The following is a 144,179-nucleotide window of genomic DNA, read 5'->3' on the forward strand; positions in this document are numbered from 1 at the left end:
GAAGTTGCAGAATAACAGCATGAAGGAAGTGTGGGATGGGATGAAGATCATCACAAGCTGCAGCTCGAAGTGGGGTGCCACCATCGAGAGAGAGACGTGAAAAGAGCAAACCTGATGAACAACTTCTTTAACAGGTTTGACCACCCTAACCCACTCTAACCTCAGAGTACTGCATCCTCCACCCATCCTTCTGCTAATACCAGCATAGGAGAGAGTTTCCCTCCACCCACAATTAAAGTAGCCCAGGTAAGCAGAGAGCTGAGGAGACTTCGTGCCAGCAAAGCAGTGGGTCCAGATGAAGTATCGCCATGACTTCTGAAGGCCTGTGCGTTGGAGCTGGGGAGTCCTCTACAGTGCATCTTCAACCTGATCCTGGAACAGGGGAGAATCCCGAGGCTTTGGAAAACATCTTGCATCACCCCAGTCCCAAAGGTATCACGTCCTGGTAAGCTAAATGACTTCTGGCCTGTTTCTCTGACGTCACATGTGATGAAGACCATGGAGTGGCTGCTGCTTCACCACCTGAGGCCACAGGTCCGCCACACCCTTGACCCTCTGCAGTTCACATACATGGAGAAGGCGGAAGCGGAGAATGCCATCATCTATATGCTACACCGATCCCTCTCCCACTTGGACAAAGGCAGTGGTGCTGTAAGAATTATGTTTCTGGACTTCTCTAGTGCCTTTAACACCATCCAACCTTGGCTCCTTAGTGACAAGCTGACAGAGATGGGAGTAGATTCATACCTGGTGGCATGGATTGTGGACTATCTTACAGAGAGACCTCAGTATGTGTGTCTCAACAACTGCAGGTCTGACATTGTGGTCAGCAGCACAGGAGCATCGCAGGGGACTGTGCTTTCTCTGGTCCTGTTCAGCCTATATACATCTGACTTCCAATACAACTCTGGAGTTCTAACTCATGCAAAAGTTTGCTAATGACACTGCTATTGTGGGCTGCATTAGTAGAGGGCAGGAGGAGGAGTACAGGAAGCTAATCAAAGACTTTGTTAAATGGTGCAACTCAAACCACCTACACCTCAACCAGCAAAACCAAGGAGCTAGTGGTGGATTTTAGGAGGCCCAGGCCCCTCCCGGACCCTGTGATTATCAGAGGAGACTGTGTGCAGAGCATACAGACCTATAAATACCTGGGAGTGCAGCTGGATGATAAATTGGACTGGACTGCCAATTTCCCCTTGGGATTAATAAAGTATCTATCTATCTATCTATCTATCTATCTATCTATCTATCTATCTATCTATCTCATTGCATCACTAAAGTTTGTGGTGGTGTCATCATGTACTAATCATGTAATTATCGTTTATACTATATAACATGGTGGCACCCATTAACACATATTAGATTTTTAAGATTGAAAAACGTCCAAACTCTGTAAAAATCATTCTTTTTTGTTCTAATCCTTGCAACACGATAAAAAGTTTTGGTTTATTTCATAAGACTCACTTTTGTTTTGTAAAAGAATAAATCTAAGTGTTATTTGTTAGGAGACATTTTCAAGCATTAAAAGGTTCCCTTTCTAGTATTTGTGTCTATCGCATCCATGGTTTTCTCTAAACAGTAAATAAGAATACCACATTTTATGCATTCAAGTATATTATGAAAGAAAACCAAACCCATGTATTATGTTTCCTAACTGCATCTTCCAGTGGAAGCAAGTAAAGTGCTAAAATGTAAATGTAATCATGGAGCTTCTCACCCTGCCACGGGTTGTCAGTCCAGCCACGATGTAGAGAAACCTCATTTTTGCCACTTGTACTCACAATCTCATTCTTTCTGTCATTTCACACAGCTCATGATCATAGGAGAGGACATGGATGTAGATCGACTGGTAAACCATGAGGCTTGTGGTCTCAGAAGAAAGCAGAAGACCTGGATAGAAAACACATAGACAAAAAAGTACATGGAAACTCTACATAGTCTTTGACTAGATAATATGTTTTTTTTGTTTAAGGCGGCAACAATCTTATCAATTATATAACATCAAAAAATCCAATAGTTATTGCGTTGTGACAATATTGTCAGAACAGGATCCTAATAATCCTTTAATTGGCAGGTAGTTTTTACACTTTCATCAAAGTGGTATAATTCCGCTGGTGTTCAAACTTATTCCAGGCTTATTCTTTGTTGCTTTACTACCAATCTTTATTCCAAGGTCAATTCATGCATTGGACTAAATCCTACTTCAGATAGACAACTGATCTATGCCTCTATGCCTGCTGAATCCAAAAAAAAGAGTGGGTGATTTATTTTGCTCAAGAAAATTTAGAAGAAAGTTCATGTTTAATGCAGAAAAGTGTAATAGATTTTTTAATAAACATGTCAAGATTTTGGTTCCTGTCTTTCATAATCCATTATTGTAGCCGTCCTTAATAGACTATATGCACACTCTCTTCCGCATTCCGTGTAAGTCAGTGTCACAAAAATGAGACGTGATAAAGGTTTGGGGCAGCCACCCATATAATATGGTATCCCGGCTGCAAAAGTCGTTTTTATCAGATAAACAGCATAGAAGTACATACAACTGAGTCCAGAACAAGACTGAGGGAAAAGGGAAAAGGGGCAGGCTTTTAAAGGGGAAGACAGGAAGTGAGGTCATAAGGATCGGGCACGTGTTCTTCATTCATTGGATCGTGCCCGGACGTGATGTCAGAGGGGCCGGAGCTGGTAAGGTCTAGTTCCATTGGCTCGGTCCCGGAAGTGACGTCAAGAGAGCCAGGTAGAATCTCCCGGGAATGGTCTATAGGAAAGGGAGAAAAAGAGTCAGTGCACTCTGCCACATCCCGGCATGCCTCAGAACTGCCTTCACTCAAGCCCTTTAGCTGCCTCCCATGCGCACGTGTGTGACACCAGTTTCTTCACTTTTGACGCTGATATCAAAACAGACTAGCTATGGTGATTTTCACCCAGCTGCTTCAAGATGTGCCCAGACTTACAATAAAGTCACATATAATAAAGTCACATTATTAAAACATTGTGCCAAATGTCACAATCTAAAAAGGAGAAGAGCTTCAAATATGTTTCAAGCTACATTGACAGTTAAGAAGGTATGATCCAGATGTATTAAAAACTTGCCTCTACTGTGAGCTTACAGTATAAATGTGAGAAGCAAACAGATTAAGGGTTGGGGAACCGTCCAGGTGTACTGTTGTAACAAAAAAAGCTTCAGTATGCACTGAAAAATGGTCAGGTTCATGAATGAAACAATTGACAACTGAATTTGCACAGACAGAGAAATGTATATGCTTTAAACTGGAAATAGGCAGAAGGAGGGTTGACGTAGGAAGAAGGTGGCGGAGATGATGTCATCAGGGGGCGACGGGAGGTTACGTCGTCAGGGCTGGGTGGGAGAAACCCCGGAAGTTTCTTCATGAGATGGAGCGATGCTCTCTGGCATGGAATTCAAGGTGCGGGAGGTTTTTCTTCCTTTTTTCTTTTTTTTTTAATATGCTGCTTTAAACCCTGCTCCGGTGTGTTTTTGTGCTCAGTTGGGTCCTTTGGCTGCCCCCTAATCGCACATGTAAGACAATGATTACACATTTACAAATTTATTAAAACTAAGTACCTTGTTGTACTTACACAAAGCTGAACTTAAAATACGCAACAATGTTCAGCTGTAGAGCTATCTGTACGCTAAAACTTAAACTTCTTTTCCTCAGATCTTTTTGCCACTAAACAAAAATCACAACTGCAGTACAGAAAATGAAGTGACTGAGCTTGGCAAGATTTTACCTGAGGTATGTCAGCACTACCGTGTGCATATAGCCTAATGATAAGAGTTCATGAATACAAATGACAATGATAAAATATTTATATCTGCGCTTGATGAAGTGGCTCCTTAAATGTAGGAAAGTTGCCAAAATGAGATGTTTTGACATGTTGCATGTTGGTTGGACATGCAAGTAAGAATTTCACTTTATTCTTTACCAGTGATGATGTTACTATTACTCCTACTACTACTACTATTACTACTACTACTACTACTACTACTTGAATATATTAATTTAAATGGTTTAATTAAAAAATAAAGGTATCGATCCAGTGTTTTGGCTGACCTAAATATCCAACACAAACACACAGATAAACCATTTGGTGTTGATTAACTTCATGTTTTACATTGTCTGTGACATTATATATACAATGTATTTTTTTTCTTTTTTGATTTAGGCACTGGCATTTATGTTGCTCCAATTCCAATGGTAAGAGCATTTGTACCTAGAGGTTATGCTGCATGATGCCACCACGTGTGCTGTCTTACAGTCTTACAAGATTACAGAAACTTTCTTAAGATTTTGCATTTCTTGATTTTAAAGTACTTCATATGTTAATCTTTCTCAACCTTCATTTCAGTCTTTTGTTTTGGTTTTGACGTTCATAACTTTTGACTACCCAGTTTTTGAATTGCACTTATTTTGACACACGTCACTTGAAACAAATGTTGATTGGAAGTGGGCATTTAAGAAAACGGAATAAATGTTTGTGAACCCTACAATATTGGACTATTAGTCAATGTGACGTACAATACTAGTCAAGGAGATGCCTTAAGTCCATACATATTATAATGAACAATCCAAATGATTTCTCATTTCACAGATTTAATTATTGCCATGACTGTGTTACTAATCAATAGACTTTTTGGTCACTCTTACCTGGCCTAACATATGTGTATGTGTATGTGAGCCTTTTGAAGCTCTGGCTTTAAACCCATCTTTGGTGACTACATTGCCCCCAGTGCTTGCCCAATACCTGAACAGTATTTCTTCATATATAATGTATTTGAAAAACAGATAAAAGATAACAAAAAAATGTAGTATATGATCTTGTTTCAGAATTTTATTTAATCTATTTTTATAATGTTTTAATTTCTTAGAAAGATGTATTTTTTATTTTATTTATTTAAACTTTGTATACTGGCCATTGTCATCTTATTATTGATCACAGACTCATGAGAGACTGCTATGAGGTCAGTCATGGCTACACCCATAGATGGGACATCAAGAGAAAGTGTTGCCTACAAATTTAAATCCCATGTGGCACCCTTAATTAAATTTGCTTTTTTTTTTGTTGGGAAGACAACATTGTCTGAAGCTTTGTGAGAAATATCTTGAAACATTAACATTTGAAATCAGAACTGTTAATTGTAAATTTTATTTTGATGATTTTGCAAATTACTATTTTTGTTAAAAACGATTTTCATTAAATATTTAGGTTTAACAGGTTTTCCGAACCACTCTTTGTCTTATCCCTCACCTAGGACCAGTTTGCCTTGGGTGACCCTACCAGGTGCATAAAGCCCCCGACAACAGAGCTCCTAGGATCATTGGGACACGCAAACCTCTCCACCATGATAAGGTGGAGGCTTAAGGAGGAGAAGACTAAGTGTTTTCCAGGACACGCTGGAGGGACTATGTCTTTCGGCTGGCCTGGGAACGCCTGGGGATTCCCCCAGAAGAGCTAGTGGCAGTGGCCAGGGAGAGGGAAGTCTGGGCATCTCTGCTCAAGCTGCTGCCCCCGCGACCCAATCTCGGATAAGCGGAAGAGGATGGATGGATGGATGGAGTCGCAGCATGTACCTATGCCACAAAAGATAATATTTTCATCAAGGTTTAATGATCTATCATATTTTATTGAGAGATCCACTAGACCACAACAGATCCTAAAAATTCCATAGCATCATAAATGTATTATATGGCTTTTAGTCTGATTAGATGTTTTTGTTTTTTGTCTCCTAAATCATGATAGTTAATAAGCAAAGCTCCAAATAATGTTGCTACCTTGGCATCATTCCAGATCAACATAGAGAGGGATGGCTCACACAGGTCATGAGGCCAGTGGCAGTCTTTCTCCATTACATCTTCTCCCTCTCACCGACAGTGCCAAACTAATTCATTTTGCAGTAATTGCAGACTTTCAACTAGGAAAGAGATGCTCTGTCAATACTCTATTTGTTTTTGGAAAAATGTGCGCTCCTAATATATCAGTACGTGCTCCTAACCTCCTCCTCTGCTTAATGTATCCCTGCCGTTAGTCTGTTCCATACTGCACCTGACCCTGCCATTCCAGGAGGCAGACCTTGTGTGTATTTGTAACGATATAATGAAGATATCTATAAAAAAAGATGAGCTCTTCCTGTGTGCTTTATCTTGTTAATATGTTATACACTAACAACATCAAAAACTTTATAAATGAGAGAATATCACTGAGTCAACCCAGCTTTCTTATTTAGTTAATAGACAAGGTGTCCCAATATCTTATCTATGTATTTAAAACTTGTCAATGTTTCCAAATTAACTACATGTTCATCTCTATGTTCAACTACATGTTGATTGAAGGCTCTTGCTTTATGTTAAATGATTATTGACTGTGTTGAAGAGAAAAAAAACCCTTCACCAACAAGAAGTGTTAGGTGTCACTTATCTGCTTGGATGAAATAGTGCCTTTGGTATTTCATGACTTGTTGAAATCTAATGTTTAAATTAAGTACCAAATTAAGATAAGAAGATCATCAGGTAAGCCTATTCATGTTTCCTTTTGAATAAAGCATGACTATTTTATCTGATTATGATGTTACTGGCTCGGGCTTAAAAGCCACTTATGGACTCCTCCTAGTTTTCTGGGAGTTTTGTGAGGGGCTGGGAGAGAATGTTTGGGTGAAAAGAGGGTGGAATGCAAGAAGAACAATTAGGCTGATATCAGAACTAAGAGGTACGGGCTATGAGGAGAAACTAAAGGAGTTTAACCTTTTCAATTTAAGCAAACAAAGATTAAGAGGTAACATGATCAAAGTCTTTAAATATATGAAAAAAATTAGTTCAGTGGATATCATTTGTTACTTTAAAAGAAAATATACAACAAAAACATGGGAACACTGTTGGAAACTTGTTAAAGGCGGATTTTATACAAATGTTAGAAAATGTTTCTACACACGGATAACCATCATCAGTGATAGTCATGTTTTGAGATGAAGCAGTGCAATAGATACACATAAACAATAAGAAATATTGCAAAGTACATTTATGCCGATTTGTGTCCAAAACAAATTTCAGTGCACTTTCTTCAAATAAATAAGTAATTCAATAAAAACAGTACTCAATAAACAGAGGAAATAAATAATCATTAAACCAAGGATAAAATCAATTATAATCGGCCCTTATCTCCATAGTAGTGCTACACAATCTCCTTTTCTCTTTTCTTTGCCCACTAACCCATCCTCTAGGTATATTCAATGAGCGAAGACACCGGCAAATGTGGTCCCTCACTGACTCCACATCTTGATCACCTCCCTTCGGTATCCGCCGAGATTGGCTCAGTCCTCTTGATGCCTCTGCTGGTATCTGCAGGATCCCAATGAAGCATGTAATCCTTCAGCTCCATTGCGGAGTTTCCCCTGACCGATTCACCGCCTTCCATCTGCACTGCCTTCCATTTGATCCTCTCATCTTCCTTCATTAATCAGACTTTATCTGTTTTTTTTCTTCTTCGTCTTCTTCCATCAATCCTCCCCATGCTCTTAATGCCAACCCACAGTGCATTAATGAGGAAACTGGCTGAACTGATTGTGTTTGCATCTGAATTTACAATTAGCCAAATTACCCATCAACACACCATGGCCACTCAGCTTCACTGCTTCATGTACCCACACCCACTGAGCTTAAGTGCACTGTTTTGATTCTAAAACTCATTCACCGCCATGGACCCAAATTTGTTTCACCACATATAGGCACATGGCTTAAATTGCCAATTATTCTGGTAGAGAGTAGGACTTTAGAGACCTTTAAATCTTAACTTTATTTTGGATAATCTAGGTGAATAGGATGAATGATTGTGGGGCTGAATGGCCTCTTCTCATCACAATTGTTCTGATATTATAATTTCGCAATGTGACAGTAGGTCACTCTGATTGGTAGATAACACATGGAATGCAGTGCATGCCCAGAGTGGCTGTAGGGTTTAATTTTTTTGTTCTATTATATTTTATACCATTTGTCTCCCATAACCTGCACCCTTCTTTCACATTGAATGTTATTCTTCTTACTAGCAAACTGGTACTTAATTCACATAAACAGGCTGGGCTATTAAGTTAAATTTCAAGAGTAATATTCTCAAATGGATGAAGTCTGCCAAAGGTTACACTCTTAGAGAGCAAAGTCTTTAAATGTCATGTTATGTAATTTTCTAACCCACTTAATCCAGACTAAGTTCGTAAGGGCATAGGCTGAACCCCGACTAGCATAGTGCATAAGGCAGGATTAAACCCTGGTCAGGGCACCAGTCCATCACAGGACGAACACACACACACACACCAAACACGCACTAGGGCTAATTAAGTGTCACCATTTCGGCCTAACCTGGATGTCTTTGGGTTGTGGGAGACTACAAGAGTACCTGGAGGAAACCCACGCAGACACGGGGAGAATAGTACAGAAAAACTATTGCAAGATCTCATTTCTCTATATCTGTTGCACTTTTTTCTTTTACAGTAGGTGAAACAACATAACAGAAAGTCGGTGATGGGCTGTGTCAGCGTGCATCTGCAAAGGAAAAAAGTTAAAGGTTATTTCTGCGCTGAAGAGAAAAGAAGGTAAGATACACAACATTTTGGTGGTATATCCTTCATCAGGTGCTGCATTGAAATTTTGCATCCCTTACCATATTTTTTTATTTAGTGGGGAAGTAACCTTTAACTTGTGTTATTGCTTAGTAGTGCAGGGAATTTCTGATCTCTGTGGAAGATGGAGCTAAGGTTGAGGAGAGGTACAAGTTCAATGGGGATCATGTGGAGTTCTTTAACTTTAACCTTTTAGTTTCTTCCTGGGATTCCTGATGATGAAAGCAGATAAAGCTAGGGCATTACATACTGACAGTCAGTGCTCCTCCTGTAAATACACCATACAGGCAAGCTGCATAGCTTCCCTTTATAGTTCTCATCAGGAAACTCAGTTCAGTAAATGATTAATGACTATGGGAGTAGAAGGAACCACTAAAGAGTGAATGTTTGTTTCTTTATTCCATTATTCCAAATGTCTACTCTCTTTCCTCCTAAGTAAACCAATGATGATCGTGTAAGGACAAGTGAGAGGATGGGGGCACCCTAATACAACAAAACATGGTGTGAGTAATGAAAATAATTTTATTCTTTTTTCTACAGTTATTCTTAATTTACATCAGCTGATTTGGTAAATCATAGTAGAGTTTAGCTTGTAATGACTGTGATGGTTAATTTTACAATTCAAAAGAAATTTGTTCTCATTATTGAAAGTACTATGTAGTGAAAAAGGGAGAAAGTCAAAGTCTTCAGTGCCTGCATGTTAAAGTCTGATTATTTGACAAAGGATTTAATTAGGTTTTACTCAGAGAATAATTGTTTAAGAAACAAATTGCTTTTCTGCTGTCTCTTAGCCCCTTTCACCATTTACAATGTGGATTTGTAAGATAGCGACAGTAAGTGAGGAAAGAAACAAAAATTGGAAAGGAACCCTGTGCCATAATAAAGAGAGGCATCAATTAAAAAGAGCAGTCAAGCGACATTTTAAAAAGAGCAAAGCAAATAGGGATTTGTCTCCTTCAGCAGATCTTTTGTTGACTTGATTTAAACTGTGCCTGATGTTCTCACATCATTTTTATTCTAACTTATTATCTCATTGCAAAACAGTTTAAGAACATGGTATATGCAGTATATAAACACATAAATATAAATTAAAACTGTCACAAAGCCCCATCATCACTGCAGCCAATTTAATGCACATTTAGCACAGTTAGACTCCATTTCTTTTGAATTAACTTGGGATTAAAATTAAACCAGAAAAGGAAATTTTGACATTGCAAGAAGAAATTCCCGCTTTTCCATACAACTCAAGCATGAAACACAACACTGCAAAGCACTGAAAGCTGCTCCCAAGTGGCATGAAAATATATTTTTTATGGAGAGACAAGCTTGTGTTGTTTTCTTATCACCGTTTTTTAGACAGAAATAATAAAGCGCTAAAATCAGATCTCTCCAAACCCATTGTGGCACATTTCATATCATAGTGATCTGCCTGTAGGTGTCCTGCCACAAGGATTCAAAGACAACTAGCAAATGAAAACAACATAAACAAAATTAATTCTTAAGTTTATTTATCACATCCCCTTAGAACAACATGGCTAAGGCATTTTTCTTCCAAACTCTTTGTTTTCTCTCTATTATTTCACCTCCTTTGGCTCTTTTCTACAGAAATTCCAGTGCAGAAATATTCTAAAAGCTGAGATGTTTCTAATTATCCCCTTATTTTTCAGGGTTTAATTATATTTCACTTTTTTTTTTGCTTTTGCAGATTCACTTTACTGTAACTATTTTCTCTCTCCTTATGCTAACATTACTTAACAGTTCTGTATACAATTAAAAGGTTGTCCTATCCCCACAGATGACAATGATGCTAGCAGTCCAGGTTACAGAAATTCTTCTTTAGCTTTAATTGTTAGGGTAGAACAAGCAGTGCTGGCACTACACTTCTTTATAGCTGTGGTAATAGGTGGGGTGATCATCCTGAAAAAACAGAATTAATAACTAGGGAGGAGATGTGATGACCAGGAGATGCAGGTTGAATTCTTAGTCAATAGTCTAGGAAATAAATAAAGTCAATAAATACTAGCAACAAAACCAACAAAATTCGAGGTTAGCAGGAGAGCAAACCCAAAAAAAATAAAAATAAAACAAGAACAAGGACACAAGAAGTTTGTCTTAGATTTACTGTATATAAATAATAGAATACTACAAACTGGGTGCTGCGTATTAAATACTAGCTGAATACCAGTTCTTCGCTACGGAATAGCAGCAGGAAAAATGTGTTCTAAAATATACATAGTGTGATATTTGCCCGGACACCACCAGTCGGAGACCACATCTTTATAAACACACAAGTTTATTTTTCCCCAAATAAACACAGGATCCAGTCCCGAAAAACACACAAAGCACTTAGCAATAATCCCCAGAATAAGCCTTCTCTTTCTCTCAGTCCTTCGCTGCCTCTATTCTCCTCCTGGGAGCTTCGTCCTACTCCCACTCCCGACTCTGGCTCTCCGACTGTTAGGAGGCGGGCCCTTTTATTCCCGCCCGGATGCATTCCAGGTGGCTAGAAACAATCTTCCGGCAGCACTTCCTGGTGTGGTGGAAGTGCTGCCCTTTGCCCCGGAAGCACTCCGGGCGTTCCTGGCAGGTTCAGCCGCCATCTTGCCTGGTGTGGCGGAAGTGACAGTTCTTCTGGTCTGTTGAGACTTAAGACGCCCCCTGGCAGTGACCACGGGTCCCAACGGGTTAAAATCTTTTTGTCCCTTTCCCGTGGTCCTCTTTTTATCCAGAGCGGTTTCCCTCTCTTGACCCAGAAGCTATTATTGCCACCTTCCAGTCCTTTTAGGCGTCCCAGCCGAGTAAGAACCCCATCCGTCTGTGGCAATAGGTTGCGGGTCTGGACATTTCGGAGAGGTACTGAGGCTTGGTGCGGTAGGGGTCGCTGGCCTGCGTCATGGTGTACGGCTTGAACCTCCGCCAGTTATTAAAGACGTGGCTAGCAATGTCAACCCGCATCTGAGCGGCCAGAGAGGCGGTGCTGTGCACAAGGAAGGCCAGCGAGGAGAACAGGCACGTGACGTCACCGCTCATCTGCACCACGTGGTGAGGGACCATTACTTCGTCATTATAAATCCTTTCTTCCTCTGTCATAGTTTTATGGGTTTATTTAAAGAGGTATAAACTCAATAAAAGAATTTGTGAAGAAAGTATGAAAAAGAATAAAATTAAAAAAAGTATGAAAATCAAAATCCTCAAAAAAAAAATGCTTTAATATATCTTGGAATAACCTAACTAAATTATTTTAAAAAGATAAATAAATGGCAAATTATAAACGCTGTGTGGAAACTCAAAAATATCAAAAGAAAACTTGTACTCTTCAGAAAAATGAAAGCATTTTTAATTTACTTTAAAGAAATGTATTTTAGAAAGAAATGGAGTGAATGGCTCTAAAAAAACTATAAAAAATTTTGCGCTTGGACCACGAAATTTTTAAAATAGTTTTTTTAGTGAGCACCTATGGGCCAAGGGTAGCCTACATTCCAAATTTCAAGTCCCAAGTCCTCATGGTTCAGGAGATTTCGGGATGAGTGAGTCAGTTGTATTTGGCTTTTATATATATAGATCAGTCGTCCATTGCATCCTAATACCAACCACTTGTTGTCACACCTATAAGACTGGCAACAGGCATTGTAACTACAGTTCCTGTAAAAAAATTCACCCCTGCAAAGTAATTTTTCACATTTTATTGCTATATAAGACTAAATCACAGTAGATTTAATTTGGTTTTTTTTTGACATTGATACACAGATGTCAAAGTGGAGACAGATCTTTGCAAAGTGGTCAAATCTAATTACAAATAAAAAAAAAAAACAAAAATAACTGATTAGATACAGGTAAGTATTAACTCCCTTTCATATGACAGACCTGAATCATCTGGTGCAGTGAATTGGTTTTAGAAGTGTCACACATGCACATCAGAGGGTTACATTCTGGGCTTGTCAGAGGTATCACTACCACTCCAGTACAGAAGAGGGAGCTGTCACTGATAACATTATCTCCTTTTCTACCCACAGCTCCGAGAAGATGCCCAATAAAGGCAACTGACACCACCCATTCCGAGCCAAGGATTGTAAGGACAAGATGCTCCTGAAAGGTGATGTCACATTTCAGAAAGAGCAGGCCGCTGGACGGTGCTCCTAGCTAACCGGACTGCTCTACAGAACATCCCTACCATGTTTTTGAGGCACTGCAGCCTGCTTATGTTTTTTGTTGTTCTTCATTGCCCCATTGGGCACTTTTTATTTTGACTTGATGCCACAGATATTAAAACTGGGGACCCGGTTGGCACTCCAAAATTTCATTTTTGGATTTGTATGTTTCCTCGGTTAACAACATAAGTCATATAATTGGTTCAATAGAGATCACCTGTCTGTAGTCAAGGGGATTAAATAAACTGTAGAATAAATGCATCTGTATCTGGAAGAGTCACTCAGTGGCCTACACAATGAAGCCAAACAAACAACACAAGAAACTTATTAAAAAGGTGATAGAAAAGTCAGGGGATGAATACAAAAAATTATTAAATTTAATGAAAATCCTTTGAAGTCTACCCAAATGAAGTTTAAGAAATGGAAAGAGTATGGCATAGCTGTAGATCAGCCTAAAGTAGGCTGTCCACAAAAACTAGTGAGAGATGCCACAAAATGACGAAGTAAGAATTTCGAAGGAGTTAAGGCTATTGTTGCTGAGACTGGAGAGACTGTGCATAGAACAACTGAGTGCCATTTTTGAACACTACACTACACTACTATAATGAACTGGTGGTGACAGCATCATGTTGTGGGGATGCATATCTCCTGGAAGGCTTGTAAGTGTAGAGGGTAAACTGACAGCAGCAAAATACAGGGAAATTCTGGAGAAAAACCTGACGCAGTCCGCAAGAAACCTGCACCTGAAGAAGGGGCCTGAGTTGCATACAGTATATATTTTTAGTTAGCCAATAAAAGGTGTAATTTTGCTTGACTTCCCAGCAAGACAACAAAGTGTGGTACTCTGGAAACTTGTAGCTGATGAATATGCTTAATTCTTGCACTTTTCCCAACACCACCTACTCCTAACTTGACCAGTTTATTTTCCCTGGACTGTAAGTAAAACTGTAAGTTTGTCTGCTGACCAGCAGTTCATTTCTTAGCTAAAGTGATGTTACAAACAACAGCCTGGATCAACAGAGGCTTGTCCTCATCTATTTATTAACACTGATACAATACTGTATCTTCCCATTACTATCTCTATTGCACTTGCTTAAAATTCTCGTGCTCATTTTATATAGCACCATTAAAACTTACACAATTAAAAGTTATGAAAACAAATTAGCATTATATTTGCTGATCATATACTTGGAATCTACTGCTACAACCTAGATGATGGATGGCTTTACTTCAGCTAACCAGTATACATTGCATCATATTTTGTAGTTCTCACATTATACTCATTGCTAGTGATTCAATTATGCCTTCTGTATAAGGAATGCTACAATTGTAGTGGTCTTTTGATTAAAGAATTGGCTTTGTAATGTTTCTTTACGCACCCGTATGCATGATATAAATGCCACCCGTCTTGATTCTCTTCCCCGTACTTTGAGGCCATCCCTAGTCTTTGGCAGTCATCCACAAACTCTCCTTGTGACTGCATGGGTTTTCCCTGGGCACTCCAGCTTCCTGTCACATTCTAAAACATGCAGGTTAGATTAATTTAAAAGAATAAATTGTCCCAGTGCATGCAAAATTTGAAAACTGTTATAAATTACATACAGTACAATAACAAATTATGTACATGTTAACTCTTGGTGCTTTTTTAAACTGTGTAAGCTTTCTCCAAGAATAGCAATCTAGTATTTCAAAAATGGACTGCTTGAACTTTTTCTCAAGGTGCGTCTCCATCCATTCTATACAAGCTATATAGTGTATGGTGTTTCTGCTGTTAGAATTATTGCTCTATGCAGTTTCTTCTGTGAACACTCTGCTTCTTGCAGTTCATGCTTCACATGCAGTTCCTCCCTTCCAAGAATACAGCACTGAACCGTTAATGCTTTATTTTAAGTATTGGTCTGTGATTGGAAGCTTCATTATGATGACATCCAGCAGATAAATCAGTTTGGAAAAACTAAAGCCTTCAAATGCTGTCAGTGACAATTTGTCACTGGACTGCTAATACAAATTTTATTATATTGACAGTCATTTAAAAAGAGTTTAAAGCTGCAACATCAAATCATGCCTTTTAATGCTCTTAAAGCACTTTTCTAAATAAGCAGTGTATTATTTGTACTTATAATGTGAAGGCCCATCTGACAGCTTGCAACAATGTTTTCACTGATCAGCAGTAAATACAGTTTTTCTCTACAGAAAAAGCTTTTAGTCACTTTGGGAAGCTCAATTGTCACAAAGAGTATAGCTTAGGAAAAATATTTATAGAAAGCACAAATATTTTGGTTACAGTTCAGGGCCATGGAGGGCAAGAAACATTGGGTGCAAAGGAGACAGGGCATCAGTCCATTACGGAATACGCACATTCAGTTACACAAGTTCAATTTAAAGTTGCCAAATGACACATAATGCAAGAAAAACCTAGAGAGATGTGGGGAGCATATACACACTTCAGCTGACCGCTGCACCACCACACCTCCCAGCATACTAAATAACATAATATCCTTAACCCTTCTTCTTCTTCTTTCGGCTGCTCCTGTTAGGGGTTGCAACAGTGGATCATCTTCTTCCATATCTTTCTGTCTTTTGTATCTTGTTCTGTTACACCCATCACCTGCATGTCTTCTCTCACCACATCTATAAACCTTTGTTAAGGCCTTCCTCTTTTCCTCTTCCCTGGCAGCTCTATCCTTATCATCCTTCTCCCAATATACCCAGCATCTCTCCTCTGCACATGTCCAAATCAACACAATCTCGCCTCTCTGACTTTGTCTCCCAGCCGTCCAACTTGAGCTGACCCTCTAATGTACTCATTTCTAATCCTATCCATCCTCGTCACAACCAATGGAAATCTTAGCAACTTTAACTCTGCCACCTCCAGCTCTGTCTCCTGCTTTCTATTCAGTGCCACCGTCTTCAGCCCATATAACATAGCTGGTCTCACTACCGTCCTGTAGACCTTCCCTTTCACTCTTGCTGATACCCGTCTGTCACAAATCGCTCCTGACACTCTTCTCTGCACTGTTGATCCCAAGTATTTAAACTCATCCACCTTCGCCAACTCTACTCCCTGCATCCTTACCATTCCACTGACCTCCCTCTCATTTACACACATGTATTCTGTCTTGTTTCTACTGACCTTCATTCCTCTCCTCTCTAGAGCATATCTCCACCTCTCCACGGTCTCCTTAACCCGCTCCCTACTATTGCTACAGATCACAATGTCATCAGCAAACAACATACTATTCTTAACCCTACTTAATCCAATCAATGGTTGTTGGGGTACAAGTAAAGTCTAACTCAAAAAAGCCAGACACAAGAGAAGCTACTCGGTACATTACCAGGCCATCGTCAAGGCCTCTCATTCAAACAACCACTGGTCCATGTTAGTCAACCTAACCAGCATATTTTTGGAGATGTGGGAGAAAAACCACATTACCCAGTGGCAGGCCTGTGCTAATATGGGGAATACATTCAAATTCCACATGGGACGATGCCCAGGTGTAGGATTTGAACCATGGGCACCTTGAAGTAGCAGCAGTCTCCATTACACCACTTTTTATTTATTTGATGATTTTTTTTTCAAGGAATGAGTGCTGGAGCAAATTTAGCAGACATTTGTGTTCTGGCCCTTTAACAGACCAAGTTGAACTGGTGCTTTCTGATAAAGTAGGCAGAATCCCCAGAACTGAGACAGCATCTACTGTATGAATTTTCCTACCACCAGAGATAAATGAGTTGTGATTTACTAGCCATGGTAAAAATGGCAGAAGTGAGTGTGGTCATTAATCAACTCTATATAACAAGGATGGATTTTTATCTTTCTTGCATCCCATTAAAAGGTTTCACAGAGGCTTTGAATGAAACTTATCTCCAGAGACAAATGATCAGTTTTCTCTCACTACTTAGCATAAGCCCTAGACCTGGGAGTCCATTTCCTTGTGCTGATGTCATCTTTTAGTGCATGTAATGCTTATAATACATACAAATGAAAAACAAATACTCTCTAGAATAATTGAATTATAATATTGCTGGCTGGTAAAATATGTGCAAAATGTGAAGAACAACAGCAGTAACATTTATTTATATAACACATTTTAACAAAGAAGTGTAGCTCAAAGTGCACTACAGACAACAAACTACAATAGAAAGAAAAAAGTCAAATAGATATGGTGGCCAAAGTCAGTGTCTAACTTGGTAATATATGCTAAGGTCAAATGTCCAAGGAAGATGAGAAAACAAAAATTCCACCTGGCATTGAAGAAGATAAGCCTTTAAGGCGGGGTTTCAAACTTATGGTTCATGGGCCCAATCCTGTCTTTGGACATTTTTAACATGGCACTTGTGAGTCACATTCAAAATAGGTTACATTCAGTCAACTATGACCATTACTTTTCTGAACGATTCCTCTTTAACATACATTTGATATAGAGGTTATATCTGTATATAATTTACATTGAAACATTGAATTAAAATATATCTCTAGAATGGTCAGCTCACCGTAGCAGCTAACCTGTGGTTCGTATAGAAAATTGCTGCTCATAATATAAAAGTGTCAAGAAGGTGACATGTCACACTGCCATGAACAATTTTAGTATTTTAGCAATGATGCCAAACTTGTTTCAGCCTCATGAAGGAGATGGTAGATCAAATAAATGCCATTGCTACCACTCTGGTCACTTTTTAAAGCTGACTATCAATCTATGGCTTACCTGACCGATGCCATAGCCCTAAATGATTGTTTTGTCTTCTGACTTGATTGTTGTATGTCGATAGAAAATGCATTTGTATTTCTGACCAACTCCAAATGTGGTCTGTATGCTCTATACACTAGTCCAGTAGTTCTTAAACTTTTTTTCTCACAACCCAATTCTGCCTTTTTTGTGTCTTCGAGACCCAAAATTACGGTTGACCATCATCCCAGAGGGACAGAGGATGTCCCTCATGGAGAATCTCCGCTGGTTGTCATCCTAGGTAGGGGGTTTTCCCATTGGAGAATCACCACTGACCATCATCCTAGTCACCCTTGGAGAATTGCAGATGTAATTCATAAAGAAGCTATGCCGTTTGCTTTAACTGCCTGCAGCCCATTTCAGAACACTCCTCAAACCCTTTCCCATGAAACTATACACCAGTGCATTAGAACTCACAGCATAATACTGCCACCACCATGCTTGTGAATGGAGTGTTTTTGATAATATTTGATAATAAGATTCTAATTGGCAGGGGCCCTAGTGATGATGTGTTACTCACATTATAATGAAGCAATAGAAATAAAATAAACACCATGCATACCTTGATAGATGTGTAAACGATCCAATAACATTTGGTGCTGGAAATGGTTGCCTTCTTCTTGCAAACACAGATCGACACAGCGCTCCATATTCGCAAAGGTATCTGCAAGCATTATAGGGGTGATGGCATCAATTTCCTGCTCAATGTTTCGCCATAATTGTTCCAGTGTACAAGCCTTGTTCTTCTCCACTTTTCCTTTCAGCACTCCCCAAATGAAGAAATCCGGAGCTGACAGGTCCGGGGAACAAGGTGGTCGTAGTTCCTTTGAAATGACCTAATTACTAAAAAAACAATTCAGTTTCTGCCATTCTGTGAGCTGACGTGTGACAGGTTGTTCCATCTTGCTGGAAATAACCTTCACTGATCTCACGATCATCCAGTTCATTCACAAATAAGTAAAGAAAAGATCACTCATTCGTACATTTATCCAGGAATACTGTAATGTGTGTAACTGTGTGTAATGAATGAATCTAATATACAAGTTTCACTTTTTGAATGGAATTACTGAAATAAATCAACTTTGTCATGATATTCTAATTTTATGACCGGCACCTGTAATGCACCACGAGAGCAGCACCAAGCCACGAAATTAAAAAAACGGGTTTAATCAATGACAAGAATTGGCACCTCATTAAGGTTGGAGTGAAATTGATTGGAGTTTTAAGGCACTGACTTAGTTGGTCTTCTGTTGGCTCACTCACTTCACATTTCATTTCTGTTTGGGTGCCATTTAAAGAAAGAAATGAAGCAATTTAGAGGAATGATGAAGAAATTCAGGGGAACAAATCTTAAAAAAGCAATTCGATTAAAATAAATTCACAAGAAGTTAATTAGAAACACAAACAGGGTACTCATTAAAAAAGGGTTAGAATGAAAACCTGCAGCCATGGTGGTCCTCCAGGACCGGACTTGGCGACCCCTGTCTTGAATGATCATTCAAGATTAGTGAACAGCCTGCTCTATTCAGATACTGTATACAGTTGTGCCATACTCTTTCCATTATTAATGGATGATTTAACTGGACTCCAAGGGCTTCGACATTATCTTGTCTTCTGCGCCTTGACTTCTACTTTTCAATCACTTTTTCAAAGAGTGTTCTTTTTGTCTTCCCTGTATAGATTAGGTCCTGATACTGGCTCACCACAAGCTGGAGCTTCCAGATACAGTCAATTGAATCTCCCTTACTTTAGGCAATTGATGTTCATTTAGCGAATTATGTAACTTCTAAAACCAATTGGTTGCACCAGTGATGAGTATTTTGTGTTTTACATTTTCAATTAGTTTAGGTCACTTTGTGGGGATCTGTTTTCACTGTTAATCAATGTGAAAAGCTCCAAATTAAATCCACTTTCTGTTGATTAATTTTTAAAAACTCCAAAATAAAATCCAATGTGATTCAATGTTGTGTAACAATAAAAAATGAAAGCCTGCAAGGGGGTGAATACTTCTTATAGCAACTGTATCATGGTAAGCCAAGCTGGTTTCATTCAGTATTGCAAATGTACGTCTCAGCTAATTCAGGAAGAAGTTTGAGCTTCCTTAACACTTAAAATGCAACATTTTGCTTACTCCTGCAATATATGTAGAATAAATTAAGGTGATTTTAAACATGTGGTATAAATCACTTTCTAGTAAAGAGTTATAACTAAAAGGAGACCGGACATTGCAAAAAGGACTTTAAACATGCATTTTTTCTTGTATATCATTATTCATTGCATGCATACATCAAATGCTTAACCTTATCACACTGAATAAATGGCTACTACCCCTGACCAGATTTTAGTAAATAGCCAATTAACCTTTCCCTGGTGAATACACCAACATGCATGTAGAATAAAAATAAAATGAATGAATTCTAATCGATATATTAAGTGAGCACTTTCACTTTCCTTCCAGGAAGCCCTAATCTCAGTCTTTTTTATCTGCTCAGTTCTCCTGTGTTGCTGCCTCTTGTGAATGAGATGAAATAATAATACTTTTTGAGAAGCAATGCAGGGGGAAGCATACATGATTCTGCTACAAGTGTTTATAGTTTCCTGAGAGATTGTAATCTTGTAATATACTGAAAAGTAAATAATGAACATTTCAATATTTTAATGCTATGTATATCAGGCTCTTAATTTTTAAAATTTTCTAACTTAACCTTAGTCTATGGAATTAAGTCAAATTTTGCAGAAATGGAATTATTAACACACTTCATTTTTTAAATCTTTCCACTGTGTCTCATGACTTTTTAATACATCTTTAGCAGAAAAGTTTCAAACATTAATGTTCTTGTCCATGTTTGTAGGCAGTGGATCTTCTACAAGCCACTTCTTAGCAAATGTCAGGCTACATACTGAAAAGAAGTTGCATATGGATAACTAACGTGTTAAGTAAAGCATACTTTTGAGACCAGGAATATTAATAATTTGTATAATTATTATTAAAGCACATTTTCTGAGCTCACCTAAATTATGTCCCCTTCTACTCCATTAAATGACTGTTGTGCAATACATGTTATAAAAAAACAGACATGGATATGAGGGTCCGAGGAAAATGATATACTAAGGGAAGAGTTAATGGTGCAGCCACAGTTCATTATAGACAACTATACAACATATACCGTGTAGATAATTTCAGGAGACCACCACAACTACTAGTGGAAGGTGTAGAAGCAAAAAATTAGCATTCTATAATAATAGAGGGATGCAATTTTATTTTTTAATGCCCGCCATCAATTTCTTGTGACAAATGCTCATTCTCATTTCTTAAACAGAGATTTGAAGAAGATGGTATGTGAGTTTACTACCTAAGTTAAATATTCTATAACATAAAAGCCACATCAAAAGCTTCAATAGATATAATTTATAACAAAAAAAAACTTAACCCTACATTACTGATCAAATTTTCATGAACACTGTAAAAAAGAGCAGAGACACAGGATTAACATTTTATTTTAAAAGCTGGAACAAATAAATGATTTATTGGATGAGCACAAGCTGTGATACAAGATGTTATTCATTTTGCCATATACAGTACACTGTATATACTGTACAGTATTAGTACCAAACGCTAATCTTGTGCTGTTTCCTCTAATGTCTAACTGTGCTCCTGCTCATCCAAGGAACAAAGGGTTCACAGGGGCTTTGTCAGATACTTTCATGGACAGACGTAGCCAGATATTGTTTTTTGATGTCAGACAGACATAACCAGGAGATGGCAAAGTGCATGGCCATGTTGATTGACCTGTTGGAAAATGGAACCAGAAAGATCTATCAAAAAAGTGTTTTTTTTTTCATGGTGGATTTCAGGATCTATTTGATATATTATTACATACAGTAGGAAAAAAAACAAAAACACAAAGCCTTCCTTCCCAACAAACCTTGACCATTGGTCAATATACTAAAGAGCAGTGGTGGCCAGAAAAGGCAAATTTTAATTGGCACATAGTCTTGTAAAACTCACACTAAAACTTATTATTCAGGCAATTTGGGCAATTGGGTAATTTTAAAATTTTTTTGGGGTTGGGTGTTTACCTGTGTTCTTTTCTGCAGCTGCATAATGCATGTAATCTGTGGCACCCCAGTACCATCAACTCTATGTATGCCTCTCATTCACATCACCACAAATAAGCTAATACATTTTTAAAAAGTGGGACATGCTGCATATATTCCACCCAAACACACGCCACAATTCCCCATTGCACAAATTCCTGTGTATTTTCCACAGAAAAAAACTCACTAGATGGAATGTTGCCTCCCTTCCTCTTACCTGTGCATGTTCTTGTCTTCAAGCTCTGTAGAGCTTAATGTTTCTTTTCTGTCTCTGATGCATCTTTAGGATTGCAATTGTCAAGGTTGTCATTGTTATTTGCAAAATGGGAATCATACTACTAGAACATCAACAAATGTCTAAGCGTGATAGGAAGTGAGTCTGGTGATTTTATTTCTGTAGGAATATTTATTTAAAGATGAAATGACAGGTACACTCATACGGAATTAATGTGTGTAAATGCTTCAACAAATGAAGGCATCCAAGGCAGAAATTTCACTGGAAGCCAAACACATTTGTTTTACAAATTTTTTTTTGCAAAGTGAAACATTTTGCTGCAGATTCGGTTTTGCGCAAATCATTTCATTCATAATTACTAGACAGGATGACTGACACCAAGTAGGTCTTCCTCTCATCTCTTCTACTTTTTTTTCCCCCGAGGCATTATTCCCTGACCTTGGACTCTTTCTTTTTCAGTCAGCCAGTCTTTTCTTAAAAATCACTACTTAGTTCCGTGAATTGCCAGCATGAAGCAGCCTTAACACTAGAATTACCAGAGCCTACGAAAAAACTCGTAATTCCGTCCCACCTTAAACTGCTTCTTAAATCCCTTCACACCTCTCCGCCAGCGTCCTTTGTCTTCTAAATGTGCTGATAAAGAGAAGCTAGGAGCAGCCGGCTATTCCATCCCCCACCAATTTAGAACGTGCACGAATTTCTCTCAGCTCATGCCTTGATTGAGTATCTGGGAGTGAAGTGGAGTTTTAGAGTGGAAATAATAGATCGTTGTTTGGAACACACGCATTTCATGTCTTTTCCGTTTCTACATTAATCTCTGTAAGCACATTGTTAAAACAGAAACGTTTTTTATATTCTAGTAGTAGATGACAAAATGTAGGCATAAACTATATAATGTATGAAGCCTGAAGTCCAGATAGCAAAGAAATATTTTCACAAGAATAACACAATTGCGCTTTTATTCAAATATATAACTGCAGAAACAAAAAGCCGCCTTAACATGTGACATTGACAGCAGTTTATTGTAACTGCCTCCGTGGTTCAATAGACTCAGCCCCTGCTTGGGAATCAAGAGGTCACGAGTTCGATCCTGTGTTCCTCTGTTTTGAGAAGTAAACTGCTCTTAGTCTTACTGTTTTAGGATAAAAGCATACATTTGATTTCAGTCTGTAACAGCCGGTGCAATTTATGATCCTTGTCAAGGTTAGCTTTGTTTTTTTTGTTTTTTTTTTATTCACTTTTCATTCTCTCAGTCGCGTTCAGAATCAATCCATACAACCCCATCTGACACGGCTGTTTTCACTAAAGACGCGCTATAGCTCTGCAGTGTACCACGATACATACTTACGCCTAACCCCCCCATCCCCTGGTTCAGACACACAAATGCTGGCGAAGCTGCCTTCTTCGTATCTCACCGTCACTTGCTTTTCTTTTTATTCAGTTTTATTGAGTGTTCCTGCCAGTCCCCGCATGTTGCTGTATGCTGTTTCTTTTGTACTCCAGGACATGCAGAGGAAAGAATGGTAAAGACCAGTAACTTCGGCGCTATATGCAATCATCAGACACTCCCCATCTGCCCGTGTCGTTCAACGGACGGAATTACGAGTTTTTTCGTGGGCTCTGGTAATTCTAGTATTAAGCTCCATATGTAAAATATATATATATATATATATATATATATATATATACTCACCTAAAGGATTATTAGGAACACCTGTTCAATTTCTCATTAATGCAATTATCTAATCAACCAATCACATGGCAGTTGCTTCAATGCATTTAGGGGTGTGGTCCTGGTCAAGACAATCTCCTGAACTCCAAACTGAATGTCAGAATGGGAAAGAAAGGTGATTTAAGCAATTTTGAGCGTGGCATGGTTGTTGGTGCCAGACAGGCCAGTCTGAGTATTTCACAATCTGCTCAGTTACTGGGATTTTCACACACAACCATTTCTAGGGTTTAGAAAGAATGGTGTGAAAAGGGAAAAACATCCAGTATGCGGCAGTCCTGTGGGCGAAAATGCCTTGTTGATGCTAGAGGTCAGAGGAGAATGGGCTGACTGATTCAAGCTGATAGAAGAGCAACTTTGACTGAAATAACCACTCGTTACAACCGAGGTATGCAGCAAAGCCACAACACGCACAACCTTGAGGCGGATGGGCTACAACAGCAGAAGACCCCACCGGGTACCACTCATCTCCACTACAAATAGGAAAAAGAGGCTACAATTTGCACGAGCTCACCAAAATTGGACAGTTGAAGACTGGAAAAATGTTGCCTTGTCTGATGAGTCTCGATTTTTGTTGAGACATTCAAATGGTAGAGTCAGAATTTGGCATAAACAGAATGAGAACATGGATCCATCATGCCTTGTTACCATTGTGCAGGCTGGTGGTGGTGGTGTAATGGTGTGGGGGATGTTTTCTTGGCACACTTTAGGCCCCTTAGTGCCAATTGGGCATCGTTTAAATGCCACAGGCTACCTGAGCATTGTTTCTGACCATGTCCATCCCTTCATGTCCACCATGTACCCATCCTCTGATGGCTACTTCCAACAGGATAATGCACCATGTCACAAAGCTCAAATCATTTCAAATTGGTTTTTTGAACATGACAATGAGTTCACTGTACTAAAATGGCCCCCACAGTCACCAGATCTCAACCCAATAGAGCATCTTTGGGATGTGGTGGAACGGGAGCTTCGTGCCCTGGATGTGCAACCCACAAATCTCCATCAACTGCAAGATGCTATCCTATCAATATGGGCCAACATTTCTAAAGAATGCTTTCAGCACCTTGTTGAATCAATGCCACGTAGAATTAAGGCAGTTCTGAAGGCGAAAGGGGGTCAAACACCATATTAGTATGGTGTTCCTAATAATCCTTTAGGTGAGTGTATATATAAATATATATATATATATACTGTATATAACTATATATATATATATATATATATATATATATTATGAGTATCTAGTGACTCCTAGAACAGACAATAATGTTGTACGGGGCCAGGGTTTTGGTTTGCCTTCTCTCTATTTTATAAAGTAGGGTCCTATCTATCCCACATGAGGTACCTGAAGAGAGAGGGTATATTTTTTTTATTAAAGTTAAAAAATGAGATAAGGTTAAAATTAAGAGTCACCAGATTTATCAAGCCAAAATGAACACAAAATCAAAGGTCACAGACGAGAGCAAAAATGTTGAAAACAAGAAATTAAATGAAGAATAAAGTCTTGAAAGTTGCAAAAGAAAATAGGTATACTATCCACAAACGTCTATACAAAATGGCAGACAAGATGAGCTTTTAATCTCTCGCCGATAAACTCCTCAAGGTCATGACCACACTTTTGGGAGGCTACACCCCTGGCAAACAGTATCCACAAAAATGGTGGCACCCAAGGAAAACAAAATGGCGTTGAGGTAAAACACAAATAAATTATAAGTTCCTCATAAACACATTAAAGTTAAACCCCAGATGACATAAATAATTAACCAAAATTTATTTGGGATAAAACATAAAAAAATGATGAGAACTAGCTATCATAGTAGATACCAGTAGGCTCGACCATCTACCAATTCCATTTGCCCCTCCACAATTCTTTATACATGAGGTTACATTTATCATCTACTGAGATGACAACACTCTGTTGCATGCAGGAAGTCAGTTATGTCAATTCAGAGCTTCTTAATTAGTTTATTTTGTTTTTGCTATTTTTGCACATACTGTATTATTTGTGTATTTCTGAAGGTAAATTATGTTTATCATCATTAAAGTTCTTATCATCGTTATGGTGACATCAGCACATTAGCAATTTATGAACACTTTCTTGTGTAGGCACCACCATTTGGTGGTCCAAATTTGAGGCTCCTGCCATAAAGTTTATGGTTTCAGTGCCTGTTGTCAGTTAAGTGGAGGGGCATGTGATATGACATGGGCAGGAGTGATAAGTCACGCTATGGTGTTAGCGTTTGCCTGTGTGTTCGTATAAGTGAAAATGATAGGTGGGAGTAGCTGTTTATAAAACATGGTATAGTAGGTTAAATAGTTACATGGTGGCACTTATCTTAAGCAGGTTAGGTGAGGTTGAAGCTCTGGTAGTAGTAGGAGAAACACAAGACAATCTGGCCGCAATGTGTGGCACATAAAGATGCCAAGGTACCTAACTGCGTGTAGAAGAATGAAAAAGTGTGCTGTTTCGTATTGAGAGATAAGAGTGAAATGAGTAGTGATGACTTACCAGGAGAGTATTCAGAAGTTGCAAGCGACATGTTGTGGATAGTTGTGAATGCCAGTGCATGGCAGTTGGCTTTCTTTGTAAACTTGCTTATGGATCACAGCACATAGAACAGATTAAGGGGTGTGCGTGGTGATTTTTTTTTTTTGTTCTTTATTTCGCCTTACACAATTTCTTGTATTAGGAATTTGTTACTTTTCACAGAGCACAGGGTCAGCCATTGTACAGCGCCCCTGGAGCAATTGAAAGTTAAGTTTTGGCAGTGACGGGGATTCAAACCGGAAACCTTCGGGATACCAGAGCAGATCCTTAGCCTCAGAGCCACCACTCCACCCTAAATAAAGTGGAAATGCGGCAAGGAATCTGTCAGGATTGGAGGCAGAAATCTGGAGGATGTATAAAGGGTAAGACTGCCCTCAGGGAGGTAGGCACTAAACTAGAGAGAGAGAGTGCACAAGCTGGGATGATTGGGATGCACTTCTTTTAGTTTTTTTCCCCAGATTATTTCAGGAGTGGGGGAATAAATGGTGAGTTGGATTTTTTTATTTGCTTTCTTTTTGTGCCATCCCTGCCCTGAAGAGATCTGAAAATATGGTGAAGGGGTAAAGGAGTGGTGTGTAGAAGTGGACTTTGAATGCCTTGGGAGAACCCTTTCTGATTAGCCTGAATAAGGAGAGACGGGGGAATAGGCCCAGTGTTTCTGTTTGTTCATTTGTATTTTTATTTTTACAACTGCATAGTGTGGCATCCGGCCGGGACGCCCAGGAGGACCGGAGGAGGGCTTGTGCCTCCTCCAGACCACGAGGGGGCGTCCGCCCTGGTTATATTGGGGGCCTCGGGTAAAGGGCTTGGAAGCCCAGTCCTGTAGGGACCCGTGGCCACCGCCAGGCGGCGCCCTGGTGCCTGTAGAAGTCTGGAGCCCAGCACTTCCGCCACACCAGGAAGTGCTGGGGGGAAGAAGACAGGGGACACCCGGAGGGCTTCTTGGTGCGCAGCCAGCATTTCCGCCACACTGGGGCGTGTCTTCTGAGGAGTGCTGGGAAGCAGCTGGATCCCATCCAGGTTCCTATTTAAGGGGCCGCCTCCCTCCAGTCATTGGCGGAAGGAGAAAGAGAGGCATTTTGACTGTGAGGCCTGGACATTGGGGGAACGGTGCAAGAGGCACTGGGGAGTGCACTGTAATTAATTGAAAATAAAAGTGTGTTGGGTGAACTTACGATGTCCGCCTGTCTGTGTCCGGGCTCAAGACCACAATAGATATGGACTTTGCTCTGCTTGCACCTTATTTGTTCAACCAATGATTTTGTAAGACACCCAACTGATATTTTTATATCACTTGCTTTTAATAAAGAACTGCAAATATAATTGTTTGACATCTTGTCTGGGTCTCACTGGCTTACCCTGGTTTAGGCTTGGACATGACTACTTTATGCCCTGTGTAGGAGCCATTGGAAGATGGGGTGTGAACATGGGGCATCACAGCAGGAAATGTGATGTCATAATGTGGCCACTAATGTGGCCATCATGGACCATAAGGCGCATACTAATTCAGCGCGAGCAGGAACACTCAATAAAATTGAATAAAAAAAATCAAGTGACGGTGAGATACGAATACAGCAGATTCGCCAGCGTTTGTGTGTCAGCTTTTATCCCTCCAGAGAATGTTCAGTTCCATTGCCTCAAAACACCACTCACATCTACAGTTATTCCCAGTTTCAAATAAAAACTAACAGCGTCAGATCCCTGGGTTGCAGTAGTATGTATCGTGATTGTGACTGAGAGAATAAAAGTGAAAAAAAAGGTAACTTTTACAAGTCCTATAAATGTACACGGTCTGTTACAGATGCAAACAAAATGTATGTATTTATTGTATAATATTAACAATAAGAGCGGCTCACTACTGAAAACGTCAAATATAGGAGGCAGTCGGGATCAAACCAGGGACTCTTGATTACAAGTCAGCAAATCTTACCGCTACACCTCTGAAGCTGTTGTCTTTTCCTTGAACCTTTTATGAAAGTGTTTATTTGATCTTTGGACTTCAGGCTTCATACATTATATAGTTTATGTCTACATTTTGTCATTTACTACTAAAATATTAAAAACGTTTCTGTTTTAAAAATGTGTTTACACAGATTATTGTAGAAACGGAACACACATGAAATAGCCAGTAAAATACAGATAAATATGTTTTCAGTTTTGTAGGCTACAAAGGATGAAATTAACATTTTGATCTAATTTCTGTTTTGGCAAAGCAGATAGGAGTAAACTCAGTTCATTCCAAAGTGAGACTTTTTGGACTTGCTGAGGAAAATGTCATAAATATTATTACACATGATTATTTGATGATAGTTTTAATACTCCACCAATATGCTCGACTATGATTTACTGGAATTCTAAGTTTTGTCTCTGTTATGTAGTTACCAACAACTCCGTAATCCATCTGACCATCAGTAATTCTCCCATTAAAAACAAAAACAACAAAAAAAAAACTAAAAAACAAAGCAAAACAACTTCTCCATATCAAGCTGACTGCTGCTGGGTTTAAATCTGTAGAATCATGTACCATAAAACTGTAAGGAATGACCAAAAGTTAAAACAAAGCACAGCTATAAAATACAATTTGTTACAGGATGTTCAATGACTAGTAACCATAACCAGTTTATCATCAACTGACCTGAGATAATACAACTTCAGAAAGTATCAATATAAGCCAAAAAAAGAGACAAAAAACAGTTTGCCTAAAAAGGCAACCCAAAGCTAATAAGTCCAGCCTATTATCCAATAATCAGAACACAAAGATAAAGGAGTAAGCAAAACCCCAAAAAATTCAAAAACAATATTAATAACAAATGCATTCCCTGACAATCAACATCCAAGTGACCTACTGAAATATATAGGAGGAGGGTAGTTCCTTTCCCATCTGGTTGGCCCCATCTCTTGGGGTACCAACCCACAAAATAAAAGAAATATAAGAAAAAACATAATAGATAAATAGAAAATAAACATAATAATATTAAGAAAATATACAGTGGGTACGGAAAGCATTCAGACCCCCTTCAATTTTTCACTCTTTTTTATATTGCAGCCATTTGCTAAAATCATTTAAATTAATTTTTTTCCTCATTAATGTACACACAGCACCCCATATTGACAGACAAAAAAAGCATTTTTGAAATTGTTGCAGATTTATTAAAAAAGAAAAACTGAAATATCACATGGTCCTAAGTATTCAGACCCTTTACTCAGTATTTAGTAGAAGCACCCTTTTGAGCTAATACAGCCATGAGTCTTCTTGGGAAAGATGCAACAAGCTTTTCACACCTGGATTTGGGGATCCTCTGCCATTCCTCCTTGCAGATCCTCTCCAGTTCTGTCAGGTTGGATGGTAAACGTTGGTGGACAGCCATTTTTAGGTCTCTCCAGAGATGCTCAATTGGGTTTAAGTCAGGGCTCTGGCTGGGCCATTCAAAAACAGTCACAGAGTTGTTGTGAAGCCACTCCTTCGTTATTTTAGCTGTGTGCTTAGGGTCATTGTCTTGTTGGAAGGTAAACCTTCGGCCCAGTCTGAGGTCCTTAGCACTCTGGAGAAGGTTTTTGTTCAGGATATCCCTGTACTTGGCTGCATTCATCCATTCATTGCAACCAGTCATCCTGTCCCTGCAGCAGAAAAACACCCCCACAGCATGATGCTGCCACCGCCATGCTTCACTGTGGGGACTGTATTGGACAAGTGATGAGCAGTGCCTGGGTGTCTCCACACATACCGCTTAGAATTAAGGCCAAAAAGTTCTATCTTGGAGTTTGCTAAAAGACACCTGAAGGACTCTGAGATGGTGAGAAATAAGATAGTTTTAGCTTCAAAAATACATTGAAAGTTCCAGAATCTCAAAATGCCTCATAAAGAAAAGGAGAAACTGTCAAAAATCTTTGACTTGTGAACAGTTCACTAAATAATTTTTGTAGATAAGAATATTTATTAAAAAAGAAAAATATAACAAAAGGCTCAAAAGGAGTAAAAAGGAGTTGACTTAAAGGCAATCCTAAATGAACAAGTCCAAAATTTTAATCCAAATCAGAATTCTTAAGACACAGATTAAAACCAGTAAATCCAACAAGAAAAATGATACCCAGAGTGACTTCATAAGGCTTTAATGCACCACTGTTGAGTCTTAGGAGTGTTGATGTCAGGGTGGTCCCATCTCTTAGGCTTACATACATAAAACACAAGGAACTTGACTGAACATCACACAACATATAGAAACCCAATATTTACTGTACAAATCAATAATAATAGTAATGCATTGCATCTGTAAAATATAACAAAGCCCTTCAAACATTTTTGAGAAATTGTCTATATTTTGTGTCTCGGATTTTTGAACTCTGCCCCCCTTCCAACTTCGATTTTGTTTTGCGTTGCCTGGTGTAGGTTACTCATAGTTATTCTCCTTGTTCTGACACCCACTACGTTTTTTGACTGCGCCCTTGTCTTCCAATTGCCATCTGAAGTCTCATGCCTGGTGGGCATAAATATATTTGAGATGGTGGTATTTGTGTTCTGTTATTCAAACGTTGTACTATTTCCAAATAAAAGAAAACAAGCTAGTGTCACTTTGCAACATTTATTTTTATCTTTGATTTTAGGTGGCTTTCTGTTTTGGTTTTGGTGGATCTTTAGTGGCCTTTCTGTTTACTTTTTGGCTATGATTCTGTCTCACCCGTCTGTAATATTCCATTTCCCAGTTATATTTTATCACTTCCAAAAACACTAGCAATCTCCAAAGTGTTCATAACTCTGAATATAGTATCTTTTAGAATACTAAATAGAGAATTGAAAGAATTTGGGGAGACATTTTTCTCTGGTTTGCTTTTCAATAAGAAAAGTAGTTTGTTGTATTTATTACAATTGAGGAAGTCACAGAGCCTTGAATTTAATGATTTGATAGTTGTTAGCAAAGAAGACTGACACAGTTCATTTTCATTTAGAAAGTCTTTGGCTTCTTTGACGTCACCATTTTTATTTTCTTGTATACGAAGTATAGGGAAAGTAATGTAATTGTCCAAAGATGCAATGTCGAGATTTTGATGAGTCTCGACATTTTAGAGCTCCCTGATTTTCTTGTATAAGAATTACAGAGAAAGTATTGGAATCCTCCAAAAATTCCATTTCGAAATTTTGATGAATCTCAACATTTTAAACCTCCCTGAGTCCGAAAATACCATTTTTGAAATTATGTCTGTGTGTGTGTGTGTGTGTGTGTGTGTGTGTGTGTGTGTGTCTGTCTGTGTGTGTGTGTGTGTGTATGTATGTAAACATGATAACTTGAGTATGCTTTCACTTAGGTCAACCAAATTTTGCATAGAAACGTAGATTTCTTTCAACTGTTGGGCTATTTCCATTAACCATATTCCATTAAAGTGGTACTTTACCTTTTATTCATGCAACTTTACTTTTATAATAATTGTTCAATATATTATTAATTTAATTTGATTTGTTGTTGATGGCTGTTTAATGTACATCTCTATATTAAAAAAAAAAAATCCTGTGGGAGGGAATGATTAGGAGATGATACGTGATCTTCACGTTAAGATCACGGAAGACACTTAAAAGACCCATGAGACGAAAGAGAATGGCCACCGCAGGGAACGTAGACATGAGACTTTGTGCTGAGAGATTGACCCAGAAACGTCTCGCGGGGACGTAGAACATGAGGTTCTTGCAACTACTTACAAGCAATATCAAATAACACCACGAAGAGAAAAACCATCACTCGTGTAAATGCTTTGACCACACACAGATCCAGGGCTCTCAGCGCATATAAAGCGTATAAGGACAATACGTTAAATATGAAATGTCGACAACTAAACGAAGAAGAAAGAGCAGCGCGGAGAAAAGACACCCAAAAGCAATTATTCATTTTCAAAAAAGAAAATGAATAATCTAGGTGCAAATGCAGACAATAAGGAAAGTAATAATCAGCCCGGAACAAGTGGAATTGAAAAAAAGCATTTCCAATCGGGCTCAGAATTAAAAGACAAACAGTAAAAGACAAAGTAGAACTTCATAAAGACGTTCAAAAACGTTGGTACACATGCACAGCAGGTTAGAGATTATGAAAGGCTCAAAAAAAACGGCACGATAAAAATGCAGAGAACCACCCCCAAACCCCCCCCCCTCCCCCGCCTTTAAATTTCCGGCTAATCAGAGATACAAGCATCTTGGGAGTTTTTCCATGTTGTACTTGAAAAGGTAAAACTTTTGCAGTTTTTTGTAGGTAAGTAATGAAATATTTGTTTTACTATAACTTTAGCCAGGTTGAAGCCTTTTTTGTTTTAAGTGACTGTTAGGTCCGATTGAGGGAGGGCGGAGTACAGCATGGAAGACTGATAGAGGGGTATTGATTGATGCGGGTGGGGGTGCAAGACCCGGGGGAGGAGGGGTTGGAGAGGGTGCTAGAAAGTTGTGTTTGGGGTTACGAAGTCGGCGATTGTTCAAGTAAAACTTTTGTGACACTCTATTACGTTAGTTGCTACAGTATCAAAAAAAAAGATAGTAAAGATCACATTAGCGCAAACAAAAGGAAATTAATCATCAGGACCAGGTGTAATTGAAAAAATAGCAGGACAAAGCGAGGTCAGAAATAAAAGGCAAAGAGCAGAAAACAAAGTCTTTTTGCCTTCGCATCATTCAATGCACAAAACGTAGATTTACACAATAATGGACCATATGCTATGAGAATCTGTGGTCCCGCAACAGTTAAAGTAACGACAAGTTTAATTTCAAAGAAAACACAATTCGGTCAGGTGTATATTTATGATCATGGAGAAGTGATCACAACGCGAGCAGCAGAGACACGAAGCGGCAAAAGGGACAACGTCTGTACAGGCTTTAAAATGATCAACGCTACCCCCCCTTCACAATGCAAGCAACGTTATATGTCCTGCGAGAAAGACATTCAACCACGCCCGGGACCGGAAATAAAAGAGAAGTATTGTTTTTACAACGTCATGCAAGACAAGGCAGTGAGCCATCATTTAAAACAAGTCCATTGACATCTAACCTAGCAGTTGTTGGATTGCTTTTGGTAGACACGCATCATGTGCTCCCAGCTCTTAAAACAACGACATGCGACAAGCAGAACAGGCAGCTCGCCAGCAGCAGAAAGACAGCAGATGATCCTTATCGTGCGTTCACAACGCGAGCAGCCCGTGGCCGGAAACAAGTAGTGTTTTTACAAAAGTTTTTAAAGTAAAAGTGAAAATAATGCATATATAACAATTCCCATGAAAATAACAATCTCTTTAAATTGTATATCCGGTAAACCAAGCACAGGGTGGGCGAGCGAAGCAAGCAGGGGGCGGAGCCCCCTAGTAATGTAAAAATATATTCATTGTCATGCAGTTTACTCCTCAAATATCCATCCCCATATCTGATTATATGAGAAAGTCTAGGGGAGACCTATCCTGATTTTTATAGTATAAGTTGTTTCTTCATTTAGTAACTTGATATAAAAGAATTATGTTCTACAAATCTAGCAAGGAGACTCTTTATACTTTTCTGGTATTTTTACAACACTAAAAGATGCTTAATTTAAAATAAGTAGAAATCCTTTTCAGATGACGTTTAAGTGTTGGCATCTATAGAGAAAAAACAATGATTAAACTGATGGATATTGGTTCAAATATAATCAGCTACTGGAAAAAATTATGTGTATTATTAGGAGAAACTTAGGGAACTGCGCCTCTTTAGGCTTCAAGAGAGGAGTCTACAAGGGAAACAAATCACGGTCTTCACAATTGTCAGTAGCACTGCCAATAAAACTCTTTCAGTTAAAGAATGGGTCATATAATAAAAAAGATCACTGGAAGTTAAGAGAAAGTGCTTTCAAACCTCAGTCAATGAAATAGTTAATCATAGAACTCTTTGTGGGAAGCTGGAGCAAACTATCAAGTTGTGTAGTTGAAGTGGAAATGATGACAGATTTTGCAAACTATCTGGACAGGATATTAGTATGACTTTGCTAATGAAGTGATCTTGATGGATGGAAAAATCTGCTGTCATTTGTTAATCTTTTTATGGTCTTACGTTCTTATGGAGTTCAAGCTTAATGAGAAAGGAAAGCAGAGAGCCAAAAGAAGAGAAAAAAATGAAAGACAGCCCTAAAAATTGTTTTTAAGAGGGGCAGACTAGTGCACTGAAAGAATTGATCTGGGGGGTAAAAGAAAGGCTTTACCTCTCAAACTGATTATCTATTGAATAGACAAAACTGGAATAACTAGTTACCTCTATAAAATTAAAATAAAACAATCAAAACAAACACCAATCAGAAATGCTCAGTTGTTTCAACTTTTTCAGCTCTAAGACTATCATTTTCAACCTGAAAAATCTGGCAGATAAGAATGTCACTAGCCTCTGTGGATCTGTGACTCAATGTGTTTTGAGTAAAGTAGAGAAAACTATTCTCTTCCAAAACACAAAGACATGCATCTCTGATAATAAAGCAATATGCCGCAGTGTTACAGTTAATTTTTGTCTTTACGATTTATGTTCAATGACTCATTGGAGCATTTTGAATCCTATAGTTGCAACTGAAATCCCAGAATCAAAGAATGAATTGGCATAAATCCTAGAAAAAAAGGGCAGGAAACTCCTGGTAAGAGTCTTTAGCACTCCTCATGGATACATGATATTTTATGAAAAGAAGCAAACAAATTAGGAATTCTATTTTAAGTTGCAACTTTTTAATGATTGCTATCTCTTTTTTGGTGCAAGATTGAAACAGTATTTAATTAAAAAGTTCATGAATACAGTACAGTATATGGGGAAAAAGACAACATATTTTCCAGTTCTTTGTGCAGTAGATATTTTTCTTTCACACGTACCCCTACTTTTATACCTCTATATATACCAAGGGTCTCAGTTTTAATGAGGGCCTAAAATAACACTTTATATACCCAATGTGAGACAGAATATAAACCAGCATATTTTCTTTACAAGCAGGACACACAGCTAGCTCTCTTCTCTTCACAATCATATATTCTCCCACTTGTCTGTCTTGGAACTGTCTTCCCTATTATCTGCTTTTAATTTCTTAGACATTGCATCAAGTTAGGAAAGATACCAGAAACCATGGGTCTCAAATAAGAGTGAAAAACTGACATCAGCACAAAAAGTTGAGTGAGAGTGACAGTCTGGACAAATTAGAGAATATGCAACTAAAGCAAAGTACTTCCATTTACAATTAGTGTGCGCCATGATCAAAATATACTTGATTACATTAAAAAAAAAGTTATGTAAACATGCTGGTGATGCATCACAAACACCACATTTGGAGTTGATCAAAAACAGACAATTACATTTGATACGAGTGGAAATGCAAAAACTTTTTCTATCCACATACAACAATCAAGTCAGCAGAACAGTCAAAAGCATTGTGTAGGGTAGTGGCACCAGTCATGTAAGCCATGGAAAGGTGGCCGGCCATGGCACGTGTTTAAGTTTAAAAGATGAACCAAGGGACAGCTGCAGCATGAAGTCGAGCTATCACCTTTTCCCCAGATGACCACACTTTTGGAATTGTGCTAAAACACTAAATTTCTTTATGGAAGTGTGGCATGTCATCTTGTTTTCACTTTTTCTTGTTGGGTCATTATAAGTTTCCATTCTAACTACAGGTTAGCTGTGCTAAGCAAATAAATGCAAGCAGACAATGGAGAGGCATTTTAATGTAATACTGATATACACATACTGTAAATACTGTAGTTGCTCTTTGAATAAGGATGGTATAATTTTTCCTCTAATATAATTTTAACTGACTAGCATATTCTATAATTCTAAACTGTCTGAGAATGAGTGAATTTTTAGGTGTGTGCAATTTTTTATGGTCTTATGATTCTGCCACAGAACCCCTGCAGTCTTGAATTGAATTAATGTCTAGTTGAATGCTCCCTGACTTACCCATTGTCTTCCACAACGCTATAGACTCCAGCTTGATTTCCAAGCAGGGGTTCCTGTACCTATTGTATTCCATGTTCTTGTTATATTGGCATGAATATACCCCAGTAGCATTTTGAAAACTCAGCAGCTTGACATCAACCCAGTATGAATATGTGTAAAATAGTTAAAGTTAGAACACAATATGCTATGATTTCAGAATACCTCATCTCAAACCAGGGTTGATATCTTTAGCCATATAGTAACCCAGAGTAGACACCCCCTTAGCAGATTCCTGTTTCTCTGAGAGTCCTCCTCTTGCTTGGCTGCTTTAAAAGTTAACAAAGTCCCATTTCCTGCAGCTGGGTTCAGTGGAATGGAGGATTATGACCTTCACATTTAAAAGACTAAGATGGTCACAATTCTTCCTTACAACTGCACTCCATGGCTTCTTGTTAACTCTGCAAACACAGTCAGGCCTTCCTAGCACATACCATCTCGTATCCTTGGAAAACATTACATCTTCATCTCACAATATTAATTTCTCTGCTTGTAGGCCTTACTACTTCTTGACATTACACTTCTTTCTACACTGCCAGCTTCTTTCTCTCTCTGGCTGTCTTTCTAGGGTCTTGCTGGGTCTGAATAAAGAACCATAAAACATAGCCTTGCCACCAATAACATATTTTACTTTCAAATGAGTGTTTGAAGCAATTTAATCCTTTGTGATATTGTACACCTGTTTTACGTACCACTGCATATAACTCAAAGGAAACTTTTAGATCCATACTTTACTGACCTAGTAATTTATTTGCAACTTTGGTTACATAAGAGTTGTCCACTGCCACTACCTGTATCTGAATGTTCTGTTTCTCGATCTTACAATACTCTTAAATCTGGATTTATGTTTTCCATTTGACAGTTTCTTAAGACAATTTAATCTAAGATAATAACCCAAATTGTCATATGACAGGGTGCCCTGAGAGAAGCTGTGGTATTGTATAAGGAAGTCGGGAGTGGCAGAGAAGTACATAAGAGTTGTACAAGATATGTACGAGGGAAATGTGACAGTGGTGAGGTCTGCAGTAGGAGTGATGGATGCATTCAACGTAGAGGTAGGATTATATCAGGGATCGGCAATGAAATCCTTTCTTATTTACAATGATGATGGACAGGTTGACAGATGAGGTTAGACAGGAGTCCCCTTGGACTATGATGTTTGCTGATGACTTTGTGATCTGTAGCGAGAGTAGGGAGCAGGTTGAGGAGACCCTGGAGAGGTGGAGATATGCTCTGGAGAGGAGAGGAGAGGAATGAAGGTAAGTAGGAACAAGACAGAATACATTTGTGTAAATGAGAGGTAGGTGTAATCAGAATATAACTTTAATGTCACTGTGCTTTGTACAAAAATTATTTTATAAAGCCACTCACATGTACAGGTGTGGCAGGCCAGGACGCCCCTGCTGCATATGTTCCGGGGGAGCAACCATGGGCAGCTCAATATCTCCCCCGGGACACTAGGTGGCAGCCTCCCTGGCTGGTGGTGATGCCTCAACCTCCTGCAAGGCTCCAATGGGAGATGTAGTCCTCAACAGCCCGGTTGGGAGCTGGGGCGGCCACCAGGGGGTGCTGCATGGATTCCACAGCCCAGCTGGACAAATCTTCAGCCCCACCCGGTGGGCTATAAAAGGGGCCAGCCACCACCACTCATTAGCCAGAATCAGGAGGAAAAGGCCAAGGTTGCCTGGGAGGAGTGGTGGTGCCAGAAGAAGGGTTGTTTGTGTTGTGTTTAGTTAAATGCTTTTGGGACTGTGTATTGCCTATGGGGTTCATGGGGAAGACATGGCCCACAGGTGAAGAAAAATAAAAGTCTTGTGCGTTCTGTACCTGTGCCTCTGTGTCAATCTGTGCCAGGTCGGGTGCTATATAGTGCTACTTTCACACAGGCCAAGCCAAAGTTAGCACACAGGGGCTCTCAGCATTTAGAACTGCTAGGCAAGCATTTCAAGAGAGAAGGTACTACGAACTACGGGAACTACGAAAATGGGCATTGTACTATTTCTGCATGTTAGAGATGAAATTTAATCCTCTTCTTGCCTTGTTTGGAACCTAAGTATGGGCCTGCACATGGAGAAAACAGTATAAAAGACTTGACAGCAGCCAAACACCTTGAAGCCGACGGACAGATGGGTGATAACGTTATCTGTCCTGAAAATCCTTCTATCGCAGCAACGAAAAATGGCAGACTGAATACATTGAGATCCCACCTGGGTAATTGTCTTGCCATTTGGCTTCCTTCGTTTGTAATGCCGCATAAATCGTCATTAAAGAAAGCTAAGTTATTTTCTCTTATGTGATTTCTTACCGCCATATCACTATGGGAGGAATATTGCCTTTTTACATTATATCTATATAGTTTCAGGTTGCTTAAAACACCGCAATTATAAAAGCTTATTCCAACTAGGGACCTAGCGACCCCTAAAGGAAATAGGAGGTCAGTGGAATGGTGAGGATGCAAGGAGTAGAGATGGCGAAGGTGGATGAGTTTAAATACTTGGGATCAACGGTACAGAGTAATGGGGATTGAGGAAGAGAGGTGAAGAAGAGAGTGCTGGCAGGGTGGAATGGGTAGAGAAGAGTGTCAGGAGTAATTTGTTACAGGCGTTGGTTATCAGCAAGAGTGAAAAGGAAAGTCTACAGGACAGTAGTGAGACCAGCTATGTTATATGGGTTGGAGATGGTGGCACTGACCAGAAAGCAGAAGACAGAGCTGGAGGTTGCAGAGCTAAAGATACTAAATTTGCACTGGGTGTGATGAGGATGAATAGGATTAGAAATGAGTACATTAGAGGATCAGCTGAAGTTGGACAGTTGGGAGACAAAGTCAGAGAGACAAGATTGCGTTGGTTTGGACATGTGCAGAGGAGAGATGCTGGGTATATTGGGAGAAGGATGTTAAGGATAGAGCTGCCAGGGAAGAGGAAAAGAGGAAGGGCTAAGAGAAGGTTTATGGATGTGGTGAGAGAGGACATGCAGGTGGTGGTTGTAACAGAGCAAAATGCAGAGGACAGAAAGATATGGAAGAAGATGATCCGCTGTGGCAACCCCTAATGGGAGCAGCCAGAAGAAGAAGAAATTGTCCACACAGTTTCCTCTTAACAGCATCCTCCATAAATAAAGCTAATCTCAAATAACTTCTGTGCCTTTTTGAAGCACATGTATCCTTTTTACTTTCTCGTATACCAAGTATAGGAAAAGTAATGTAATCCTCCAAAAATTTCATTTCGAGATCTTGATCAATCTCGATGTTTTAGACCTCCCTGAGTCCGAAAATACCATTTTTGGAATTATGTCTGTTTGTGTGTATGTAAACATGATATCTTGAGTATGTTTTCACTTAGGTCAACCAAATTTTACATACAAGCTTTAGGTACAAAACATAGATTTCTATACATTTTTGGGCTATTTCCGTTAACTGGAAGTTGTACTTTACCTTTTATTCACGTAGCTGCAGAGTCTGATTTATTCAACTTTACTTTTATAATAATTGCTCAATATATTAATAATTTGATTTGTTGTTGATGGCTCATTAATGTACATAATATAAAAATATAATGATTGTCTTGCAATTTACTCCTCAAATATCGTTCCCAATATCTGAATATATGAGAAAGTCTAGGGGAAACCACTCCCGATTTTTTAAATATGCAGATTGTCTTAGCATGTGTTAATATTATAAATGTTTATCTAATAGTCATGATGATAAATATTATAATTTGCACTGAATAAGAAATAACTATTTGGACATAATTTTTCAAATAATGGTTGGGAAAAAAAGATTTATTTCAAACAATACCATATTGTTATACACTATATCACACATCGAAGTGTGTATTTTTCAGTACATTATGTTGCAGGGTTTTGTATAAATCCGCCGAAAAGACAGTAGCAGCTGTGGTAGAAAAATTCTTGTTGTACAACATCTCCCATGTTTAAGGAAGGCTCTTAATTTTCCATTTCCCTTGGGCAGAGTCTGAACGTGCCTTTGACCTATTTTTCAGATGGTGCAACATGCCACACAATATTATAAGCATTGTTTCTAACCAACAATGCCATCTGCTTTAAAATAATTGGTAACTTGAATTAAATATAGTCTAGTGCATTATTAAGGTCATGCTAGATTAGATTAGATTAGATTTATTGTTGAGCTAAAGTAAACATAAAATATATAAAACCAAATTAGCTCTTAGATGTAAAATGATGAAGAGCTGCTTGCAAAGAGCTATACTCCAGTAGAATGCACAAAGCAGAATGAGACAAGGAAACTAAGTGATATTAACATTCTGTGTTCTGTGAATTTAAGAAATGACTAGCATACCATTAAAGTGATGCATTTTATGTGTCAATATAAGAGTGAATCCTGTAACATTTTTTGTATATGTCCTCAGAAAAATTTGAGAACTGTCTGCATAGCACCCTACGCAGGTGAGGTAGGATAAACAGATCCATCTGCAAATCATTTGCTAATTCAACATTTCTGAAAATGTAAAGCTATCTTTTTTTATACACATAAAAGACTTGTTTTTTCCATCTATTAAAAAATGATACTTTGTTAAACTTCAGTGCACACTAACACCCTTACTAAGCTGCAGCAGTTTGACTGGTGTTTGTAAATAAATGTCTGGAACTAATTTTCAAAAGATTTTGAAAATCCAGATGTTTATACCAGATGGAAACTGCTGAAAACAGAATTAGTCAAGAATATTGCAAGGCCTGAAAATAGATGGTTAGGCAGTTTTTGTAACTAAGCCTGCAAAGCATACACATTATTCAGTCAAAGCACCTTATCAGGGCACGTCAGAGTGACTACCTGATTCACATAAATCCATTAGGTCTTGAGTCTACCAGCTCCTTTGTTTTTTTAAATCAACCTTAAATGTCCCAAATTCTGCCTCATGAAATTGTTCATACTGTGACAGATATAAGGTGATCCTTAAGTACTTTGTTTCATTTGTAATGTGTAAAACAGCATGCATTTACCACTTTAGTATAAAAACTACACAGTTTCAGGCAATGTTCCATTACCTAACAGGATAGCATGCTGGTGTGAAAAGCCTGATTTTAATAATTAAAACTGTTCGTGATAGGTATACAGAAAATAACCATCAGATTGGTTCTTGCCAATTCCAATCCATCACCCAAAATAAAAGACACGTTAGCATACACTGCATTATGGAATACTAAAGTGCAAATTGTTATATTGCGTAACTTAATATATAAATCTTTCAACAAGGGGACATGTGTTTTTCCACACCCTGAATAACCACATTTATTACATCATAACAGACAAAAGAGAGAAATACAGTCATTATTCCGAGTGCACACAGTTATAAAGAAATCGACTAATACAAATAAGACCCCCTGCCCTATTGAGTCTCTCTACAAGGACTTAGCCCACTTGGGTCTGATGGTAGGCCTTTCCACACAAATAATGCAATCTGTTCTCCCCAGTTCTCTCTTTTGTTGCAGTGACAGAGCCTGTGCCAAACCCTCTTCTAGCTCGAATTTCACTATCCTGCCAGCAGTTCTTTAAGTTCCATCTTTCTACTTCTAAAACAAATCCTGAAATTACTATTGGCCTTTTAGTTGTTTTATATAATGTGACTGACACCATTTCATTATTACATCAATTCATACTTGGGGGTATGTGAGGCATAAAAAGATTTGTTATGAATCAAGTGTGCAAGGCAGCTTTGGGACTTTCTACTGTATGTGTATTGAAAAGTCAAGCAAAATGACACCTTTTATTGGCTAACTAAAAAGATTACAATATGCAAGCTTTCGAGGCAACTCAGGTCCCTTCTTCAGGTTATATTTTGCCTGAAGAAGAGGCCTGAGTTGCCTCGAAAGCTTGCATATTGTAATCTTTTTAGTTAGCCAATAAAAGGTGTCATTTTGCTTGACTTTTCACTACATTCATAATGGCTAACACGGTACAACACCCTAGTACTACTGTATATGTAGAACACCTGTAGCTTATAAAATGATCTGCCACTTACTGATCTAGGGATATTACACTGGCCTCCCACTAATCCTCCATGACATTGGTATCTCTGTTACAGTGGCCTTGCTTCACCTCTAGTATTTTTGTCTATTGATTGCATGTTAAATGCAGCTGTGAAAATGGTATTGAGGTGTGTAAGTCCATGCCAAGCCAAGAATTGTAACCAAGGCATCAATAAACAAATAGCCATAGCTGAAACATTTAACTTAAACTAAAGTCAGAAAACAAAGTAGCATTTCATGGACTTGAATTTTCAATAATAACAAAGAAATGATAGCTGTAATGTTTGGATTGATTCTAATCTTGGACTAGCAACCTAGTGCAATGTTATGCTAGTAATGTCACTTGATGTGACTTCTGGGTGGGTCCAATAGAAAAAACAAAATGATGTTGCAGGAGAACTTCACCAACTTTTAACATTAAAATAAACATTAACAATTAATTCACTGGCATAAACTTGACCAATGCGCAACATGATTTAAAAAAATAATAAATTACCAGATCATGACACCTGGGACAGTCTCAAGGCTACAGTTTCCCTGGCTCCAGTGTGGTTCTAAACTTTTCAGTGTATATATATTTTATTAGTAGTAACATAAAGGATAATTTCATTAACATTATGGAATGAGTAAGTCCTTAGGGTGTATGCTTAGGTTTAGGTTTAGGTAGATATTACTATTCCAGAGGGATAATTGTTTGCAGCAGGAAAGTACAAAAACAGAAGACATTGTTACAGAGATCAAATAGATAAACAAAGACACAACATTTGGCAAACAAAGTTATTGCATACGTACTCACTCAAGATCAATACAAAGAAGAATAATTACTTTCAGTAGTGCATAAAATAATAATGCAAAATTTAACATTTAGCAGCATCCCTACAAGTAACAGAATTTAAAATGCTTATAGCTTTAGGAATAAAAGAGTTCTTTAAACTGTTTCTGTTTACCTTCTGAAACCTAAATCTGCAGCCTGATGGCAACAGCTGGAATTAAGAGAAAAGAAGATGGCTACTGTTTGACAGAATTGAGTTGGCTTTCTTTCTAACCTGTTTGCAATACATTTCTGTGATAGTTTATTTCTCACAGCCTCCATTCTTACATATGTGTGCTCTGTGAGGGATGAAAAGTCCAAGAACAGAGAATAGCTAGAACATCAACTAGGTTGTCCCGTTTAATATACAAGTCCAACTGAAATAAAAGCCATACCGGCATCGATTAACGGCCTGCTTGTGTAAAATTAAGCAACAAAATAAATCTGACTCTTTGTCGTTGTAAGCTCCATGCAGCAGTCAGCTCTGCTCATCAAAGATGCCTTCCTTCTGGGCGGCCAGCGTTCTTATGATACATGGATGGGAAAGGGCAGAGCTATGTGCCCTCACTGGGTGGTTTCTCGGTGCTGCAGGAAGAGAAGGAAAAAAAACATTAGCAACAGTGCCCCCTATCACATTCGTCGAGTGACCCCCGAGGAGATCCTCTGACATGCATGTTTGACAGCCCAATAAATGTCTCTACTTCTCTATATAGTGAAATATCACAGTATTAGAATGTATGGAGGATATTTCTTTATTTTTAAAGTATATTTTATTATTTGGTTAGGTAGATTTGCACTTTGTGCTGTGTTTGGTTTTTTTTCTTTGATTAAGTACTTGGTTAATTGGTTTCACTTGTCTGTAATAGTTGTATTTAATTAATTGGGTATATTTCATGTGTTTTGAAATGTTTTCTAAATGGATTGAAGCAGGTGAAGTTAAGAAAGAAAAAGAGGGACTCTTTGGTTCACAAAAGGACACAAAAGGAAAAAAAGAGAAGAAAAAAAAAAAAGAAACAGTTGCAGGATGGCGTAGAAGAGGTGGCAGCAGCTACAGAGGAGCCAGTAAATTAAATTTTTGTTGGGTTGTTACCAAGTGGTCAGTGAGCTGAAACTAGTATGGTTTTCCTTGTGGAAGCAAGAAGTGGCAGGGATAAATGTTAAGTATTATTAAAATCCTCTGGGCCGAGTCACATGCAGTAGCAAATCAGCACCTTGTGTGATCAAGTATTGGCAGATCTGATTACAGCTGTTTAGATGCTTCCTTCTTTTCTTTTTATGTTGCAGTTTTATTCTTGAGAGGACAACGATCTTCAAGTGGACGACAGGAACATTTGTATCCAGCAGGGGTGCACGCTCCTTAGGAAGAGGTTCGTTAGGGAATGCAGCCTTTACTAAACCAACAATATACATAAAGATATATATGAAATAAAGTATTATAGATAGATAGATAGATAGATAGATAGATAGATAGATAGATAGATAGATAGATAGATAGATAGATAGATAGATAGATACCTTATTAATCCCAAGGGGAAATTCACATAATCCAGCAGCAGTATACTGATACAAAAAAACAATATTAAATTAAAGAGTAATAAAAATGCATGTAAAAACAGACAATAACTTTGAATAATGTTAGCATTTACTCCCCTGGGTGGAATTTAAGAGTCGCATAGTGTGGGGGAGGAATGATCTCCTCAGTTTGTCAGTGGAGCAAGACAGTGACAGCAGTCTGTCGCTGATACTGTTTAGTGGATGCAGTGAATTCTCCATGATTGACAGGAGTTTGCTTAGCGCCCGTCGCTCTGCCACAGATGTCAAACTGTCCCGTTTCATTCCTACAATAGAGCCTGCCTTCCTAACAAGTTTGTCCAGGCATGGACAACATTCCCTAGTGGTATGGCAGTGACCTACATTACAGGAAGATTATGTATTATAGCTTCTGTTTAATATTAGTTTAACATTCATAAGAATATAATATTCAATTGTTAGCAATTCTTGACCAAAGCAGATGGATTTGGGGTTTCCTTTAATCGGCACTTGTTTCAGACTGTGGGAAAGTATTTTGTCATTGGCATGTGATGTCTTCCAACTGTGTATAGGTGAGCTCTGGGATTCCGTGCAATTGTCCGAGTTTTTATGCTTTCTCATTGAACATGCAACCTCCAGACATGGGTATGATACTGCAGAGGTTGCTTGCCTGAAAAGCCCTGAATTAGCTGACAATGCCCCTGGCAACTTTGTCCATTATATTGATCATGACTAAATAGGACACAGCAGCACTTCAGCATTGTGTAACACTTGAATCATCTCGTGTCCCTGTCAGATTCTCCCTACCAGTTCAATTCTTGTTAGAAATAAACTAATGTGTATGAATATTCTTCACAGATCACAGTGGCACACCTTTGCCCAAAACATCAGAGTGAGTCTTCAGGAATCTCTGGTGGATGGATGATCCAGGTAAAGACTGCAGGGGTGATTGACTGTTTTGGAGACTACACAGTTTTAAAAAACAAAAAAAGAAAAAGGGAGGTTTTACTTAATGGTCTTTAATTATTGTAATGTTTTAAAAGAATCATCTTATAAAGGGTTTGATCGGCCTGTCACAGTGTTACTGTTCATGCCTCTCTTTGGTTCCCAGATTTCAACCCAAAAAGGGAATAATAGAGTGGAAAAGAATTCTTTTGCAGTAGAGGTCCTAGTATCCATAGCCTCACTAGGTGGCATAGTTGGGATTTCCCTACATGGAGGCAATAATTAATATTAAGTCAATGTGCACACTACTGGAATCTTTATGCAATGGCATTCTATTAAAGCCTGCTACATCAGCACCCTATTAATGTATTATATAGAAGACACAACAGTCCTCCAGAAACAACTAATTTCAGAAGTGAGCTGTTCTCTTAAATTGAAATGCAAAATCCACTAGAGTTCACTTGTTGAATTCCTGTTGAAAATAATAACAAACAAGTCTATCCTGGGTGTTTGCAGAATGCATAAAAAGAGCACAAATATTAATAAAGCAATAAAAAATGAACTAATCTTCAATCTGTTGTGGAGCCGACCCGGACACAGACAGGCGGACATGTTATTCATCACCACCACACGTTTATTTACAATTATTTACACGGTCACACAGACCCAAATAATGGTCACTAAGACCCAAGTTAGTGCACAATACACCCCAATACTCTCAGTCCTGGCCAGAATATGCCTTTCTTCGGGCCGTCTCCTCTCTCCTCTCTCCTCTCTCTTGCCTTGTCCTGCCTCCACCCGACTCCAGCACTGAATGAATGGAGACGGCCCCTTTTATGCAGTCCCCGGATGAGCCCCAGGTGTTCCCGGCATTCCTCCCTTGGCCACGCCCCAGCGTGGCGGAAGTGCCGGCTGTCCTCCCAGCAGCTCTCCGGGTGCCGTCCTAAATCTTCCCCCCAGCACTTCCGCCACACCAGGTCCCCAAGGAATTGGGAGGCCTCCTGGCGGTGACCACGGGCCCCTACAGGGTAGAGCTTCCATGCCCTGTACCCGTGGCCACCAGAGCAACCAGGAAGGCGGCCCCCACGTGATCCAGGGTGGACTTTGACCCTCTTCCGGTCCCTCACGGCGTCCCGGCCGGGTTGTTGCCCCTGGCATCCCTGACACTGTTCATCTAATATTTCTGTATGAGGTGGATAGTTCTTGTTTGTTGGGATACGTTGTTAGTTGATGACTTTAATATTTTTCTTAAACCTTTGAATATTAATATAATTTTTGTTGATCCTGTTCATAGAGGATGGGTTAGGACACCTTGTTATGTAAAGACATTAATACTGATATATACATATATATATATATATATATATATATATATATATATATATATATATATATATATATATATATATATATATATATATATATATATTGACTAAAGACAAAACAAAACCTGTTTGACTTTGTAGAAGTGAGTTGAGGACTAGTGGCAATGAGTTGCTGGGCAAGTTATAGTACATAACTGGCTTCATTGGAATGTGCCACTGACTGCCTCCGACTCACTAAGATTATATAAATGAAGGCTACAACTGAAAATTCTAGATTCTCAAAAATATTGTGTATAACTTTGCAACCAGTTGCAGAACAAGAAACACTAAACTGGAAAAGTACTAATGGTAGAACATGCATACAAGTATTCTTAAAATGTTCACAAAATATTACAGCCAAAAAATAGACACACAGAAAAAAAGACCTCTGTTTCAGGTGTTTTCATGTTAAACACCCAGTCTTGAAAGGGTGGTATAGATGCCATCTGCCACTTAAAAAAAATAACCAGTGCAGCTTAAGGTTGAAAAGCTATAATAATTAATTGAAATTAAAGAATGCCTATAGGTTATTGTCATCAACAACCGGAAGAATAATTTTAGTTTTATATAGGTTACATATTATACAGTAGCTCAGATTGTAGCACATAAAATGCCCCATTGGTTTCAGAATGTAATCCCTTTCTAAAGTCTCATTGTAATTAGAGAAGCTGGTTTGCTGTTCATATTGCAACTCTTGACAGTCATGATGAATTGTTACTGATCCTCCTTCTATTCTGCTTCTTTTCTTAGAATTTTGTTGTGACTCTTGGTGCCCCAGCTACAGCACATTGCCAACCTTCCACTCCTGTCCATAGGGTGTGACATGACATATTGGTAGCATTAGAATCAATGACAAAGGATTTAATCTTCATTTTACACTGTCCAGCATGTACCTATAATATTATACAATGTACAGGAGGGGATGGGTGACCAGTTGGTCAAGGCTGTTAGAAGTTTTACTTTATTATTTTTTTGCAGGAATGCTTTTGACTGGAGTTTCAGCTATCCTCTCCTCAGTTGAAAATTGGCCACATCTCAGGTCTCATTTATAACAGATTTCATACTGTTCGGTCTTTGGAATGAACTGAAATTGCTCTGTTTTAATAAATGTAACCTAGTTTTCATATTCCTTTTTCTTAATGTTTTAAGGCAGGGGTCCCAAAGACTGAATACGGCCGCAGACTGTCTCTTTACGAGCCCATTAAACAATAACAGCAATGTGTGTGGTTCGGCCTGCTGATCATTCCATTCTCAAGCATAGGCCTACTTAAATCAAAGTAAATACAATCTGAGCACCTGTAGCCACATAGAAACATTAAAAATACTCATATAACCTCCTGTGATCGTTTCACCATAAATCATTAATATAAATCCTAAACAAGCTGCGTTAAACAATGTCAAAGAAAAGAAAAATCAATTCTGAGTTCTGGATATTCTATCAACATTGGACTGACGACTATTGTTTTGTTCTGTGCAAGGACAAAACTATTTATCTCATATGTCAAGAGCCTATAGCTGTCTTCAAAGAATACAACTTGCATTGGCACTTGATATAAAGAAAAGAGAGATTGTCAGACGGGGCACGTGAGGTCAGAAAAAAAACACAAAATTTAAAAATGAATTGATGATTCAGCAGAAGGCATTTATAAAATTAAAACAGATAAATACTTCATAAGTTCATGCAGTTTTCAAGTAGCCAAGCAAATGTATGCTTTCTGTTGCTAAGGAGATGTGTCCCGAGGTGGCAGACTTTCCATATAAACAAGTATATGTAGGGTGGAAAAAATGGGTGACAATTTGCTTATTCATTTGCAAAGGAAATATAAAGACTATTTTTCGTTGGCACTTGATGAAAGTAATGATGCTCATGATATGTCACAGCTTTTGATTTTCATTCGGGGAACTAATAAGCAAGTCAAAATCACAGAAAAGCTTGTTGCACTGCAGATCATCTACGCTGCGACAGCAGGAAAGGACATCAATGAAGAAGTCTGCCAAACTGTTAATAATTTGGGGCTTAACTGGTCAAATTTAACCAGTGTGACAACCAATGGTGCCTTGAGCATCGTAGGTCCTGTGAAAGAAGTGGCTGCACGCATCAACAGAGAGATGGATGAATGCAGTCACATGTGTTGAATGCAATACACTGCTTGATCCACCAGCAAGCACTGTGCTCCAAATCAATTAAGTGTGTCTCTGTTGTGAAAGTTGTAGTGTCCTGTGTTAACGTCATTTGAGCAAATGCTCTCAATCCTAGATAATTTCAGGATTTTTTGTCACAGATGAATTCTGCATATGGAGATGTTTTGTGCCACATTGAAGTGCATTGGCTAAACCAGGGGCAAATTTTGAAATATTTTTACGACTTGTTCTAGGAAGTCAACACATTTCTGCAGGTGAAAAATAAAGTAGTTCCAGAGTTTAGTGATCAATGATGGAAAAGGCACCTTGCTTTTTAACAGATATAACAGAGATACTAAATGGTCTCAACAAACATCTTCAAAGGAAAGTAAAACTCATCAGTGACATGCACTCACATGTAAAAGCATTCGAAGTAAAATTGAGTCTCCTTCTCAAACAATTAACAGAGGAAAACGTCTGCCATCTTCACAATACACTGACACAATCAGTTGAAAAAAACAGCAGTTGCATTTCCTTGGAAATGTTGCAAAATGAGTTCCATAAATGATTATGAGAGCTTCCTGCACATGCAAAAGAGATTTGATTGTTTCAGAACCTTTTGCCACGGACACCAAGATTGTTGATCCCATTTACCAACTGGACCTGATAGAATGGCAAAACTGTGACAGTCAGATTGACACATTCAAGTCAAGCAGCCTAATTAATTTCTGCTCTCCTCTCTTATCTGAGACTTATCCTAATCTTAAAAAAGGTGCACTGAAAATGACAACCATTTTGAGAAGTACCTACATCTGTGAGCAGACATTTTGCAGATTAAAACACATTAAATCTCCAACCAGATCCAGACTCACTGATGCACACTTGCATTGCCTATTATGACTGGCAGTGACAAACATGGAATCTGGCATAGACTTACTTGTCAGCCAAAAACAGATTCATAGTTCACATTAAGTACTAAGAAAAAGTACTGTTGAGGTTACAGGCTATATTGTAATTTCATTACATTTCAAAGGACTGGTTTAATTTTACGAAAAATAATTTGTTTAATATTATGTTCATATATTCTGTTTAAAACAATTCCAATAAAGAAATGTACCAAACAAACATTTAAAGCATTCTAATATAAAAGTGTTGTTACTGTACTGTACTTACTGTATATGATAAATGAGAGAATAATCAATGACAGAGTTCAGGTTCACCATTAAATGTTCTAACTAGAAAAAATCATAAATGAAGTGAACAAGAATCATGAATCAGATTGATGGTTCTTGCACATGTGCTTCATGGTAATTAATCGAATCCCATGATTAACTGAAAAGTCAAGTCAAGTCAAGTTGGGGAGCATGCACTGGTACAGTGCATTGCTGCACCCACTACACAATGAAACAACTCGGGATCCCGGTTTGCAACCCCCCAGTCAGACACGCGGTCCAGTCCCACCTTCCGGAAATGACCCTGTAACTGCTGCAGCCAGGTGCTATGTGGACGACCCCTTGGTCTAATCCAGCCACTCGGGTGCCCAACAATGAGGATCTTACGAGCTGGATCACCCTCGGGGAAATGCGCCACGTGCCCGTAGTGCCGTAACTGATGCTCCCTCACAATGTAGGTAATGTGCCTCATTCGGGACTCCATGAGCAACCGCTCATTCGACACAAAGTCAAACCAATGGTACCCAAGGATTTTCCGGACAGACACAGTACCAAAGGAGTCTAGTTTTTGTCTTAGGTCACTGGATAGCGTTCATGTCTCACAACCATATAGCAAGACAGGAAGCATCAGGACTCTAAAGACTTGGACCTTTGTCCTTTTGCATTGAAATCGAAAGCGCCACACACCCCTTTCCAGCGACCTCATGACCCCCCATGCTCTCCCATTCCGTCAACTGACTTCATAGGAAGAGTCATCAGAGACATGAATGTCACTGCCAAAGTAAGTAAACCTCTCAACAAGGTCGACACTCTCTCTGCAGACAGACACACTTCTGATGGCTGTGCCCAAGAGGTCATTAAAGGCCTGGATCTTGGTTTTTATCCAAGACACTCGCAAGCCCAGTCACTCAGACTCCTCACTCAGTCTCTCTAGTGCCTCGATCAGAGCCTCCATTGACTCCTTAGAAGATCACAGCATCGTCAGCAAAGTCAAGATCCGTGAATCTTGCTTCACCATCAGATACCCCACAGCCACTGGACCCCACGACCTTGCTCAACACCCAGTCCATACAAGCATTGAACAGAGTAGGAGCAAGAACACACCACTGACAAACCCCAGAATCAACTGGCAAAAACGCAGAGGATCTGCCTCCACTCTGCACAGCACTCACGGTACCAGCGTACAGGCCGGCCATGATATCTAGCAACCACCTCGAGGGGATCTCGCCAGCTCTCAGTATGTCCCACAGGGTAGCTCGATCAACTGAGCCAGTTGACTAACTGAAAAGAGACATTCAAAAAGAACAAATTGTTCATGAACTGCCCATCAGTACCTTAGAATAAAACATAAACACTAAATAAAGCTTAATGCATTACCATGATATTGTTCTCTATTGCAAGCATCCCTTTTCAACCCTGAAGAACAAGCTGTGAAAATAACTCAGTGGTAGAACTGAGGAAAATGCAAGCAACAGAACAAACTTTATAAACTTTACTCTTTTTCAAGAATCTAGTGCAATAATTGAAAGCAAATAGAATGTATCATGTACAATGTAACAATCTAGACCATAGTTACTTATAAAGGGTGGCAACCCATTCTGAGTCAGGGGTTGTCTGAATTTAGGTCGCCCAGATTCATGATTCATAACTGTATTTAACTGGGAAAGAGTTGTGTATGGTTTGTAGAGTGCCTTGCAATGGGTCACCACGAACGGTTTAAGCAATCAATGTTGCTTAAATATCGGCGGTGAATATCCAAAGAGACAGGATGACTATTGCCATTTCTCTAAAGAGCATCTAAAGGGATGACTGTCCTGATTCTGGGTCACAAAGACACTAAGAAAGCAAAACTGAGCTGTAAGAAAAAAAGTTTAAGAAACACTGATCTAGGCTATAAAAACTGGGACTTCTTGATAGGCAACACATCCAATATGTGTGCCAATGTTCCAGTAGTCTTGTCTGAAAGTTGAGTAAAGTCAGTGGCTTAATGTACTCTTGGTTTGACTGACCTCACTTTTTCTCTTTATCAGCTCATTCTCTAATGCACGGGTGTCGAACAGGTCCTGGAGGGTCACAGTGGCTGCAGGTTTTCATTCTAGCCATCTTCTTCATTAGTGACCAGTTTTTGCTGCTAATTAACTTCTTTTGCCTTAGTTTGACTTCACTTAACTCGGGCCCTAGTTGTCTCTTTTTCCTTAATTAGCAGCCAAACAATAATAAGACACAAGGTGCCACATGACCAGCTCACCTTTGCCCATCACACAGTATCTGAAATTAAAGAAAGATGAAGGTGTCAGTAAGGTTTGTTTTCTCAGGTCATCAAAACATTTTGAGAGTGTTCTTAGAAGAAAAAAAAAAAACAGAAAATCAACAGTTTTAGAAATGTCTACTGAGGCAGAATGAGAGCAGTCACGAGCCATGGAATTAAATAATGGGTTTAATTAACAGCAAGAATCTGCTTCTTGTTAAGAGACTGGTTGGAGTAAAATTGGTTGGAGTTTGAAATACCAGTTTAGCTGGTCATCTGTTGGCTCATTTCACATCTCATTTTTGTTTGGCTATCATTTAATGAAGAAAAGAATCAATTCAGAGGACTGAATCCTTAAAAAAACAGGGCTACTAAAATCAAGGGAAAATGACTTAATTAGCAGTCAAAACTGGCCACTGATTAGGAAAAGGGTTAGAATGAAAACCTGTAGTCAGTGCAGCCCTCCAGGTCCAGAGTTTAACACCCCTGGTCTAAGGTTATATACTTGGGACATGGTCCTCTCACCCAAGGTGGCTTTGCGTTTCATCTGGGGTTCATAAAACTGAATCCTGCCTGTCCCCAAGATGGTTTTGGCTATTACTTGGGGCTCCTAAAACTACATAATAGTTCCGGCGTCATAGACTGTCATAACAAGGCATTCAATTGTGAAGCCAGTCATTTTGCTTGTCAGTAAAAACATGCATAGCAAAGTAACTCTCTACATGGCATTCCTAAAACAAAAGTAACTCTAAACGTATAGTACCAGAGAATCTTGATAATTCTACTTATTGTAAACTAATTACTAAAATGTTCAGGCATTTAACAGACAAGGGACATTTTGCCTATAACATAAGAGGCTGTTTTGGCATATAGAACAAACAAAGTGTCATTTGTAATGGCCATTATTCAGTCACACTTTTAGATGTTGCAATAAAATAGTCCTGCCTCATCCCCAAACAAAGAATCATTCATTACCAATCTAGCAGCTCTTCGAGTAAAATGCTTGATATTTAGATTATAACTGATATTTAGATTAAAAGCTGGTTTGCACAAATATCAGAGGAGTATTACCTTTGTATTTCAAAATATTGTATTATTATAAAAAAGAATTAACATTCATGGAATAAATAAAAAAAATGTGTCCACAGAAATGCTGTAGTACCAGAAAATGTGACTGCACAGAGGCGGCATGGCAGATACTTCACAGCTGCCTTCCAGCTGAGGGAGTTCATGTGAAGGTCATGAGTGCATCACAATTATTGGCAAATTTAAGGCTCAGTATAGAATCCACCATTGTGAACCGAGAGCAATTGGAAGCTTAAACCTTTAAAAAGGTAAAATCTATCAAATATAATGTTCACATAATAAAGCAAGTTTGTTGGATTTTCCATATGCCATATACTGTACAGTACACTGTTCACAGTGTAATAATTCATTGTGTATAATTGCTTGGCTCATTCCCATTGATATGTTTAATTGATATAAGTCATTTGCTGTGTTTTTTCCCTTTCCTAATTAAATGGTGGTTAATAATTTTGAGGGATATTGAACTATGCTATATAAATTTAAGAGTTATATTAAGCCATGAGAAAACATATGCTTGATCTCTGGCTGTGCCCATCAGGCACAGCAGGTGTCCACTTGTTTATGTAACCAGTACTATAATCTGCCTCTAAATATATCTTTAAATGTATCTTATCAAAATATAAACTTAATCGATTCACAGAAAGTGCTATGAAAATATGTCTAATCAAGACTAGGTGCTAAGATTTGCTCAGTTTGCACATTACAAAAGGCCATGCCAATTTATTATGCTGTGCTTGCTGTCTTCCAATTCTTTGCATTTTAAGCCATTTCATCATCAGGTGCTAGGCAATGTGTAGTAATGGATTTCGTTGCAAACTCAGCTTAATACATTAATACATTACCTAAAAAATTACCTTAATACATTACCTAAAAACAGAATGTAAAGGTAAACCCGTCTACTGTACAGTATTGTACTGCTATGTCTTCCACGGTGCTAGAATGTAAAATACTGATGTTACCGCTATACGTACTGTAATTCATGCAAGCAAGTTTTCTTTGGTATGCGCGTTTGTTTTCTTTGTTATAAGTTATTTAAAATATAGTAAAATGTATGGGTACTCACCAATGATGAATGATATCGAAGATGATGAAGTAGCTGTGCAGTATGATGCAGAGGATTTAAAACTCCTCAGGTGGTGCCTCTTCTTCAGACGCTTCAGGAGGAGTCGTATCTTTGGACGGGTCTTCTTCTGGTGGGGTTTTGTGCAGGCTTTTCTTTATAGGTTTTAGGAACATTGTGATAGGAAGTTGCTACATTGTCTCCTGTAGCGAACTGCTGGTAGAATTTCCATGCTTTCTCATGGATGATGTTACCATCCAAGGGGATGTTCTTATTCCTGCAGTTGGTGATCCAAAATGCCAAGGCAGATTCCATCCTGACGATATTTTTATTCCTTACGGTCGTTACCTATTTGGCACTATCACAGAAACTTACAGATACGGTACTCCAGATCACTTCTTCGTTCTTCTTTATGTAGCGTGCAGTGCTGTTATTAATGCCATAGTGGCGCGCTACTGCAGCATCAGTTTTTAGTTCCCGGAGCAAATCCAGTAGTTTAACATTCTCCTGGAGTGTTTTAAACTTCTTCTGGCGCTTAGGCTTATTGCCAGAAGCCTTAGAAGGTGCAGGGTGATTCGGCGACATCTTTGTGTGTTTAAGAAAAACAAAATGAATACAATAACAAAATGTAAAACACGAGGAAACTCAGCTGGAATCGCGTCACAGGGCAGCAATCAATCATCAGCAAGGAGAAATGAATAACGCATTCGGATTGGCTACTTTCACCAACCCAAACCGTGTTTCCCTCCAATTCTCTCTACAGCACAGTATTACCACAAAAAAGTCATAGAAATTGCGGAGGATATTTGTGCTCTCTGCTAACAATTAATAGTTAGGTTCTAAAGAAAAATCTGCAAATGACTGAGTCTGCAAACCCTGAACTACGACTTTGCGGGGGTCTACTGTATTTCCTTTGTATCTATTACTCCTTTGTTATTTTACTTTTAAACTATGTTTGCATATATTGTGACAAGTGTCTATTGAGATAGCCCTATCTGTCTGCCTGTCCATGTGCACACATGAAACAACTCAGGTCTATGTGGACAAATTTTGTTGCAATTTGGCATATTTGCTTTTTGAAATTTCAAAATCTCCCATTGACAAGCATCCCATTGAAAATGTGCAAACTCGCCTGTCTTAAAATAGAGAAATATTTGGTGTGACTTCAGCAATGGATTAGCTTCCTGTTTCAGTTTTACTTTGAGAACTGTTACTTCAACTTGTACAAGTTTAATATTTTTTTAATTTGCTTGTTCAAAAGGCACGCCTGATGGCAACACAGGGAAACACCTGATGTCATGTGTGCTGAAGCAAGCACACGGCACTACAGGACACAGAATGGGGTGGGGTCAGATTGTAGGTGGAGCTGGATGGTCCAGTATTACCATAAAAGAAAGGTAAGGTAATTGATCTATATTTATCTGTTCTATTCATTAATACTGTGTTTCTTTCTTTATTTGATATGGTAGCAATAATACTGTTTATTTTTTTATCAATGTCCCTTAAAGTATCCAAGTGCAAGGATTGGTCTTGTTATTTGCTAACAGTCTGGCTCCTGCCTCCATCACAGCCCACACTCATCTAGCAGTATGGCATTTTACGTGAAAATTAGACATAGAAGTTCATTTTTCCTACTTCTTGAAATTGTATGTGACATGATAGTCATGTCCATAAAAGTAAACAACAGAAGCAACTTCATTTATGTAGAAATATATAAAAGATGACTAGTTGATACTATTCTGCAGTGACTAAATATGCGTTTGGTTTTACCATTAAACTAAAACAACCTCATGACGGCATTATCATAAGATTATAATGATTCAATATTTCTCTGACACTATAATTTATCTGCAAAGTGCCACAATGACCTGCTGTTTATCATGTGTGAATGCCGCCAATTATTTTAGCTTCAGAATTCAGCACCGATTTTTTTTTTTTATCGGGTACTTAGAAAAATATTTGGTTTAAGAAATTTGAACTACAATTAAAAACAGACCCTACACAACCAATAACTAGCAAAAGCATATGGCTGTTTACATCCCTTAAGTTGAAACCTACTGCCTATGAAACCAATCTGATATTGTAAAATGGTATTAAAAAACATTTCATGTACACTACTAGTGCATGTAGTTACATTCTATTATCACTGTTATTTTTTAGTATAACTCACTGTTACAAAAATATGTAATAAACAAAATTGTAATACAAACTCTAATGAAGTAACTAGAAAATTAAAAATGCTACAAGTTTCAAGCCAGCTACACAAGTCTCTGAATGCACTTGAACACTGAATATTACACCATGCGTGTATTTTCTTACTTGTTAAGGTTTTGGATGTTCATTATTTCTTTAATAAGATTTCATTCTAAGTGGGATAAAATCATAGGATTTTCTCCTCAAAAAAAGTACTATTACATGTGAAACCTAACCTATAGCGACATCGCACAGCATTCTTCAAACCAAATTCAGCATCACAACCTACCATTGGATACAGAGAAGGATGCAGCCCTGGACAGGTTACCAGATTATCACAATGCCCATTCACACACATGCACACCTACACTTTAACATGGCCAATCTGGAATCATGTCTTAAAGTAACGGAAGCCAACATAGACAATGACATTGTGTAGGAGATGAACCCAGGATGCTGAATGTGTTAGAAAGCAGCAGTAACCACTGTGCCACTCTATATGTTTTTAGGTGATAAAAGTGATGCACAGAAGTTAGTGAGCCTTGTGATAGACGACCAGGGACCTTGCCCCACCAAGAAACCTGGAGAAGCAGGGGACAGGGAGAGGGGCAATTTCTACCCCGGGACGCAAGATGGCATTGCATAGGAAGCTCAACCCTGTGGGGACCCATGGCCACTGCCAAGGGGCGCCTGGATGATTCCAGAGCCATGGACTGGACCACTTCCACCACACCAGGAAGTGCTGCAGGAAAGTCATCAGGGGGCAGAAGATAATAAATGTGTGTGTTGTGGACATTCTTAGTCCGTCTGTCTGTGTTCTGGGCATCTTTCTCAGCATTATTATCCAAAATTACAATATTTGCAAAGTATTTGTGTCCTGTAATGTGAAGATAGTAGCAGAACACAAAAAAGAAAATCTGAAGCGGTAGCAGAGCTATTTTGGAAGCTACGACAAGATGTCTCCTGTTCTTTGTCACAGAAGTACATTATGTGCTGTAACTCATCCAGAGTTTAAATGGAAAAGGAACTGAATGTGAGTTTCTGAACTCATGGGCTTATATTTTAACGTCTTTTTAGTGGCCTCATGTGGCAAAAAGTTATTTAATGATATAATTTTGGAGATTTGTTCGGGTGATGATCAGTGAACCAGAAAAAGAGAAAAAATACAGTACTTATAACTGCAAGGCTATGACATTCCATCTAACTGACTCACCGTGAGTCCTGTTATTCACTGCATGGCTGTGGTGAAGGACTTCCCAAGGATCAGCTGTCACCAGTCTGATGAATCTGAATTATGAGTCCAAAGTGACAAGATTCATTTTTGACTGATACCTTGAAGGAAGTCTTTCTCCTTCAAGAATTTAAACTTTTGGCCTTGTGCAAACAACATAGTATAGCTGTTAAGGAAATGGACTTCAAACCATAATTTCCACGCAGAGTTCTTGTTTCTGACTGTCTGAGCAATCCTGATCAAGTCATTTGTAATTTTTTACTAATTATAAAAAATGTATTCATGCAGATAGCTGTAATCTATTCCAGTCTTGCAAGTTGCTTTGGGTAAAGACATCTGCCAAATAAGCAACAAAAGAGAAAATATGATCATCACATATACTGACAAATTATATTGCTGATTTCTTTAGTTTTCATAAGTACAAAGAACACCCACAGCAATGGACACTGATTTTATAAACATAACACAAGTATCATTCTATACTTGGGAGAAATACAATGCATTTTCTGTAAGTGTAAAGGGAAGTTAAAAATAGCAAAGTGTTGAAACAAAGCTTTTTTGTTATTATTTATTTCACAAGTTCGTGATAATTTTATTCAACAATATCATGAAAATATATTCTGATGCTATGCCTTTATGGTAGGACACTTTTATGGATCAATATACTGTATTTACTGTATAATGTATCCAAGACAGACTGAAATTGGAAAACTCACTCTCCTCAACATAAGAATCACTGCATTTAATGGTATAATTAGGATCAGCTGTTTGAACAATTTGGTTAACAATCAGATCTGATATAGGCCAGCTGTCATCAAAATAGATGACATTAAATTTGTCACTCACCACTAAACAGACAATGTTCTCCTAACAGGTAATAATAATAATAATAATAATAATAATAATAATAATAATAATAATAATTTATACAGAACTTTTCTAACTACTCAAAGTGCCTTACATAGACAATAGGGAGCCACTTCAAATATCATTAATGTGTAAAGTTCACCTAGATGATTTTATTATTAAAAATGACTGCTGTCATGTGAAGGTACACTTTGTTAACAGACCATTACTTATGAACTACAGAAAGATTACCTGTGAACTAAGGAGAAACACTGCTCTCTAACAAGAGTGTGAATGCTGGGCTAAAGTTTGTCAAATTACACCTAGAAAACATATCTATGAATATATTGATTGACATGAGCCATATTATTTCTGAAGAAAACCTCAGATCAATGGTCAAACATAGTGGTGGCAGTGACATTCCTGAGTTAAGGGCCAGAGGAGCACAGCAAAATAAGTAATAAACATCGCACAGCAATTCATCATATTCTTAAAATGTTAATAACTACATATACGTTTACATATGAGTCTGGCTGCAGACCACTAGAAACTGTGGCTGGAAGTGTGAAGAGGAGAGACAATATGGATGAAGACTTAATTGAGCCTAAATAAATGAATGTATTTGCACGTTAAAAATATCATTAATTAAAGATTTTATGGCTTCAAAATTCAAAAGACATATTACTATTTCAATTTCAAGTATTATTTCTAGGAGACAAAGTCATAATTTAATACATATTGTAAGGTTTCTAAACTTTTTTGGGGCTCCCCCCAATGGGGCGACATGCCGAAGAGCATCCCAAAGTGCTATCGCCATGTCTATGAAAAATAGCCTGTTGGTTTCCGAGGCAACCATAAGCCCCCACCGCTGTGGCAGCTTGTCTGAAAAGATCATGGTCACGCTATGAGCACCTGCCATCGATGGGTGATTCTAGGAACATTATAATTGCAGGGAACAGTATTACTTGGCCATTAACCTTACCACGACCCTGCCTGATCACTGTGTCTGTGTATAGGAGAATGGTAGATCCCGCTACAATAAATAACCGTGCTGTTCCTGTTTCAAGCTGAATAAAGTTGGTTTTGCTAAAGTACTGAGACTCAGCCTCGTGTTTTGGGGTGCAAGACAGGGACTCACACGTTACAATATACTGTACTAGTATAAGTTTGATGATTGAATATTTTTGTAACGCACACTTAATTAAAAAAAGGCTGTCTGCAGACCTACAGGGGCAGACCCTTCTGTGGTTGCTCCAGCCTGGGACTAGTGTCACAGAAATAATCACAATATATTTAACATTTGTGGTCGCTGAAAGTCAGGAAAGACTGGAGACGGACACCAATGTAAAGTAAAAAGCAATTTCTTTATTCTTGGTGAGCAGGAGGCCGCAGCAGCTGTCAGCTCAGTTTGCTACAGACAGCTTCCTCATCAGCAGGGAGTTTCTCTCTTTTTATATCCAGCTTGTTTACTAAACAAAAAGAACTAATATGGCAGTTCATTTGAGGTCACGCAGAGTTTGCAAGTAGTTTAAGATGACACATTAGATCAGTATGTGCAGAAGTACACGGTAGTCTTTAGATAAGAAGAGCTGTCAGCATACCCACAGTCCCAGGCTCCCCACCCAGCTTAGGCTATGCAATTCAGGTATGGCTTATTTCAAATTATTCTTTCTCACATTAGATAATTTTTAGATATTGAATTCTAACTTGGTCTCACAGAAATATTATATTATTGTAGCAGCCACTACATTTCACGCTATGTGCTACAAGCCTGGGAAGATCCAAGAATGCATTTAAAGACTGTCATAAAAGATAATAGCAGCCCCATGCAGAACATTAGAATATTTATTTGTTGACTCTCAGGAAGAGGTGAACTACTACAGCTATGCAGATGACTCACAGCTTTACTTTTCTATAGTACCTGATGACTTTGATTCTCTGGTCTCCCTAATCCAATGTTTTAGTTCTTTTATTTCTGAAAGGATGATTAGTAACTTTCTCAAGCTAAATAAGAAAAATATTAAAATGTTAGTGGTAGGCAAAAATCAAAATAATGAGGGTATTAAAAATAAAATGGTAATGATAATAAAATCCCTTACCGTTAAACTTTAAGGTGGAAGTAAAGAATTAAGGTGTAATCAAAGACTGTGGCCTAAATGTTAAATCGCACATGAACCATTTTACTAGGAAAACATTTTTTTTTTCGCATAAGGAACATTGCAAAAGCTAGACCACTTATAACAATGCAAGAAGGTTGCAATTATTTCAGAATGCAGGATAATCTTAAACAGAAAAAGAAAATCTCAGCACATCTCAGTAATTTTAATGTTGTTACATTGGTTACCTATATCCTTTATAATTGATTTTACAATAGTACTAATGGTAAATGAATCTTTAAAAATTATTATCCCTTACTATATTTGGAATGACTGAATTTTCAGGCCAAAAATACTACTGGGTAGTGGTAATTATGGTAATCATGCAATGCTGTATCAGGACATGGACACCTTTCCATCAATGAAGAAACCTGGAGTTTTTCTCTGTATTAGTGGATTCTTGAGGAGAATATCAGGCCATCTGTTAGTGAGATGAAACTAAGACACCATTTAATTAGGTGAGACAATTCCATAAAACAGAAAAGGGTTTTGGAATATGGTAGTGAACATCCAGCCCTTAAAGCAGTCAAATGTAGAGGCATAGTCTGCATGGTGTGCCGAACTCCACCATAACGAAATCAAAAGCTGATGAATAACTTTAGAATATGTACGGTAACAGCCATAACTTGGAAAGCTGTTGTCAACAATCGCTGAATCCATGGGAATAATTACTTTGGCACACAGGACATTGGATGTAGCATTCTGAAATTCTCTTTAGAAAGGAAATTACTGAAAATAAGTAATACAGTTTTGTTTTGTTTGTTCACTCAAGATTCATTGAATTTAATGCTATGAATTGGAAGAACATCTACTAACATTTTTGTGAAACATATGGAAAAATACCAAAAAACAAAAAGGGGATGTATTTCACAGCACTATATAAGATAATAAACATTCACCAAGTTACTCTTTCTAGAATCATTAAGTCTTGCATTGCAGTCTTGCATTTTAGTATTCTAATGCAGTAGTTTGTTAACCAGTAATTTTGCTTTAAAACTTTCAGCTATTTGTTAGGCTTCAATTAATAAAAATGACAATAAAATCTAAAATCGAATACTTGATTCTTATCAGGGTTTAAGAACTATTTCATCCAAAAATTCTTCTTTGCCACATTAAAATAAAAAAAAAAATACTTCACAACATATCCAAATGATTCTCACACTCTGCAGAGAAATACTCTGTAAGTGAACAGATTAACATTTCAATGTAAAAAATAGACAGTGTCTGATAATAGAGTGAAGGAAAAAAGATAGATGGACTCTTCTTCACATTAAAATATTAGAAAACTCATATTGTAAGTTTAAGTTCTGATTGATGAAATTTACATAATCAACTGACTGCAGTCACATCAGTGACCTCTGAATCCACCGTAATTTACATGTGATTTAATGCTATGCTTAAAATGAATTGCCATATTTGTCAATGGTTATATTATACTTAATAACCTTCAAAGGCTCCATTATAATGCAATCTTAAAGAACTAGAATTGACTTCAACTTCCACTAAAATATTCACCAGAAAAAAAAAAACTCTAATAAAACAGCATGACATTTATCTTTATTCGTCATTTAGTTTCTTAATGATGAGAGGATGTATGAAAAGGTTTGCCACACTATTAAGTCTCTACTCATTGGCAGTCTTTTTCAGATACTCCTTAACACTTTAAGATGTTTCTCTTGCTGCAGTGCAAGCAAATCTTTATAACCAGTCTGGCAAATGATATTGGAATGTAAGAATTGCATGAGTAACTTTCCTGTTACTTACTCACAAACAGACTGTTTACTCAGGCCAATGCCTTGTTATAATAAACTTAACCTCAATAACTGGGAGGGATGAAGCCTCCATTTATTCCACTGCCTCCTATCTATTATTTAGCTTAGTGGTTTCATCCAGCTTTGTAGCAACCCTGTTTTAAAACATATATTTCATTTTATAGATTAAACTATTTTTTAAATATATCTATTGAAATATATAAGAAACAAGAATTGTACATTATATCTACCACTGGTATTAACCAAAATTAACCAAAATGCAATGGCAGTGCTTGTTTCTCACAATGTATAATTTAATCTTGTGCTACAAAAACTTTTATCTGTCACAAAAGTGTATTTTTCATCTGTAAAGAAAAACAGCAGCATTTACTTGTATTATTCATTTTCATGCTGAAGTGTATATCAAAATGGAAAAATCAATGTACAAAATTGAAACAGAACACTAAATCAATGTAGGGGGATGAAAATTAAGTTATACCACACCCTGTCATCATTGTGATTCAGGTTTACTTTGGGGACTTTGACAGCATAACCTTCTCTGTTATGTCCTTCATTACAGCTTTATAGTATTGTTGAAACCTGAATTTTTCTACAGTTTCCTTTTGAGGTCAATAACATCCTGTTTTGCAATACAGTGATTGTTTGGCATTTTAAGTGTCCCACCATTCAATTGAAAAGTTATGCAGTAATGGCCACCTACTAGTCTGCCAGACTCTGAAACTGTGGGCATGAATTTGATGCCCGTATGTGACATTTCTTTCTTTACACACCTATGCTCTGGAAAATCTGTGTTGAACTGTTAATGTGATGTTTCTTCTGTTTCCATTGCTGACACAGAAAAGACTGTATATGTTTGTACTTTCGGTTATCTGTACTCTTCAGAGGACCATTGACTATCCATCCAAGAGCCATCTTCACAGCTAAGGACCTTCAACTCTACTCCGTATAATTCACTATAGTTCCATGGCTTAGAGGCATTCTAACCTATTAAAAATCCTACTTATTCTTCTATTAGTATATAGGGTAGATACACGACTTTGAGATAAGACCATTTTGCAATGTCCTTAGTCTGTGGAATGTTGTCTTTTCCCACTGGGATAAAGCTCAGTGTATAGACCATTGGCAATGCAATGTATGCATTTTCTTCAATTCCTCAGACTTAGATAGATAGATAGATACTTTATTAATCCCAAGGGGAAATTCACATAATCCAGCAGCAGTATACTGATACAAAGAAACAATATTAAATTAAATAGTAATAAAAATGAAAAGAATTAAAATAAAATTAATGTTAGCATTTACTCCCCCGGGTGGAATTGAAGAGTCGCATAGTGTAGGGTAGGAACGATCTCCTCAGTCTGTCAGTGGAACAGGACAGTGACAAAAGTCTGTCACTGAAGCTACTCCTCTGCCTGGAGATGATCCTGTTAAGTGGATGCAATGGATTCTTCATGATTGACAGGAGTTTGCTTAGTGCCCGTCGCTCTGCCACAGATGTTAAACTGTCCAACTTTAATCCTACAATGGAGCCTGCCTTCTTAACAAGTTTGTCCAGGCGTGAGGCGTCTTTCATCTTTATGCTGCCACCCCAGCACACCACCGCGTAGAAGAGGGCACTCGCCACAACCGTCTGGTAGAACATCTGCAGCATCTTACTGCAGATGTTGAAGGATGCCAACCTTCTCAGAAAGTAAAGTCTGCTCTGAGCTTTCTTACATAGAGCATCAGTATTGGCAGTCCAGTCCAATTTGTCATCCAGCTGCACTCCCAGATATTTATAGGTCTGCACCCTCTGCACACAGTCACCTCTGATGATCACAGGGTCCATGAGGGGCCTGGGCCTCCTAAAATCCACCACCAGCTCCTTGGTCTTGCTGGTGTTAAGGTGTAAGTGGTTTGAGTCGCACCATTTAACAAAGTCCTTGATTAACTTTCTGTACTCCTCCTCCTGCCCACTCCTGATGCAGCCCACAATAGCAGTGTCATCAGCGAACTTTGCACGTGGCAGGACTCCGAGTCATATTGGAAGTCTGATGTATATAGATTGAACAGGACCGGAGAAAGTACAGTCCCCTGCGGTGCCCCTGTATTGCTGCACACAATGTCAGACCTGCAGTTCCCAAGACGCACATATTGAGGTCTGTCTGTAAGATAGTCCACAATCCATGCCACAAGGTGTGAATCTACTCCCATCTCAGTCAGCTTATCCCTAAGGAGCAGAGGTTGGATGGTGTTGAAGGCGCTAGAGAAGTCCAAAAACATAATTCTTACAGCACCACTGCCTCTGTCCAGGTGGGAGAGGGATCGGTGTAGCATATAGATGATGGCATCCTCCGCTCCCACCTTCTCCTGGTATGCGAACTGCAGAGGGTCGAGGGCGTGGCGGACCTGTGGCCTCAGGTGGTGAAGCAGCAGCCGCTCCATGGTCTTCATCAGATGTGACGTCAGAGCAACAGGCCGGAAGTCATTCAGCTCACTAGGACGTGATACCTTTGGGACTTGTAATCCTGAAAAAACAGAGCATTTTACTCGTTTTCATTTATTGACCATATCTCTTTTTACTTTGCTGACATGAATCTGAGTTCCTTGAAGGATCAATTGCAATGATTAAAATGGTTAAAGATATTATTATTATTACTTGGCTGGCACCTTTATTCAAGTTCAAAATTAGCTACTAGAGTCTTCATTCTTAAATCAGTGCATCAGCATAAATTGTTCCTCTAAAAATCTTTACTCCCTGAGTTTTCTTCTTTTACTTCAGTTTCTTCTGCTAGTTCATTGAAATTAAAAATTTGCATCAATCTAAAAGAAACCAATCAGTAAGCTGCTCATATTTTATACTGTCACTTGTTCTGCACGCAGCTTGGGATCTACCATATGATATCTGATTAAAATGTACTCATGTTAAGGAAAGGAAAAGGAAACTGTACCATGAAAATAATTTATCTATGATATATATATATATATATATATATATATATATATATATATATATATATATATATATATATATATATATATATATTCTAGTTTCTAGGGGTAAATATTACAAGAAAATATAAAGCACTTTTTCAACAAAATTTTGCTGTCTGCATGGAAAAAATTAAAGAAGACATGAATAGATGGTCTACCCTCCACCTTACTTTAGCAGGGAGAATCAACATTGTTAAGATGACTATGCCATCCCAACCTGTTCTTCTTATTTCAAAGCACCCCCATGTACATTATCAAATCATTTTTTTAAATATTAGACTCAATCATAACTTCATTTATTAGGAATTCAAAACACACACACACATCCAAAGGGTGACTATACAACGACCTAAAGCAGAAGGGAACATGGCACTACCTAACTTTCAATTTTATTACTTAGGCTACAAATATACAAGCTATTAAGACCTGATCATCTAAACAAACTGATGAATATCCATAAGTCTGGTATGCAATTGAAATAAAATATTGCAGTACTTCTTTATATTCCCTGCTCTGTGCCCTTAGTTAATACAAATTACTGTCATTACATTAAAAATCCAATTACCCTTTATTCTATCAGAATATGGAACCAATGTAGGAAGCACTTTAGGGCTGAAAAGCTTTTATCTGTTGCAACTCTACATAACAACCATCTTTTGCCATCTTCTCAAACATATACACTATTCAATGTCTGGAAAATGTCCAGGATTAAAACACTTAAGAGACTTATACATAGATAATGTCTTTGCACGCTACAAACAATTACACTTCAAATACAACTTCTCATCAACACAATTCCTCCACTACTTTCAAACTAGAAACTTTGTTTAACAGAACCTGCCCATTTTTCCTCACCTTCAATTTTGTTCTATTCCAGAAGAATTATTGATCAGTCTTGAATACTCAGATAGAATCTCTACAATTTAAGAAATATTTTAAAGTCTCTTCCTTGAAAAGACCCCAGAGTACATTGGGGATAGAATCTGTCACTCAATATTTCAGAAAAGGAGTGGAGGGTAGCCATGCTCAGAATACACTCACGCTCTATTTGTACAAAGCATTCAGTAATTCAACTTAAAATCTTTTATCAAGCACATTTATCTTAACACTAGAATTACCAGAGCCTACGAAAAAACTTGTAGATCTGTCCCACCTTAAATCGCTTCTTAAAACTGTTCTCACCTCTCCGCCAGCGTCTTTTGTCATCTAAATGTGCTGATAAAAATCAGGCTACAAGCAGCCGGCTATTCCATCCCCCCACCGATTTAGAACGTGCATGAATTTCTCCCAGCTCATGCCTTGATTGATTATCTGGGAGTGAAGTGGAGTTTTAGAGTGGAAATAGATCGTTATTTGGAACACACTCATTTTCATGTGTGTTCCGCTTCTACAGTAATCTGTGTAAACACATTGTTAAAACAGACACTTTTTCATATTTTAGTAATAAATGTTACAAAATGTAGGCATAAACTATAAAATGTGTGAAGCCTGAATGCCGAAGATAAAAAAACACTTTCACAAAAGGTTCAAAAACAGCTTCTGTGGTGTACTGGTAATATTTCATCACTCAAGGCACAGCAGACTTGCTGTACCTCAGAGACCTGAGTTTGATTCCCTGCTGGGGAGAGAGTTTTTTTTAAACTTCGCCGTTCTGCCTGAACTCCCTGTCTATCTATATAGTAATAACAGTAATTTTATTATTATATAGCAGCTTCCCTGTCTGCCTATCATATAGTGCCTTTCCTTCCTATCTATCTATATATCTATCCCCTTAGCTGTTTTTTATATATCTATTATACAGTGCCCTATGGGTTGCCAAACAGGCAATTACAATGATTTCCGGAATATATAAAGTCATTAATGAATATATAAAGTCAAAACTTGAATATATAAAGTAATTCCTGAATATATTTAATTACTGTTATTACTATATGAATATTATTTATTTACTTGCTTAATATAGAGTAAAATCACGAGTGCAGTACTTCCCATGTACATATACAAACTACAGCGATGGCAAAAGTGCATTCTTGATCCGATGTAGAACAGTCATCATGATTTGAGTTTGCCTCTGTTATAGCGCGTCTGAGAAAACAGCAGTGTCAAATGCGGCTGAGAGAATAACACAATAAAAAAAAAGCTAACCTTTACAAGTATCATAAATTACACGGGCTGTTACAGACTGGAATCAAATATATGTTTTTATTTTAAAATAGTAAGAATACATGCCGCTCTCTTTTCAGAACGGACTCATCTGGAATCAAACCTGTGAAGTTCAGACTACCAGTCAAGAGCTTATACCGTTGGGCCACCACAGCGTTCTTAGCAAATGCATGTCAATATCGCACTTTCTGTAGTTATATTTTTGAATAAAAGCGCACATGTTCTATTATATTTGTACTTTTTGTGAAACTGTTTCTTTGATATTTGGACTTCAGGCTTCACATATTATAAACTTCATGTCTACATTTTGTCAATTATGACTAAAACATGAAAAATGTTTCTTTTTTAACGATGTGTGTACATAGATCTATGTAGACACGGAACACACATGAAATGCAAATGTTCCAAATAACGATATAGTATTTTAAAAGGTGTCATTTTGCTTGAGTTCTCACTCTATACAGCTCCAAGCAACTGACACGCAGGGAAACAGACTTGAGCTAAGAAAACTGTGCGCCAGTGGAGGATGTGATAGTAGGCTGCTTGCTGTTTGCTGCTTAGCCACAAATTTAGAAGACAAAGGACGTGACAGAGAAGTGTGAAGCGTTTTAAGGTGAGACGGATCTACAAGTTTTTTTGTAGGCTGTGGTAATTCTAGTGTTGAAATTGTCCAAAATATTTTCAGGTCAAGATTCAAACTGTGAACATTGCAATTGCGCTCCAGCCTCACTGGGCCACATGTTCTGAGCATGCACCAAATTAACATTTTGGACAAAAATATTTGCATGCCTATCAGATAGCCTTGGTGTCACAATTACTCCTAACCCATTAACAGCTGTGTTTGTTGTACTCCCAGATGACCTTAAAGTGCAGAAGGACAAATAATCTGTAATTTCCTTTACTACACTACTAGCACGTAGACTTATCTTGCTCAACTGGAAAAATCCCACCACTCTTAAGTCAGTGGGTAACCGACGTTCTATGCTACTTTAAATTGGAAAAAATCCAATTCTCACTAAAAGGATTTGTTCAAAAGAATCAGTTTCAGAATGTGATATGAAGAGAACAGGACAGTACTTTAGAGTGAGTAAAACTAATTAGTAACTTTTGTTTTTTTTTTCTTGGTAGATATTTATTCAAAATCAATTAACAAAGAAAGTACTCATTTTAGGCTTTGATGCTAATGGAGAACTGAGATTTTCAGCAGTTTTTAGCTTTGAATGAATCATATTTATATTATCTTTGTAACATTAGCAAATGCTGGGATGTAATTGGGATGTCCATTAATACTGAGTTCTGCTTCCGTCTCTTTGACAGCAGCATCATGAAGGACTAAATGTAGTATGTTCAACAGTGAAGTACTCAAGTAAACTAATTATATATATATATATATATTGTGATGGACAGCCGGGTCCCATGCCCGGCCGGGACGCCTCTGCTGCATACGTCCCGGGGGAGCCACCATGGACAGTGCAATGCCTCCCCCGGGGCACCTGGGGGCAACCTCCCTGGCCGTGGGTCCTTCCTCAGTCTCCCCCGTGGCTCCATGGGACATGGAGTCCACCACAGCTCGGTTGGGAGATGGGGTGGCCGGTAATGGGTGCTGCGGAGAGCCAGCTGCCACATTGGACGATTTACCAGCCCCACCCAGAGGTGCAATTAAGACCAGCTGGTCAGGCACCTGGAGCACTTCCGGGTGGGCTATAAAGCGGGCCAACCTCCGTTTATTCTTGGCCAGAATCGGGAGGAAGAGGACGAGGTTGCCTGGGAGGAGTGGTGGTGCCAGAAAGGGTTGGTTATAGTTTTGTGCTTTGGAACTGTGTATTGCCTGTGGGTCACGGGGAAGACGTGCGCCCACAGGTAAAGAAAAGAATAAAGCCTGTGTGTTTTATACACGTGCCTTTGCGTGGTCTGTGCCGGGTCGGGTGCTATATAGCGCCTTTTACAATATATATATATATTGTGACAGATTAGGGGCTTTCTCGCTCCCTTGAACCCTCAGACCACTCATCAGACACCAGGTAAAAGTCCAATAATTATTATTTATTATAATAATAAAAGTGCACAAAGCACCACCACTCCACTATTCTCAATAAACAATAAAATAATCCAATAAATCACAATCCTCCACTCCCAGACGCTTAGCCACCTTGCCTCCCAACTCAGCTCGCCATCTGGAAGTTCCCACAATCCTTTTATAATCCCTGACCTGGAAGTGTTCCAATCCCCAGTCCATGTGATCTCCTATCACTTCCGGGTCAGATAAATGTCCTTTTCTTTACCCCGGAAGTACGTCATAGGGCTATAGGGCACAAACAACTCTCTAGGCCTCCCTGCAGCGTCCTCGGTTGGCCCCTGTGGTATCCAGCAGGGCTGTAGAGGAAAACACCATTGTCCATGATTCCCTGCTGGTATCCGGGGCACCTCCATGCTACAGGGAGAGCTCCATCTGGTGGCCTGGGGGTATTGGCCGGGATGAAAAGCCGGCCATGGACCACAATATATATATATTCAGTATATTACATAGTAATCACTTGTGTCTATTAATTTTTTTCAAACCTCACTGTTACCAATCCATCTACAACACTTCCCAAATCTATAATGAGTACTTATCAAATGTAGTCTCAAAGACATTGTGAAGTCCACTTTAACATAATTAACCTGCTGTCAAGTTTAGAACTAGTATAGAATATGATGAAGTCATCTGTTTTAGGCCAGCCTTGTTTTGCCCCACTGGATTCAATGTGGGAATTTAAAATCAAAACACTTCATAAAACGTATATTTGTTTAACCAATAATGTTACCCACATCCAGTTAGAAAGCAAAATATAATTGCTCATATATTTTTACATCAAGAACACCTGCAGGTTAAGTGGTTTACAGTCTAATGCCTTAGCCACTACAAAAAATGCAACTAAGCCATGAACTTTAATTGTCACTCTGTCATTTAAGCTGTTCCTTGGGTGGTTAAATTGCCCAGGCAGTACACCGGCAGAGTAGCTCAATGACCACTATAAAGGGACCTGTCTTTATAAGAGTTGGAATCTATCACTAAGAATAGGACAAACACTGTTTTTCTGCTCATATCATAATGTATTCAGTGTTCCAGGAATAGTGTACATGTATTTTGCATGCAGCAAAAACTGTAAAGTTCATCATTTAGAAGTTCTCAGGAGAACTTTCAGGGACTTGAGCAGAAATGATTCACCGAATTTGCTGTAAATCTTATCTATGTGTTACAAGGACTAAACCAAAAAAATTGAGCCAAACCAGATTTTATTTTCCTAGAAAACGTTGAGTTTGTAAGTACTGTTGTTTTCCTTAGATTTTCTACTTTTTGTGACTTAATGCACTATTTTCTGGATTTCAGGTATTGGATAGTGTATTAGGACTTGTTTGCTTTGGATTGCCTCTTCCTTTTTTGCCCTTGTTCTTGTTCTTTTTAATAAATACAGTAATTTCTTAATTTACTAGATTCAACACTGCCTTTTATTCTGAAGCTGCAGTTTTTAATGTATTCTTCTCCCTTGTAAGGTATTTTTGTTAAACTTTAGGGCTGCCTTTGTATTTTAAACTTAAAAAAATAACTTTAGGCTTGACTAGGCCATAACCTGCATGTAGCAGTTGTAGAACTGGCTGGCTTTTGAAGAGCCTCTTCTGGGCTGTCCAGTAACAGTCTTTCCCTGCTTTATGGTAATTTTAGAGGTCTCACCTGTCCAGCCTGGTATCGTCCATACTTTTTATGTTTTAGCCAGTTTTTGTTTCTCTTTATTGTTATTTCTGATGTTTTTAAATTATTATCATGCGTTTTTTTCTTTTTACATCATTTTTGCTAATATGCTTATTCATTGTCTGGTATTTATGCTATTTACATATGCTGCTTATTTTCTGTGAGTAGAAATGCAAAGGTCAAGGCCACCATGATGTTACAGCTGAGGCACCACCCTCTTCCTTTATATTTTAGGTAGTAATGTGTATTCAATTTATTTGATTATGTGGTTAATGTGGATGTTTGTTTCTGTTTATTGGGTTTTGCCTTTGCCTTGCTAATTTGAACTGTCTTGGTTTGTCTCTTTAGGCATACCTTCATTTTTTTCCTTTTTCCCCTGGTTTTACATTTTTTGATTATTTTTGTTTAGATAGATACATTCTTGTCTTATAGAGATTATTTGATGGCATTTGTCTTTTCAAGCCAGTGATTTACAGTCACCCTTACACTTGATAAACCTTTTTGTATAATTGGGACATTTAAAAGTATTTTTTTAACTATTTAGCCTGTACAGACTCTGAAGCCTCCCCCTTGAGTTTGGAGCCAGGCTGCCTGGAATGTGGCCTATTTCTAGGGAGATCAGTGAAATCCTGTTTTTGGCCTATTCTGAGGCCTATGTAAACCCTTTGACATTTTTGTGTTGCTGCCTCATAACAAATTTTGTTAATGGAACTGATATCATTACATATAATCAGATGCTAGGCAGACATCTCCTGCTTTTAAGAGGACCACTCATGCTTTTGAGTTGCTTCTCAAAATCAGATGCATTTCTACTATGTCTCCAATTCCCTGCCGTGGTTAAAGAGAAGGTGCAGTTGTAGCAGCGCTACTGAAGAGTGAAAACTTCAACTCCCAGCAGTTCCTGCAATAGTTCTGATTGGTCATCTGCTGAGGGTGTAGGGGCTGCTGGTGACAAGGAGGCTGGCACGGGATTTAAAAGGAGGCCAGTTATATACTGTGGAAGGAGAGAAGTCTTTTGTTGTTTCGTGTCTTGAGTTGTCTTCCCGTTTACTACCTGTGGATTCTCCTGGATCGTTTCCTGTTTTGCGTGTATGGACTGTCTCATGTCTTCCTGCTGCAAGAGGACTGTATGAGGATTTGTTGTCGACGTGCAAAGAAAGGACCTCTGCTGATCCCATTCACACTTCATCACCTCATCAGAAAATACCAGTAGGACTGATCTTTACATTCTCATACAGCATGTTGATCTTTGGACTATCTACCTTCATAATTTCATTACATCAGTTGCAATTTTTCATGGACATCATTGTGTGTGGTTTTTGTTAGTTGTTTGTTATTGTTGAACTCGTGTTTATTGTATACCGCTCTAAGGGGAACTGGGGTGGGATCGTTGTAGTTTGTATAGTTATATTTTGTTCATTACTGTTTAATACAGTCTTTAATTTCTGTTTAATTACCAGGTGGTGTGAATCTTTGCTGGGTTTTTTAGTCCTCTACACAGTTACTTTAGGTTCACTGGTGTCTCTATATTACCCTACTTTATTGTTCATTCATTAATATTTTAATATTTAATTGAGAACCAATATCTCTCTTGTTACACTGGAAAACCCTCTGATCCTGCTTTTTTGGGATAAATATATACAAAATAGTGGAATTTCTTGGAATGTCAGAAGTTTGATTTAATCGCTCAAAATGGATGCACAATGCTGTTTACTATGAACACAGGAAAGCCAGTCTAAAGAATTTATCAAGACATCCTAAGATAAACTGTGCAAAACAACATAATTAATCAGGTTTCTTGGGCCAAGATAACATCAGTCATTCCTCTCTATCATAGTGGGAAGAACAGATAGTAACGTACTGGTACCACAAGTTGGCAGAAAGCCAGGGTTTGCTGAGGTAAAAATTTTGCAAACGCCTGCAGGGATACAGAGTACAGACCTGACAGGAGACACTCTCACAGCATGATGGTAGCCGTCTCTTATTTTTATCTATGGCAGTCATAACTAAGTATGGCATATTTCAGTTCACAAAGCACACTGTCCCTGCTTGGAGATATTATCAGAGTTGAACCTGCTCTTTCAGGATATTAATATTTATTTATACACATGACTAAAATTGGCTTTAATGGAGTATAAGGATTAAAACCCATTAAATACTATTTATTATGCTCTTCGCAGCTCTCCGTTCTGTCAGTGCAAGGAGGTGTTCATTTGCAAATGAAATAGGTTACAAAATGCAAATTGTTTGGGATTGCTTAGCCGCATTTCAAAACTCATCTCATTACTGGCACAATCAGTGTCTTTTTGCTAATGAAGGGGAAGAAAAACACTCCCTTATTGAGATGAAATCTGTCAGATTCCATCCTGCGAGCTTCACTAAAGACAAATCATTTGCTGAAGGCTGTATTTCTTCCTTGTGTTGTATTTATATGCAAAAAAGAAAAATCACATGGCCTTTATTCAGGTATATTGGGAGGGTATTTTATGTCCTTTTATCTATTTTATTATTCCAAAAATATTTCTACAAAGTCTAAACTGCTATAATTTACATTGCCTTGTTTACTATTAATCTGGAGTGAAGGATTCTGATGTCTAGCATCTGTCACATTTCAGCCTGCTAACACATCTGCCTTATATTTTATTTGCTTTGTTTTTACGTCATTGGTGTTTTTTTCTTCTTGTAATATAACAGATTAATTTCACCAGAGTGGATATTAGGGAATGTTGTTTATGTTGCCATAATGATGACAATTCTTATCCAAGTGACCATAAACTTAAAAACCTTACACATGTACTGGTTTAAGAGGGGTAACAATCATCAAAGATCAAGGATCATAGGACAGTCAGAAAATATGCCAGAAATTAATAATATAAGTATAAACACATAGATAGGAAAGACATTATATGAAAGATAGAGAAACAAAGACACTTAAATAACACCGATTGTCATACATCTTGTAGCTTTTCAAGTGTCTGTGTGCTGGGTAGATCAAGGGACCCAATAAAAACAAACCTCACCAACCTGCATTGTTGAAACTTGGACCGTTGAGACAATTTGCTATATTCTAGTACTACCATCAGCATATATCATTAGGAAGTATATGATGATTCATGAGACCAACATTTTCCTCTCATCTGGTGCCAAGCGCTTCTGTTTCTCATCGCTATACAGCTGTGGATCCTTGTTTTTTACTTAATAATGATACTGTAGCAAGGTACAGTGAACTGTGCATTCAGAAACATTTTACCATTAGTATTGTCAGGCTCCTTTAGATGCTTTCTCAATAGTCTGTTTACAAACACAAAGCGTGTTTTGAGTGACAGAACTTTTCTGATACTTGTTTAATACTGTCTTCGATTATAACTACTGTTTGTTTGCTCTTAATGGAATGCTCATATTGGCACAGTGAGAAGGACCTTCTCCATTTTCATCATGAATATTATTCTTTTCACCCCAACATAAAGCTAAAGCTTAATCACTCAAAAAAGGAAGTCAACTTCCTTGACACCACTGTTCACCTGAAAAATAATACTCTTGTGACCTCAGTTTTTCACAAACCAACAGACAGATGGACATACCTGAGAACTGATAGCTTCTACCCCAAGCATATAAGGCATGCCATCATTTTCAGCCAAGCAATACATTACAATTGTATTTGCTCAGACCTGACAGACAGAGATAAACAACTACAGGAGCTTAGACAAGATTTCATTACACAAGGATATACTCCCAAAACAACAGACACTCAAATAAGAAGAGCTACCGCCATATCCAGAGACAACCTTCTGGAATATAAAAACAAAGACAAAAGAGCAACATCCCCCTTGTTGTCACCTATAACCCACATCTTGAAACACTTTGAAAAATTATAAAAGAACTGCAGCCAATACTAAATAATAATGACACACTGAGAGATGTATTCCAGAAGCTACCCTCCTGGCGTATAGACAACCACTAAACCTGTAGTAACTAATTATCTGAAGCTCCCTGATTGAACCAACAGATAATGGTACATCTCCGTGCCTAAAGAAAAGTTGTAAAACATGCGCTCACATTTATAACTAGCCATGAGGAGTGCACTGTCTGGCTCCCCACTTCTGATGTCACACTTCCCCCTCCCCATAGTCCTCTGCCTTTATCTCGGGTTAGCATGATTATATTGCTCCTGCAAGTGAACTATGATTCTTAGCGCGATAAGAGAAGTCGCAAAATCAACCGGAATGTTCAAGCAAATTATAGAAAAAAATCCAATCTAAATCAGTTAAGTAGTTAAGTGGAGGTTAGGTTACACCCTGAGGCTGGTGTGTGAGTGAAGAGGGCCCTGCCTCCCTCCCCTCGGCCCGCTTTGTGTCTCTCGGATTTGTGCAAATAAATTGTTACTGCAAGCGAACTATTATACATAGCGCAATGTGAGAAGTTGCAAAATCAAATGGAATGTTCAAGCAAATTATAGAAAAAGCCTGATCTAAATCCGTTAAGTAGTTCTCTCAGGAAAAGCAGACAGACAGACAGATGTTGGACTTTATATATATATATAGAGAGAGAGAGATACAGATTGTGTAGTTATACCACACTGCTGACAAGAACATCACATAGAGGGATCATTTTCCTGTAGATCATCTAATGTGGCCTACCTAATTCTTTGTATGAAATGTCCCAACACTGAACTCTGTATGGAAGAAACTGGGCAAACTCTCCACCACCGAATGAATTTGCACAGATTCCACATTAAGCATGGTGACAGTGATGTTCCTGTAGTAGTTCACTTCAGCAGCAATTGAGACTATGAGAAGAACTTTAAAGTCAAAATGTGTACGGGCAACTTCAAGACACAGCAAGAGAGAAAGGAATGGGAAGTTAAACTGATGCTAAAATTGAACACATTACAATGTGATTTAAATCAGGGGTGCCCACACCTGAAGAAGGGGCCTGAGATGCCTCAAACGTTTGCATATTGTAATCTGTTCAGTTAACCAATAAAAGGTGTATTTTTGCTTGACTTCTCATTGCAGGACAAACATGAAAAAGTAAGTACACCCCATGGAATGTTTTTTCTGTTTTAAAATATATGTGAAAATATCCTGATTTTATTTTACTTTAAACAGTATCTATAAAAAAAGATAATATAATACAATAAATACCAAGCAATATTTACATGTTGCAGTGCATTGTATAACATAAATCAACATAAATGCAAATTTTGCATGTGGCAAAAGTACAACCCTACATTTATCATGACCTCAAATATAAAATTAAAATCAGGAGTATAGAGGATTTTGGAGGGACTTCTGAAACAACGGGCAGATGAGGCAAGGATTAAGTTATATGCCACATTACCAGAAGACGTGTTTAGTGACAGCGCAGCATGGGCATTTAACCAGAAGAACATGATAAATGTGTGAAGCGCGGGGTTGGAAATGTTATGGTTTGGTGCTGCTTTATTGCAATAAGGACTGAACAACGTACCATCATAGAATCTACTATGAATTCTTATTGTACCAAAGGATTGCTGGAAGATGATGCAAGACCATCTATCAGGATATTAAAGCTCAACCAAAACTAGACATTGTCACAAGATCGAAAAACATTCCTAAAATCCAACAAGGAATGGTAAAAAAGAACAAAATGGAGGGTTCTGGAATTGCCATGTCAAAACCTAGAACCTATGGCTCCGCGCAAAAGATATCTGTCAAGCATCACAATGATGAATGCATTCTGCATGGAGGAGTGGGGACAGTTCTCCCAGTGAACATGAGAGACTGGTAGACAGTTACAGAACTTGAGGTTGTTTCTGACAAAGAAGGAAATACCAGCGATTAGAGTAAACTCTGCCTACTTTTTCCACAGATGGAAAAGACATATCTGATCATTTTTTGGTAAACATTTTTCATTTCCGTCACCTTTATCTTAAGATGATTTTTAAATGAATATCAAATCTTGATATGTAAATGTATGTTTAAAAACAATAATGGCATGTACTTACATTTCCACATGACTGCAGGCTCATGGAAAGGAAAGGTTTAGGATCTACTTATCTAAGATACAATAGAAACCTACTGATTCCTTGACTCAGTTTCATTTTAACTTAAGGAAAGCTGTGCCACTTCTCTCTTTTCTAACTCTAATTACATATATTTTACTGCTTTCACTCGTTACGCATAGTAAACACAAAACTTTCCGTGAAATGTTTAATGATTAAGTATGAGCTTTTTATAATTTTATCAGCGAAATGCTTTTTTGAAATTAAAAATTGAGACAATGTGTTATTATCTGTTTCATTAAAACTTACGGCCAGGCAGCAGATGAGAGGGTTTGCCTGCAGTGAAAAATATTGCTCTTATCAAAATATGTCAATTCTTTTTAAAGAGATCAAAGAGCAACTAAGTATTCATCAATGTTACTGAGCATGACAGTATATCAGAAAGTAACAGCCCTGCTGTACGATCATCACATATTAATGCCGACTGGTTAGCAGGAAAATGATTGAACATTCAGCCAGGGTCAATTGGAACTGCAATCTGATTCAATAGAAATAGAAGCAAGACAGAAATCAGAAATACTGTAAGTGTTAGTGCCAGTTTGCTGAAGTGTTAGTAAACATCATTTCCAGGGGATCATGTACCAGAATTTCAACTGCTATATTGTTAACACTGAATACATTGATGATTTTTCCCTTTATTATGCTCAGCAGGACTACATGACCCACTTTTTTTCTACCTGCATATGTGGATAAATGTGAAGGTCTCTGTATGCTTACACTGTGGAATTTCATTTACCTCAATCTCTTAACTCCTGTTACCAATTAAATGTCACTGTTGCAGCACATACAAGTCTCTTTATATTGAATGTACAACTTCCAAGCATCTTTGAATTCCCACTGCATTTATGTCCTGAGTGGCAGGTTCTGGGTAATCCATGCGCTCATCTTGGTATAAATCAGGATGGCAGAGGCAGTCCATGTTGTGTACTCTATTGTTCAGTAGGGTCGCATGGTCTGGTAGTGGAAAAGTACTAAAAAAAATAAAAATTTTTAAAACGGTGCAATGACAGTCAGTCCTCCCCCCTACCCTTCTATTCACATACATTATTATGCAGGTTGTAGTTGTGGAAAAATACCACTTTTGTAAAATTTCACAAAATGAAAGTGCATGCTTTGTTGTGATTGGGATGCAACGAGATACCCCACCTTATTGCTTCAGCACAATCGGGACCACATCACTTTACGTGGGAAAGGTGTGTAATATGGGGTGATGGTATAGTGCACCAAGGAGGCATGTAATTGTGCAGCTCATCAGAAAGGTTGGTTTTGGATTTATCTGATATTTACTTCTGAGGTCCAAAAGCAAAATTTTAGCACTGATCAAACACTTTTGCGCAATACATATTACGGCAAACCTTTGTGGGGTTGTACAGCATGGTGGCAATCTTTGAATCCAAATACCACGATTACAATTTAAGGAACCAATTGACCATTCTATCAGGAGTGCGTTTCATTATATTTTCTCTTTTGTGGTGTTTGCAGGTTGGTGAGCAGTGTGAGGAGTCAGGCTCTGAGGGATCCCTGCTATCACCTGAAATAAAGATTATACAACTGTCACACACAACATGTCCCTAAAATCTGCTTCCCACACTACTATTTGAGCAGTGCTATTCTGACACATTTGAGCATCATGTAGTTGTATATTAATTGAATTAAAATGCTTTCTCTTTGCAAAAGAAAATTAAGTGCCTTTATTACACCATGTGTGCAGTCAATTGCAACTGTTACATTCTGAAAATCAACAATCACTGAAAATTGTCTTTTGATCTCGGCTTGCCCAACCTCAAGTAAGTAAATTAGATGTATCTGGGTATCGTAATTATACCATCCCATACAGATTGAATGACGTGGCTGAAGGATGACTGCTGATTGGTCAGTCAGTTCACGTTGAAATGTACCTGTTGCCAAATACCCTAAAGTTGTTCAAAGTTGTAACAGAATGGAGAGTGCATGATTTCTGTGTGATGGTCTTTGAAATGTAGGTTACAATTTGCCATAGAACTCTAAGAGGATGGCTCTATCATGAACCAAAAAATCATTGCAATCCTTGAAAAGTTGCTCCTAGCCTTTCCTGCCATTGGGCGGATTAACTGATGCAGCTCCCAGTGGGTGTTTTTTCAAGGAGCCATGCACTCTTTTACAACAATCTATGTGTCCCAAGGAATACAATTTAGGATATGTTGCTTTTTCGATTTGTTCTCCATTTTCTTAGTTACCTTTGTGACAGATAGAGGGCGTTATTGTCCTCTTGAACCCTTGGACAATACGTCAAACACCAGGTAAAAGTCCAATAATTCTTTATTCAGACAATTGTACAGTGCACAAGCACCCTTCTCTCCACAATACTCATATAAATACACCACAATAATCAATAATACACTCCACCACTCCCAGACGCATTGCCACCCTTCCACCCAGCTCAGCTCGACATCTGGGATTTCCCATCGTCCTTTTATAGTTCCTGACCCGAAAGTGTTTCCAATCCTTCAGTCCATGTGACCTCCTATCACTTCCGGGTCAGATAAAAAGTTCTCTTCTTCATCCCAGAAGCACATCATTTCACCTGTCGCTTTGCCTATGACGTACTTCCAGGCACATATGATTCTCTAGTCCTCCCTGCAGCGTCCTCTGTTGGCCCCTGTGGTATCCAGCAGGGCTGTAAAGGAAAACTCCATTGTCCAGGATTCCCTGCTAGTATTTGGGGTCCCTCCATGCTGCAGGGAGAACTCCACCTGGCGGCCTGGGGGTATTGGCCGGGATGGCAAGCCGGCCATACACCACACCTTCCTAATTCTCAGGTCTCTTGAGCCAAAACTGCTTTTAGGCTGCCAGAATTTCACTAAAAACCGAGAGATTCCTAGTACCAGCCTTTTTGAAAATAGGGAATGATGTATGGGGGCTGTCCTGTCGGGGCTAGATGGCCTGTGAATATGTTGAAGAAAAGGCATGGTAATTAGAGTTAATTAAAAAAATATGAATCAGATGCTCTTTGTTATTGTCCAGCATGGTGTGATCTAATCATTGATTGGTGACCAAGAAAAGAAGCAAAAGAGCCTTTGGTTCAGCTGAAATCCATAAATGAATGAATGAGGAGACTCATTGAGTGTTTCAAACCAGTCCAAAGTTGAGGTTTAATTGAAAAAATTTATATTTAAGGTTTCCAATTGATGCTTGCTTGCACATAGCTTTGTCATTTCATTGAGCAAGGCATGTTTCAACTGCAAAACCTGATATAAGAAAGTGACACTTCAAAGAAATAAAGTTAAAAGCATTAACTTTAGCACAACAAGGCAAGGCACATTTTTTAATATCTATAACAAAAGAAAATAAGCATCTACCTTATATGCAATGATCCTGAAATGATTACAAATAAAAAGGCATGTTATATATACAAAGTTTGTATTGTCTATTTCCAACAATGAACAGAATGTCATTGCACAGTGCACACATAAAGATATCATCTCCTCTGTAAATGTGACATTGTTATGTATAAATAAAAACTGTAAATAGTTTGATGGAAAAATTCAGATAGCAACCTCTCTCTAATGTCTTACTTCAGTCCAGACTACTGAACCCTCATTTGGGTTACTGTATAGGATGACAAAATGGAAATATCTAGATCACTGTTAGTTATGGGAAAGAATGCATGACTTGTCTGCGACCTAGCAACGTGACATCTTTTTAAAGATCACATTGGCATACAACTGTCTTTTGATAGCTATAGACATTTTGGTATCAGATGACACATTTATGCACCTACTTGGTTTGGATTCAAATGTTTTGAGTTGATTACATTCTTTGTCAGGTAACAAACTATCAGCAAGGATGTGTTTCATTAGATATGTGAACACAAAGGATGAATAATGAACATAAGGAGAGACTTATGTGATAAACAGCAGCAAATAGTTAAAGCAAAAGATCATTATGTCAAGTGAAGAAATAACTGTTTAAGGAACGAGTGAATGACATTTAACTCTTGTAAAGCAAAAGATCAGAGAGGATCAGGGTGTTGGGGTGCTAGGGCAGAAACTCTGTTTAACTGAGGAAGAAAACAAAAGAAAAGTAAGGGAATAAAAAGACATAGGACCACAGTCCTCAAAATACTGCTAGATACGGAGTTCTGTTCTTTTCAGTTTTGGGTCCAAAATGCACATTGACTTCCAGAAGGGACAGAGCTGAGCACTGGGGTCTGGAAGTGACATTATACTTCATCCACATATTTGTCTGGGAAAAAGAAAGCAGATGCAGTGTTGCATCCTTATCCTTCCTTGGCTTTCACATCTGCTCAGAGACACTCCTTTGGCTTACGTGTGTGACACTCTGTATCAAACAATTCAATTCAATGTACTTGATTTCAAATACAATGCACATTTCTGAGGAATACGGCAAATTGAACATGACTTAACACATCTGTAGCCTAACAATGAGCTGTAGGAGGGCTTTGGAAACACCCCATGATTGTGGATTATTTCAAGTTCAAGTATGACACTGTGGTATATGGTCGGCTTGTCATCCCGGCCAATACCCCCAGGCCACCAGATGGAGCCCTCCCTGCAGTTTGGAGGTGCCTCGAAGACCAGCAGGGAGTCATGGACTATGTAGTTTTTATACAAGACCCAGCTGGATACAACAGGGGCCGCAAGAGGGAGCTGCAGGGAGGACCGAAGAATTATTTGTGCCCTATAACACGGAAGCGCGTCACAGGAAGAGCGACAACAGGAGTGACGTGCTTCTGGGGTGAGAAGAAGGACTTGTACCTGACCCGGAAGTGATAAAGAATCACGTGGACTGGGGATTGGAAACACTTCTGGGTCAGGGAGGATAAAAGGATTGTGGGAGCTCCCAGACGGTGAGCTGAGCTGGGTGGAAGGGTGGTAACGCGTCTGGGAGTGGTGGAGAGCATTATTGATTTATTATTGTGATTGTTTATGAGTATAGTGGAGGAGAGAGTGCTTTGTGCATATAAATAAAGTTGATTATTGGACTTTTACCTGGTGTCTGGAGTCTTGGACAGGGGTTCAAGGGAGCGAGATAGCACTAAACTATTACTTATAATAACAGTAGTACTTTCCACCAGACAACAAATTTTTGAAAAGTTTTCCTTCTTAAAATCGTTTGGTAATTATGATAGACAACTTCAAGCTTAACACAAGTATAATTTCAGATTGTGGTATCACATAGGAATTTGGAGAAACATGAAATTAACTTTAATTAAATTTACTGTGTTTAAACAGTTCATAACACTGACACATTGTGTTAGTTCTGTGAGCTAAAAATACTTTTCTGATGATTTTTGCTTGTACTCAGCATCTAATGTTTCTCATTTCAGTGCCTAATAATAGTCAACCAGCATTGATGGGTTCCATGCACCTTGATACTGTTTTATTTCGAAGAGACAGAGAGTATTTAATTGTGGACCAGGAAAAGAAGTAAACAGAAGCCATGTCAAGATTGATAACCAAGAAAACAAGCTATTTTTTTGTCTAGCCAAGGGACAAATCAAAAATTGCAGTCAGAAAATTTCAAGATGAACGTCTATGACAAGAAACATACCCAAGAGAAGGTCACCCATAATTCATGGTTTTTTTTTAATCAAATCTCGAATAGCAAGAAAGTGCTTGTGTTGAGCTTTGCTTGTTGCATAGATGACATCATGCATCATACAGCACTGGGAAATTCTTGAAAACATTTAAACAAAGCAAAATAAAAATAAAACTATCAAAAATTAATTTTCCAAGATAGAAATCCCCCAGAATGAGCTTAAGCATGGACACAAACATTGAATAAAACATTAAGAAAAGCTGCAAATACGAGGTGAGGCACACAGATAACCGGATTGGTAAATAAAAAAATATTTATTGATGAATTGCAGCATTCTAAACATTGTCACCTTCTATATACTTCCCCTTCCGATCTCTACACCGGCTCCATACATATCTTCCACTAATTGAAATAGTGCTGAATGTCTTCTTGCTTGAGGCTCTTCAACAGGCTTGCCATTGAAGAAAAATGTCTTCCCTTCAGGTCACTTTTGATTTTTGGGAACAAGTAAAAATCACAGGGAGCTAAATCAGGCAGATAGGTAGGATTAACGAGGGCAGGAATGTTTTTGTCAGTCAAAAACTGCTTTACAGAAAATGCTGTACGACCATTTCAAACAATCTGATTCACCGTTTTGATATTTTCATCCGTCTGAGACGAGCATGGGTGACCTGGGTGTTGAACGTCTTCCACATTTTCTTGAGCTTCCTTGAAACATTTGTGCCACTCAACAATTTGTCTCACACACAAGTTTTTATCAACTTATACTCTTTTTTTCATTTCATAAGTTTCTGTTGCTGTTTTCGCATGTTTTCACATTATCGCAGCAACTTGTGTAGCGATTGTTGTGCAAATACTGACTGGGCTATTCACAGGATATACCTAGCTGGTCGGCAGTTTGAGAGGGCATGTAGGAGGGGATATATAGTTCTATGATTCACGTTCGGCCAACCTCCAGATGGTTTTCCAGGAAAGTTTCAAGCCCAGTCCGGTTATTTTGTGTCTCACCTCGTAATAACAGATACTGTTTTTCAATTAATGCACTTGCCCTGTTAACCTTTCATCATGGGAAGAAGATCAAGTGTGAATGAAGAAAATGAATTTTTTGCAACATGTTGAACTTTGTGGTTTTGCATGCTTTTAGCATGTTGCCAACCAGCTGAACATAGTTTGGAGCTCTGTAGTTTCAAAGAAAATTCTGAATCACATCAATTACATCTGGCCCCATTAGTATATTTTCAAACCACTTGTCATTGATGATGTTTCTGATTTGTGGACTAACAAAAATGCCCTCATTAATCTTGATATCTGTTATTCGTGGAAACATCTCCCTTAAATATCAACATCGTTTACATTCCTTGTTAATCACTTTGACAAAATATTTTATCAGACCAGGTTGATCTGTTGGGTCGACAAGTGCTTTATGTGGAAATGTTTATAGCCCCAGAGCCAAATGCTTACAGAGTGTCCAGTTTCTTATAATGTAATGGGACTCTTCAGAATGGCTGTCCCATTCTCAAATGAAACAACAGTACTTAGTATATTCGAGCTTAGTTTGTTGGGCAACATATTAGTAGACTTAATATATGAGAGGAAATAACAAAATAATATGATATGTGATAGGAAAATTTATAGGTGATTTTTGTGATCAGCAGGCCTAAGTGCGTAATATATACTAAAAAGTGTTTAAGGAAGCAGTATATGCATTGTTCAGTTTTCCGCTTTCCTTTATTAACCTCCTTAGTGTTATGTTTACTGTAGGAAAAACAAGCCAAAAATGCAGATTTTTTTTTTTCAACAAGCAATATGCTATTCCATGTACTTGAAACACGTAAATACTAAAGCGTTAACATAAATACAGTAGTACTAGGGTGTTGTACTGTGTTAGCCATTATAAATGAAATGAGAAGTCAAGCAAAATTACACCATTTATTGTTTAACTAAAAAGCTAACTTAGTTAGCTACTAAGCTGTCATTTTGCTTGACTCTCAATAAATATAGTAGAAAATGCAAGTTTGTGTCCACTGCTGTACTGGAATGTATTTAGCATAAGTCCTTTATGCGATACATTTTGAGACAGTTACTAACACACAGCTCGATGTTGCAATCTAGACAGTAGAAACTTATTTCTTTGTACTTTTCTAATATTTTTTTCTGATGCACATTAAGGGATAGAATATCAGTCAGTGCCTGACCTGCACGATTAACACACCCCTTGTGTCAAAGCAGGCTACCATGGCATAAGGCTTAGTGATGTCCACATTTCCCCTGAAATTGGACAATGTGCCACACTGTGAACAGTGCTTAGGGGGTTAACTCGATCACAATTAGTTTGTGTTTTTGTGAAGCGGCTACTATCACACCACACTGGAACTTAACAAGATCAAATCCACCAATTATATTACAGCAGTTTGGTCATAGAGTGCCACATCATGTATCAGTTTAACTTTCTGTATCAAAGTCTGATGACCAATTCACACTGTCATCACTAATGCTTGATTTGAGCAATGATTCAGTTCCAGTTCATTCTAAAACTGCCTTTACGGCTTTTCATTTGAAATTGTGTTTTTAGTTGAGGCTTCGCTGCACTCATGAATGTTGATGCGTTACTTTAGAGTGGCAAAATGCATTGCATGGTTTATTGTAGCATGATGTTATTTCATCCACTAGATGGCACATCTTGAGTGTTACTCTGGCTTAAAAATACGTATCACCCCAAGTCTGACTTGTGATTAACTGTAATTGCATAGAATTCCAATCTCAAGTAATGCATGTAATTAACACCAAAAAAGTTAGAAATCTGATGGTAACCTATAGTATATGCACTATTTTGTAAGTTAAAATGCACATTATATTACGCAGTTTTTACAGTAGTTTTCACCAGTTATAAAAAGTGTACTAGGATAAGACAGAGTTTATCAAAATTTGCAAATGAATATATTATGACCGGGCGGCACGGTGGCGCAGTGGTAGTGCTGCTAACTCGCAGTTAGGAGACCCGGGTTCGCTTCCCAGGTCCTCCCTGCGTGGAGTTTGCATGTTCTCCCCGTGTCTGCGTGGGTTTCCTCCGGGCGCTCCGGTTTCCTCCCACAATCCAAAGACATGCAGGTTAGGTGGATTGGCAATTCTAAATTGGCCCTAGTGTGTGCTTGGTGTGTTTGTGTGTGTCCTGCAGTAGGTTGGCCCGTTGGCTGGGATTGGCTCCAGCAGACCCCCGTGACCCTGTATTCGGATTCAGCAGGTTAGAAAATGGATGGATGGATATATTATGACCATATATTTACCATACTAAGCTATCCACCATATAATGCAGCGTTTTTCAACCTTTAAGTATTTGCGACGAGTTTTCATAACAGTTTTAATCGCCCAACGTTTTTTGAAAGGAGCCCACTAATACCAGTTTGTTCTTTTTTAATTAATGATATATCATAGATGCATATTTTATTATACCTACTTAACTTTTATTGACAGTTATCTAACTCTATATTTATTTTTCTAGTATCAGAATGTAGTTTAAGTTAATTTGTTTTGGTTTCAATAGATGTATTTTTCATATTTTTGATTCTTATTTTCTTTTTTTCACATCTTTGCACCCCCTTTTTGTTACTTCACGCCCCCCCTAGGGGGGCCTGCCCCACAGTTTGAGAACCACTGATATAATGGCTTTTAGTGTCATAGTGTTGTTCCACATGCAGTATATCTGAGTACAGCTACATTATCTATTCATTATCCATTATTAAATTTATTTAATTAACTCAATGTCCTGGTGCAAGGGCTCTTCCTATCAACATCAAGTTAAAGGCTAGCACCCAACCCAGAGAGGGGGCATGCAATTGGTGGTGGTTGAAGTGGCTCCCTACTGTCTATGTTAAGCAATTTGGGTAGCTAGAAGAATGCTATACAAATCTAATTAATTATAATTATTTAAAGTCTCTCAAATGGAACCAATATGGAGTGACACCTTAAGAATACAGTATGTCATCGACCGAGATGAGTACACAAGACTAAATGAAATGTTGGGGTGCCAGCCAGGTCACCCTGTTTAGTGAAATAATAATAAATTCTAAGAAAAGAACAGCTGCACAAAGATGGAAAAAATATTTAACAAAAACTGGTGCCAGCCTTTTAAGTAAATGACAAAACTTTGAGGAGAAGTCAATCGTCAGATTGGAGCTCCGTCTGGTGGGTTGCTCATCCCCAATTAAGATGCCTCCTTCTGGGAGTGCCCTGCTCTTATAGTTCTTGGATCAGAAGGGGCAGAGCCATTTGTCCTTAATCAGTGTCTTCACGGAATTGTGGGTGGGAAAAGAGACAAGATAGTCAGAGACAGCACACCCTCGTGTCCCGAGGTGGTAGTGCTTACCTTTGACAAGCCGGGAAGTTGACTCTCTAATACGCATACGTGGTAAATAGTTAAAAGTGTGAAACCTGGAGAAAATCCCATTTAAACACAAGGATAATGTGCAAACTCCACATACAAAATGCATAGTCTGGGATTTGAGCCCTGAAATCTGGAGTTGTGAAGCAACAGTGCTAATCTCCATGCCACTACAGTTCATCTGTTCTTTGTAAATTACTAGTAAATACTGTAAACATTAAATAAAAAATCCTATACTGTATGGCTATAGCAAAGTGAAATTGTGGCTATCCACCAACACTTTTTTATACTGTTATAATTATTGTTATTAAGAGTTTTCCATTAAACAAAGAGGATTTTTTAAAGGAGATATTAAGGTAAATACCAGCATTAATAGAGAGATGAAGTAGGATATTTTCAGAGTGCTTCATTACTAGTTGCTTTCTCAAATACTGTCCTTGCACAAATTCCTACATGCTTTCTTCAAATTGACTAAATCCTATTCCAAACATTGACCGTTTTAATTTTACTTCATACGTTAAACAAGTCAAATGCTTGAGAATATATTGTAACCCTTATGGGACTGTTTTGGAGACCCCCTCCTTCTCCACAGCTGAGACGACCAAGAATAATACCTGTCAGGTCAACTAATGCACCCTAGTAGCTCTGCTGCTTCTGGTGTTCTGAGCATATAATCTCAGAAGCAGTGTGAACCAAAGAGCAAATTAGGCAAACAGTGGTGACAAGGCACAAGCTCTCGACAATTATCCTTTTTTTCTTTTTCTAATATTGCCTTTCATCACTTCATGGAGTTTTATCCACTGTCACACACATCGCATAGGAGATGGTTTAGAGGCTCAAATATAGGCGATTCTCTGTCGGGCCAGGTGTTGGCACTGTTCTCTGATGCTTTCTCCTTTTTCCCTCTGCCGAACCTTAGAAGAGCCCACCTCCTAATGATGTTACTTCCAGCTGGCAGGAAGTGTCTCCTGATGATTCCACTTCCAGTCCCGATGCCCACAAGATCCCTCCTCTTCTGCCATCTTACCTGTGTATTTCAGTTTTTGTTTTGAACTCCTGTCTGTAGACATTATTCACTTTTTTTGCTATCACAAGTATATGGGGTGGCTTTCCCCAAACCTATGTGCTCGTTTTTGACTATTATTACACCACCTTAGGCTTCTAAGTAGTTTGATGCTTATGTGTTCTTTTATGTCAATACGAAGTTTGAGTATGCAAAAAAGGATAAATGTTATATTGTACCATTTTTAATCCTAGCTAAATGGAATTTGGTATGGTGTTTATTGTCATGAATATTTTATACCCTACAAAATCAGAATCAGCATGAATAGAAATGACAGTTACCTCCAGAGGTATGAATTTGCCAATTCTCCAGTAATCGTTATGTCTGAAGTGTGTTGTTCTTCTCGCTTGTAGAGTACAAACAACAAAATAAGTATAGCACTGGTAGGAGGTTTTCATTATTTCTTGATTCTTTTATTACTTTCGCCTCATCAACATACATTACACACACTAGATAATCAGCTAACAATGCTTTCCTGTGCAGTTTAATTTATACTTTAGCACTCAGCCAGTCACAGACAGTTGGTAGGCATAATATTCAAATATCATTACATGTAGTACATCTTCAAGTATGTTTTAAGGGACCAGCTAAATGAAATCTTAATTGATAACCGCTATGTGACAAAAGTGACCTTTAAACAATAAAGACAACATTTTAGTCTGAAGTACTGCTGCTTATGCAATTGTGAGAGACAGAAGGAGAGTGTCAGGAAGACTGATTAGAGTGTATTGGAACAAAATGTGTCTTATGCAGTATGACAAGTTCACACATCTATTTTAAACGTTGTTTGTGTGATGTATCTTCTTGAGCAAGTGGAAAAAGGGGCCCCTTTCTCGCTTTTTCTTTATTTTCTCAGTAACAGCTTAAAAAAAAAATATCACAGTGGGTGGTGTATTTAAATTGCTATTCTGTGAAAATGGCATTGTTCATGTTTCAGGTAAAAAGAACATTCATTTACACAAAGATAGGGAACTTTAATGCACTGAAAACATTTGACCAAGGATTTTTTTCTTCTAATATTGCCCGTAAAGGTAGAAGTATACTTTTAATACTATAAACTTATGACTAGTAGCTTGAATACACCATTTATTTCTCAGGTCAGTAAATGTATTTCTCTGTTTTCTGCCATTATGTTCCTTGGTCAGGAAAAGGTCATATTATTCAAGCAACAAAATTACATGGCATCAATTCATTATCTCTCTATGGGTCATGCAGCCAACCCTAGAGCATCTGTGCTAGGACCTGCTGGGCTCAATGAAACTCAAATCACAGGCTTTACTCAAAAAATTGGCATTAGGCTCCAGTGACGCCTAGAAATAAAAAATCAGCCTTACCCCAAACTCAAGAAGCAGGCTTGAGTTATACGCAGAGTTTTATGTTACAGCCAGGGTTATTTCCTTGGCTAGTGATTATTTTCCTTTTTTTGTTGTGATCAATATTTTTTAAACATTTTGCATGTTTTTATGTATTTTCTGTTAATATTATTATGCTTATTTGTTATTTATGTACTGTGTGTTTAATGTTCTTACATTCCTTTTATTTTCTGGGTAGAACCCCAAAAGGTGGGGCCACCATGACATTCTTGCTTAACAGCCACTCTCGGCTTTATATCTGAGGCGATGGAATTGGCCTGTCAGTGAATCACTGAGTATTGTCACAGTTCTGTAGTGAGAATTGCATTACTTTGATTTTTCCGGTTCTCTGAATTTCTGCTCCTGTCCTTGGATTCCTATTTTAGGACATGTTCAAATTGGATTGATCTGTTTGCCTATTTTATCCCTGTTTACTTTTTTTTGTACTTCTTTGGTTATTTTTTGTAAATAAACTCTAGATTTATAAATATTCATGATTGTACTTGCCTTTCAAGGAAAAGGAACCATAACTAATAAAATAAAAAATAAAATAATAAAAATAAAATAAAAACTAATAAAAGGAATCATAACTCTGGCTAAAGAAGATATTTGTTGCATAAAGTAAAAGCCTGACTATGGTAGTTGGGGGCTGGTTGCCTGGGGTGAGGCCAAATCTGGGCAGGCTAATGAAGGTCCTGACCTACTTTATCAGTTTTTTAGCAAGCCTCACACACTTCTAAATGAGTTTCTAATGGGTAGAGGCAAATAAAAAATATTCAGATGCATCTGATGACTGTGCAGACACTGTAGCCCTCAATGCACTGATTTAGTAAGTAGGTTCTAGAACCTTCTCAGTACATTTCAGGGTTTCAAGGGCTAAAGGCTATCCCTTCAGGACTGCAGAAAGGACTAAGAACAGGCCTGGACAAGACTGTAGTCTATTACCAAGTCCACTCTCACTCACACACACATGATACACAAATGATGACTTACTTATACAACTATTTAAATGTCCTAGAGAGGCATCTTCTTGGAGATGTTTGCTGAACTGGAGCCTACATTAAAGAGAAATCATGTGATCCATGTTCCACTGCAGGTTTAGAATAAGTATTGATGGATAGATGGAAGAACATCAGAATGTGACTGATGCTTAATTGAATCTTACACAAAGCAAAATATTCATAAAGTCAAATTAAAGTATTAAAGTATAAGAGTATACTTATGGCTTTAAAGTTCCACTTAGATTTGTCTACACCCTGAATGGATTACATTTCATAGTATAATATATATTTCATCAAAGTTATTTTCATGTTTGCAATTGGAAGGCTGTGCCATAGCATCCTCAGTGGAAAAGCTTCTACTACCCTATGTGGAGTATTTTGTCATTCCTTCTTGGATGGATTATTTCAACTGTCTTTTCAACACTTATCTTACAGAACATATTAACAGGAGGTTAAAAATTGTGGCTTTAGAGATCATATTCAATCTAATTAATTTTCTGATGTTAATTATACTAGTGTTTTATCAGCTTTTGAATTATCTAAAACACTGTGTTAACCACAAAAGCTTTACTCTGTAGTACATAGGAATACAATCAGGAGCAGACTTTGCTTTGATGAGAGCAGACTTTGTGGTATGAGGAGAATGTCTTTAGCATGTGTCTGTTAAATTTTTCTTCCGTCTACAGCATTTCCTCCTAAAGTCTGGTTTGTCACTGCTGATTGGTTCTTTTGTGATCTCAACACTGAAAATCTTATACATGTGTATATACAGAAATCAGTTCTCTGGTAAAGCAGCTAATAAGTGGAATGTAAAGCATTATCTGTTCCATACTGAGCTGCATATAGAGGAACTGATTATAAAGTCAGGCAGAATTCTAAAGATGTCTGGTAGTGCAATCTGCAACAGATAAGGGGGCTATTGAACTGTACAGTATAAAATATGTGAATGAATAATCCAGTTTAGATATGTTGTCCATAAAGATGCAAATTCCTGCAAAACAACATCAATACAATTTTCATACCCACTCATAAAAGGACATGGCAGCATTTGGTGCAAGGCAGAAGCTATCCTTGGATAGGCCACCGATTTCACATGACTCATATATGCCATACCCCACTCCTTCTAATATGGAATTATGAATCATCCTAACATGGTAGGCACCCAAGGTACCTAGAGAAAACGTTTTGTCAAAATGAGAAAAATGTGCAAAGTTCACACAGAGTGATATAAACCAAAGCTGTAAACACTTCATTTCCTTCACAGAACCTAACCAAATACTAATGTATAAACAAGAAACGTCATCTTACCTTGAACAAGATTTCACAATTTTCATGGATACATAATAATGTAAAAAATGTATAATACAATGTAAATGCAAAATCAAGATTCACTTCAGCAACAGTTAGTTACAATGAATCCATCCATCTATCTATTGTGGACCACCAAGGTGGGCACCACTGCCCCATCCCAACACAGACAGACGCAGGAGGCACAAATACAAGTACATGCTTTATTTTTCTTCCCCATCTCCAACAAGCACAAAACAGTCCCAAACATAACACAATTTTTCTTCTTTCTCCTTTTCTTTTTCTTCCTCCACTCCTTCAGGCAAGGCTTTGTCTCCCTCCTCCCAACTCTGGCTCCCTGAGTAGTGTCTGCTGGCTCCTATTATATGGCACCCGGAAGTGCTCCAGGTGCTCATTGATGCATTTCCGGCAGCACTCCCGGGTGTGGTGGAAGGACTGCACTCCAAGGCTCAGCAGCTGCTGCAACACCCACTGGCGGTGCCCACGGATCCCAATAGAGTTGTATCCAACACCACTCCCATGCAGCCTTGAGTGAGTCTGAGGCACCGCTGCAACCCAGGGGGGCTGCCATCTGGCATTCCAGGGGAGGTATGCTCCCTCCCGTATGCTCCCTCCCCCTGGTCCTTCCAGTGTGGTGGTGTCCTGGCTGGGCAAGGGTCCCAGCTGTATGCCACACTATCTATTTAGAAGATATTTGGAAAAAAGATTATTTTAGATTTTCTCAATTCCAAATACTTTGTCCATAAAATGCATTAAGATAACCAGCAGTCCTTGAAGTTATCAGTGTTGGGGAACATGACATTTAAAAGTAAATTAATTACATTATTCCTTACTTACAAAAAAGTAAATAAATATGTTATAAAACGTAATGTGTTACAAGCAGTATGTTACTTTTGAAAGACTTTTTTCTCTTACATACGAAAAAAACTTCACATTTCATTGGCCGGCATTTGCTATTAAAGCCCGTGTATGAATCTTCATGAAGCTGAACATAAACCCAGCCAAATCTGATCCTGCTCTTGTGTTTCATAAACACATTTCGTCCTTCATATGCTGTTAAGTAAATAACATCTATGCCCTGTTTCCATCCCCAGAACAAACCCCAGAGGATTACCAGTATGAATGCTGGCCGTTTTGTCACTAAATCACACTAAATTTGATACTTTATTAATAGTCTTCCATTACTGAATTGCATGAAGCACACTCTTTATTGCTTTGAGATTGAGTCCTGCAAAGGACTGATGTTTGCTTCTTGCCTTAGACTCAATGGTGATGCGAAAAGTATTGGCTGCCTATTATCCTAAACTGGGTGGATTAAATATATCCCTCAGTAAATGCATGGTTAGCAGTACACCAACAACTTTTGTTCAGTTCTTTTCACTTGATTGCACACTACACACATGCTTAACTTCTTTCTCAATAGCTGTTACCAGACAGGCAGAGCACACTCATGCAAGTTGTTACTGAATAAAACACAGTTTTTTTAATGGCATTTCAGGAATACACTTCAGTAGTATCGCAGTAAGCATGTTTGTTCTCAATTACTCGAAAGTACTAGGAACTGTTGCTGTTGTGGAAAACATCCTTCATTGTTCCTGTTCCGAAGAAGGCAGGTGCCTCTTCTCCTAATTACTACTGACCAGTAGCAATTACATCTCACATTGTGAAGACCTTTGGGAGAGTGGTCCTGAACTATACTAGTCCTGTTGTGGTAGACACCTGCATCCACTGCAGTTTACCTATTGAGCAAAGATTGCAGTGGAGGATGCAATTATCTGTCTGCTCAACAAGGCATATTCTTACCTGGACAAAGCTGGTGGATTCTGTTTATTGATTTCTCCAGTGCCTTCAGTACTATCCAGTCATCCCTGTTAAGGGATAAACTCAAGAGATATGCAGGTGGATGAGCCTATGGTGTCCTGGATAATAGACCATCTGTCAGGCAGATTGCAGTTTGTGACACTCAAGGACTGTGTTTCTGATATGGATGTGAGCAACACTGGAGCACCTCAAGGAACAGTCCAGTCTCATTTCTCTTCACGGTGTACACATCCAACTATAAATATAACACCAGGTCATATCATTGGCTGAAATTCTCAGGTGATTCTGCACTTATGGGGTGTATTGATAAGGGTTGGTGAGACAGAGTATATGAGTTAGGTGGAGAACTTTATTTCTTGGTGCAAAGAGAATTGTCTGCATCTTAACATCAGCAAAGCCAAGGAACTCGGTATTGACTTCCACTTCTATGTCCAATCACTTTTCAGATAGTGAATGCAGAGGTGGTCCACTCCTACATGTACTTGGGGATTAACATCAATGACCAGTTGGACTGGTCTCAGAACACAGTGGAACTATGTAAGATAGGCAGAGCAGGCACTTTTTTCTTACGAGATTGTGTTTCTTTAATGTGGTAAGTGACATCCATCATATATTCTACAACAATGTGATAGCCTGTGCAATTTTCTCTTGTGTACTGGACTGTTAACATCACTTGAAGAGAAGCCCACCAAATCAACAAGCTAATTAAAATGGCAGACTCAGTTATGGGGCACAATCTGAACCCCTTGGAGGTAGTAGCTAAGGACAGAATTAAAACAAAACTGGGTGCTGCACACCCACTCTCTGACACACTAATAGTGAGTACTTTCAGCCAAAGAATTATTCAGAAGAAGTGTTATGGCAAACCAAATTATCATCTGCCAGAGAAGTGTGTCAGAAAATACTACAGGGGCTCCTTTATACCAACAGCAAAATGTACAAAATTCCACAATGTGACTGCAATATCAAAGGTTTTCTTTCTTTTTCATTTTTGTTTCCATTTTAGTCATTCTGGTATGTGTTCAGACGAGACTGTGTGTGTGTGTGTGTATATATATATATATATATATGTATATATATATATATATAGTCATGCATGAGCGCATGAGGAGCAGTTTAAGGACTTGGACCACATCACGACAACCCATGCCGAGGGACAGAGGCGCGACTAACCTTTCTCTTTTTATCTCATCAGCCAGAACGAGAACACGCTGCCGTAAGAGAGCCCAGGGTATACAAAAAGAAGCCATACTTCCGGGTTCCTGTCGTCCCTCCAGTCCCAAGATGATGACGTCGGTATCCCAACATGCATCTGAGTTCTCCCAGCATCCCTGATTCAATTTCCTGTCCCTCTATACGATACGATACTCTATTTAAGTTCAAGTAAAGTAGGGTGGAAACCCCAAAAGTTCACTTTGTGTAACTTTATTTCTTTACTATATATATATATATATATATATATATATATATATATATATAAAATCACTAGGGCCCACGATTTGGCGCGGCAAGAAATGTTTCTTTAAATTCCGCAGCGTACCGCGGCGCGCAAATGCAGTACCATAACTCCATAAGACTAATTCGTAACCCAAGCAAAATAAATGCAATTTTTCTTATTCTTAATCCTTAATAATAATCAATCATAATTTGTAATACTAATCAAATAGGTATATCAAAGCGTTCACATCCGCACATTTTAATCCACAGATTTGCTTTAGGCAAATGATGCTGAAAAATACGTAGGCATAATATTATTCTCAACAAACAATTGAATAATGTTTCTAAAGTTATTGTTTATTTATTGTTGACAAAAACGGCACTGTAAGCTCGTAGGTTTTCTTGTGACAGAGAATATTGCAGTGGTGACAACACCGATTCATATTTTGAGAACGAACGTTCCACATCAAAAGAAGAGATCGGCAACGCAATGTAAACTTTAGCAAGAGCTGCTAAGCGAGGCAGTCTGTCCTCTAAGGCACACCAAAAAGCAGTGATATCAGCTGGAATTACTTCACGAGATGCTATGTCCAGATAAGCTTGCCATTTATCTGCTGCAGCCATCATTGTTGGCACTGATTGTGCATGATCAACAAAATTCTTCGATAAGAGTGGTAGCTGTCGTGGATCAAATATTCTCACAGATCTAAATAGGTCTATTGTCGGCTGTTTGGTTCCCACAAAATCTTCAAGTTTAGCAGCGGCATTGTGCTTTGCATCTTCACAGCTGCTGGTTGCAATTGGAAATCTGGACGATTTCAGGCAAGACAGTAAGTCAGACACTTTGTTGTAGATATCGACAGCCATGAATGACTGTGGCTCAAAAGAAGTCAGAGTGTTCATATTTGGCTGGCAGTGAACAGATACAAATTCAAGTTCAGCTCTCAGCTCGTTAAGTTTATCAGTAATTTGCAGCAACGCCGACAGCTTCTTTAACTGGACTGTAGCTCCACTGCGTTCGATTTCAGTAGCAACGAACGAGATATTGAGATGATGCAATAGGCTAAAGAAGTAATAGGAACTAATCATACCAATATCAATATGCCTCAAATGGTGAGATTTCATTCAGATTTGGCATTTTCCGCGGCAGTTAGGTTAATTCTGTGGCGTGGCGTTTTACCACTGCAAAACCCTAAATTCTGTGGCGTGGCGTTAAATTCCATGGGCCGTGGTAAATCGTGGGCCCTAATGATCACACACATGCAATTGGGAGGCAGCTAGAGGGCCTAAATAATAGTAGTACCACGCCAGACCAGGTGGTGGTGAGCTGCACTTTCTCTCTCCGTCCTCTGCAGACTACCTCCAGTGCATTTAATGATGTCAATTCTGGTATTGGTGCTATGGATGACATCTCTTCCTGCACTGGTGCTTTGGAAGATGTTACTTCCAGTTTTGATGACATCACTTCTGGTTCTGGTCCAGATGATGTCACTTGACATGGCCTTTAAAGCCGCCATCTTATCAAACTAAAATCAGTCCTGTTTTGGACTTCAACCTGAACACAACTCACAAAACTTATGCTTTTGCAGCCAGGGCACAATATATGGGTGGCTGCCCCAAACCTTTTTGATGTACTCATGTCTAGGGAATCCATTCCTGGACGGGTTTATCCATTTCTGGGAATTCGGGAATCCCGCATGTCATTCCTGGGCTTCCCGGGATGACACAGTGCACGGGCATCTCACATGTGAATGGTTTTAGAACGACCAACAATTATTTTTAATAAAACTACTGCAGTATATTGACACCAATAAAAGGCTAACCTTATCTACAAGCAGTTCATGCTGTCATATAAGTTCATGTATCTAGTTCAGGGGTGCCCAATGCGTCGATCGCAATCGACCGGTAGATCGCAAAGGTAGTGCAGGTAGATCGCGTTGCATTCAAAAAAAATTTTTTTTTAACTGTTAGTCTATCATATATCCTCCCTATGGCATTTTCCACTTGATTGACATACAGCCCAGTCTGAGATCTCCTTTCTTATAAGACACTGGTCATCCCGCACGCACGATCAAATGCGCAAGCTACTGCAAAACTCCGGCTGTGATCGAGTTAGCCTTCCAATTTATATTGACTAAAGAAGGGATTTTAAAATAATTGTTTGAGGAGGGTATGTGCTTTATGTGTAATTAGAAGAGGATTTTTTTCTCTCACAATGCCACAATCGAAGTGCGTTTGTCTGATCTGTCAATCTATCATTGCTATTCCAAAGAAGGAAAATGTGAAAAGGCACTTTCGAACTGTTCATAAAAACTATGAAACTGACTTCCTTCCGAAAAGTGATCTGAGAAAGAGAAAAGAGAGGGAACTAAAATCGCAGTTAATCGGACAGCCGTTATTTTTCACTCAGCTGAATTCAAAAGCTCCTTGACTGCATTATTCGGCAATACTTATTTATGCGAGTCAGCTTTTCCCACATGTAGATTATTGAATCCAAATACTGTAGTGACCATAAATGTATTAAATTGTTATTGTGCCATAAAGATTATTCAGTTATGTAAGGTACGACAACATATATTTTATGTATAAAGTATACTCAGTGTGTGTGTGTGTGTATATATATATATATATATATATATATATATATACAGTGGTGTGAAAAACTATTTGCCCCTTCCTGTTTCTTATTCTTTTGCATGTTTGTCACACAAAATGTTTCTGATCATCAAACACATTTAACCATTAGTCAAATATAACACAAGTAAACACAAAATGCAGTTTTTAAATGATGTTTTTATTATTTAGGGAGAAAAAAAATCCAAACCTACATGACCCTGTGTGAAAAAGTAATTGCCCCTTGTTAAAAATAACCTAACTGTGGTGTATCACACCTGAGTTCAATTTCCGTAGCCACCCCAGGCCTGATTACTGCCACACCTGTTTCAATCAAGAAATCATTTAAATAGGAGCTGCCTGACACAGAGAAGTAGACCAAAAGCACCTCAAAAGCTAGACATCATGCCAAGATCCAAAGAAATTCAGGAACAAATGAGAACAGAAGTAATTGAGATCTATCAGTCTGGTAAAGGTTATAAAGCCATTTCTAAAGCTTTGGGACTCCAGCGAACCACAGTGAGAGCCATTATCCACAAATAGCAAAAACATGGAACAGTGGTGAACCTTCCCAGGAGTGGCCGGCCGACCAAAATTACCCCAAGAGCGCAGAGAAGATTCATCCGAGAGGTCACAAAAGACCCCAGGACAATGTCTAAAGAACTGCAGGCCTCACTTGCCTCAATTAAGGTCAGTGTTCACGACTCCATCATAAGAAAGAGACTGGGCAAAAGCGGCCTGCATGGCAGATTTCCAAGAGGCAAACCACTGTTAAGCAAAAAGAACATTAGGGCTCGTCTCAATTTTGCTAAGAAACATCTCAATGATTTCCAAGACTTTTGGGAAAATACCTTGTGCACTGATGAGACAAAAGTTGAACTTTTTGGAAGGCAAATGTCCCGTTACATCTGGTGTAAAAGGAACACAGCATTTCAGAAAAAGAACATCATACCAACAGTAAAATATGGTGGTGGTAGTGTGATGGTCTGGGGTTGTTTTGCTGCTTCAGGACCTGGAAGGCTTGCTGTGACAGATGGAACCATGAATTCTACTGTCTACCAAAAAATCCTGAAGGAGAATGTCCGGCCATCTGTTCGTCAACTCAACCTGAAGCGATCTTGGGCTGCAACAGGACAATGACCCAAAACACACCAGCAAATCCACCTCTGAATGGCTGAAGAAAAACAAAATGAAGACTTTGGAGTGGCCTAGTCAAAGTCCTGACCTGAATCCAATTGAGATGCTATGGCATGACCTTAAAAAGGCGTTTCATTCTAGAAAACCCTCAAATAAAGCTGAATTACAACAATTCTGCAAAGATGAGTGGGCCAAAATTCCTCCAGAGCGCTGTAAAAGACTCATTGCAAGTTATCGCAAACGCTTGATTGCAGTTATTGCTGCTAAGGGTGGCCCAACCAGTTATTAGGTTCAGGGGGCAATTACTTTTTCACACAGGGCCATGTAGGTTTGGATTTTTTCTCCCTAAATAATAAAACTATCATTTAAAAACTGCATTTTGTGTTTACTTGTGTTATATTTGACTAATGGTTAAATGTGTTTGATGATCAGAAACATTTTGTGTGACAAACATGCAAAAGAATAAGAAATCAGGAAGGGGGCAAATAGTTTTTCACACCACTGTATAGTGGGATGCAAAAGTTTGGGCAACCTTGTTAATAGTCATTATTTTCCTGTATAAATCGTTGGTTGTTACGATAAAAAATGTCAGTTAAATATATCATATAGGAGACACACACAGTGATATTTGAGAAGTGAAATGAAGTTTATTGGATTTACAGAAAGTGTGCAATAATTGTTCAAACAAAATCAGGCAGGTGCATAAATTTGGGCACCGTTGTCATTTTATTGATTCCAAAACTTTTAGAACTAATTATTGGAACTCAAATTGGCTTGTTAAGCTCAGTGACCCCTGACCTACATACACAGGTGAATCCTATAATGAGAAAGAGTTTTTAAGGGGTCAATTGTAAGTTTTCCTCCTCCTTTAATTTTCTCTGAAGAGTAGCAACATGGGGGTCACAAAACAACTCTCAAATGACCTGAAGACAAAGATTGTTCACCATCACGGTTTAGGGAAGGATACAGAAAGCTGTCCCAGAGATTTAAGCTGTCTGTTTCCACAGTTAGGAACATATTGAGGAAATGGAAGACCACAGGCTCAGTTCAAGTTAAGGCTCAAGTGGCAGACCAAGAAAGATTTCGGATAGACAGAAGCGGCGAATGGTGAGAACAGTCAGAGTCAACCCACAGACCAGCACCAAAGACCTACAACATCATCTTGCAGCAGATGGAGTCACTGTGCATCGTTCAACCATTCGGTGCACTTTACACAAGGAGATGCTGTATGCGAGCGTGATGCAGAGGAAGCCTTTTCTCGCCCACAGCACAAACAGAGCTGCTTGAGGTATGCTCAAGCACATTTGGACAAGCCAGCTTCATTTTGGAATAAGGTGCTGTGGACTGATGAAACTAAAATTGAGTTATTTGGGCATAACAAGGGGCGTTATGCATGGAGGAAAAAGAACACAGCATTCCAAGAAAACCACCTGCTACCTACAGTAAAATATGGTGGTGGTTCCATCACGCTGTGGGGCTGTGTGGCCAGTGCAGGGACAGGGAATCTTGTCAAAGTTGAGGAACGCATGGATTCCACTCAGTATCAGCAGATTCTAGAGACCAATGTCCAGGAATCAGTGACAAAGCTGAATTGCGCCGGGGCTGGATCTTTCAACAAGACAACGACCCGAAACACTGCTCAAAATCCACTAAGGCATTAATGCAGAGGAACAAGTACAACGTTCTGGAATGGCCATCTCAGTCCCCAGACCTGAATATAATTGAAAATCTGTGGTGTGAGTTAAAGAGAGCTGTCCATGCTCGGAAGCCATGAAACCTGAATGTACTAGAGATGTTTTGTAAAGAGGAATTGTCCAAAATACCTTCAACCACAATCCAGACTCTCATTGGAACCTACAGGAAGCTTTTAGAGGCTGAAATTTCTGCAAAAGGCGGATCTACTAAATATTGATTTCATTTCTTTTTTGTGGTGCCCAAATTTATGCACCTGCCTGATTTTGTTTGAACAATTATTGCACACTTTCTGTTAATCCAATAAACCTCATTTCACTTCTCAAATATCACTGTGTGTCTCCTATATGATATATTTAACTGACATTTTTTATCGTAACAACCAACAATTTATACAGGAAAATAATGACTATTAACAAGGTTGCCCAAACTTTTGCATCCCACTGTATATATTGTCACACACGTGTGCATAGTACGCAGCTGAAGGGCTTAGAAAGGACTGATTTTACATCTGCCCGGGCCGGGGTACACTGACGCTCTTTCTAAGTTCCCTACAGGTCTTTCCTGAGAAATCCCACCAGGAGCCACCACCTCGAAGCGGTACACATCACTTCCAGTCCCGGCCCCGAGGACGACATCACTTCCGGTCCTGGGCCCGAGGACAACATCACTTCCGATCCCGGCCCCAAGGACGACGTCACTTCCGCCCAACGTCCTACAAAGCCTCCCGCCTTTGCTCTGCGAGGCAGTTCTGTTTTGGACTCTGTCGTGTAAACTTGACTACATGAATCATTTGCTTTTGCAGCCAGGAAACCGCATTAAACGGGTGGCTGCCCCAAACCTTGCCCTGCCTCGAGTCTCTTCTTGTTACAATATATATATACGCGAATATATATACTTTTTAATGTAGGTAGATTTTTTCGACCTGGTTATTTTAAAAGTAGCTCGCAAGCCGAAAAACTGTGGGCACCCCTGATCTAGTTAGATGCGGTAATAAGAGCGTAGAAAGCATAACTTGTCCAGCATGCGGTCGTCCAGGCGTGAGCGTACTTCATGCAGAGTACTCCAGCTGCTGAGAAAGCACGCTTTGCCTCTACTGAAGTAGGCGGCACAGTCATCAGATACAGATACACTTGTTCTAAACAGCGCCTGCACTTGCCGTTGCTGTGAAACAGCGCCATTTTAGATGTTACTGATGCATCCAGTTTCTTGTCATCATTCTGTGATGGCAAGTTTCTTGGCATAGATAATACGGATGCAACAGACTGACGTATTGCAATTTCAAGTTGCTGTTCAAAGCTGTTGTATGACAGACGTCAATGAAGTCTTCAGTTTTCAACTGTAACTCTGTTATTTCTTGATCGATTTTTACACGCTATATATGCAAACTTGGCCATTCCCGGGAATGCAAGAATGAAAAATGGATTGGATTCCCTACTCATGTCTTTCTTGCTACAATATATATATATATATATATATATATATATATATATATATATATATATATATATATATATATATATATATATATATATATATATAACCATTTATATAAAAAGCCAAATTTCCCCCTGGGGTAAATTAAACTTCTACTTATCTACAGGTATTTTTACTTCAATAAAAGTTGTAAGAGCCATTTGCTAGTCATTGAAGTTATATTAAATGTTTGCCTATATGTTATAATCCCCACAAGCTGAATTGAACTGCTATATTCTAAGTATTTCTTGTCCCTCTGACCATAGGTTAGTATCAGTTAGTGACCTGCCTTGCCGTGTGTAAGGCATGGAGGGCACACAGTTTCAAACCATGCCTTAATGTGCTCAGTTGTATGTGCAGAGCCATACATTTAGAATGTAGTGAATGTGAAGTAAAGCATAGTGAAACAATTCATCCTTAAGTATAGAAACAATTAAAGTTTAACAAGAATAAACATTTTTCCTTTTTTTGCCTTTTATTCTACGTGTGTAACAACTCATCTCTATTCTTGTGTGAATTGTTTGCTTGAATTTTCACTAAACCTTTTAAAATTAACTTTTGGTCTGAGAAATTTCCTTCGGCATGTGTTTGACCTATGTTTGATCCTGCCTTACCTTCCAGCAGCTACACAAGTATTGTGCTGCATTTTTTATTACTTTAAAAAGCAATCTGATATGTAATGCAGGTTACTTTTAGTACGTTACTTCAACCGTGGAAGTCACATATAAATGAAAGTAAAGAAGTCGGAGTCCATCTATAGCTGGCTCCTGTCTTGCTTCCTGTACTGCCCATGCAGACTTTGGCTTCCTGTAACCTTGGAAATTGATTTAGATGCAGCATTTGAAGGCCAGATGAATCAAGTATTAGAGTGAATAGGAGCTAATGTAAAGTTTAATTTAGGTGTCATTGTAAATTACAATACAGTGACACAGTGGTGAATTTTGTTGCCTCACTGACCTCAGGGCCTGACTTAGTGTACAGTGCGGTCACAGTCTTCTTGGATTTCATACATTGTAATTGCTTCTGTATATTTTTTTTATTAGTTTTTTTGTCCATCATTCTAGTTTCCTCCCTTTTTCCAAGGTTAAACATCTTTTGATTCATTTTGCATAATATAATAATATAAGTAGATATATATAGTGCTTTTGTGGTCAGACATTTTACATGTGCATTTTGCTTTATGATCCTGTAGTGACGCACTCCTAATAACGGCTCTGAAGTGAAACCTTTATTTATTTTATTGTCATTGATAGCAGCTTTTTCCCTAAAACTACACTTCACTGAAGTTAACTAAAAGGATTGTACCTTGTGCTGCAAGATGGTCAGGTAGTGATCACTTCAAAACTGCTGATCAGTAGGCTCAAGGATTAATGTATTAATAAGGCCTACTTGAATACATTTTAACCTTGAGCTTTAATTGTAAACATAGCAGTTAAGTTTCCATTAGGATATTTTGAACCTTTTGGATGTGGCATGTAGCTATCTAGAACCACAAAGTTATATCTAAAAAAATTTTCATTTCTGTTTTGAGACCAATGTGCAGAGGGAGAAAAATAAAAACAGTTGATATGGGTACTGTCACAATAATATTTCGCATCTTTCATTTTCTTGATGTTATCTTTATACATTGCCTGTGGGTGTATAAATACTGGAAGAACAGGACATACAGCTTGTATGGAACTTTTTTTTACAGACATTTAAATGTATGCACCTCTTGTAATAGTACATTTTATAAAATTAACCTTGCTTATTATAAACCATACAAAGCATTTAGTAGGTTGTTACCTCAGGGGATGAACTTATGAAATGACTATTTTTTCTCCAGTTTTCAAAACTCTATTTTTTACATTCTTTACAGACTTTATTCTATTTTTAGACAAAGCATAATTCAATCATAAAATTGCAAATGCAATAATATATTCCAAAGACAATACATGAAAGACAAACAAAGCATTCAAATCTTCACCTGACTCAAGAGTTGTGTGATGAGAGAGCCCCTATGTAATGTGCTTCTTTATATTTTGTAGTAAAACAGCAAATAAAATTAAGCAGTTCATCGAAGGCCCAGCATGCTTACTTTACAATTATGTCATTGAATTCATGCCAAATTATTAAATACTTCTGAACTGATATTCGTCAGAAGAATGAGATTTTTTACAATTTTACAAAAATATAGGATATCACTTTCCTTCTGAGCCGTCGAGGGTGGATTAGGACTCTTCTAGTTGAGCAGAATTAGTCCTTGTTCAAGTTTAGTGTATGCAATGTCACAACAAATTTTTCATAGCATGATGTTATAGTTTCTGGTGTTAATCTAATTATTGTTGTTAAAAAGAGTGACACAGAGATGTTCGATAGAGATATATAAGAAAACTGAGAGTTGCATTGGGAATATCTATTTACTGTACAGTGCGAATTTCAGTTTGGTTCCAACATATCCGCATGGATTACATAAACTTCATAATATTGGAGAGAGGCCAATTTTGAATGTATACATTTAGTATGAATCAAAAATATTACCAGAAATGTTGTGGAAATAAAATATATTGGAAAACCTTAATAAAAAAAATTCACTGACAGTCAAAAAGAAAAAAAACTTTAAAAAATTTTAAAAGATACACGCAAAAGAACAGTAATTAAAAATGACAAGGACATATGAAATGAAGTAACTACATATTTTTACCAAGTTTTCACTGAGAGAGAAACCGAAAAAAATCACACTGGAAGAGACCACCACAGTTATCAGTGGAGGTGAAGGTTTTAGAAACATTTGGAAAAATATCAGACAAATATATTAGACAAAGGATAATTACTGTATGATCCTAACTAAACTCACGTAAGATGCCCAGTTTTAGATGTCTATTTCTTATTTCCAACTGCAGTGTTGTTGCTTTTTTTAAATTTTCTTCCAATATACATATTCATTTGTATTTAAAATTTAACTTGGCCCTCAGTTTTAGATAACCAATGACACGCAATAAGAATATGATTGGTTTCAGGCCAATATTTAAACGTTATTTTTTTAATATTTAGCACAAGATTTTCCCACAGTCTTTATGTAAACAAATGATTATCTTCTTGTTGGCAATTACCCAAATTAAATAAAGCTGCTAAGTTTACTTTCTTCAGTATCTACCTGTAGGTAAATTGGTGACATTGAATTTTTCTTCATGGCTTTTCTTGTCTTAATTCCCCTGTCACATAAATATCAGTGCGTGTTGTGAAACAGTCCCATATATAGTGTATTGTCCCAAAAAAAAAGTGGGACGTAGTGCTGTCAATCAAGTCAGCTGTGACAAGCAGAACCAATCAGAGTCTGCTTACTTACTTAACTGAGTTGAATCTAAACATCGATGTGAAACCCCTTAATGACTATTGTCAAGAATACTATCCTACTGTAAATGGAAATTAAATATATTTAACATATCTTTTATTAAAAAAGAAAACTTTATTTCTAATGCACTATAACTTTAATTGAATTATATCTTGTAATATATAATATGTACATCATAAACATGTTAAGTGTATTTTTCAAAGTACATAATTTTTATATAATATTGTAGTATACTCTAAAAGTACTTTATTATGTGTTTTACTGATTTAAAATATGTTTAAAAACAATAAAAAAATAGGCAAAAATATTTTTCTTGACAGTACATATATCTATCAATATATAGCTGTGCTTTTCATGATTTTATTATATGGATGTGTAATTCGACATGCATAAAGGTTCGTTCCAGAAGATATTTCCATTATTTTTTAAAACAGACACTATTGATGTCTATTTTAAATACGTATATCAAATTATAAGAAAGAAATGAAATATGTGTATCAAATTAAAGGAAAGAAAATGTGCTTACTGCTATGCATATTAAGCCTTGAAAATAATCATACAGAAAGAATTATGTAATTAAGATTTAACTAACCAAAATATTAATGACAATCCATTTAAAAGTATAATTAAAACCTGCAAACAAATCATAAATGAATAAAAATAGTTAAAGTGTCATAGAATGTATTTGTAGGTGCAGTTAAAACAGCACCCTTTTTATTACCATTGTCTTGCTACTTTAAGTGTGTACTAGCAAACAAAAAGAACAAAGCAAATCAATTATTTGATTCAAGTATTTGAAAACAAGTACTAGTTTTATTAAGGGACATAAAAGAATAGTAGCTTTTGAAAACTACAGTGATCATAATTAATAATATATTCTACTTATTGGCATAGGGATGATCAGTACACTTCAATTAGTTTGAGGTTTATTAACTTTTCCAAGTGTTTCTTTTGTTTGTAACTTTCAACGTAAATTTCATGGCTCAAAAGCCATTTATTTCTTCAGAAAAGTAATTTTGTTGAAAACGTATTCTCAAGCATATTACCAGTATAACTGAAGGAAGTTTATTAAGAAGTTCTCTGTTGAAAATATCTTTCAATATACTTTAGTGTATTTAATTTTCTTAGGGGATGACATCAGTTAAGTGAGTTAGTCACGTCCGATATACACATAGCATGTGTACATGTAGAAAAATAAACATAGAAATATATAAAGCATATCTTCTGTAAATGTTTCTAAATCAGTAAACTGAGAAGGATGTTAGGACAAGAAAACTTGGCAACTTTTTTTTTCATACTTGGAACTGGGTTACCATAAGCCGTATTGTAAGGTGTAAGGGTTTATAAAAAAATTAATATATACTATGATTGTAAAGAAATAACTTTGACTTGAGAAATACCAAACGTACCTTTTAAAACACAATGTTTAAATATTAAGCTTCCAACTACATAATCACTGCATAAATAATTGAACAGTGTACTGTATCTATAAAACTGTTGCGCTGTGGTGCTTTGACTGTCAGTGGATTACTGAGGACTTACTCATTTCTAGTGTACCCCCATTATTGTAAAAAAGAATGGAGTCAGGGATGACTGCCATTTTATTTACTCTTTTGCAGAAAGTTAGAATGTAAATGTTTTATTTCAAAAAACAAAGAAACATTTTTTACTGTTTTCTCTTTCCTTGGTTTGTGAATATATTGTGAATAATTTCCCCTTGGGATTAATAAAGCATCTATCTATCTATCTATCTATCTAATTCACCTGTATTTTATTTACTTCTCTGGTGTGTCTTTGTCTCTTTTGATGAATATTTTGGTGTCTTAGGCAGACAGTGAATAGTAAAAATCACATTTCCATCTGCCGACATGATTAGAAGCATATATTGTAGATTCAACTGTCTCACTTCAAGAAAGCCAGTGAGAGTCTCACACACTGTTTTCACTAGTGAGAGGAGTTTGAAAATCTGGTCCAACTTCTGGATTGGGGATTTGAACCCAGGGCACTAGATCCATTAGGCAGCGGAACTATCCACTGAAGCACTATGCCACCCACTCACATACAGCTTTTGAGAGGGTTCATTTTTCGGAGGCATCTAAAAGATATCGATACCCTACTTTCCATATATTACTTTTTTTATCACTTTTGTACATTCTATTTATTGCAAACTAGCTGTCCTCTGTGGCTCTACCCACACAGTAACGAAACAGGACAAACTTCAAAATCAATAAAAATATTTAAAAAATTTAATTTTGGCTAGTTCTTAGGCACACTCCAACGTCAGACATTGGCACTGTATCTGATCAGGTTTAACTCTGACTGGAGAGAGTCCCCCTCATGGGGAGAAAAGCATGTGGCTATGATATTTCTGGCAGCAGCAGCTACTCTCTAAGACACACGTATCTCTGATCTCTCTCTCAAAAACGTCAAACGTTACTCCTCAACAATCTCTAGATGATAATGTCTTTTGAACAAACAGGTATCGCTAGCTAAGCAGAGGTAAGGTATGTTCCAACACGTGATGAAAGGTAGACCGATGTGGCGAGAGGTAGACTGACTTGAACGGAATGTGGCGGACAGCTGGGGATCCTGCCCAGCCGGGGCACCTGGTAGGGTGGGAGAGGGACAATACCTCCCCTGGGTCAGGAGAGGGCAGCCGCCCTAGTCTGTATGGGGGTCACGGGACCAGAGCATAGAAGCTCAACCCTGTTGGGGCCCATGGGGCGCCCAGAGGATCAAGAAGCCTTGGAATGCAGCACTTCCTCCACAACCAGAAGTGCAGCCAGAGGAGCTTCCAGATATATCCGGAGTGCTTACGGGTGCTCATGCGGCACTTTCGCCACATCAGGAAGTACCGCCCGAAGATCGTCACAGAGCACCCAGAGCACATCTGGGACATTATAAATGGGGCCACCTCACACCATAGTATGAGCTGGAGTCGGGAGGGAAAAGATGGAGCTTGAGAGGAGAGAAGTGGAGGTGGCTGAAGTATTAGAAGAGTAAAGAAAAGAATGGACTGAGGTTGGCTGGAAGGGAATTGTGAGGTGTTGTGTATAAAGATATAAATTTGGTGTCTGTCTGTCTGTGTACGGGGGGCCCCTTCACCTTGGCCTGCACCATCTCTCTCGAATTTGTGCTGATGAATCACTTCTGCAAGCGAATTATGACACTTAACATGATGATAAAAGTCACAAAATCAACCGGAATGTTCAAGCAAATTATAGAAAAAAGACATCTAAATCCGTTAAGTAGTTCTCTCGTGAGAAGCGGACAGACATACTGACAAACAGACGGCGTTAGATTTTATATATTTGCAAATATGACTATGATTTGTGTCATCCTAACGTATGAAAGGGCAAATTTCTTACTTGAAAGATTGATTTTTTTAATATCCTTAAATAACTATTTGTAAACTGAGAGCTTCTAGTCAGGTTCAATGGATGTAATGCCTGCACTTTCATGAATGCACAACTGTGCATAATGTGGCCCAGACTATAAATCTAAATTAACCTTTTAGCACATCTTCAAGCATTGATCGAGAATTGAACCTGGGTCAAAGATTTTTAACAACACTCCTTGCTGTGATGTCCATTTAAGACAATATGAACATCTAAAATACAAAGGATTTCATTAAAACATTACCCAGGAAATATTTATTTATATCAGAATTGTTTAATTATTTCAAGCCGTTTGTTATTTTGAACAATACAGTAATAAAAGAATAGTGAAAATATAGCAGCTTTAACTATCCCCATGGTTACTTTAAGCCATCCAAGATGTACCTCTCTATACAGATTTACCTCAAGTAAACCATTAGCCAAAGTATTGTAGAAAGCAAATTAAAAAACATTCTCAAAATGCACTCCTACATGCTCACATTGCATGATGTGCTACAAGAAGCAGGTTTATTAGTCTAATGACTTAATTCAACTTCGTCATGGCATACAACATAGAGTACCAATCTAATGGTGTAAAACATTTTGCAACTTTCAGATTTGTTCATTTTGTTGCCTTATTTCTAGCAATTTACATATTGAGAATTGTGTAATAATGTGTGACATATTTCATCTAACCAAAAAAAAAAATCTACACACTCAGATCTGTCATGTTATTCAATAAAATTCCCAGCCTGGAATTTACTCCATTGCACCTTTGGCTTAAAGTTGAACACATTAAGGATTCTCATTTCTTTTCTCTATTTAATCTGCACCCATTTCAGCACAATTCATTTTCATTAAACTCCTCCTTCAGACACCGATGGATCTGTCACTTCTCTTATTATAAATGCCACTCGTTCCATGGTAGGGCGCCCTTGCTTTTCAAAATGGTAGCAATTGCTCCCACTGGATAATTCATCTTTACGCAAATGACCTGATAAAAACTGTGAGTTAAACATCATTTATGAGAAGTTGACTTGGTTTTGTCATCAGTGTCTGATTAATGACTAATCCTTAACTGTATGCTAAGATGTTCTGCTTGTAGTTATCCTTGTGCATGGGATACGTTTATAATATTTATGCCTCTTCATAATGAAAGGCATTGTGGTCAAGCACTTCAAGCTTTTTATGTTATGGTAGCAATCAGCAGCCACCAAACTAATGTGACCAGTGGATACAAATCAACAGACGAGAGTCTGTAATAGATTTTTAGCCCAGCTATACTGGAAGCTTTTACTTAACAGTTTAAAGAGCCAAAAATACAGCATGTTAACTTTAACACTACCTAGTTAACAGACATTGGCTCTAAAAGAAGATGTCTTAGGATAGCAGAATGGGATTCTTAAATGACGAAAGTGCTGAGAGCCTTCTCTCTGGCTAAATTCTCTCCTTGACAAGGTCTTACTCAAACTGCTCTTTTTTATTCATGATTCGTCATCTGTTTTACCTTTCCAAATGTACTGGACTGGACTGGGCGTTTGGTTTATCTGTATTCCTTTAGAGCTGCATGCACATATTGGTTGCAACTAGAAATGAGAACAGACAATACTCTGAGACATCTATACTTCTCAATGTCTTTGTTATTGGTGTGCTCCTATATTGGTTCTCTTGGGGAAGTGGAACAACTATGACACTAGAAAAAAATCTGTTAATTGTTTCATTTAATATGAACATGCTCTAACCTGGTGGTGCTCAAATTGAATTTATGTTTATGTTCAAATTTCTGTTAACTCTTTCCTAGGCTTTGGTATTTCTATTGAACATCTCAATGACTCATTTTCTAAACATGTGTTTTACATAATAAGCAGCAAGGTTACATGGATTCGGGATCTGCCTCAGCTGTATCAGGTGTAAGTCATGACTTATCACTTTGTAGCAACGTGGACAGAGGGACCAAGTGGGGACTCCATGCAGACAGTGATCTGTGGGGAAATGAAACCGGAATTATGCAGCTGTGATGTATCAGCACTTTCCAGTGTGTCACTGTGTTTTCATTGTAATTATTAGCTGTACTGCATTTTCTTTTTAGATGATGATTTATTTTTCCTCCTTAGAAATCTGCTTAAATGTAAGTTGTCACACTTGACAGCTTAATTTAGTATTCTTTTTCTCATGTTTGCTGCCTTGTTTAAAGCTGATTTCTATATAAAACTGATTTCTCTTTAGTTTTGCCAGTTTTTATTGGTGTATTTTATAAATAATAATAAAAATTTAAATTATAATGACGTGTTGTGATCTGCATTATTGTCTTTGGGAGTTAAAATATCCCAATGCTATAGCTGTGTAATTGTAGTTTAGAGAAGATAAATGTTAAGGCTAATCTTTGACAGCTTTACACAAAGTAACCTATAAAAATCTATATACTGAAACAATATGGGTCGCTCTCATCATTCCCCATAACTTGTACAATCCAAGACATTCAAAATATGCAAAAGTAGCATTTTTAACATTACAGACACAATAGACATATGAATAACTGAAAAATATAAATTTAGCAAATATACAGTGTGGCGTACAGCCGGGGCCCTTGCCTGGTTGGGAAGCCTCTGTGCTGGAAGGACTGCCACCTAGCACTCCAGGGGAGGTAATGCTCTGAATATGCTCCCTCCCCCAGAGTGCTAGGTGGCAGCCCCCCGGGTTGCAGAGGTGCCTGGGACTCCCGCAGGGCTCCATGGGAGCTGGAGTTTAGTGCTGCCCTGTTGGGTTCCATGGGCATCGCCAGAGGGGGCGGAAGCTGCTGCTGAGCCCCTGATTGCAGCTCTTCTGCCACACCCAGAAGTGCTGCTGGAAGAAGACCAACAAGCACCTGGAGCACTTCCGGGTGCCTTAAAAAGGAGCCAGCAGCCACTACTCAGGGAACCAGAATTGGGTGGAAGAAGACGAAGCTTGCCAGGAGAAGTGGAGGAAAAGAGAGAGAGAAGGAGTAAAAGAAGGAGATGAGGATTTGGTACTGGACTGTGCCTGGTACTTTTGCTGTGCTGGAAAATGTGCTTTATTTGTGGGAAACAAGGGAAAGTGTTTCCCACGAGGGAAAAAGGAACAAATAAAAAGCGTGTGTGCTTAATCTGTGTCCTGCATCTGTTTGTGTTGGGTTTGGGTAGCAGGAGCGCCCTCTGCAGGCCACAACAGAAAGGAAAAAAACAAACCGCCAACCACTTGGAGCCTAATGCCACTCATATAACTGGTGGCATGAAGGTATATTACATAGGGTGGTCAGACAACTTCTGATTTGATTTGCGTAGCAACCAAGAGTAAATAGTAAATGCCAGACCCCAAAGCTCCTTGTATTTTTAAGTACATATGCCCCTACTGCAAAAAGACACAGGCAAAAAAAAAAAGATTCAGGAGATGGATTGTAATCAGAATACAATAGAAAAGTTGTTTACTGTGAATTCAGAATAAACTAATGCTAATATGCTAATACTTAAAGCCTGAAGTACACTTAACTCTTTGAGGGAGGCATATTTTTCTCCAAAAAACACAGCTTTCTGAAAAGCACACAAAGCAATGGTTTCACACAGAAAGCAACATAACACATCTGTTGCTGCATGTGTTGGACGCCAATTCGGCAGGAATATGTGGCAGGCTGGCTGTCAGGCTGTCTTTGTGTGGTGGGGAGCAACAGAGGAAGTTGTGGTTGTAGTGGATCACAATCTGCTTTGTGCCTCTTGTCATTGGAAGTGGCTGTCCTACCAGGAAAACATTCCCATAGCTGCGACAGCTACACAAACCTGTTCAGCACCATGATCAGCTGGAGACCGATCACCTGATGGTTGGTACCTCACATTCGTTTTCGATCACTTGTATCAAAATTGGAGTCTGACAATTCAGAGTCCAATTCAGTGATAATATGCAAAACGTCGTCCACCAAGTATTTTGCTTTATGCATTCGCTTCAATCTCTCACCAATGTCGATGCTACGTTTGCTGATGTTTGCTCCTTGCTTCTTATGCGAGCACAGGTAATTTTGCTCAAACCATTGAAGCTAACTTTCGATGCAGCAAAGAGAGTTCAACTAAAACATAATAGCAGGTTTTGTTACAGTTGAGTACCACTGTCAACCCCTCCTTTTGACAAAAGTCGACATCCACCCCAAAAGAGTTAATACCTTACCAACTATATTTTAAATATCGACAAAGTTGGATGAGGGTATGCACATCTTGCCAACATATAAATCATTGTGCTAGCGATGTCATGCAGTGTGAACTCTGGGACTCTGTCTCCTGCAATCTGTCAACGCATTTTCACAAAAAACACACAGCACAGACCTACAAGAAAAGCAAAACAGCATAGCAGCAAAAGAAAATCATAATAAAACTAATTATTTAAACATGGCAAGAATTTTGGTTGTCCATGACAACAGTGGAGCTTTGTTGCCAAAAACAATATTGTAGCTGTCATCCAAAAACACACAAACGGGTTGCACCCACAAATAAACAAAATGGTGAAGTGAAAGTAAATAATGTAAAAAAATGCTGTTAAAAATTAATAAGTATAAAATGAAAAAAACAGAGTAAAAAAAGTATAGAAATTATGACTACAATGTCCAAATTCCCTAATTCATAAAAAACATTATTTGGAATGGCTAATTAAATTTTTACACAAATAATGCACAAAAACACCATTCTCACCTTTCTATACCTGCCACCAGCTCCTCTGCTTGACCTTGAAATTGTTCTTCCACTTAAATTGTTGGCAAATGTTAATTTCTAAAAAATAATACAGTGATCCCTCACTATATTGCGCTTTGACTTTTGCAGCTTCACTCCATTGTGGATTTTATATGTAAGCCTATCTAAATATATATCACGGCTTTTTCACTGATTCACAGATTTCTGCGGGCAATGGTGTTTTAATTTATGGTACATGCTTCCTCAGTTGGTTTGCCCAGTTGATTTCATACAAGGGATGCTATTGGCGGATGGCTTAGAAGCTACCCAATCAGAGCTCCAGATGGAGGGGGTGTGAGCAGAGGGACTGCTCGCACACTGGCCTAGAGGATGCGGACACTCCTCTAAAAAATGCTGAAAGACTACCTTCACATTGCTCCCTTCCTTGCAGCTGCTTTGTCGGGAGGTGCTTCGCATACTTAAAAGTCTGAAAAGCACCTATTGATTTTTGATTGTTTGCTTTTCTCTCTCTGTCTCTCTCTGACATTCTCTGCTCCTGACGCGCACTCCTTTGAAGAGGAAGATATGTTTGAATTCTTTTAATTGTGAGACGGAACTGTCATCTCTGTCTTGTCATGAAGCACAGTTTAAACTTTTGAAAAAGAGGCAAATGTTTGTTTGCAGTGTTTTAAAGTCTCTACAACCTCCTGTGTTTCTGTGCAAATCTGTGACCCAAGCATGACAATATAAAAATAACAATATAAATGTATGGTTTTTACTTCACAGATTTTCAACGCAACCCCTGCGATCAAAGAGGGATTGCTGGTAATATGATATTTGTAAAGTCTAATATGTCTTATTTTTTAATATGAGTGTAATGGTAACTAAAGGGTGTTATTTCATGTCTAGAGGGCTATTTAAATGTTAGAAAACATATTTAGAAGGTCGGAAACAGGTTTTCTATGCTCTAATTGCGAAAATATTCGATTTATAAATAAAGAATCCTACTTCACAGAAATTCATTTATTGCGGTAGAGTCTGGAACTGATTAACCGTGATAAACGAGGGCCGACTGTATTGTCGATTTCCTTATGATTCAGTTTTTTTTCCGCCATAGAGAGAGAGAGAGAGAGAGAGAGAGGTTAGGAGCACGCGCTGATACAGTGCATTGTCGCACCCACCACACAACAAACCAGCTCAGAATTCAGATTAGGACCCAAGTGAAAATATGCAACGGGTGATACCTCAGCACCACACTAGTTCAGATGTAGTGGAACAGTGTGAGGTTTATTTTTATGGTGGCTGGAGTGCCAATTCTGCCACCAACCCCCAAGTTTTTCCCTGCATTTTGGAGGGCCTACATGCAGGGATGGATGCAGATTAACATCATACCCAGGACTTCTGCCATAGTATAGAAAATAATTCCACTCCTTGTTTTTGTTTGATATTTGAAAGGGCTTTGTAGTGATAATTGTCATTGCTTCAGGCATCCATCCATCATTCCTACTGTGGTTACTGTCACCACCTATAATGACTTTTCAGATTCTCTGCATGTCCACATGAATTTTCCTTGGGTATTTCAGTTTCTTTCCACATCCCATAAGCTTGCAATTAGGTTAATTGGTGTTTGCATTTTCACCCATTGTGGGCATGCTTTGGGTTAAAATGGCTTTTTATCCAGGAGTGGTTTGTGCCCAGTCCTGCTGGAATGGGCTATAACATTCCCTGGCTTTTAACAGAAAAGAAAATTGATATATAGTAATTGCATCATGTAATAATTAGTTCTGGAATCATGCTTTATATTGATTTATGTTAATTTCAGCATTTTATATTTTTGTCAATGTTTTATAATTAAGACAAGACTTAAAAAGGAAGGAGGAGATGACATGCTGACCCAGGTATTGTTCACATGATTTCCTTTTTAGAGACTCAGCAGTAATTAAATGACTTACACCATGTCATCTGTCACACCGTGGATATCACTTTAACTAACCTTTCGCTTTCCAAGTTCAATTGTAACAAAAAGGTTGTAAAAGAAAGTGATATTTAATAGTCTTCTCCAATTCTTAGGGACTACCATTAGATATTGTTATCAGTATGGTCAACATCTGTTGTCTCACTTTGACATCTGTCTTTCTGAAACTCTTATATTTCATAGTAATACATCAGCACAAGAGATTCACATTAAAAAGATTCTCCTAAATATTAATATTAAATTAATAAGGGGACACAAAGTCTGTATTAGATTATTTAGTGCAAACACTTTTATCTTTATACAGATTTATTCCATATACATAACATTTACACATAAATAACATGTTGTTTCTTTCTTAGGCAGATATTTACTTTTGTCTTTTGATGACTTGTTCATCCATGCCTTATTTAAACATGCTTTCTGCTGTATGAGGTACCAGGTTCCCCTTCTCTGAAGGCCAGATAAACCATATAGGCAATCGTGTGAGTGCCCAGGGGCACAAAAACCTGGAGGATATAGGTGCCAAATAACATAAAAATGGAACTCTGGACTCAATGCCTTACAAACACCTTAATGCTTGCATCAATGCACTGGTGTGATCACAAAAATAAACACACAAACAAAACAACAATAAAAATTAAATAAAACCCTTTAAAAGCCCTTGCAAATAAAAAAAAACCATTGAGATCCTACGCGGATGGTAGCTTTGACAGTGGGCATACAGTATGCAGTTTTTCTCTGGTTACAACATTGAGAAATTGGGTGTCCTTTCACACTTGATCACTCATTTATTTTGATAACTGAGTTAGTTTTGAACAATTGTGCGTCATTGTTCAGCAAGATCAATAGGTGAAACTTTACAGTGCAATCTGACAGTGTGGTGTATGATGTGACCATTTTGTTGTATCCCTGTTTTAACACTAGACTTAATATAGTTAAGCTCGCTTTCAGTATTCACTTAATTAGTTTTAATTTCATGACTAGCAGACACATTGTTTATGCTAATCAATAAAAAACATAAAAGCATAAACATGCAATGCTACCAGAAATGTGTAACATTTGTAGCTGCTGGGCAATAAGCCTCAGTGTTTCTTCTTTAAGGCCAGATTACGATATTTCTCAGAAGAAATATAAGATTTTGTTTTCATGCCACAACTTCAAGTTCTCCGTTTTTACTGAGGTAAACTGTAGTTTCCGTACAAAAGGCCTATTTCAATTTATGCATTGCTTTTGATTAAAAACCCTTCTAAACTTTGTAACAGTACAAGATTACAGACCAAAGCATTGCATTTAAATTTGATTGAAGCTACCATCTTTTACAGGATGTACATCAGGAGAAATTATATTTATGCCCAACATTCCCAATATTCCTACTAATTACCTGTTTCGATTAAAAACAATACAGTTTCTTGGAAAATTTTGTTTTGCAATAACAATCTGCAAAACCCAAGGAAAAGCAGGAATTCATCTCTGGCAAGAATGTTTTACTCGTGGGCAATTGTATGAAGCATGTTCAAGAATAGGGAGCTCCAGTGAACTTATAATAGTACTTAGTGACATAATACTTTTGATTTATTTGATTAACTGATGGCACTATAACTGAGGCCCATTGTTTTAGAAAATTTCTCGTTCTTCTATATACAGTATCTTCTTGTCTTTGCAAAAGCAAAGATGTCACGTGAGGAACATGTTGAGGTTAATTATTATGAAGCCAAAGTTTAGCAAATGTGGTCTATGTGGTCAGTTCCTTTAAGTGGACCACATTTCTAGCTGGGTCTCGTAAGTCTACAATCAGTGACAATAATGACTCAATAAACCTATAACCATTTATCTAAGACTGGATATGTTAAATATGTCTGGACTTTGTTTTTGATAGATAGATAGATAGATAGATAGATAGATAGATAGATAGATAGATAGATAGATAGATAGATAGATAGATAGATAGAGTCACACATGCGTGGTAAGGGGGCAGCCAACAGCCTCAACAAATCGCAACAAAATGAGAAATGCGGGTTTGAAACGGAGCACTAATACCTCTCTCCCTTATTCAGCCGAAAACCAGAGGACTAAATATCTTAGCTTTCAGAAGTCCGCCTGGCTGAAGTCCTCTTCGACTCATACAAGACAACTCCACTTCCGCAATCCGCAATTCCACAAGGAGTGCTTCTCCTTCCGTCTCAACCTGATTACCTGGTCCACTCCTGATGACCTCAGGTTCGGCTTCTAATTACATTGTTCATCATTTCCTGTTGTATACATCACTTCCTGCCATTTCTACATAAAAGACCCATCATTTCCTTGTTTCATTGTCCCCGTATGTCTCATTCTTGCTGTATCAGTTGGAATAGGCTACTTGGACCTTTTGACACTATATGGGGAATTCCCCCAAATCTTTTCATGTGCTTCCTCTCTTTCTTATCATTACAATAGATAGATAGATAGATCTCATTATGCTCTTTGGTGCTCACTACCTGGTGCTCTTTTTTAATATTCAGCCTGACAATTTAGTGGAAGTCATCAACTGAACATCAACATATCTCTTTAGAATGCAGTCATTTGTAGTACAAATGCAACAATACAATAAACAGCAGATGGCTTGTGTCAGTGCAATGTAATCCTGACTCCTTGTACTATTTTACATACTACACCATAATAGTCAGTCAGTCATTTTCCAATCCGCTATATCCTAACACAGGGTCACAGGGGGGTCTGCTGGAGCCAATCCTAGCCAGCACAGGGCACAAGGCAGGAACAAATCCCAGGCAGGGCGCCAACCCACCACAGGGCACGCACCCACACACCAAGCACACACTAGGGACAATTTAGGATTGCCAATGCACCTAACCTGCATGTCTTTGGACTGTGGGAGGAAACCGGAGTACCCGGAGGAAACCCACGCATACACAGGGAGAGGATGCAAACTCCACATAGGGAGGACCCAGTAAGAGAACCCAGGTCTCCATACTGCGAGTCAGCAGTGTTACCACTGTGCCATCCCACACCATAATAGATTTAATCAAAATTTAATTTTGAGCTTAATATGTTTAATAATTGTATTGAAGTGTTAGATGTGCAGCTTACCAGTCCTACAATAACTTATTTCAGAGATGGCTTTAAGACTCTGGCCTGATGTTGCCAGTTCAACCATACCTACCCACATCACACAAATAATCTTCAAACAAAAGACTGAAAGTAAATATAAATGAGTAATAAAAGAAAAAAACAGTAATTAAGCTGAACGTAATTAGCATAAATACAAGCATAAATACAAGTAACATAACCAACAAACCCTGCCCAAATATGGCTATGACAATGCACGTGACACTGCAGTCAAAACATTCACCAAATGACATGGGCTTGCTCTGTTTCTTTCCTGATGTTTCATCTAGGAGTTCTTTTAAAGAAACTCTCCCTACAAACTGTGCTGACCCCAATGGGCCAAAACAAGAGTGGAGTCCAATTTGTCATGTAAATACTATGCTTTTCTTCTGGATTTAAAATTTAGTTTTGTCATTTGTGAAATTTGCATGTTTTCCCAATGTCAGTGTGGTTTTTCCTCCTGGCACTCTGGTTTTCCAAATGCATTCTAAAGATGTGTGTGTGTGAGACCAACATGATACTACACAACTTTTTTCTGTTGTTGTCCTCATTTACATAATCTTAGAAGGTCATGGACAGTCACGGCACATACCAATGACTACTGGTCATTTAGTGTGACTTCACTGGTGACTCAGTCAGAGCAGTCTTTGACTAGCCATAATAAAATTAGATAGAATTGCCTTAAGTCATAGGGGTGGGCAGTGTGTGTGTGTGTGTAAGAATGGATAACCTAATGACTGCTCAGCTGGGACTACAATACATACAATGTGCCCACAAGAAAAGAAGAAATTTCTTGTTGAACTTTAAAAATAGAAAACATTCTAGTCTTTTCAGTGTCTCAATTTTATTACACCATGTTAGAACAGAAGAAGAAAAAAATCCAGTTTTACTTCTCACATCTTTAAAACATTCATACAGCCAACAACACTATCAGATAGCTGTCAGCTAGCTTTCAAAATGTAGTCAATTTGCAATACTTTGGAAGTATGAAACTGTGGTAAGGAGTGGTAAGGGAGTCATGTAATCCATAATGTGATTCGCAGTTGTGAAATTTGACCATCTCAAGGTAACAAGATCCAGCAACTGCAATCATTAAGTGTGACATGTTTGGTGACTCCAATTTTTATACAAGTAATGTGAATCTCATCTAAGATTAAGTGGTAACTCTAAACTGGATGGTTCCTGCCTTGTGCCCAGTGCTACTGTATCAATTGTCTGGATAAACAGGTAACAGAATGGGCAGATAGATGCCACAAATCACTCTTTAAATTCATCCCTTATGTCATTTAAACATGCGCTTTTAACATCTACACAGATTTTTTTTTAAGGCAATACATGATATTTACTTAGAATAAGTGTAGAATTTTCATCAAGTTGTATTCAGCAATCTGTCTGCAAGGTTTCAGAAACTGGGGAGCTTAATTGACAAACTGAAATGTGGTGGGCTACATTGGGTAAGCTGATATGTGTTTTTTATTATCAAAATTTCTCTATTTTAATACATTGTTGTTCATCATGGCACTGGAGAGTGGGGACTTACAAGTAAGAATTTGTTTGTACTCTGAACACGTGAAAATACTATTACTATTACTACTACTACTATAAAATGAATTTACGGTATATCCATCAAATGCTAATATATGTGGAATTCAGTTCAGTTTAATATTTTTAATATGCAGCATATAAATGGCTGTATACAAGTAATAGAGTTATTGAATTAATTCCTGCAGTTAATCATTGTTTCTATTCCTTGCTCATGGCCATTCTCTCTCAAGATGCATATGGAAAAGCTGAAATACTAATTATTTTAATATTTGCTAATGAGTATGTAAGTGCATGTATAAAAATATTTTCCCACAGAGCACTAGTTTAATATCATATAGAACTTTACCAATTTTCAGCAAGTTTCAAAAGATTTTTGAGTAGTATGTAATGCTCTTGAGCACAGAAAATAAATTATAAACCCAGATTACTAAAATTAGATGGATTATATAAAAATAATAAGCATAAGAAAGGATGCCACAATAGTGAACTCAGTGGATTAAAATAAAATTATGAAATAATAAATGCTCTGTCCTCCCCAGTGCCCTAACTAACAGCCAAAAAATCCAGAACTAGATAATGGGTTGCCTATGTCATATTTCCACATCCATCCAATATCAACACACTCCTTTTTCTCACCTCTAGCGTCTTTTCCTAAACAAATCAAATCTCTGTGCGTCTCACAATTGTCCAGCAACCCTCCTGAGTTAAATGGTGTTCTGGCCAAGAGCTCCTTTTAGGCCTAAACCCATAAATAAGAAACTCTTTTGGTCCCCAGATTAACCTGTCTCATGGTGAGGGACATCAGGTCAGAGCTGCCTTAAGTGGAACCTGCTATCTTTTCAAGCCTACAGGAGTCTATCCACAATGTACTCAGCTCAAGGCCTTCTACTACCCTCAACAGTGATTACTCCCTTAATTTAGTGAAGTAGGAAAGGTAGAAATTCCTTGGAAGAATCTGTGCTGCAAGTCAACAGATGTGAGAATGTATCCAGCTTGAGTTATAATAGTTATCTCAACCAGCAACGTTTTGGACGAAAAGGAGGATAAATTGATAGATGGCGAGGTTTTACCACCATTTTTTCTGTAACTGCCTGTTTTATTATTCCATCTAAAGATTCTTTGATTGTTTTCTGCAGACTTTGAATAATGTAGCACAAGCACAGTATGGTACACAAGATTAAAAGATATTCATATGAAAATAAAGAAAACAAAGTTTATTTTCACGGTAGCCTTCTCATTTGTAAAATTTTTGTTTGATGATGAAGGGATTCAAACATAGACTGTATATTGCTGCTTAAATTTTCAATACGTTGTATGACACTATAGAATTTAAATAGCACTATACAATATTGCAACTAGTGCAGCTTTCCTTGAACTTACAGCCATTTTTGGAACTTGCAGTTTAGTTGCATGTAAGTGTCAATTTTCAATGATTATGACATTTAATAGTGCACCCTGGTGAATGACTTGAGCGATAACTCATTGTACTGCTACAAGGCATCCTGTGGAACAATATGCTGAAATGGCTGCATTAGATGAGTTCATAGTTTGGGAAATCTACTTCTGAGTGCTCATTATTCTTTAATTTGATTTTTTTAGTGTTTTTCATGATATGATTTGTGTCAGTGTTGACTGACTGGATTAGCACATGCTAATGGTTTAGAGAGTAGAGAGTTTTGGTGATTCATTATTTTCAGCTTTTTAAGCCAAGCACAGCACCACATAGTGTTAGACTAGTGTCGAACTGTGTTATTCTCATTGACTGTGTGCAGGTTTGGAATCTGTTCAATGTGTAAATGCTCATTTAGAAAAATTGGAAAATATAAATGTTGAAAAATACCATCTTCAGCTTAACAGTGGGCAGTGGCAGCATTCTGCCATAAAGTAGAGGACACCTTTATGGAAGAGTTTGCTGAAATGTCTCATTTACTAAAATGCATGATTTAGGAAATACTGTATATATTCATAACATAACATAAAAATCTTAAATCTATTTAACTCATTTAAAGGCAATGAGGGGCCAGAGCCTACCCAGACAGCAATACAGTAGTCACAAAGTTGGAACTACTGATGGATGGCATCCTAGTCTATCAGACCACACATATGTAATGTTCACTATTCAACAATTAACACATTTTATTGAACATCTGTTGTATGTTGGTTGACTAAACTTGACTGGGGTGTTTAAATTTGTTAATGAAGGAGGGTAAATTCAGATTTGTAACAGTACTTGCTTGTTTATTCAAAGGCAAAGAGATTGCCATTTGGACATATAATGCTGGAAAACTGTGGTACACACCAGCGTTTAACTTTTTTAATTAAATGTTGATTTATTCCAAAAATATGCATTGCAGAGGAAATTTTATAAAATAATCTGCCAATCAAACATATGCGTGATCTCAAATATCATCGAAACAACACTAAAACTCCCACCCTCATCCTCATTAATTAAACCATACCAGTTCAACAATAATACAAGCAGGAGCTCACCAGACTCATTTTAGAAGAATATTAATGAAATTGTTCAACAGCTGTGCACAGGTCCTTTCAAGGAAAATTTGATTTTTTTCTAGTTTCTTATAATACAAAATACAATTTGTATTAACATGAGTTATAGAAAGTGAATTCAAGTTCTGCCAATTGAGCAGAGTTAGTTGACACACTAACAGTATAGTGTGAATGTAATAATGGTCGGTTTATCACTAGATAGTATATGCACATCTGAAATATATCTAAAGATTGCTGTAAGAGGGTTTGTAATGATGCTGCATTTTATACTATAATATATAAGAAAAAATCTTTCCCCAAAAGGATATAATTTTTGGACATTCCCAAAACATATGCCCAATGCAAGGTCAGAACTACCTGGCGTTATTCACAATTACAGTCTAATCCCAGTTATATTATAGAGAATTTTAATTTGGAGAGAGCATATGGTGTACAATTTTCAGGTGAATTACAGAATGTTTTGCCCTAACTGAAGTAGAATGAAGGCTGTGAATTATCCAATTCTACCTCTTATCTAAGATATTGATGATCCCTTTCCTAGCATTACGACAATATTTAATAAGGTCTGGAAATTATGCCAATATTTTTCTCCTTATTAGTTAATATATTTCTGACTGTTTGAATTGGAAGTTGATTAGGGAAAGCACCTGCTTTTTCTTTATACACTCTGAAGCATACATTCTTGAAATTAATCTAAGTAAGTTTACCGCATGTGATAAGACAGAGTTTGTATCCAAACCAAGGTGCTTTGCTCCAAATGCTGCCTAGGTATGTTTGGACTCTGTCTGGTTCTACTATATATTACAGTAATTCAATTCAGTTTACTTTTGTATTGTGCTCTTTACTAAGTGCAGGTGCAAGGCACTGTGACAGTTCTCAGGTAACATGTAAGTATAGATTTTACAAATTACTAAATACACAATTAGTACACATAAAGCATATATTTGTTTAAACACGCTGAAAACAAAGTAGAGTCTGATTAACAGAAATTGAAACCAAAAGTATCCGTCTATTAATTAATTGTTCAACTATGGCCAGTTAGCCAGCATTAGAAAAGATAGGGTATGTAAGGTTATTTAAATTATACTTAAAATCTCACTTAATCTTTAACATTTAAATCTTCCATACCTATAATTAAATAGTGTACTTTGAACCATTAATAATAATAATTGAGTAACTGATCGAAAGAACAGACACACTGATGGTTATAAAGGCACTCACTGGTTGAATTTGGGAATACTGTAGTATACAAAACACTGTCATGGTCATTTGTCCACTCATAGCAGAAGTGACATTTTTTGGGCATTTCTTATTTTATACTCCAGGCATCGCATCAGTGAAGGTTTCATGACAGCAGACTAGATGGCCTAGGAGGACTTTGATTTTGATGCCAAGTATATAGACACAAAAATGCCAGGAGTGACTTGTGACTTATAGGGAAAGCTCATCCATCAAAAGAAAAGCTTTTGAAAGCCAATAAATAACTGGGAAGGGTGACTGATATATTTTAACGTCTTGAAATACACTACCTATAAAAAGTATTCACCCCCTTGGAGGTTTTTACATTTTATTGTTGTACAACATTGAATCACGGTAGATTCAATTTTTTTTTTGACACTGATCAACAGAAAAGGACTATTTAATGTTAAAGTGATGACAGCTCTCTGCAAAGTGATCTAAATTAATTACAGTAATCCCTCGCTATATCGCGCTTCGACTTTCGTGGCTTCACTCTATGGCGGATTTTATATGAAAGCATAATTAAATATATAACGCGGATTTTTCGCTGCTTCACAAGTTCTGCGGACAATGTGTCTTTTTTACTTCCTGTACGTGCTTCCTCAGTTGGTTTGCCCAGTTGATTTCATACAAGGGACGCTATTGGTGGATGACTGAGAAGCTAACCAATCAGAGCACGTAGTTAAGTCCTCCTGACTGAGAAGCTAACCAATCAGAGCACGCAGTTAAGTTCCTGCCTGCTGAATGCGGTGTTAACCAGGAAGTCTCGTCTCGCTCATTCAGCATCAACGTGTTTCGCTGTGTAAAGAGTTGTGCTCTTTTGTGTTTATCTTTGTGCATAGTCAAGCCCTTCATTATGGCTCCAAAACGATCTGCTACTGCTTCAGGGGCCGTGCCCAAGCGCAAACGGAAGATGTTAACGATTGCCGAAAAGGTAAACGTTTTGGATTTGTTGAAGGCTACGATTCTTTTTATTTTAAAAGTAGGAAAGGAATATAAGATCTACGGCCGCAGTGTCCTTTTAACCAGGGTGCAAAACAAGTTGTAAGTGGATGTAATAAGGCAGTAGTCTGGATGGAATCTGCTTTAGGGATTTAGATTGAAGAAGAATAACGGCGGTGCTACACAATCGCCTGAAGTGGCTCCTTTAAGGGCTGTAACGTTCTCCTTTGTTGTGCAGTAAAATTAAACTCATTGTTATCAGACAGGTCATCGTGTCATTGTTGGTGAGTAACCATAATTAATTTTCTACTTACAGTACTTAGTACATGTACGTACGTTTAGTGTCACTGTACACACACATTTACTGTATACTATTTTTCTTGCATTGTACGTATTTATTGCTGGTGGCCTGTCTATCGTAATGGCTGTAACATATGTGATATCAGAGACACTCGATATCTTTAAAATAATATTTAGGTTTTACTGTATATAAACAGTGTGTTTACATACATAATTTCAGTGAATCTTACCTAATATCTAAGAGAATACAAAGGGATTATGCTGTATAACTCTGCGGGGAATATTTCTAAACAGTGTGGGAGAGTTTATAAGGGCTTAAAATATATAAAAATAACCATACAAACATATGGTTTCTACTTCGCGGATTTTCACCTATCGCGGGGGGGTCTGGAACGCAACCCCCGCGATCGAGGAGGGATTACTGTACAAATATAAAATATTAAATACTGCGGTGGGCTGGCGCCCTGCCCGGTGTTTGTTTCCTGCCTTGTGCCCTGTGTTGGCTGGGTTTGGCTCCAGCAGACCCTCATGACCCTGTAGTTAGGGTATAGCAGGTTGGAAAATGGATGGATGGATGGAAACATTAAATAATTGATCTCATAAGTATTCAACCTTTGAGATACCCCATGTGGTGTGAATGTGGACACAAACTACACATTTGGTGTCATTGTAGTTTGGGATCAAACAGATCCAGCAGGAGAGATGATGTCTTCATTCCTCTCCTTGACACCATACCTACTGTATTATCATAGTATTTCCCTCTACTTACCCTTGAGGAAAAACAGGTAAAGGGTAAGTGTACTCGTCAAATTCATTACCGAGTTGGTCTACTGATGCACTTTAAGATTAACACACACATACATAGCAATACACATACACACAGACCCTAACCATAACAGTGTCCCATTAATGACACACACACGCAGATTAATCTCTAGCACTTTAAACCACACAAGTGCTTTAGGAATAACACAACCTGTCACTCTCTCAGCACTTCAGACTTACTTATTACCAGCACAAACAACATAGAATGTTTTAATGATATCTCAGACCTAAATATTACTTTTGGTCTACAAGAATACATTTAAACATACAAAGGCTCAGCATCCTTGACTATAGGCCATTTATCAGCCAAGAATGCCTTACTTTACGTAGTGTTCCCTACTATTGAGTGGAGCTCTCACCCTCAGCCTTAATAAACCTTGCAGCACAGAGCGTATGGCCACAGAAAAAAAATATTGGGTTTCAACCAATAGCTACAGTTTTTTTACAGGTATAGGAACAAAACAGTGTCATGCAGGCTTTGTAACACAGTCCACAGACAATGACACAAAAATCAATAAAGAAAAAAAATCTTGCTTATTTAGAGTAATTACAGTGCAATCCAGTGTCCCTAATATCAAAAGAAAAATGTACATGTACTATGAAAGACAACCTTCCTTAAATAATATATGCAGTTCTGAAAGTTTTTCCTTAAAGCACAAAACTAATTATCAGTCCCAATAAGTCATCCACAAAAATATTTACAAAAAGAAAAATCAAGTGTATATATGAAAAAAACTAACACCCAATAAATATAAATACCTCCACCAAACCTTCTCAATGACTGGGAGATATCTATAATAAGCAAAAAGAAAAATAAATACAAAAATAGGCACAAGCCATCAGGAAACATTTTACACTGAAATGTTTTGCAAAGTTGCCACCTCGTTCCCTCACATCGGTCTAAAGGCAGAAACAAACGGAAGAAAGACGACCCCTAGAGACAGAAAGTGCCTGTTATAGTGGGGAGCATTACTTTCAATCAACCCTGCATCATGCTGCCCCCTTCCTCCAGTTGTGATTGTTGTAAGTACGTTCCACTTCTGCACTATGCAACACCCCTTCTAGGCCTGTATTAAAATACATGGCAGTCTTGCGTGTGCATGATGTGCTCTCCCTCTCAGCTAACCTCTCTCTCTCTCATTTCTCCTAGGGCACGAAGTAGAAAATGGCCGACAGTGGGGTAACTCGCGTTGAAATCGTAATTGAGGAACTCCAAGCACTTGATGAAAAGATTCAGAAACTCCTGTCCCGACGGAAATACCTGAGAAATCTGAAGGCCCGGCTGTTGGATAAACCGTCCTTGCCATCTGGAACCGGCGAAACATCAACCCGCTGTGCCGACCTCACCCCGCCTCGTAGGAGCGGCGCGCTGCTGACCTCGGTGGATTTCAGCTATGCAGGCGGGGTTCAAGGCCAGAGCACCTCCATCGGCACAGGCGAGCATTTTATCTCAGAACCGGTTTGACCCTCTACGCGTCCCCATTTCGCCTTCAGCACCTGGTGATGTATTAGTGGTAGGTGATTCCATCGTTAGAAACCTTAATGTCGCATGCCCTAATGCAAAATCGTTTGTTTCTTGTTTTCCCGGTGCTCGTGTCCGAGATGTAATGAAAGCGCGCCAGCAGTCTACGAGAAACACAAGGAGAGGGCAGTTGGATCAATCGTCTTGCATGCCGCGTAAACGATATAAGGCACCGACAATCAGAAATCCTGAAGGCTGACTTCGCAGCTTGATTAGAGACATGAAGGAGAGGACCCCATCGGCAAAGATCTTCGTTTCGGGTCCACTACCTCTCGTCAGACGATCCAACGAGTACTACAGTCGTCTGCTAGGGTTGAACAACTGGCTACAGGGTTTCTGCAAGAAGAAGGATGTCGGTTTCATCAACAATTGGAATCTCTTTTGGAAAGGCGCGTCTCTTCAAGCGTGATGGCCTGCATCCGAACAGTTTCGGCGCCCGGGTCCTCTCCGAAAACATATCGAAGGTAATTCGTTTTTCTTGACTATCTATCTCTGCTCTTAACCCCTTCCGAAATAATACTGCTGTGCCAGGACATGATGAATGTTTAATAGAGTCTTCCGTTAAAGTTCACACCATTAATACTGTAATAAGCAATCTCAATGCACGTAGAAAACCTAGGAAATACGGCATAAACTCCAATAATCTAATTAAAATCACTATTTTAGAGGAACAATGTATTAAAACTATAAAACAGATCACAGATTAAACAAAAATATACACAGAGCGCTAATAATAATAATTTAGTTCCTATTCCAAATAACAATAACGCACATAGTACTCATCTCTGCACCTCCAAACATTAAATATGGCACTATTAAATGTAGAGCTTTAACTAACAAAACGTTTTTATCAACGATCTTATTAGTGATAAAAATAGATCTTATTGCACTAAATGAAACATGGTTGAATTCAGATGCGCGCAGTTTTAATCGAATCTGCCTCCGGATTACAGTTTTACTCATTCAAACCGCCAGGGAAAAGGGGGGGATTGGCTAACATTTACTCGAGCGATTAAAATGTAAAGATGTCAGTTTTGGTAAGTTCAAGTCCTTTGAGTATCTCGCCGTTGTTATTCATGGAGATTCTCAAGTTCTAATACTATCCGTGTATAGACCTCCTAAATATAACGCGTCTTTTTGAGGAATTCTCTGACTTAATGTCAATTTTAATTACTAACTATGACACACTCCTAATAGTTGGCGACTTTAATTTTCATATAGATAATCAGTGTGATCTAAAAGTAAAAGAATTTATGAACCTCCTGGATTCTTTTGATTTGAGACAACTCATAAATCAGCCTACACATAAAGCAGGTCATACATTAGACTTAGTGATTACTAAAGGACTGAAAGTTGATATAAAACAGATCATTGATATTGGTCTATCAGACCATTTTCTTCTACCTTTTAATATAGAAATAATGATAAAAACACTCATGAGAAGCATATTGTTAAAAACGCTTCTTTGATTCGCAGCAGCTTTAAAACTTACAAACATTTTAAGCAATCAGTCCGTTTATAGTGCCAGCTATAATAGCGAGGACAATGTAAATAGTAAGGTGGAAAGATTTAATTCTAAAGTGAGAGCTGCTGTTGACATAGTTGCACCTGAAAAGACAGTGAAAAAATCTTCTAGCATTGTATACCATGGAAGACCCAAAGAGTGTCTGATTTAAAGAGAACATGCCGTAGAGCTGAGCGTCAATGGAGGAAGACTAAACTTACTATCCACCACGAAATATTAAAAGTCAAAATAACAGAATACAATAACACTGTCCGTCTTGAGAGACGCTGCTATTTCTCTAAGATTATAAATAACAATGCTAGTAATCCTAGAGTCTTATTTTCAACAATTGATCGCCTACTAAACCCAGGTAGCTCAAAGGAATGCCTCCTAAGTGCTTCCAGTGAAACCTGTGAGGCTGTCGCTGTATTTTCAATCAAAAATTAATGATATTAGAAATAACATAGTATATCTCCCCAACACTAAGGATCCCCTAAACCCCAACATCCTGTTATAAACAAATTAAACTCTTTCACTAGGATAGATTTACCTGATTTACAAAAATAATATCTCAATTAAAACCCTCCACCCGTCCTTGACCCGATACCAACAAGGTTTTTCAAAGAAGTATCAGGCGTGCTAATTGATAATGTTCTTGACATAGTAAATTCGTCACTAGATACTGGGGTCTTCCCAGACTGTCTTAAGACTGCTGTAGTTAAACCCCTACTTAAGAAACATAATCTTGACCCTCGCTCTTGAAAATTTTAGACCCATCTCTAACCTGCCCTTCTTAAGTAAAGTTCTAGAGAAGGCAGTCATTATGCAGTTAAATGACCACCTAAATAAACATGCTATTCTTGATAAATTTCAGTCAGGTTTTAGAACAAATCACAGCACAGAAACTGCACTCGTTAAAGTAGTAAATGACTTGCGGGTAAATGCAGACAGAGGCCATTTATCTGTTCTCATCCTCTTAGATCTGAGTGCTGCATTTGACACCATTGATCACAACATTCTTAGAAATCGCCTTAGTCAATGGGTGGGCCTCTCTGGCAGTGTCTTAAATTGGTTTGAATCCTACCTGACAGGGAGAAAATATTTTGTTAGTTGTGGGAATTACAACTCAAGACACATGATATCCAATATGGTGTTCCACAAGGCTCTATCCTGGGTCCGCTGTTATTCTCAATCTACATGCTTCCGTTAGGTCAGATTATCTCAGGGCACAACGTGAGCTACCACAGCTATGCTGATGACACACAGCTGTACTTATCAATAGCACCTGATGACCCGATTCTATTGATTCACTAACACAATGTCTGACTAGTATCTCAGAATGGATGAATAGTAATTTTCTCAAGTTAAATAAAGAGAAAACTGAAATTTTAGTGATCAGCAATAATGGATACAATGAGGCTATTAGAAATAAACTGGATACATTAGGATTAAAAGTCAAGACGGAGGTAAAAAGCTTAGGGGTGATTGTTGACTGTAATCTGAATTTTAAATCACATATTAATCAGATCATTAGGACAGCATTTTTCACTTAAGAAACATAAGTAAAGTTAGACCTCTTATATCACTGAAAGATGCTGAGAAATTAGTTCACGCGTTTGTTTTCAGTCGACTAGATTACTGTAACGCACTCCTCTCAGGACTACCCAAAAAAGATATAAATCGTTTGCAACTAGTGCAGAATGCAGCTGCTAGAATCCTAACTAGGAAAAGAAAATCAGAACACATTACTCCAGTTTTGATGTCACTACACTGGTTACCTGTGTCATTCAGAATTGACTTTAAAATTCTGCTTATGGTTTATAAAGCCTTAAATAATCTCGCCCCATCTTATATATCGGAATGTCTGACACCTTATATTCCAAATCGTAACCTCAGATCCTCAAATGAGTGTCTCCTTAGAATTCCAAGAACAAAACTTAAAAGAAGTGGTGAGGCGGCCTTCTGCTGTTATGCACCTAAAATCTGGAATAGCCTGCCAATAGGAATTCGCCAGGCTGATACAGTAGAGCACTTTAAAACACTGCTGAAAACACATTACTTTAACATGGCCTTTTTATAACTTCATTTTAATCGTAATTTAACTTAATCCTGATACTCTGTATGTTCAATTCATCATAACAACTATTCATGGTGGCTCTAAAATCGGTACTGACCCCTACTCTCTCTTCTGTTTCTTTTTCCGGTTTCTTTGTGGTGGTGGCCTGCGCCACCTCCACCTACTCAAAGCTTCATGATGCTCCAACAATGATGGACGGATTAAAAGGAAGAAGTCTACGTGACCATCATCATCATCAAGCCCTTCCGTGAGAACCCTAAATCCAAAGAGGACTGTTTCATTTATGTTAGGTAGAATGCCCAGAGGGGACTGGGCGGTATCATGGTCTGGAATCCCTACAGATTTTATTTTTCTCCAGCCGTCTGGAGTTTTTGTTTTTCTGTCCCCTGGCCATTGAACCTTACTCTTACTCGATGTTAATGTTGATTTATTTTTTATAATTATGTCTTTCATTTTTCTATTCTTTAATATGTAAAGCACTTTGAGCTACTGTTTGTATGAAAATGTGCTATATAAATAAATGTTGTTGTTGTTGTTGTTTAGCTTGCCAAGCCGACCCTTTCTCCGAACCCAATATATACTTCATAATTTTATCATGGGGTCCACTTCACTGAAATAATGCATGTATTAAACTAAATCTCCACGCTTTTTATTACAGCAGCAGGTAACTATGAAGACACTCGCGTTTTGACTCAGCACACATGAAGTCCAGTAGGCCTTTCTTGAACCAGTGTATGCCCAGCTGCCGATGTCATACAATGTAATCCTGTCGGTGCACTTCAACTGCTTAGAAAGGAAAGTACCTTTACTCAGTATAAGTTATTTTATAGTAGTTTGAGAACTTTTCCTAAGTTGGCAGGCCGTTAACACACACCCTTTAAGTAAGTATTTCGTAGATGCGTCTTTGGTAGTCAGTCCAACCTTGAGTCTGTGTAGACAGGTCTCTCTCTATCAGCTTTGCACACCTGGACACTGTACTTTTCCCCCTTTCTTCTTTGAAAAATTGCTCAAGCTCTGTCAGGTTGCTTGGGGATTGTAAGTAAACAGCCTTTATCAAATCCAGCCACAAATTATAAAGTGGTTTGAAGTTTGGACTCTCAATCAGCCACTCCAGGATATTGACATTGCTGTTTTAAGCATCGCGAGGAGTCAGATGAGGTGGCTCAGTCATCTGATCAGGATGCCTCCTGGACGTCTCCCTGGTGAGGTGTTCTGGGCACATCCAACCGGGAGAAGACCCCAGGGAAGACCCAGGACACGGTGGATGGACTATGTCTCCCGGCTGGCCTGAAAACGCCTTGGGATTCTCCCGGAGGATGGATGGATGGATGGATGTTTTTAGCCATTCCTATGAAGCTTTGATTTTCTGCTTGGAATCATTGCTTTGCTGTTTTTTTTTTCAGGATTTTACCATTTTGTTGCATTAATTTTACCTTCACAAGCCTTCCAGGGCCTGCTGTGGAAAAACATCCCAACATAGTCATGCTGCTGCAATTGTGCTTCATAGTGAGGATGGTGTGTTTTTGATCACTCACAGTGTTCAATCATTTAGTTCAAGCATTTAGTCTGAAGGCACAAAAGCTTGATTGTGGTCTCACCAAACCTCAGAACTTTCTTCCAGGTAACATCACAGACTCTCCAATCTCAGCCATTACAACTTGTAAGTCCTTCAGAATTACAGTAGGTGTCTTGGTGGCATCCCTTACAAGTCGCCATCTTACACAATGGATGGAGTGCTAAAGGCAGATTTATAGTTGTGACATTTCTTAATGATTGATTTAACTGGACTCCATGGAATATTCATTGACCAGGATATTTTTTGTTTCCATTTCCTGACTTTTCAATCAATTTTTCACTGAGCTGCTTTCAGTGTTTTTTTGTCTTCAAAGTGTAGGTTAAGACATTAAACTGACACAGCACAAGTTGGACCTTCTATATACAGGTACATTTTTACATTTTTACTACAGTCTATTAAAACCCCTAGGCTACAGACAGGTGGTCTCCCTTTAACTTATTATGTGGCTTCCCCAGTGATTTAGGTATGTCATATTAAAGAGGGTGAATATTTATGTGATCAGCTATTTTGTGTTTTATATTTATAATTAGTAACGATAGTAGCAACTATGTGCAGCGAATACACTTGACTTGAGCCTTCATACTTCTCATACTCTTTCTCTGTATGTTTAGCATTCATTTGCTCAGAGGTTGATGCGCTTGCTGCTTCCTGAGCAGATCTTCTTTTCTCCACCCTAGCGGCCCGCTTCTTCTCTTCTTTCATCAGCATCTTTTCGTGTTAAAACTGAATAAGTCAGTGTTTGTGTTGCAATTACTTAGTACATTTTCCTTAAGTTTTCACTTAAGCTGGCACTTTAGTCTTCAATCTGCTTCAAGAATGATTTAAGATATGAAGAAGTAGGGGAAGTGATTGTGAAGGTGGTAGGGATGAGAACGGCGCCTGTACGCATGCGCCACACAGCCGCACTGCTGGCTGCTGCTGAGAGTTGATTCGACAATAAAATAAAATAAAAATAAAAAAAGAAATAACTTTGCAGGTCAATCATCACCCCGAAAGCAAATAGTAGACATCACATAGTATATGTGTACCAAATTTCAAGTCAATAGTTCCTGAGCTACAGGTGATTTAAAATCCTGGACAGACAAACTGGCAGCCACGGTGGCGTATTATATAAGAAGATTTAGATCACTTTGCATTTAATTAAGACCTTCTTTGCTAATCAGTGTCAATGTTGCATAACAATAAAATGTGAAAATTTCCAAGGGTTAATCATTTTTATAATTTCATCTCATCATCTAAAACCACTTATCCTGGTGAGGGTCGCAGTGGCAATAAATCAAGCAGGTCAACCCAGACTTCCATCTGAGATCTGGGTTCACTTCCCGGGTCCTCCCTGCGTGGAGTTTGCATGTTCTCCCCGTGTCTGCGTGGGTTTCCTCCGGGTACTCCGGTTTCCTCCCACTGTCCAAAGACATGCAGGTTAGGTGCATTGGTGATTCTAAATTGTCCCTATAGTGTGCTTGTTGTGTGGGTGTGTGTGTGCCCTGCGGTGGACTGACGCCCTGCCCGGGGTTTGTTTCCTGCCTTGTGCCCTGTGTTGGCTGGGATTGGCTCCAGCAGACCCCCGTGACCCTGTAGTTAGGCTATAGAGGGTTGGATAATGGATGGACAGATGGATTTTCTCTTTAGATGTAGTCTCATATTGCAGGTAATGTTTCAGTAGCAACTCATTACTTCTTACCTGCCATCATTCATTATTAACTTAAATTAAACCTCCTACCAAAGGTTCTATATAAGTAAATTGTATTATTATTATTACAAAAGTAAATTGAAAAGCACATAAAAGTTTGGCATTTCATTTATTTTCCGAATGTGTTTAATCCAGTGTAAAGTTGGAGGGAGTCAAGTCTATTTGGTATTTAGTACAAACCAGGACCCATCACTGGATGTGATCGCAGTCCATTAAATTGCATGCCCAGTCAAACCTGGCTATGCTCATGAAGGGTGAACTATCTGGAGGACAGAATATATCCCATTTAAATGCTGGGAGAACATGGAGAATTCATGAAGATAACTCACCCAGTATTCAAACCAGAGTCTGAGTTCTATCATAAAATTTGAGGAGGAAAAATCAAGCATAATAGATTGGCTAAACTAAAATCTCTCTATTATATAAAAAAATCTTGGGCCGAGACAAGACTTTTTCAGAGAGATGAGACGAGACGTGGGAATCTGTGGTCCTGCAACAATTAAAGCTACTACAAGTTTAATTTTAAAGAAACCACAATTTGGTCAGGTTTATATTTATGATCACAGAGAAGCGATGCAACATTGAATCAAAAGAGTGAAACGATCAGACGTATTAGAAATTCTACAGCCAATAATGGATATAAATCCATACGTCCAAATGCAGATAACATTAGACAACAAATGAGATTTTGATATGCCATTTTTATTAAAATGTTAACAGTTTCCCGTTAGAATTGCTATTGCAAAGACAATTAACAAATCTCAGAGCCAAACATTTGAAAATGTTGTTTTATTTAATAGAGAGAAAGAAACGAAATTCAATTACGGGCAGTTATACGTTGTGTTGATGCATATGTAACAATTCCCATGAAAACAAAAATCTGTTTAAATTGTACATCTGCATCTCCATATGCGACTGGCAGAACTGCAAAGAGGCTAGCGCATAGCACAGGCCGGCGGGGGTTGGCGAACGAAGCGAGTAGGGGTAAAAGCCCCCTAGTAATATAAAAGGAAAAAAATCTTTTCATTTATGCATATGAGTGAGAGGAGACTGCAATAGACTGTCATCCTATAGAAGGCTGCTGGGACAGACTTAGGTTCCCAGTAACTCAAAATTAGTTTAAGAGCTTGTGAAAAAAGTTATGCTCTATTATGTTAGTTTCACAAAGATGAAAAATATTCACACATGTACTCTAAGGGAATCCAGTGTATTACTAATACTCTGGTCCAGGGTTTAGATATTATTATGTATAGCCTATAGGCTGGATCTGTTATTTTTGGTACACAAGTTCATTAGGTTAACTGGGAAATGAGACCAATGAATGTGTTCTGACTATCTATGAAAACAGCAACTGCCTGCAGCGGTCTGCTAATTAATTACATCTTAAAGTATCAAAACTATCGTTCATTTTGAATTATTACTGCCGCAAACATTCCAGGGGCAATGTGCTGACAAAGGGTGTAGGAGAGCAAAATGTTACCATTTTTACAACTGAATATACTATACATTGTTCCAAATCATGTACAAAGTCAATTTTGCAAATTAATCTTATTAAAATGCAAAAAACTGCTTACTCTAGCCAAGACAATCTATACTAAAATGATCAGCATTGTTTTAAATGCTGAGGCATATGACTCTGTCCCTTACTACAGTATTCTTTGCTGGCACATCATGGAAAATGTATGGTCTCTGCAGCTGTCTGCAATAATTTTGAGGTAGCTTTGTATCATGTTGCACCTACAGTATAATCAATAGAAAACATTTTATTAAAGTAAATGATAGATAAACATATTAAAGAAGAACATTTACATTTCTTCTATGCTATTTATTCAATATCTGCACATTTGAAATAAGGTATCTGCATGAGAATATAAATGCACAATTATAATACTTGCCTTTGGTACTAATGACACTCTAAGTGCATTCACTTAGATGAAATGAAGTATTATTCCTGTCATGGTTTTTCTTTACCACATACAGTGTGCACTCTTTATTTGCTTTCAGTTGTACTATGTGAATTATTTATTCATGAAATACATTAACATTATGATCTTATAAGAAAAAGCTAAAAATATGGGTCTGTGACAGTTAGAGATAACAGGCAGTACTCTGCTTTTTTGCAGCTGAAAAAATAATCCACTATTGTAAAAGGAAGCAGTTCAGATTCAGTTTTTTCGCACTCTGCTGTGGCTTTGTATGCGAAGAATTTCAACTCATTTATTGAGAACATGATGGTTTCATACTGAATACGGATAGTAACAACAACATTACTGCACTTGTGTAGCATAGTTTCATAAAGAAGTATGAAGTGTGGCCCAAAGTTCTTTATAAATAATAATAGAGAAATCAAGAATAACACAAGACTAATGAAATGCAGTTTGTGTATATTTTACCAAATACCATACCATACCATTTCCTAAGCCTACTTAATCCTGAGCAGGATCACAGGGGGCTGCAGCCCATCCCAACAAGCACAGGGCACAAGGCAGGATCAGTACCAGGACAGGGTGCCAGCTCATTGCGGGGTGAACTCACTCACACACTTGGACCAAATTAGCATCAACAGTCTGCCTAACTGGCCATGTCTTTGAATTATGGGAAGAAACCTGTGAACCCAGAGGAAATCCATTAAGGCAAAGGAGAACATGCCATCTCCATGCAGGGAGGACCCGGGGCACAACCCTGGTTTCTTTAAGCCAAGTCAGCAGCACTACTACTGCACCACCGTGACACCCTTTTTCAAATACACTAATACTTAAATATTTGTTATAGGATGGCAATAGCCAATTTAGCGACACATCTTTGTTATGTGATAGGACATTGACATATACAGGCAAAAAAGAAGGAGAAATAGAATACATTTAACAATACAGTGACAAGGATGTGATTTACTGTAGCAGCACTTGTCTTGTTTTTTGATACTTCTAAAAGTTCTAGCAAATACTTACTGTATAGGAAAACTATTATGCATTTGTTTGCAGCAGTCTGTTTTTGGAGAAAATCAGAGCTAATATAATAAAGATTTAACACCCTAATTGTTTGTAAACTGAAAATTCCTTTTGAAATAATTTAGTAGCAATGTTGAACATTTTGCTGAATTCTTGCTTTAACAAAATTGTTTAAAAACAGACACTGAAATTCATGTATGTGCACTTAATTCATTTGTGTAATTTATTGTATATAATTAATGTAAATGGTACTATACACTATCACTGCAATGCAAGCTATTAAAAAGAATATATTATGACAACACAAATATACTTTACATTTTTTAAAACTCAATCTTATGTTTGTGGTCTCAGTGATTTAAATAGATTTGAATATGGATGGATGGATGGATGGATGGATGAATGGGTGGATGGACTTGTGTGAGAAAGAATCCCATGCATCCCATGGATAAAAAGTACAAACTCCACATAGACAGAGATAAGGCTAGGATTAGTGAGGTAGAAGTACTAACCATTTGCTAACCAATTCTGCCAATGTGCTGCTAACAATAGAGAACTGTCATATAAAACTAAATTGAATTGAAAACAGGCAAAATGAGTGATTTTGTTTTTACATTTTTATTGATTTACTTACACAAGAATAATATTGTGAAGCAATTAGCTCAGTTAACTATTCTAATGTGATGCAGCAATACCCAGATAGTTAAAATCCTACCATCCATAACTTGTTATTGTATGAACTCTTCCAATGCTTACAGCAGCCACCTGCTATGGAAAGCTTTCTAATTTCACAGCTTCTTTGACCTCTGTGGACTGAGTATTTCCTAGATATTATAATTTCCCTCTAGATGCCATTAATGTTTAATTGCTGGTGTTGATATGGTTTATTAAAAAGTAAATAATACCCAGGAGATAGAACTAAACTAATGGGGTAAGAGAGAGTCACCATTCGTAAATCTCACAAAGTCTAGATCCAGAAATATTGTTTAAGCCATTCACCAACGCTAAATCATAAAACCAGTTGTTGTAGTCAATAATAATCTGCAACATTTTAGGATTCTTGCCCCTAATTTAATCCAGAAGAATATTTGTTTTGAGAATTTCATTCTCCACTCAGATAAACAGGACATGCCTGCCGCCATCTTTTATAGGTGGAGTAAGATGACACACACCATGAAATGGCCAGCGCTGGGCAAAACAACCAGTAAACAACATGGAAAAAATTTTAAAAAATGGCAGAGAACATATCAAGAAATGTATTTAATATGATTCAATGTTGTCATTGTTAAATGGTAAATTATGAAATAGAAAAAAGCAAGGGTATAAATGTTAAAGTTATTCTGTAAAAAAAGCAAGAATCTAGGTTCCTAACACTATACTGGGGTCGATGAGTAAGTGTGGCTGTGTGTAAAACTGTGCCCCTTAATTCGACTGGTTTCCTGTTGATTTTCTATTTTTCTTGACTGCCACTTCCCTGAACCACGAACGTGATTAGTCAGGTTTAACAGTAGATGGACAGAAATTAATTAATATCAGGGGGTTTGCTTGTTTATATGAGAGTTCCTGGCATCATAGTAATTTTGGTTTCTGAACACTGCCCATACCTTCTAGATTAATTTCTGTACCGGCAGAATCTTGTGTAAGGAAACCGTGGTTCTAGGGAAAAAAATAATGAGTGAAGGATCCATAGTAGGTTCAGATGAACGCGGAAGCAGGACTTTAATTAGATTGTTCTTGTTTGAGTATGTTCCCCTCAAGAGGATTTGTTACAGGTGTCTGGTCAAAATTACAGGTAATCTAACTTAGACACCTTTAAAATATCCAACTATGCCACCCAGTTTTATTAAGAGACTGGGAACTCTTGAGATTTACAGAAAACAGCACACAGGGTTCTTTAAATTGGGCGGTGAGTAAACACACAATAAAAGACACAACAGTAATTTCAGGAAAAGCAACAGTAACTTCTATTACACAAGACAATAATAAGTACATTAAAAAGATAAATGAACATAAACAAAATCTAACAATATCAGGAACAAAATTTTTTTAGAAAGGAAAGCACACAGTCCACCCTCTAAAAGTCCATTAAAAACAAGGATTTGAGGATACAACCTTTAGTGGTGCAGATTCCAGTTTGCGCACTGTTATCCCAACAACTAATCTTCCAACTGCCCATGGATGCATTCTGTTCACTGGACACTCGTTTCCCAAAAGAATTTTTATCAAAACCGTGGAATCCCTATCAGCATCTCTTCGTCGTTCCTGTTTTTCCACTCTGGGCTCCTTGAGTTGGTGTGATCTAGGCACTCCTCATTTCTCGTTTGCCAGCTTCGGTCATTTCATGCGGCTTCCCTCTCTTGCTGGATGCAGAACTAGCGTCTCCTTGTGGAGCTGTCTCTTTTCCTCCCTGGAAGTAAGTGTTGCCGTCCTTGTGCCTCACATCGTGCCAGCCTCATGCCCTTGTCTGCCTATGAGCCCCTGTGCTCTGTCCAAGTGTCTTGGCAGCGTTCTCAGTGGACTGTCCCTCTCTTTGCCTTCTCCTGCCCAGAAGTTTAAATCTCCTTCAGTCTCTACCATTATCAGTTCTGGACAATCGGATTAAACAATGGCACATCTAAATTTCCTGGATTTAATAAATAATGAAAACACAAGTTAACAAAATGTCTTGTTACCAACTATCAATGAGTACACAGCTGATTAGAAACCAATATTCTCAGACATGTTAATTTCCAAGTCAGGTAAATACAAACATTTTCCAAGGAAGGAGCAGTTCTTTTATCACAATGTTATATTGTTTGTATGTTTAAGCAGTTAAAACTTCAAAGCGGTGATTCTTTTGCAAGACAGCATATATCGATATCTTATAGACAGCCATCACAATAATCAGTAACAAGATAACCCAGGAAATTTGCCTTTTAACTTCTTGCCTAAGTCCAAACAATGGGTGCCTATTACCCGTTCATCTGCTGGGTTTTAAATGTAATATGTACATCTTTCTTTTCCTAAGAGAGAAATGGAATGACCCAGTGTACAAAAATGTCCCCTTCTGACAGATTTTCTGAAAGTGATTTATTTAACCAGCAGTTAACCAAAAGTTTATACAAAATACATATGTTTGGGATATTGTGAGCATACAACTGGATGTCGGACATATGGATTATGGATTAAATCAAGAATATTCCTTGCATGTGTTGACACTGCTTGCTGTCTGTTCACCATTGAGCCTCACAGAAGCCTTCTGTGTCAGGAACTTTATTTTCCATTCGCCACAGAAAACCAAGATTAAACATTTTTCTTTGTCTTTGCTACAAACAACATGGGTAAGTATCAAAGTAAAAATGATAATTCTTGGCTGGATTATTCTTGTAACACCAAGTTATGAAGTTTTTAATTTACTCTTCACCACTGCCGTTTGCACTTACTATATCATTTACAAATTCTTTTAATTTGATTCTGATGATCTGTCTTGGCTTTCACAATTGTTACTGTAAGTACAGTCATATTAAACAGACTACTGTGTTTACCTGTTCTGCACTCTGACCCAGCTGCAGTTCTTCATAAATTGTTAGTTTTCTTACACATTGCTGTCCCTTGTTGAAGTGATTTCAATTATTATTTCTTATTTTTTGAAACCCCATCTACCTTTCAGTGTTTTTCACCAAAGATGTTTTCTCCATATTTCCTTTCATCCATGTCTTGCAATTACAGTACATAAACCATGTTATCAGAGAAGTGGATTGAGAACACCAAGGGAGCCACTCATGCAATGTCTTTCTCTCTTTTTTGCTTGTTTGCCTGCAATCTCAGTTTTTTTTTCTGCCTGATAGCATAGCCCAGAAAGAATGGTCCACTGGGAAATGCACCTCTGGTCCAGATGTCTTGTCCACCACTGCCGAGACCATTAAAATTTTATAAAAAATTTGACGAGAATAGGCCATTCAGCCCAACATAGCTTGTGAATCTGTAGTCATCTACCTGATGAACTGGAAAATTAGAAACATTATTAGAATTTTAGAACAAAACATCCCCAATGCTGGTCCCTGAAGAGACGAATGGCTGTCAGGTTTATGCAAGAGATGAGGAAAAATTAAGGATAGAAAATATATTATTAGACAAAATCGAAATATTCATTACAACCCCCTGTCATGGCCTCATGAGTTTAATGGAACTGGGTGCTCATGAAACATAATAAGCACCACAAAAGACAAAGATTGCAGGAGGCTAAAGTCAAGTTATACACATGTAATTAATTGTCCTTTATTTTGTAAAAACAAGAGAAAACCCTATATGCTAACTAAAAGGACAACTGAGAGGTTAAATACATAATTCATTAAAAGAGACTGAAAAAGTTGCTATTTTCTCTTTTACTGATGAGCCCTTTAATGTAACAAAGCATTTTGCATTTCCACTAATAAATTTAGAAACAGGTCATTTCAGTTAAAATTTCTTGAGTAGGTCCCTTTAACGAAGGCAACAAAATAGGCGTTCTTTCTTGTCTACAAAAATGATATTTTTTTAATCTCTGAGTACACAAGCCTGTTTCTAAAAATAAGATACAGGTTGGCCTCCTGAATTTCTGCCACAAATACACCACACAATAAACAGTAAAAACAAAACAAATCCTGTGTGGGGCAGGCCTCCTACTGAGGTTTCCCTCTCCTAGCTACAATTGGGTCTGCTTGTCACAAGGCTTACATTTATTCTTTCATGTGCATCTGTCTGGGCACCTTGCCCTTCTTGTCAGAGCCCTGCTGGGTCTTGGACCACAAATGACTTGCTTGCAGCTTTCATGCTTTTATTCTTCCGGCCTGTTATGTGCTACACTTTATCTTTTTTTAAGAGTTCTGTTGTTTACAGGGGCACACCTGCCTCCTCGAACTCCACTCTGTGGCTCCGATGATTTTTGAGTAACTCAAATTAAACAAGGCTGGAAAGTATGTGAATACCATGTAATACCCAACAACCTTTCATATTGAACATTACTATAAAGTATTTAGAACCTAAGAAATGCGACAAGTGAGTGGAGACCATTCAGTCCATCAGGCTCATTCATTAGCTAATAGCTAAGCTACTTCTTAAAAGTTGCCAAGGTTACTGGTTCAACTACTATACATGTCTCAATATCTTGTACCAGAGTTCCACATCCATTTGCGTGAAGAAGTGCTTTCTGGCTTCAGGCCTAAATGCAGGACCCCTGAAAGGTCCAGTATGACACACGTGCAATAAAATTGAATCTATTTGGAGTTTTATAATCAAGGCAAGGATGGTATTGTTGTTTAGTGGATAAAGTTAGTGCCTCACAGCTCTAGTAACCAGAATTCAATTTCTTGACCTCAACATGGATTCTGTATTTCTGAAAGACACCATTGTTGAGTTGACACATGGCTCATAGTTGACTTTATATTACAAAGTGTATGGAAGGTGAGCCCTGTGATGGACTAGTGTCCTTAACAAAACGTATTTGTGGCCAGTGCTTTTGAGATGGATGAATGCGCAATTAATTAAGAATAAAGAATAAAGAAATAATTAATTTGGTAAGCAAACCAGTAGTTATTTATAAACCTTCACCTTGATGCCAGTACAGAAGCCTCCTGCATCTCCTTATCACTGCCTTTTGGCAAATGCATTACACTATTAAGTTTTATGTATTTCAGCATTTTCATTATTTCAATGTAGTACCACACTTAATGCAGGCAGAAATAAATTAAATTAAATTCTCAGATACTTCAGTTAGTATTAAATGAATGGCAGAGGATGCTGGTGATTTAAAATCTGAGCTACAAGATTTGCAGTGGTGATTTGTGAACCAGGGCAGCCTGCAAGAGATCCAATTCAGAGCCACGCTTCTTCAGCTCTGCCAGAAATCTGGGGCCCAGCTTGGCAGCTGTCTTCTCTTCAACTCCCTCCTTTGCTTTCCTTTTTTGCTTATGCTATTCAATCGCCCACCACCACCTGCTGCGCCTTCTAGCCGTCAATTGCCAAATCAGCTGAAAACTGAGGGTCGTGACTGAAGAATGAGCCTAAGGGACCCTTTGTTAGCTCAGACGATAATCCAAAGAAGCCCAGATAAGTAAATCATACATCATGTGCTTCTGAAGTAAATTTTCAAACTTGGCTATTGAATGTCTGATCCCAGCATGACAAATGAATTGTTATGTTGAAATAATAAAATGATATGGTATGAGGAGCAAGTCTTCACTTTAAACTCTCATCTGTAGATTTCAATGTCATTTTGCCTTTTTAATTGCCAAAAAATTGAAAAGTCTTCTGTTTGTTGAATAACTAAAGTCTGCTTATGTTGAACAGAGTGCCCCTTAAGTCTTAAATTATTTGGAAAAATAACTAATTAACATATTTTTTTTCCTTTCAGCTCCAGCATAGCTTTGGTACTTAAATGAGGTCAAGACTGCAGAACATTGCTTACCCTAGTGCTTTAATAACTGAAGTAAGTCATTACTCAATAAGTGGCTTGGGCTGCTAATAAAATGTCATGTAAGGCCAGTTCATACTTTTAGAGGTAACTTCCCCTATAAATAGTATAAATGAGTGTAAGAATAAAAGGCCTTCATTATGTAATTTATGAAGAATGGGTTCCTTTCAGTCTATAATAGATATGTAAAGCAGCCTAGATAGATAGATAGATAGATAGATAGATAGATAGATAGATAGATAGATAGATAGATAGATAGATAGATAGATGCCGTATT

The sequence above is a fragment of the Polypterus senegalus genome, chromosome 5 (assembly GCF_016835505.1).
Source record: "Polypterus senegalus isolate Bchr_013 chromosome 5, ASM1683550v1, whole genome shotgun sequence".
Taxonomy (NCBI): Eukaryota; Metazoa; Chordata; class Cladistia; order Polypteriformes; family Polypteridae; genus Polypterus; species Polypterus senegalus.